The sequence below is a fragment of the Scyliorhinus torazame genome, chromosome 8, assembly GCF_047496885.1.
Source record: "Scyliorhinus torazame isolate Kashiwa2021f chromosome 8, sScyTor2.1, whole genome shotgun sequence".
Taxonomy (NCBI): domain Eukaryota; kingdom Metazoa; phylum Chordata; class Chondrichthyes; order Carcharhiniformes; family Scyliorhinidae; genus Scyliorhinus; species Scyliorhinus torazame.
The window spans coordinates 15,762,080-15,906,258 of NC_092714.1; the positions used below are offsets into that span (position 1 = coordinate 15,762,080).

Genomic DNA, 144,179 nt, shown 5'->3' on the forward strand with positions numbered 1-144,179 from the left:
TAATTTTGTTTTTGAATTGTTATTCATAATACCTTTCTCACCTGATTCCTTCGCCTCACTTACTGAGTAAGTTAAGGATGGTATCAAATTGAAATAAGAGGCATATGATCGACAAGAATTAGTGGTAGGCCCAAAGGTTTGGGAGCATATGAGAAAACAGCGAATGAACTGAAACAAATAAGAGAGAGAAATGAGAAAATAGGAGTAAATTGGCAAGAAATATAATAACAGAATATCTTCTGTCAGTATATAAAAAGGAAGGCAGTCGCTAAAGTGAGTGTTCCAAGGGTGCAGTGCCAGATTTTAAGGTTCAGGAGCTCTAAAAGTATTTATTGGCCACATCATTTCTGAATCTATCACAATGTTTTTTTCCCTACGTATTAATCATTTGTGTCCCCAAATGTCAGTGAAACAATGCTTTTTAAGTGAAAAAGTATTAGTGTTGATAAGCATTTTAGTTCAAAACATGGGGTATTTTGAATCATTAGTCTTTAGCATAGCTAATATTTCAGTTTAATTATTTATTTCAAGCCTGTTGAAAACATGAATTGCAGAAATATTTACTTACTTCTGACAGGGGGATGGTATATGGAGGGGTCATTACTTTTATTGATTTATATTGATAACCCCAACCTTACTGGACAGGTCACAATTTCAAAATTTGAAGATGAACAAGGCTTGGAAGTATTGTGAGCTGTGAGGAGGACAGTGATAGACGACGATAGGGGCGGCACGCTGGCGCAGTGGTTAGCACTGCTGCCTCACAGCGCCAGGGACCCAGGGGCGACTCCGATCTCGGGTGACTGTCTGTGCGGAGTTTGCACATTCTCTCCGTGTCTGCGTGGGTTTCCTCCGGGTGCTCCGGTTTCCTCCCACAGTCCAAGGATGCATAGGTTAGGTGGATTGGCCATGCTAAATTGCCCCTTCGTGTCCAAAGGTTGGGCGGGGTTATGGGGATAGAGCGGGAGATTGGGCCGAGATAGAGTGCTCTTTCCAATGATTGGTGCAGACTCGAAGGGTAGCCTCCTTCTGCACTGTAGCGATTCTATGATTCCAGGATATAGACAGGCTGGTGGAATGGGCAGGGACGTGGCAGATGAAATTTAATGCAGAGAGTTGTGAAATGATACACTTTTATCAGAAGAACAAGGGGAGGTGACACAAAATTAAGGTTGCAATTCTAAAGGAAATGCAGGTGCAGAGTGAGCTGGATGTAAATGTGAATAACTCACTGAAGACGGCGGGGCAGGTTGAGAAAGCTGTGAATAAATTATATTGAATCCTGTGTGTTATACATCGGGGCACAGATACAAAAGCAGGTAAACATCAGTTCAGCCTCAACGAAAAGGATGTGAAGGTTTTAGGAAGGGTACAGAGAAGGTTTAGGAGAATGGTTCCGAGGATGAGAGGTTTCAGTGATGTGGATAGTTTGGTGAAGCTGGGGTTGTTCACCCTGGAGAAGAGAAGGTTGAGTAGAGATTTGTTCGACACGTTCACACACGCGAGGGGTGTGGAGAGCGTAAATGGGGAGAAGCTGTTCCCATCGGCAGAAGGTTGAGAACCCGAAGGTGATTAACAAAAGAAGCAGAGGCGACAAGAAGGGAAACTTCTTTATGCAACAAGTGGTTTGGATTTAATGCTCTGCCAGAGCGCGTGGTGGCGGCAAATTCAATTGCAGTTTTTAGCAGGAGCTGGATAATTATCTGAAGATAAATGATTTTGCTGGGCTACAGAGAAAAGGTCGGTGAGTGAGAATAGCTGAGTTGCTGGTGCAGAGAACTGACACAGAGACAGTGCGCTATATGGCCTCCTCTGTGCTGGTATCATTCTCGTATGGATATGTTCAAAGAACCTGGTAAACACATAAGGAAGAAAGAAGCTGAAGGTTACCCTGGTATTGTGAATAAGCAGCGTGGTGGAAGTCTTGTGTGGAACATAAATACCAACGTAGATGAGGTGGGCCAGGCAGCCTGTTTCTCTGCTGTAGATCCCATGTAAAGCTCCCAGCAGGGAATACAAACACGATTACGTTTCACATTGTCAGGCCACCACAGTCAAGGAATTAATGTTCTGCAGGCGAATGCAGCAGGGTGTTTGGGGATGTTGAAGCTGCTTTAGATCCTGGGAATGTTGAGCTTCAAAGACCCTGAAATGCCTGTTTATGAGAAAGCTGTGTGCAGGGGACCGTTAAGTCCGTATTTTATTTACAGTAAGGGAGCTGTACGGGAGTGTTACTGTTGTCGTTGCTGTTGCTGCTGCACCCTGACTCAGAGACATTCAGCAGCATCGGTATGAGGCCTGGGACCCTAGTCTGGGCCTTCCGTCCGTCACCTCTTAACCTCCCCAGGCTCTGGGTTCACAGCCGCACCGCGACCTCTGGACATTCCAGTCAACTCTTACCGTCCGGCCTGAACTCAAACTCCAGGAACTCGTGGCCAAACTATTCCTTGAGCCCCACGTAATAAAGCAGGTAGAATTCACTCGGTATGGTCCCTGTGCTGGCCGCTTCTGTGTCACAAGTCAAAAAAGAAACCCACGTGGCTGCGAGAGGATTCCCCCCACCCCCAGTTCTGGTTGTTCGCATCAAAAAGTCAAATCCTGGGACGATACAGTGGTTAGCACTGCTGCCTCTTGGAACCGAGGACCCGGGTTCGATTCCGGCCCCAGGATGGGAATAGAGGGATACGGACCCAGGAAGTGTAGAAGATTGTAGTTTAGTCGGGCAGCATGGTCGGCACGGGCTTGGAGGGCCGAAGGGCCTGTTCCTGTGCTGGACATTTCTTTGTTATTTGTTCTTTGTTCACTGTCCGTGTGGAGTTTGCACATTCTCCCAATGTGTGTGTTGATTTCACCACAACAACCCAAAGATGTGCAGAGTAGGTGGATTGGCCACGCTAAATTGTCCCTTAATTGGAAAAAAAAGAATTGGATACTCTAAATTAAAACAAAAATGTCAAATCCTCCCCCACGTGTTACTCCTGCAAACAAGTAACTTCAATATTGGAGCCAGTGAGGGTTAAAATCAACACCAATCCTACAGATTAAAAATCCAATGTGATGGATTCTACTGAGAATTCTCCCAACCTCCCCCTCCAACCTCCTTCACACCCCTCAGCCCAACCTCCTCAATACCCCAACTCCCCACCCCCAACACCCCCCAAGCCCCCTCCCCACACCTCCAACCACTCCCATCTCCACATATACCTCCCAATCTTTGGTCAATGTGAAATCTCTAATCTACAGCGTAACCAGACTCCAAAATAACTTCATTGGTTGTTGAGTTCTGTGGGACATCCTGAGATTGTGATCAGAGCTAATCGAAATTCATCTTTTTTATACTGAGGCCTCTGGTGTGGCCATAAAACCGAGGGAGGGAGGGAGAGGCAGTCAGACTCGGTCACAGGGCTCTCACTTGTGAAACGTTTGAAAGTTCACGCTGAAACAACAGGCGGGTTTTAACATTTCTAACCATCGTTCTGCTGAAGGCGACAGTGAAGAAACGCTGAAAGGAGAGAGGGACGGGTTTAACCAGATGGTGGCAGAGGGAGTGAACGTGGAAAAACAGCAAGAGCTGGACCAACACGTTTCCCAGTGAGTGATCGGGATGCACCCTAAGCCCCCGATGACTGGTATTCGCCTCAACCTTTCAACATCAAACTGTGTCCGAACGCTGTCCTAGTTTAGCTGGGGGTGGTTTAGCTCATGTGGCTGGACAGATAGTTGATAATAAGGAATAAGGCCAGCAGCGTGGGTTCAATTCCCACACCGGCTGAGGTTATTCATGAAGACTGGGCCTTCATGAATAACCTCAGCCGGTTTAACCTGACCCTCAGGTTAAATCACCACAAGTCAGCTCTCCCCCTCAAAGGGGAAAGCAGCCTATGGTCATCTGGGACTAGGGCGGCTTTGCCTTTTACAATGTTAGCTACACCAAGAACCGGCACTTCTCTACGAGGTGCGACTGAAGTCTGGAGTATTCTGATTAGTTCACCCCCCCATTGCTCATGGGATGCAGTGCCTCCAACTCACTATGAAAGCGATAGGAGCGCGACAACTGCCTTTGCATCGTTTGGCTGACTGTCAAACCATCTGCATGTCATTGGCCTTGGCCAGATTAGGGAAGCACTGAAACACCAGATAAAGTGTCCTTAAACACTTACAGCTTCAGTACTGGAAAGAAAATGCAGCATTTCCCCATTGGCACCAAATTCCCACCTGTATTGGTGAGTGCCCGGAATGCGTTGCCAGGGGAGGTTGTGGAAGCAGATTAATTAATGGCGTTCAAAAGGCATCTTGACAAATACATGGATAGGATGGATATAGAGGGTTATGGCACTAGGAAGTACTGAGGGTTTTGGCCAAGGGTGGTATCATGACCAGTACAGGCTTGGAGGGCCGAAGGGCCTGTTCCTGTGCTATATTGTTCTTTGTTCTTTGTTTGTTCTATTGAGTCCCTAACTTTTGCACTCAGTTTACAATACACACCTTTTATGATCACTCTGCCATCCACTCCCAGCACAGAAAGAACCCAGTTGCCCTTGCATTCCATTTTGACAATTATGTTCCACTCAAGCCTCCTGCTTCCCACTCTTCCTCACCTCGTCAGCATGATGTTCCATTCCTTACCCCCTCACATACTTCCCTAGATTGCCCATAATTGCATTTTGATTCTTTCCTCAACCACTGTCTGTTTAGTTCCACATTCTCACCACTCCCTGGGTAAAGATATTTCTTGCTGATTATCTTAGATTTGCATATCAGCTGTGGCACCTTCAGATTCAGTGCCATTTGCATCCTCAATGTCCTCACCTCTTATCTGACTGTTAGATATTTCACCTGCCGCACCTTTTCTTCAGGTCCCGGTTTCCCGGTGTGTGAACACGTACCTGCACGATTCGTATTCACCCCCCCCGACAGATCCCTTAATCTCTCTGTAGACAGGTCATTGTCTTTTTCTTTTCAATTCATTACTTATGACTTTTATTGGGGTGACTATTGTTAAGTTTGCGCCCGCTACTCACAGGCAAACTCAGATAAATTCTCTTCAAGGTGTTCCACGGACGCATTATCGGGTGTCATCCTGAGCTCGGTTGCTGCTACTCTCACTCAGCACTGAGCCAGGAGATTGTGGATTTGAGCCACACCTCTGAAAGACAAATGCGAAACCCCAGCTACTGCCAGTGCAGGACTGAGGGAATGCTGTACTGTCAGATGTCTTGTCATTTAGTTGAGATGCTAAATCGAGGCCTTGCCTGGTTCCTCAGCTGGAAGTGAAAAATTTCTATGCTCCTATTTTAAAAGGGCAGCGCTGTTATCCCAGACTGGCCCAGACTGATCTCTCAATCAGCATCTCTCAAAACTGGCTGCCTGGCTATCATCACGTTTGTGGGGACCCCTCGCAAAGCGCCAGCCACATTCCCCACATTACGGCAGTGACTGCGGGAGCAGTTCTCCGGCCTCCCAGCTGCCTGTTCCTCAGCAGCAAGAGGCGGCGCACTGTGCGCTGGTGGCGGGACTCTCTGCTCCCACCATTATCAATGGGAAATCCCATCGAAGCCACCCCATGCCGCTGGGAAACCTACAGCGCGGCTGCGCTGCCAGAGGATCCCGCTGCCAACAAACAGCCGGAGATTTCTGGCCTACGGGTGCCATTCAGTGACAATATGGCACGCGGCGCAGATTCAGGCGCACCTGGTGAATAGCGGAATAGGGAAAAATCGAGATTCCCACCGAGCGTAAACCATTTTGTAATTCACCCGGCCGGCTCCCGATGCCGAGTTCCGGGTCTCGCCCAAAAGCGGAGAGAATATTATTGACCACAACTTGCAGTCATTTCAGTCCCATTAACGAACTTGAAGTCGAATGCAGTGGCTTCCCAGGAATTACCCAACTCCCCAGCGGGCAGTAACATGGCCGTCGTTTAGTACTCCTTCACAAAAATGTGAGGCTGGTGCAATGGTCACTGAGGGGAAGTGCGTAGATGAGTCGCTATTTCCATTTGCCGGCATGCAACTCAAAGGCAGGGCATCTGCTGCCCCATTGCTCAGCGGTGGGGGGGGGGGGGTGCTTTCAGGGGAGTTGGGGTTATTCAAAGGGCTGGAGCAATCCAGGTTGGCAGTCACCCCAAGGCACAAGGGCTGGGTGGGGTGGGGGAGGGGATAGTGAGGGATGTTGCCTCTGTGAGGACTTCAAGCCACCTTTAAATATTGTGGAGATCCAAAACAGGGGCAACCACAGCTGGAGCCTGTCTGTCCTACCAAACTCTCCCAGGTCAGAGCCCTGCTGCAGCTTCCCTCCTGAAAGTCAATTTCACTCCCTTTGACTGTGAGCAGCCTCTAGCTTCACAGCTGAAGTCTCTTTCAAATAAGGAATTAACTTTGTTAGTCATGAGAGAACTTCACAGTCCTCTACTGTCAAGTGTCTCCTCGAAGGCTTCAGTGCCATGTCTCAGAGGATGATTAGTGGACTGCATGCCCAGCGAACCTTGATGCCTGAACAGTGTCCCTGAACTCCAGGAGCGTCAGAACCATAGAGGTAGCTGTCAACAATCAAACAGTATAGGGCTTCACCTCTGAGGATTCTCTCGTGGACAAAGGGTAAGTGTCTGATTGAGCCGAGGACAGCTGAACTTGGCACCCAAATATTGCTGGCAGTGATTTGGGGTCTAGGGGTGTGATGAATGTAAGAATTACAGTAATGTTGTATTATAGATATTTGGTGCAGTAAGGGTTAAACACCTTGGTTAATGTGTGTATGACTGCTGCAGTAGTGTTGTTAAAGAATTCTGGTTTGAAAGGTTTTGGGAGATGGAGGTATAATTAAGGCCTCATAAAAAGCATGGGCTAATGGAGTTTTGTTTGGATTAAGATGTTTCCCTGTGGAGTTAATGAAATTTCAGCTTGGTAAGATGTAATTGTGAGGAGGTAAGGCATCAGGTATTTTGCAGGAAAGCAGTTTTAGTTAAGTTTTAGGTTGAGCTGTGAGCAGATGTCAAGCATCTGCTCTCACTGCAGTTCAGTTAAAGATATGAATGTAGACAGATTAGCAATGTGGCTGGAAAGGTGAGCAGAAAAGGGGAGAAGCAGATTCTGAAGAAATACGGCCAGAGTTTGCATAGAAACAGAGAAAATAGGAGAAGGAGGAGGCCATTCGGCCCTTCGAGCCTGCTCCGTCATTCATAATGATCATGGCTGTGCATCAAGTTCAATACCCTGATCCTGCCTTCCCACCATATCCCTTGATCCCTTTAGCCCCAAGAGCTATATCTAATTCCTTCTTGAAATTACACAATGTTTTGGCCTCAACTATTTTCTGTGGTAGTGAATTCCACAGATTCACCACTCTCTGGGTGAAGAAATGTCTCCTCACCTCAGTCCTAAAAGGTTTACCCCTTATCCTCAAACTATGACCCCTAGTTCTGGAGTCCCCCACTATCTGGAGCATTCTTTTTAAATCTACCCTGTCTAATCCTGTTGGAGTTTTATACGTTTCCCCTCTCATTCTTCTAAACTTCAATAATCACAATCGTCTTAGTCTCTCCTCGTATGACAGTCACGCCATCCCAGGAATCAGTCTGGTAAACCAGGGAACTACAGGCCGGTGAGCCTTACGTCAGTGGTATGGAAATTACTGGTGGGAATTCTTCAAGACAGGATCTACTCCCATTTTGAAGCAAGTGGACGTATTAGCGAGAGGCAGCACGGTTTTGTGAAGGGGAGGTTGTGTCTAGTGGTGTTCTGCAGGGATCAGTGCTGGGGCCTTTGCTGTTCGTAGTATATATAAATGATTCGAAGGAAAATGTAACTGGTCTGATTAGTAAGTTTGCGGATGACACAAAGGTTGGTGGAATTGTGGATAGCGATGAGGACTGTCAGAGGATACAGCAGGATTTAGATCATTTGGAGACTTGGGCGGAGTGATGGCAGATGGAGTTTAATCCGGACAAATGTGAGGTAATGCATTTTGGAAGGTCTAATACAGTTAGGGAATATACAGTGAATGGTAGAACCCTCAAGAGTATTGACAAGAGAGAGCTAGGTGTACAGGTCCACAGGTCACTGAAAGACGCCATCTCCATGGACCTCCACTTTACCCTGGAAGACCGAGATAACAAAGGCACACTGGGCTAAATCGCTGGCTTTGAAAGCAGACCAAGGCAGGCCAGCAGCACGGTTCAATTCCTGTACCAGCCTCCCCGAACAGGCGCCGGAATGTGGCGACTAGGGGCTTTTCACAGTAACTTCATTTGAAGCCTACTTGTGACAATACGCGATTTTCATTTTCATTTCATTTCATATGTCAGACTCCTATTTATCGACTATAGCTCAGCATTCAACACCATCATTCCTACGAAACTCATCTCCAAACTCCGTGGCCTTGGCCTCGGCTCCTCCCTCTGCGACTGGATCCTGAACTTTCTAACCCACAGGCCACAATCAGTAAAGATAGGCAACAACACCTCCTCCACAATCATCCTCAACACCGGTGCCCCACAAGGCTGTGTCCTTAGCCCCCTACTATACTCTTTATACACTTATGACTGTGTGGCCAAATTCTCCTCCAACTCAATTTTCAAATTTGCTGATGACACCACCGTACTGGGTCGGATTTCAAACAATGACAGGACAGAGTACAGGAATGAGATAGAGAATCTGGTGAACTGGTGCGACGATAATAATATCACCCGCAATGTCAACAAAACAAAGGAGATTGTCATCGACTTCATGAAGCACAGTGGAGAACATGCCCCTGTCTACATCAATGGCAATGAAGTAGAAAAGATCGAGAGCTTCAAGTTTTTAGGTGTACAGCCTGTCCTGGTCCCCTCATGCCAACACTATAGTTAAGAAAGCCCACCAATTACTCTACTTTCTCAGAAGACTAAGGAAGTTTGGCATGTCAGCTACGACCCTCACCAACCTCTACAGATGCACCATAGAAAGCATTCTTTCTGGTTGTATCACAGCATGGTATGGAGCCTGCTCTGCCCAAGACCGCGGGAAACTACAAAAGGTTGTGAATGTAGCCCAGTCTATCACACAAACCAGCTTCCCATCCATTGACTCTATCTATAATTCCCGCTGCCTCAGAAAGGCAGCCAGCATAATTAAGGACCCCACGCACCCCGGACATGCTCTCTTCCACCTTCTTCCGTCAGGAAAAAGATACTAAAGTTTGAGGTCACGCACCAACCGACTCAAGAACAGCTTCTTCCCTGCTGCCATCAGAGTTTTGAATGGACCTACCTCGTATTAAGTTGATCTTTTCTCTACACCTTGCTCTAACTGTAACAGTATATTCTGCAGTCTCTCCTTCCTTCCCATTGTATGGTAAGCATTGTTTGTACAGCATGCAAGAAACAATACTTTTCACTGTACATGTGACAATAATAAATCAAATCAAGGGGCAACACAGGTGGGGAAGGTAGTCAAGAAGGCATACGGCATGCTTGCCTTCATTGGCCTGGGCATTGAGTATAAAAATTGCCAAGTCATGTTGCAGCTGTAGAGAACTTTAGTTAGGCCACACTTAGAGTATTGTGTTCAATTCTGGTCGCCACACTACCAGAAGGAGGTGGAGGCTTTAGAGATGGTGCAGAAAAGATTTACCAGGATGTTGCCTGGTATGGAGGGCATTATCTATAAGGAGAGGTTAAATAAACTTGGTTTGTTCTCACTTGAACAAAGGAGGTTGAGGGGCGACCTGATTGAGGTCTACAAAATTATGAGGGGCATAGATAGAGTGGATAGCCAGAGACTTTTTCCCAGGGTAGAGGGGTCAATTACTAGGGAGCATAGGTTTAAGGTACGAGGGGCAAGGTTTAGAGAAGATGTATGAGGCAAATCTTTTACACAGAGGGTAGTGGGTGCCTGGAATTCGTGCCGGAGGAGGTGGTGGAAGCAGGAACAATAATGACGTTTAAGGGGCACCTTGACAAATACATGAATAGAATGGGAATAGAGGGATACGGACCCCGGAAGTGGAGAAGATTTTAGTTTCATAGAATTTACAGTGCAGAAGGAGGCCATTAGGCCCATCGAGTCTGCACCGGCTCTTGGAAAGAGCACCCTACCCAAGGTCAACACCTCCACCCTATCCCCATAGCCCAGTAACCCCACCCAAAACTAAGGGCAATTTTGGACACTAAGGGCAATTTATCATGGCCAATCCACCTAACCTGCACATCTTTGGACTGTGGGAGGAAACCGGAGCACCCGGAGGAAATCCACGCACACACGGGGAGGATGTGCAGACTCCGCACAGACAGTGACCCAAGCCGGAATCAAACCTGGGACCTGGAGCTGTGAAGCAATTGTGCTATCCACAATGCTACCGTGCTGCCCCTTGGACGGGCAGCATGGTTGGCGCAGGCTTGGAGGGCCGAAAGGCCTGTTCCTGTGCTGTACTTTTCTTTGTTACTTGTTCTAAACCTTCGCTGCACTCCCTTCATAGCAAGAACATCCTTCCTCAGATAAGGACACCAAAACTGCACAGAATACTCCAGGTGCGGCCTCACCAATGCCCTAGACAATTGCAGTAAAACATCCCTATTCCTATACTCAAAACCTCTCACTACGAAGGCCAACATACCATTTGCTTTTTTTACTGCTTGCTGTACCTGCGCGCTTACTTACAACGACTGATGCACGAGGACACCAAGGTCTCGCTGAGTATCCACCTCTCTCAATTTACACCCATTCAAATAAAAATCTGCTTTCCTATTTTTGCTACCAAAATGGGTGACCTCACATTTATCCACATTATACTTGCATCTGTCATGCATATGCCCATTTACTCAGCCTGTCCAAACCCTGCTGAAGGTTCTCTGTATCCTCCTCACAGCTCACCCTCCCATCCAACTTTGTCTCATCTGCAAATTTGGAGATAATACATTTAGTGCACTTGTCCAAATCATCAATATATAATGTGAACAGTTGGGGTCTTAGTACAGATCCCTGCGGTACCCCACTAGTCACTGCCTGCCAATCGGAAAAAGACCAATTTATTCCAACTTTTTGTTCCCTGTCTGCTAACCAGCTTTCTATCCATTTCAAGACACTACCTGCAATCCCATACACTTTAACTTTACATATTGATCTGCTATGTGAGACCTTGTCGAAAGCCTCCTGAAAGTCTAAATGCATCACATCCACTGGGTCTCCCTGGTCAACTCCACTCATTCCATCTTCAAAGAAATCCAGTAGATTTGTCAAGCATGATTTCACTTCCGTAAATCCATGCTGACTTTGTCTGATTATACAAATGCTTTCCAAATGCTGGGCTATGAAATCCTTTATAATGAACTCTAGCAACCTCCCTACAAAACAAAGATCCTGAAAATCTGAAACGAAAAGAGAAAATGCTGGAAAATGCTCAGCAGGCTTGGCAGCATTGATGGAGACAAAAACAGCGTTATCATTTGAGGTTGATGATCTTTCATCAAAACTTGGAAAAGGTGGAGATGTAATAGGTGTTAAGCAACCCTATTACCCCAGGGCTGCATGCCCGAGAATGATGATGGCTACTCACCTCCTCTGATCCCCTCATCAGCCATTGCGCTCGGTTCCCGTTTTTAAATAGGACTGCAAAATGATGCCCGCGTGACCGCTCGCTGGGAAACCGGTTAGATAATGGGAAGCAGTTAGATGTTAGGAAGGCTGGTGGCATGGTAGCACAGTGGTTAGCACAGCGCCAGGGTCCCAGGCTTGCTTCCCTGCTTGGGTCACTGTCTGTGCGGAGTCTGCACGTTCTCCCCGTGTCTGTGTGCGTTTCCTCTGGGTGCTCCGGTTTCCTCCCACAAGTCCCGAAAGCCGTGCTTGTTAGGTGAATTGGACATTCTGAATTTTCCTTCTGTGTACACGAACAGGCACCAGCGTGTGGCGACTATGGGATTTTCACAGTAACTTCATTGCAGCGTTAATGTGCTTAACCCTCTGGAGTGGGACTTGAACTCAAAACCCTCCAACATAAAGGCAAAAGTGCCACCAACTGTTGTACTAAACATTTATCTCAATGTTTAGTGCACGTTTTAAAATTCACCACCTATCACAGAGAACTGTTGCAACTTATTTTTGGTAATTTGATGGTTGTAGTTTGTTCCTTGTAGCCTCTGCAGAGGCTCAGGTCCTTTGCCCAGGAGCAGGGAAACCCAAGGTGGCCAACCGTTGGGAAAAAATTTAGCAGAAGCCTTTGGCATCAAGGTGGAGGTGGGGCGGGATAGTGATGTTGCTAGTTTGGTGAGAAAAGAGGCTTGTCAGAGCCTCTCAGGATGCAGGAGAGAAGATCGAATTGGAGAGTGCAATCTGCAGGCACAAGTGCGCACAGCAGATGTGCAAAGCTTCAACACCATAAATAAGGGACAAAAGAAATGGCGGTCTTGAACAATGCGCCAAACGGGACAACAGGCTTAATTAAGCGATGAACCCATAAAATCAAGGACACTCGGTCGCCCCAGACAAACCACCAGCAGCCACTTACGAGGCCTATTTGTCATTCTTCATTGATAACATGGAAGGGTGCAGCACTGCCAGCCCCTGGAGACACAATGTAGTCTGGAAGAAGCACAACAAACACATTCCCCCCCCCCCCCCCCCCCCAAGATCTGGTCCTTACTATTGCTGTTCATGGGGCCAAGCTGTACATAAATAACAACCATGTTTCCTACAGTGCAACAGTAACTAAGTCTCAAAAGATTACTTCACTGGCTGTAATGCCACCTCTATTCTTAGGTGGTGAAAGATGCTTGGGGATTGCAAGTCTTTGTTTGATTCATTTATAAGGAGCTGGACAGGTTCTCAGGGGAGACAGATTCTGACTGTTCAAAGCGACTGGAATGTTGGGTGGAGTGCTTCATGACCATGGTGGTCTCTTGAATCTTGTTTTCTTCGTCTTTGGGATTAGGAAGAAATTTTCCAGAATTATTGCTTCCCTGAATTGGCCTAAAAAAAAATCCTTTGGCTCCCTCCCCTCCCTCCCCCCTACAAGACTGATGGTGGTTGGGGAGCATTGTGGAGGATGGGTCTTTGGTGCCTAATTGCACGAAGACTTCATGGGGCAACCCTCTTGGGCTGGCACGTCTATTTGTTACCATTTTCATTCCTGTGTCTGTGATGAGTCGGAATCACGCAAGGCTGTGGTATTGCATCACTTAACCTGTCGCACATTCCATTGCTCCGGGTCAATTCTTCTAACTGTCAAAAACCAGATCAATTTTCTTTCTGAAATGATTGTATTGATAATCATATTCCCCTTAATGGCAGAGCAGTAGTAAAATAAAACATTTATTTTGTGCGCTTTTCACAATTTTATATATATTTTGGATGAACCAGGGTAAAATAGCACCTCAAACAATGTCATGGCACACTCCTATCAGTGCTGAAATGGGGATTCATCAATGTTAATTGTTTTGTTTTGTTATTTGTACAGCACAGATGGAGGCCATTTACCCCACCTTGTCCACACCGGCTTCCAATACGGCCACCAGCTAGTCCCATTCTCCGTAACCCTCTAAATCAATCACTTTCAAATATATATTCAAATATATTTCCGGCTCTCCTTTGAAACCACTTATGAAAACCACCTCCACCACGCTCCCAGGCAGCACATTCCAAACCCCAACAACTCTCTCGGAGTAATAATAATAATCTTTATTGTCACAAGGAGGCTTACACTAACACTGCAATGAAGTTACTGTGAAAATCCCAGAGTTGCCACACTACGGCGCCTGTTCGGGTACACTGAGCGAGAATTCAGAATGTCCAATTTGCCTAACAAGCACGTCTTTCTGGATTTGTGGGAGGAAACCGGAGCGCCCGGAGGAAAAGAAGTTTCTCCTCATCTCACCCCTCCGCTCTCTTGCTGACCTGAAATTGTGACCCCCTAGTCACTGATATACCAACTACTGGAATCAGAGGGCGGGATTCTCCGCCGGCGGGATGCTCCATTTTGCCGGCAGCCCAGGGGGTTCCAGACGGCGTGGGGCTGCCCCACAATGAGAAACCCCATTCACTGGCCGCCGTAAGGGAGCATCCCGCCGGCGGGGTGAGACGGAAATGTAGCGTGGCGGGGCGGAGCATCCCGCTCAGAATATCCTTCTCACCCTGTCAAAATTGTTCAGAATTTTGAATGGCGCAATAGGGTCGCCTCTTAATTTTTTCTGCTGTTGTTTTTTACTGTTTTTTTTTACTGGACAAGTCGAGGATAAGTTAAATTGCACAATGAACTCTGGACACAAGTATAAATCCTAATGAATGTTTCTACATTGCAAATCTCTCACACCAAACAATTTTCTTTTCATGAAATCTGTGCACCTTACTTTAAAGAAAAGTTGCTCCTGTCTGGTCTGATTAGAGATGGTCATTAAATCCAAAAAGAGCTACTTGTAACCACATCTAACAATCCGTCACTGAATATTAGATGTTCTTGTCATTCTTAAAAAACAACATTTCTTCATTCAACGTAACTTTGTGTACAGTTTTTACAGTTGAAGATTGCAAAACAGAATGAAGGAAACACTGGTCCTAATGAATATTTGCCAACAACATCCTGTCTTTGGACTGTGAAATTGGAACTTTGTTGCTGAACTGGTATAACATGATGCCGAGGATTAACCTCTAATGACTGCAGGTGAAACTGAAACTTGCGACTGCAATCTCACTGGGCAGTATTTCACACTCTGCACTCACTGCAGACTCTTCATTGTGCTTTGGGAAGCCTCTCATTCAGGGAGCTTAGAAGGATGGAAGTCGGAGCTTGTAAAGGGGATTTAAACTGTGCTGTGTGTCTCCAGGTGTACAGAGACCCTGTCACACTACCCTGCCGGCACTCCTTCTGCCTCAAGTGCATCGAGGATGTTTGGACCCAAGAAGTCAATCAGGATGGGTTCAGCTGTCCTCGGTGTCACAGGAAATTCAACTCCGATACCAGTTTGCAGAGGGGCATCCCCATTGTTGCTTGCGATCACTGCGGCGAGAATCAATCCCCAGCTGTGAAGACATGTCTGAAGTGCGAGACCTCTTTTTGCCCCCTTCATTTGAAGCCGCACTTGACAAAAGAGATCTTTAAAGATCATGTTCTCGTCAACCCTGTGGCCGATCTCACTCAGAGAAAATGCCCAGCCCATAAGAAGATTCTTGAGTTCTTCTGTACTGATGATGTAGTCTGTGTGTGTTCTTCATGTGGAGTAATCGGCACTCATAAGTCGCATTCGATGGTGAGCCTGGATGAAACAGAAGTTGAATTTAAGGTAAATTCCGATTCTGTTTTTCTATCAGACTTCTCATTAACTCTAGGAAGTAATCTGGATTGTCCAATCACTTTAAACTGTACATGCCTTTGCGGGGGAAAATCTTGAAACATATTGTTGCAAATGTTAACCTGTATTTTGCTTATTTAGCCATGGATCAACTAGCCAGTGAGCCAGCCAACAGCTCAAAACCTCTCTGCCATTCCAACCCCCTCCTCTCTCTCTCTCACTCTCTCTCTTCCTTTAAGATTCTTCTTCAGGCCTACCTATGACCAATCTTTTGACCACTTGTCCAAATGCCTCATTCTTTAGTTGGGGTCAATTTCCGCCTGATTGCACTCCTGTGAATTTCTTAGAGATGATTTGCTCTGTTAAAGGTGATATATATATAAATGCAAACTTTGCTTGTTTCTGCCTTTAATGCATAAAATGAGAATGGAGAGTATAATGGTCTGGCAAATGAGATCTTCATCAATTATGGGGAAGTTTACAGATATGTAGATCAGTGTACCTTTCCTTTTCCCATTAGTGGGATGTGGGTGTCGCTATCTAGACCAGCATTTTTCGCTATTTCCAAATCACTCTTGAGAAGGTGGTGGTGAGCTGCCAATTGAACTGCTGCAGTTTCTGTAGTGCAGGTACACGCACAGTACTTTCAGGTAGGGAGTTCCAACATTTTTACCCAGCGACAGCGAAGGAACGGCGATATATCTCCAAGTCAGGATGGTGAGTAGCTTGGAGAAAAAAATCCAGGTGGGGGTGTCTCCATGTGTCTGCTGCCTTGTCCTTCCAGATAGTAGTGATTGTGGGTTTGGAAGGCGCTGCTTTGGAGCCTTGATGAGTTCCTGCAGTGCATCTTGTAGATGGTACACACTGCAGTTACTGTGCATTGGTGGTGGAGGGATTGAATGTTTGTGGAAGGAGGAGCAATCAAGCGGGCTGCTTTGTCATAGATGGTGTTGAGCTTCTTGAATGTTGTTGGAGTTGCACTCATCCAGGTAAATGACTTGAGCCTTGTAGATTGTGGATAGGCTCTGGGGAGTCATGATGGAAAGAAGGTAATTGATGAAGGAACTGAAGATAATTGGTGCTAAGACCCTGAGGAACGCCTGCAGTGATGTCCTGGAACTGAGATAATTTACCTACAACAACCAGAACTACCTTTGTATGTGCTAGGTCTGACTCCAGCTAATGGAGAGTTTTCCCCTTGATTCCCATTGACTCCAGTTTTGCTAGGGTTCCTTGACACCACACTCATCAAATGCTGCCTTGATGTCAAGAGCAGTCACACTGACCTCACCAAAGATCAGGAGCTGAGTGACTCTGGCAGAATCCAAATTGAGCGTCAATGAGCAGGTTATTGCTCAGCAAGTGCTACTTTATACCACTGTTAATGGCGCCTTCATCGCTTCACTGTAGGGTGATCAGGGATGGAATCTGATTGAGAGGAGACTGATGGGGCGATAATTGGCTGGGTTGGATTTGTCCTACTTTTTGTGTACAGGACATACCTGGGCAGTTTTCCACATTGCCGAGTAAATGCCAGTGTTGTAGCTGTACTGGAACAGCTTGGCCTGGGGCGTGACAATTTCTGGAACACAATTCCTCAGTACTATTGCTGGAATATTGTCAGGGCTCATATCCTTTGCAGTATCCCATGCCTTCAGCAATTTCTTTGTATCACTTGGGGTGAATCGAATTGGCTCAATACTGGCATCTGGCAATATGGCATCTACCACGTTACTGCCCACAGTTGGAATGGTGATAATCAGCCAATTAATCGGAGCACCAGTTCTGTGGTTATCTGCCGACTGAAGAACATATTAAGAAATATTTCAGTGGAGACGAGAGAGAAGGCTCCTTTAGGAGGGATTTAATACCAGTCGGGCTGGTTTAGGACAGTGGGCTAAACAGCTGGCTTATAATGCACAACAAGGCCAGCGGCGCGGGTTCAATTCCTGTACCGGCCTCCCCGAACAGGTGCCGAAATGTGGCGACAATAATTTCATTGAAGCCTACTTGTGACAAGAAGCTATTATTATTAATACAGAAATAAACTTCGCCTGTAAAAGGTCGAGTTTGTTTCTTATGCAGGTGAGAACCCAGGCCAATGTGTGACTGGCAAAAGGATGATAAAGTCCCTAAATTCAGAATCAAATTGGGATAGTTCTACATTATTACACTCCCAGAAGTGTCCTGCAATCGCAGGGAGCACAGGTGGACGTAAAAACATTCCGGTCTTGATCCCTCTGCTGGGATCATGAGGTTATCCTTAATATCCCTAATAGAACGTATGGAGAGATGGCCGTACCGCAGGCTTTAGCATCCACAGGCAGCAAGGGAATGGGTGAATACCAGGCAGAACAAGAGGACTAGGCAGTCGGTGCAGGAATCTTCTGTGGCCATTCCCTTGCAAAACAAATATATTGCTTTGGATACAGTTGACAGGAATGGCCTCTCGGGGAAAGCAACAACAGCCAAATTTGTTGCAACATGGTTGGGTCTGTTGCAGAGGGGATGGGCAATAAGTGTGGGAATGAAATAGTTACAGGGGATTCAACTGTAAGGGGAATAGAAGGGCATTTCTGTGGCCGCAAATGAGACTTCAGGATGGTATGTTGCCTCACTGGTGCTAGAATCAAGGACGTCTTGGAGCCGACATTCTGAAGGGAGAGGATCAACATCGGTACCAGTGACATAGGTAAAAAAGGGATGAGGTCCTAAAATGAGAATATAGGGTGTTAGGAAATACTTTGAAAAATAGGACCTCAAAGGTAATGATCTCAAGATTACTAACATTGCCATATATTAGTCAGAGCAGAAATAGCAGGCTATATCGGATGAATATAGTGTGCAATTCTAGTTATGAAGAGCGGTTGGATAGGCTGGGTTGTGTTGTGTTATGCTTCTTCATGTAGCATAAGCTGCTTCCTTGATGTATGCTCTGACAAAGGAAGGTTCAGACTTGGAGATAGGTTTAACACATTTATTGAACAGTTAACAATTCTCCTACTTGAGTTCAACTCTCCTGCTATCTTGCTATAGCTACTCAGTCTAACTAACCAGCCTGCTCTAAGCCATGCGGTGGGTGTGATGCTCTGATCTGCCCCTGTCCTTCTCTCTAAGTGTCGCCTGTGGAAAGAGAAAGAGCATGTGTGCCCTGTCCTTTTATATGGGTAGCCCCCTTGTGGTAGTGTCACCTCTGGGTGTCTTGACTGCCCATTGGTTGTGTCCTATCTTACTGGCCTATTGGTTGAATGTCTGTGTGTCATGATGTCTCTGGTGCTCCCTCTAGTGTTTACCTAGTTGTAGTGTATCTACATTAACTCCTTGTGTATTTACAGTGATGCATATCACCACAGGTTGTTTTTTCTGGAGCAGAGGAGACTGGGGTGGGGGGGGGGGGGGGGGGTGACCTGACTGAGGTGCACAAGATGATGAGGGGCATGGACAAGGTGGATAGGGAGCAGCTGTTCCCCTTAGTTGAAGGGTCAGTTACGAGAGGACACAAGTTCAAGGTGAGGGGCAGGAGGTTTAGGGGGGATTTGAGGGGAAACTTTGTTTACCCAGAGAGTGGTGATGGTATGGAATGCACAGCCTGTGAGGGTGGTCGGGGCAGTATGCCTCACGTCCTTTATTTTGAAATATCGGCCAACATTCCATTGGCCTCCCCAATTACCTGCTGAACATGCAGGCTAGATTTTTGTGATTTATACACGAGGACCCCCCAAATCCCTCTGTGCTGCAGCTTTCTGCAGTCTTTTTCCATTTAAATAATAGTCAGCTCCTTTATTCTTCCTCCCAACTTCACATTTTCCTACATTATATTCCATCTGCCCAATTCTTGCCCACTCACCTAATCAGTTTATATCCCTTTTGTTGATGCTTTGTGTCATCCTCACCACTTGCCTTCCCACCTATTTTTGTGTCATCCACAAACTTGGCAATAGTGCATTCACTTCCCTCGTCCAAGTCATTAATGTCGGCAGGCCAGTCGATTTCGGTGGCGTGAGAGCAGCTGGTTAGTCAGTTTCAGCGGGAGCATTGCGGAAGGAGGGTGCTGGGAGGTAAGTCAACCTTTAAAAGCACTTCTCTTTGCAGGGGCAGGCCAGTCGATTTCGGTGGCGTGAGAGCAGCTGGTTAGTCAGTTTCAGCGGGAGCATTGCGGAAGGAGGGTGCTGGGAGGTAAGTCAACCTTTAAAAGCACTTCTCTTTGCAGGGGCAGGCCAGTCGATTTCGGCGGCGTGAGAGCAGCTGGTTAGTCAGTTTCAGCGGGAGCATTGCGGAAGGAGGGTGCTGGGAGGTAAGTCAACCTTTAAAAGCACTTCTCTTTGCAGGGGCAGGCCAGTCGATTTCGGTGGCGTGAGAGCAGCTGGTTAGTCAGTTTCAGCGGGAGCATTGCGGAAGGAGGGTGCTGGGAGGTAAGTCAACCTTTAAAAGCACTTCTCTTTGCAGGGGCAGGCCAGTCGATTTCGGTGGCGTGAGAGCAGCTGGTTAGTCAGTTTCAGCGGGAGCATTGCGGAAGGAGGGTGCTGGGAGGTAAGTCAACCTTTAAAAGCACTTCTCTTTGCAGGGGCAGGCCAGTCGATTTCGGTGGCGTGAGAGCAGCTGGTTAGTCAGTTTCAGCGGGAGCATTGCGGAAGGAGGGTGCTGGGAGGTAAGTCAACCTTTAAAAGCACTTCTCTTTGCAGGGGCAGGCCAGTCGATTTCGGCGGCGTGAGAGCAGCTGGTTAGTCAGTTTCAGCGGGAGCATTGCGGAAGGAGGGTGCTGGGAGGTAAGTCAACCTTTAAAAGCACTTCTCTTTGCAGGGGCAGGCCAGTCGATTTCGGTGGCGTGAGAGCAGCTGGTTAGTCAGTTTCAGCGGGAGCATTGCGGAAGGAGGGTGCTGGGAGGTAAGTCAACCTTTAAAAGCACTTCTCTTTGCAGGGGCAGGCCAGTCGATTTCGGCGGCGGGAGAACAGCTGGTGAGTCAGTTTCAGCGGGAGCATTGCGGAAGGAGGTTGCTGGGAGGTAAGTCAACCTTTAAAAGCACTTCTCTTTGCAGGGGCAGGCCAGTCGATTTCGGTGGCGTGAGAGCAGCTGGTTAGTCAGTTTCAGCGGGAGCATTGCGGAAGGAGGGTGCTGGGAGGTAAGTCAACCTTTAAAAGCACTTCTCTTTGCAGGGGCAGGCCAGTCGATTTCGGTGGCGTGAGAGCAGCTGGTTAGTCAGTTTCAGCGGGAGCATTGCGGAAGGAGGGTGCTGGGAGGTAAGTCAACCTTTAAAAGCACTTCTCTTTGCAGGGGCAGGCCAGTCGATTTCGGCGGCGTGAGAGCAGCTGGTTAGTCAGTTTCAGCGGGAGCATTGCGGAAGGAGGGTGCTGGGAGGTAAGTCAACCTTTAAAAGCACTTCTCTTTGCAGGGGCAGGCCAGTCGATTTCGGTGGCGTGAGAGCAGCTGGTTAGTCAGTTTCAGCGGGAGCATTGCGGAAGGAGGGTGCTGGGAGGTAAGTCAACCTTTAAAAGCACTTCTCTTTGCAGGGGCAGGCCAGTCGATTTCGGTGGCGTGAGAGCAGCTGGTTAGTCAGTTTCAGCGGGAGCATTGCGGAAGGAGGGTGCTGGGAGGTAAGTCAACCTTTAAAAGCACTTCTCTTTGCAGGGGCAGGCCAGTCGATTTCGGTGGCGTGAGAGCAGCTGGTTAGTCAGTTTCAGCGGGAGCATTGCGGAAGGAGGGTGCTGGGAGGTAAGTCAACCTTTAAAAGCACTTCTCTTTGCAGGGGCAGGCCAGTCGATTTCGGTGGCGTGAGAGCAGCTGGTTAGTCAGTTTCAGCGGGAGCATTGCGGAAGGAGGGTGCTGGGAGGTAAGTCAACCTTTAAAAGCACTTCTCTTTGCAGGGGCAGGCCAGTCGATTTCGGTGGCGTGAGAGCAGCTGGTTAGTCAGTTTCAGCGGGAGCATTGCGGAAGGAGGGTGCTGGGAGGTAAGTCAACCTTTAAAAGCACTTCTCTTTGCAGGGGCAGGCCAGTCGATTTCGGTGGCGTGAGAGCAGCTGGTTAGTCAGTTTCAGCGGGAGCATTGCGGAAGGAGGGTGCTGGGAGGTAAGTCAACCTTTAAAAGCACTTCTCTTTGCAGGGGCAGGCCAGTCGATTTCGGTGGCGTGAGAGCAGCTGGTTAGTCAGTTTCAGCGGGAGCATTGCGGAAGGAGGGTGCTGGGAGGTAAGTCAACCTTTAAAAGCACTTCTCTTTGCAGGGGCAGGCCAGTCGATTTCGGTGGCGTGAGAGCAGCTGGTTAGTCAGTTTCAGCGGGAGCATTGCGGAAGGAGGGTGCTGGGAGGTAAGTCAACCTTTAAAAGCACTTCTCTTTGCAGGGGCAGGCCAGTCGATTTCGGTGGCGTGAGAGCAGCTGGTTAGTCAGTTTCAGCGGGAGCATTGCGGAAGGAGGGTGCTGGGAGGTAAGTCAACCTTTAAAAGCACTTCTCTTTGCAGGGGCAGGCCAGTCGATTTCGGTGGCGTGAGAGCAGCTGGTTAGTCAGTTTCAGCGGGAGCATTGCGGAAGGAGGGTGCTGGGAGGTAAGTCAACCTTTAAAAGCACTTCTCTTTGCAGGGGCAGGCCAGTCGATTTCGGTGGCGTGAGAGCAGCTGGTTAGTCAGTTTCAGCGGGAGCATTGCGGAAGGAGGGTGCTGGGAGGTAAGTCAACCTTTAAAAGCACTTCTCTTTGCAGGGGCAGGCCAGTCGATTTCGGTGGCGTGAGAGCAGCTGGTTAGTCAGTTTCAGCGGGAGCATTGCGGAAGGAGGGTGCTGGGAGGTAAGTCAACCTTTAAAAGCACTTCTCTTTGCAGGGGCAGGCCAGTCGATTTCGGTGGCGTGAGAGCAGCTGGTTAGTCAGTTTCAGCGGGAGCATTGCGGAAGGAGGGTGCTGGGAGGTAAGTCAACCTTTAAAAGCACTTCTCTTTGCAGGGGCAGGCCAGTCGATTTCGGTGGCGTGAGAGCAGCTGGTTAGTCAGTTTCAGCGGGAGCATTGCGGAAGGAGGGTGCTGGGAGGTAAGTCAACCTTTAAAAGCACTTCTCTTTGCAGGGGCAGGCCAGTCGATTTCGGTGGCGTGAGAGCAGCTGGTTAGTCAGTTTCAGCGGGAGCATTGCGGAAGGAGGGTGCTGGGAGGTAAGTCAACCTTTAAAAGCACTTCTCTTTGCAGGGGCAGGCCAGTCGATTTCGGTGGCGTGAGAGCAGCTGGTTAGTCAGTTTCAGCGGGAGCATTGCGGAAGGAGGGTGCTGGGAGGTAAGTCAACCTTTAAAAGCACTTCTCTTTGCAGGGGCAGGCCAGTCGATTTCGGTGGCGTGAGAGCAGCTGGTTAGTCAGTTTCAGCGGGAGCATTGCGGAAGGAGGGTGCTGGGAGGTAAGTCAACCTTTAAAAGCACTTCTCTTTGCAGGGGCAGGCCAGTCGATTTCGGTGGCGTGAGAGCAGCTGGTTAGTCAGTTTCAGCGGGAGCATTGCGGAAGGAGGGTGCTGGGAGGTAAGTCAACCTTTAAAAGCACTTCTCTTTGCAGGGGCAGGCCAGTCGATTTCGGTGGCGTGAGAGCAGCTGGTTAGTCAGTTTCAGCGGGAGCATTGCGGAAGGAGGGTGCTGGGAGGTAAGTCAACCTTTAAAAGCACTTCTCTTTGCAGGGGCAGGCCAGTCGATTTCGGTGGCGTGAGAGCAGCTGGTTAGTCAGTTTCAGCGGGAGCATTGCGGAAGGAGGGTGCTGGGAGGTAAGTCAACCTTTAAAAGCACTTCTCTTTGCAGGGGCAGGCCAGTCGATTTCGGTGGCGTGAGAGCAGCTGGTTAGTCAGTTTCAGCGGGAGCATTGCGGAAGGAGGGTGCTGGGAGGTAAGTCAACCTTTAAAAGCACTTCTCTTTGCAGGGGCAGGCCAGTCGATTTCGGTGGCGTGAGAGCAGCTGGTTAGTCAGTTTCAGCGGGAGCATTGCGGAAGGAGGGTGCTGGGAGGTAAGTCAACCTTTAAAAGCACTTCTCTTTGCAGGGGCAGGCCAGTCGATTTCTGCGTGAGAGCAGCTGGTTAGTCAGTTTCAGCGGGAGCATTGCGGAAGGAGGGTGCTGGGAGGTAAGTCAACCTTTAAAAGCACTTCTCTTTGCAGGGGCAGGCCAGTCGATTTCGGTGGCGTGAGAGCAGCTGGTTAGTCAGTTTCAGCGGGAGCATTGCGGAAGGAGGGTGCTGGGAGGTAAGTCAACCTTTAAAAGCACTTCTCTTTGCAGGGGCAGGCCAGTCGATTTCGGTGGCGTGAGAGCAGCTGGTTAGTCAGTTTCAGCGGGAGCATTGCGGAAGGAGGGTGCTGGGAGGTAAGTCAACCTTTAAAAGCACTTCTCTTTGCAGGGGCAGGCCAGTCGATTTCGGTGGCGTGAGAGCAGCTGGTTAGTCAGTTTCAGCGGGAGCATTGCGGAAGGAGGGTGCTGGGAGGTAAGTCAACCTTTAAAAGCACTTCTCTTTGCAGGGGCAGGCCAGTCGATTTCGGTGGCGTGAGAGCAGCTGGTTAGTCAGTTTCAGCGGGAGCATTGCGGAAGGAGGGTGCTGGGAGGTAAGTCAACCTTTAAAAGCACTTCTCTTTGCAGGGGCAGGCCAGTCGATTTCGGTGGCGTGAGAGCAGCTGGTTAGTCAGTTTCAGCGGGAGCATTGCGGAAGGAGGGTGCTGGGAGGTAAGTCAACCTTTAAAAGCACTTCTCTTTGCAGGGGCAGGCCAGTCGATTTCGGTGGCGTGAGAGCAGCTGGTTAGTCAGTTTCAGCGGGAGCATTGCGGAAGGAGGGTGCTGGGAGGTAAGTCAACCTTTAAAAGCACTTCTCTTTGCAGGGGCAGGCCAGTCGATTTCGGTGGCGTGAGAGCAGCTGGTTAGTCAGTTTCAGCGGGAGCATTGCGGAAGGAGGGTGCTGGGAGGTAAGTCAACCTTTAAAAGCACTTCTCTTTGCAGGGGCAGGCCAGTCGATTTCGGTGGCGTGAGAGCAGCTGGTTAGTCAGTTTCAGCGGGAGCATTGCGGAAGGAGGGTGCTGGGAGGTAAGTCAACCTTTAAAAGCACTTCTCTTTGCAGGGGCAGGCCAGTCGATTTCTGCGTGAGAGCAGCTGGTGAGTGGTGAGTCAGTTTCAGCAGGAGCTGAGACTTTTTCTCTTTTCTTTAAATTAGTTTTTTAGGCGGGATCAGGAAGTCGACCCGCGGACGTCTGGGAAGACCCTCACCAATAAATTCTGGTGGAGAGGAAACCCGAGACACTACACGTGTAGTGTCTCCCACCCGCCCTCCTCCTCTAACCTAATAATAAAACCCATTGGTCTGAGGTAAGTACCATATTTTTATTATATTATTATTATTTTTTATAAAAATTTAATTTAGTTGTTAGCCAGATCTTGGTAGAAAGTTGGAGGAATGGCAGGGAAGGGAGTACAATGTTCCTCCTGCAGGATGTTTGAGGTGAGGGATGCAGTTAGTGTCCCTGCTGATTTTACCTGCAGGAAGTGCTGCCATCTCCAGCTCCTCCAAGACCGAGTTAGGGAACTGGAGCTGGAGTTGGAAGAACTTCGGATCATTCGGGAGGCAGAAGGGGTCATAGATAGCAGCTTCAGGGAATTAGTTACACCAAAGATTGGAGATAGGTGGGTAACTGTAAGAGGGACTGGGAAAAAACAGTCAGTGCAGGGATCCCCTGCGGTCGTTCCCCTGAGAAACAAGTATACCGCTTTGGATACTTGTGGGGGGGACGACTTACCAGGGGTAAGCCATGGGGTACGGGCCTCTGGCACGGAGTCTGTCCCTGTTGCTCAGAAGGGAAGGGGGGAGAGGAGCAGAGCATTAGTAATTGGGGACTCTATAGTCAGGGGCACAGATAGGAGATTTTGTGGGAGCGTGAGAGACTCACGTTTGGTATGTTGCCTCCCAGGTGCAAGGGTACGTGATGTCTCGGATCGTGTTTTCCGGGTCCTTAGGGGGGAGGGGGAGCAGCCCCAAGTCGTGGTCCACATTGGCACCAACGACATAGGTAGGAAAGGGGACAAGGATGTCAGGCAGGCTTTCAGGGAGCTAGGATGGAAGCTCAGAACTAGAACAAACAGAGTTGTTATCTCTGGGTTGTTGCCCGTGCCACGTGATAGTGAGATGAGGAATAGGGAGAGAGAGCATTTAAACACGTGGCTACAGGGATGGTGCAGACGGGAGGGTTTCAGATTTTTGGATAACTGGGGCTCTTTCTGGGGAAGGTGGGACCTCTACAGACAGGATGGTCTACATCTGAACCTGAGGGGCACAAATATCCTGGGGGGGAGATTTGTTAGTGCTCTTTGGGGGGGTTTAAACTAATGCAGCAGGGGCATGGGAACCTGGATTGTAGTTTTAGGGTAAGGGAGAATGAGAGTATAGAGGTCAGGAGCACAGATTTGACGTCGCAGGAGGGGGCCAGCGTTCAGGTAGGTGGTTTGAAGTGTGTCTACTTCAATGCCAGGAGTATACGAAACAAGGTAGGGGAACTGGCAGCGTGGGTTGGTACCTGGGACTTCGATGTTGTGGCCATTTCGGAGACATGGATAGAGCAGGGACAGGAATGGATGTTGCAGGTTCCGGGGTTTAGGTGTTTTAGTAAGCTCAGAGAAGGAGGCAAAAGAGGGGGAGGTGTGGCGCTGCTAGTCAAGAGCAGTATTACGGTGGCGGAGAGGATGCTAGATGGGGACTCTTCTTCCGAGGTAGTATTGGCTGAAGTTAGAAACAGGAAAGGAGAGGTCACCCTGTTGGGAGTTTTTTATAGGCCTCCTAATAGTTCTAGGGATGTAGAGGAAAGGATGGCGAAGATGATTCTGGATATGAGCGAAAGTAACAGGGTAGTTATTATGGGAGACTTTAACTTTCCAAATATTGACTGGAAAAGATATAGTTCGAGTACAATAGATGGGTCGTTTTTTGTACAGTGTGTGCAGGAGGGTTTCCTGAAACAATATGTTGACAGGCCAACGAGAGGCGAGGCCACGTTGGATTTGGTTTTGGGTAATGAACCAGGCCAGGTGTTGGATTTGGAGGTAGGAGAGCACTTTGGGGACAGTGACCACAATTCGGTGACGTTTACGTTAATGATGGAAAGGGATAAGTATACACCGCAGGGCAAGAGTTATAGCTGGGGGAAGGGCAATTATGATGCCATTAGACGTGACTTGGGGGGGATAAGGTGGAGAAGTAGGCTGCAAGTGTTGGGCACACTGGATAAGTGGGGCTTGTTCAAGGATCAGCTACTGCGTGTTCTTGATAAGTATGTACCGGTCAGACAGGGAGGAAGGCGTCGAGCGAGGGAACCGTGGTTTACCAGGGAAGTGGAATCTCTTGTTAAGAGGAAGAAGGAGGCCTATGTGAAGATGAAGTGTGAAGTTTCGGTTGGGGCGATGGATAGTTACAAGGTAGCGAGGAAGGATCTAAAGAGAGAGCTAAGACGAGCAAGGAGGGGACATGAGAAGTATTTGGCAGGAAGGATCAAGGAAAACCCAAAAGCTTTCTATAGGTATGTCAGGAATAAGCGAATGACTAGGGAAAGAGTAGGACCAGTCAAGGACAGGGATGGGAAATTGTGTGTGGAGTCTGAAGAGATAGGCGAGATACTAAATGAATATTTTTCGTCAGTATTCACTCAGGAAAAAGATAATGTTGTGGAGGAGAATGCTGAGTCCCAGGCTAATAGAATAGATGGCATTGAGGTACGTAGGGAAGAGGTGTTGGCAATCCTGGACAGGCTGAAAATAGATAAGTCCCCGGGACCTGATGGGATTTATCCTAGGATTCTATGGGAGGCCAGGGAAGAGATTGCTGGACCTTTGGCTTTGATTTTTATGTCATCATTGGCTACAGGAATAGTGCCAGAGGACTGGAGGACAGCAAATGTGGTCCCTTTGTTCAAAAAGGGGAGCAGAGACAACCCCGGCAACTATAGACCGGTGAGCCTCACGTCTGTAGTGGGTAAAGTCTTGGAGGGGATTATAAGGGACAAGATTTATAATCATCTAGATAGGAATGATATGATCAGGGATAGTCAGCATGGCTTTGTGAAGGGTAGGTCATGCCTCACAAACCTTATTGAGTTCTTTGAGAAGGTGACTGAACAGGTAGACGAGGGTAGAGCAGTTGATGTGGTGTATATGGATTTCAGCAAAGCGTTTGATAAGGTTCCCCACGGTAGGCTATTGCAAAAAATACGGAGGCTGGGGATTGAGGGTGATTTAGAGATGTGGATCAGAAATTGGCTAGCTGAAAGAAGACAGAGGGTGGTGGTTGATGGGAAATGTTCAGAATGGAGTACAGTCACAAGTGGCGTACCACAAGGATCTGTTCTGGGGCCGTTGCTGTTTGTCATTTTTATCAATGACCTAGAGGAAGGCACAGAAGGGTGGGTGAGTAAATTTGCAGATGATACTAAAGTCGGTGGTGTTGTCGATAGTGTGGAAGGATGTAGCAGGTTACAGAGGGATATAGATAAGCTGCAGAGCTGGGCTGAGAGGTGGCAAATGGAGTTTAATGTAGAGAAGTGTGAGGTGATTCACTTTGGAAGGAATAACAGGAATGCAGAATATTTGGCTAATGGTAAAGTTCTTGAAAGTGTGGCTGAGCAGAGGGATCTAGGTGTCCATGTACATAGATCCCTGAAAGTTGCCACCCAGGTTGATAGGGTTGTGAAGAAGGCCTATGGAGTGTTGGCCTTTATTGGTAGAGGGATTGAGTTCCGGAGTCGAGAGGTCATGTTGCAGCTGTACAGAACTCTGGTCCGGCCGCATTTGGAGTATTGCGTACAGTTCTGGTCACCGCATTATAGGAAGGACATGGAGGCTTTGGAGCGGGTGCAGAGGAGATTTACCAGGATGTTGCCTGGTATGGAGGGAAAATCTTATGAGGAAAGGCTGACGGACTTGAGGTTGTTTTCGTTGGAGAGAAGAAGGCTAAGAGGAGACTTAATAGAGGCATACAAAATGATCAGGGGGTTGGATAGGGTGGACAGTGAGAGCCTTCTCCCGCGGATGGATATGGCTGGCACGAGGGGACATAACTTTAAACTGAGGGGTAATAGATATAGGACAGAGGTCAGAGGTAGGTTCTTTACGCAAAGAGTAGTGAGGCCGTGGAATGCCCTACCTGCTACAGTAGTGAACTCGCCAACATTGAGGGCATTTAAAAGTTTATTGGATAAACATATGGATGATAATGGCATAGTGTAGGTTAGATGGCTTTTGTTTCGGTGCAACATCGTGGGCCGAAGGGCCTGTACTGCGCTGTATTGTTCTATGTTCTATGTTCTATGTATGTTGCAAATAATTGTGGACCCAGCACGGATTCCTGTGGCACTCCACTAGTTACAGGTTGCCACCCTGAAAATGCCTCTCTTATCCAACTCTCAGTCTTCTATCAGTTAGCTAATCCTCTATCTGTGCTCATATATTACCCCCAACACCATGGGCTCTTGTGTTATAAAGTAGTCTTTTGTGTGGTACTTTATCAAACGCTTTTTGGAAATCCAAGAATATTATATCTACTGGTTCCCCAGCATGTATCCTGCTCGTTGCCACTCAAATAATTATAATAAATTGCCAGGCACGAATTCCCTTTCAAGAAGCCATGCTGATTCAGATTGATTATATTATGCATTTCTAAATGCTCTGCTATTACATCCTTTACAATGGACTCTAACATTCTCTCAATGACATAAGATAAGCTAACTGGTCTATAGTGACCTGTTTTTCATCTCCCTCCTATTTTGAATGAAGGTGTTGCATTGGCAGTTTATCAGTCCTCTAGGACTTTTCCAGAATTTAAGGACTTTTGGACGATTACTACCAATGCATCCACTATCTCTGTAGCTTCTTCCTTTAGTATTCTGGGATGAAACTCATCATGTCCGGAGGACATATGGGCCTTTAGCCTCATTTGTTTCCTGAGTACTTTTCTCTAGTGATTGTTATTGAATATTTTTGGAACGTTATTCGTGCCTTCCACCTTGAAGACTGAGCAAGGTATTTATTTAACTCATTTGCCATTTCATAGAATCATAGAATTTACAATGCAGAAGGAGGTCATTCGGCCCATCGAGTCTGCACCGGCCCTTGGAAAGAGCACCCTCCTTAAGCCCACACCTCCAACCTATCCAGTAACCCCACCTAACCCATGCAGACACAGGGAGAACGTGCAGACTCCACACAGACAGTGACCTAAGCTGGGAATCGAACCTCGGACCGTGGAGCAGCGAAGCAACAGTGCTAAGCACTGCGCTACCGTGCTGCCCTATTTCCTGGTTCCCCATTATTATAGCCCCAATCTCATTGTCTAAGGTGCCTATGTTCACTATGTCCTCTATCTTCCTTTTTATATATTTAAAGAAGCTCTTGCTGTCCGTTCTCATATTACTTGTTAGTTTACTCTAATAGCTTATCGTCTTGCTCTTTATTTTTTTTGCCTGGTCATCTTTTGTTGGTTTTTAAAGCTTTCCAAATACTCTGGCTTACCATTAATCTTTGACACATATATGCTTTTTCTTTCAGTCTAGTGCTGTCCTCAACTTCTTTGGTTTGGTTAGCCGTGATTGATTTATTCCCTTCCTAGAATCTTTCTTCCTCACTGGGACATGTCTTTGTTGCGAGTCATGAACTATTTTCAGAAACATCTGTCAATGCTGATCGACCGTCATTCTTGCTGAACTCCTTTCCAGTCCATTCCAGCTAACTCTGCCAGAATAAGATAGAATTCTTCATCAAGTTGTGGAGTAACATAGTTGATTTTGAGGCTAGAGCCCTCAATCTTAACAAAGGAAACTACGATGGTATGAGACACGAGTTGGCAATGATGGTTTGGGAAACATTACTTAAAGCGATGACGATGGATAGGCAATGGCAAATCTCCAAAGAGCACATGGGTGAACTGCAACGATTGTTTAATTCTGTGTGGCGCAGAAGTAAAATGTGAGAGGTGCCCAAACCATGGCTTACAAGGGAAATAAGAGATAGACTGGAATTCTCTGTCCCCGTTCGCTGGCAGCAGGATTCTCTGGTCCCATCGACAGTACACTTCGGATTCTCGGCGGATGTGGTGGCTTTAATGGAAAATTCTATTGACAGCGGCGGGAAAAGATAATCCCGCCACCAGCGAACGCTGTGCAACTTCCCGCTGCCGAGAAGCACGTGGCTGGGATTCCGGAGACTTCCGCTCAGCAGTGGATCCAAGAAAGAGGCATACAAATTGGCCAGAATAAAACAACAGGTCTGAGGATTGGGAGCAGTTTAGAATTCAGCAAAGGAGGACCAAGGGATTTATTCAGATGGGGGAAATAGAGTACGAGAGCTTGCAGAAAACAGAAAAACTGACTGTAGAAGTTTCTATGAGTATGTGAAGAGAAAAAAATTAATGAAGACAAATATCTTATAATCAGAAACAGGGCAATTTTTAATGGGGAACAAATAAATGGCTGGTCAACTAAATACATACTTTGGTTCACAAAGGAGGACACAAATAATGTGCCAGAAATGTTGGGGAACACAGAGTATAGTGAGAGGGAGGAATTGAAGGAAATCAATATTAGGAGGGAAATAGTGTTTTAAATCACCGGGCCTGATAATTTATATCCAAGAGTAGTTAAGGAAGTGGCTTAGAAATAATGGATGCGTTGGTGGTCACCTTCCAAGATTCTATAGACTGTGGAACAGTTCCTACAGTTTGGGGAGTAGCTAATATAATTTCATTGCAGTCTCAATGTAAGTATACTTTTGACAATAAAGATTATATAAAAAAGAAGGTAGAGAAAAAACAGGGAATTATAGATCAGTAATCCTGGCATGGGTAGTGAGGAATATTCTAGAGTCCATTATCAAAGATTTTATATCAGAGCACTTGTAAACAGTGGCAGGATCGGACAGAGTCAGCATGGATTTATGAAGGGGAAATCATGCTTGTAAATTTACTGCAATTCTTTGAGGATGTAACTAGCAGAGTTGATGAGGGGGAGCCAGTAGATGTGGTTTATTTTGACTTTCGGAAGGCTTTTAATAAAGTGTCCCATAAGAAATTAGCATGTAAAATTAAAGTGCATGGGATGGGGGTAGTGCATTGAGATGGATAGAAAAGGGTTGGCAGGCAAGAAACAAAAGAGTAGGAATAAACAGGTCTTTTTCTCAATGGCAGGCAGTGATTGGTAGGCTACCGCAGGGACTGATGCTGGGAGCCCAGCTATTCACAATATATATTAATGAATTAGATGAGGGAACTGAATGTAATATCTCCAGATTTGCAGATGACACAAAGCTCGCTGGGAGGATGAGCGTGGGCAAGGTGCCGAGATGTTTCACTGTGACTGGGACAAGTTGAGTGAATGGGTAAATGCATGGCAGATGTAGCATAATGTGGATAAGTGTGAGGTTATCCACTTAGGTCACAAAGGCAGGAAAGCAGATTATTATCTGAATGGCTACAATTTGAAAGAGAGGATTGTGCAACGAGACCTGGGTGACCTCGTACACCAGTCGCTGAAGGTAAGCATGCAGGTACAGCAGATGATAAAGAAGGCAAATGGTATGTTGGCTTGCATAGCAAGAGGGTTCGAGTATAGGAGTAAGGATGTTTTGCTGCAATTGTACAGGGCCTTGGTGAGGCAACACCTGGAATATTGTGTGCAGTTTTGGTATCCTTATCTGAGGAAGGATGTTCTTGCTCTCGAGGGAGTGCAGAGAAGGTTTACCAGACTGATTCCTGGGGTGGCGGGACTGACGTATGAAGAAAGATTGAGTCAGTTCGGATTATATTGGCTGGAGTTAGAAAAATGTTGGAGGGGGGCACGGTTCTCAGAGAAATGTATAAAATTCTAACAGGACTAGACAGGGCAGATGCAGGAAGGAAGATCCTGATGGTAAGGGAGTGCAGAACCAGGGGTCAGAGTCTGAGGATATGGGTTAGGCCATTTAAGACTGTGAAGAGGAGAGGTTTCTTCACCCAGCGATTGGTAAGCCTGTGAAATTCATTACCAAAGAAAGTAGTTGAGGCCAAAACATTGCATGTTTTCAAGAAGCAGTTCAATATAGCTCTTGGAGAGGAAGGGTGCAAAGGGTATGGGGGGCAAAGTGGGAACAAATTACTGAGTTGAATGATCAGCCATGATCATAATGAATGGCGGAGCAGGCTCGAAGGGCCGAATGGCCTCCTCATACTCCTATTTTCTATGTTTCCAGATTTGTGTTCTGTAACTCTGACCATCTCCTGAGACACTTATTATCAACACTCAGCTGCCATTGCGCCATTTTCCATTTACATTCTTGTTCAGCATTCTAATTCAAAATATTTCATTTGTTTCCATAGCGAGAATTCATGATTGAAGTTGAGAACCTTCGGAGATTTCAACACAAGTGTTCCATCAAACAGCATGACTTGGAGAAATCAGAAGTTGCAATAAAGGTAGATGCAATTGCGTCATGAAATTTTCCTCTAAAATGATATCACAGAATCCCTACGGCGCAGAAGGAGGCCATTCGATCCATCGATTCTGCACCGACCCTCTGAAAGAACACCCTACTGCGGCCCACTCCCCTGCCCTATCTAGACACCGCCCCCCCCCCCCACCTTATCCCAATAACCCAGTTCGCCAAGGGGGGAGGGGGGGGGGGAGTATTATTTAAAATGGGGCCCCGATGTCTGTGCAGCCAGCATTGCTAGCTCTACCCGTACCAGCCTCCCCGAACAGGCGCCGGAATGTGGCGACTAGGAGTTTTTCACAGTAACTTCATTGAAGCTTACTCGTGACAAAAAGCGATCTTCATTTAATTCATTTAATTTTCTCTATCCGGTCCCATCCCGCCCTGTGAGAGCAAAAACCATGCTTCTAGATTGTGTGTGTGCAGAGAATCTGGAGAGAAAAGCTGTGTGGCTGGACAGCTACACACCTTGTCTGAGCCAGCACTCTGCAAAATCCTACCCCTTCTCTTTAAAATTCTCACCCTTATTTTTTTTAAAAATCCCTCCATGGCCTTTCCCTTCTCCATCCCTGTCACCTCCTCCACCCATTTAGAGCGACACGATGGCACAGTGATGAGCACTGCTGCCTCACAGCTCCAGGGACCCGGATTCGATTCCCGCCTCGGGTGACTGTCTGTGCGGAATCTGCATGTCTTCCAGGTGCTCCGGTTCCTCCCCAAAGATGTGCAGGTTAGGTGGATTGGCCGTGCTAAATTGCTCCTTCGTGTCCAAAAGGTTAGGTGGGGTTACTGGGTTACGGAGATGGGGTGGAGGCGTGGGCTTAAGTAGGGTGCTCTTTCCACGGGCCAGTGCAGACTCGATGGGCCAAATGGCCTCCTTCACTGTAAATTCTATGATCGTAAGCCTCTGAAATATCTGCATTCCTCTAATTTTGGCCCCTTGTGCATCCCCATTTACAATTACTCATTGTCGGTAGCCAAGCCTTCAGCTACCTTGGTTCCAGCTCTGGAATATTGCCCCCCCAACCCCACTCCCCCCATCCCCAACACCACACTCCTCCCCACATGCCTCCACCTCACTATCTTGGCTTTCCTCCTTTAACACATTCTGCAAAACCATTCTGTTTAACCAAAGTTTTGGTCACTTGACCCAAACGCCCCTTGTGTGATTCAGCGTCACATTTTAATTGATTGTGCTCCTGTGATGTGCCTTGCGCTGTTTCAGTACATTAAGCCATGATACTAATATAAGTTATTATTGTGGATTGTTACACATGGAACAGCAGGCAGCTGGCAGCATGCTACAAGGTTGTGAGACACCCCAGGGGTTTGTATCGCATTATAATGCAAGAACCCTTCACTTGGGGGCTCAACCTTCACATGAAGCCTGATGCAGTCATGTGTGGGTGGCAATACAGGTCTTCAAGGCTCCATCATACCGTTGTCATTTTGTACTTTAAGAGCCCTGTCGCAGAATTCCGATCTGATTGCGAACAAAATTGACAAAATCTGCCCTACCCAATTATGATCATCAATTCGTTCAATAATAACAATAATCTTTATTAGTGATATAAGTAGACTTTCATGAACACTGCAATGAAGTTATTGTGAAAATCCCCGAGTTGTACTCCTCTTACCCTGTTGGGCAGCATTGTAGCACAGTGGTTAGCACTGTTGCTTCACAGCAGCAGGGTCCCAGGTTCAATTCCCGGCTTGGGTCACTGTCTGTGCGGAGTCTGCACCTTCTCCCCGTGACTGCGTGGGTTTCCTCCGGGCGCTCCGGTTTCCTCCCACAAGTCCCGAAAGACGTGCTGTTAGGTAATTTGGACATTTTGAATTCTCCCTCTGTGTACCTGAACAGTCGCCGGAGTGTGGCGACTAGGGGCTTTTCACAGTAACCTCATTGCAGTGTAAGCCTACTTCTGACAGTAAATATTATTATTATAATATTATTGTTACATATGCAGTCCCTGTGTGTGAATGGTTTGTCATAAGAGCTTGGCTTGAACCTTTAGACACTGACCAATGAGCTAAAAGGAAATCTGTCAAAGAAGTTCCTTGAATGGAGCCAACAGTTGGAAGAAGATGAAAAGCACATACTGAAACTGATCGACCACGAGGGGCTTCGCGTGCTCGCACAGATTCAAAACTGCTCAGAAGCATTGAGCAAGGCGATGCAACAGATTAAATTAATAGAAGACGAAGCGTGGAATCTGACACAAGGGGATTGTCTCTACTTCATTCAGGTACATCAGTTTTGTTTTCCTTTTGCTTTTCGCCTGCGATTTCCCCTATTGCTGAAGTCAATGATATTAAGCTGGTGTAGTTCCAGCAGCACTCCACTATTAAAGTCAATCCAAACATATGAAAGAAAGGAATTTCCTTTACATTATACATTACTTTTTCCTTGGGACATCTCAAACTTTTCATCAGTCACAAATTACTTTTGAAGGTCTTCTTTAGAGAGGAGCATTGGGGCTCCAGGCAGGAATAGACATGAATGACCAGTTAAAACAGAATCAGCCTCTTCTCTCCTGGCTGGATATGGCCTCTCCTGCTTGCAGGAATTTCCGGTTTCGCTGAAGTCAACGGCGATTTAAATGGTTCGCCGTGCCTGCCACGGGAAAGTTCTCCGCAGTGGGACTGGAAAGTTTCAGCCAAGGAGTGGTCGGTGGACTGGAAATGGAGCTACGACCCAGTGCCTGACCAGTGAAAACGCTCAAAACATGATCTTGGTGCTAGCAGTGAGGAATGCTGGCCAGGAAAACCCCCTGCACAGCTGTTGTGCTAGTGGGCTAGTAACTCAGAGACATGAGTTCAAGTCCCACCAAGGCTGCTGTGGAGGTTAAATTCAATTAAGTGTATAATTCTGAAGTTAAAATGCTACCCTCTATAACATTGTGACAATGCCCCCAAACCTATTATTCACAGTGAGGGAGAGGGTGAAGAAGTACTCCAGAAGATGGAATCATAAAACCTTTTGCTTTAAAACGGAGATTTCAGGCGGTTCCAACTCTCTGAGCAGAACAGTTGTCCAGGAAAAGTTAGGTGGAATAAAACCACTTCTAACTTCTAGATACCAATGATATTGACCTTACAATTACCACCCCATAACTATCGTCTCATTCCCGTTCATTTAACCACCTCCCAGCTCCCCGAGACTCGCCGCTCCAACTATCCCCCACCACCAAACTATCACCCGTCCCTCCCATACCCCCTGACCACATGACCATCATCGAACCCTGACTACCCGCTGACTACCCGTCGTCCCTTGACTACTCCCCCCACTGCCTTATCACCTATCCCTCACTGAACCACCTGTGTGACATTGTACAAATGTACAGCATGTGAAGAGTTAATGTTATGTTAAAACTAGCCACTAGATGGAGAGAAGGAACAGTACTATAAATTGCACTGGCTCTTAGAATTCTGGGAGAGTGAGCTGAAGAGAGTCAAGGAGAGTGGAGTAGAAGAGGTAGAAGGTGGTTCGGTAGTTAGCAATAGCATAGTTTAATATAGTAACCTTATACTTTATGAATACGTATGAATCTTATTTAGTCGTGTTAATAAATTAGTTTTGTTTGTTACCAAAGCTTGTTGTTCTTCGTTCCACACTATCATCCAAGCCATCCAGGTAAAGCAAAGCAAAGAATAACACAACTTGGACCAACCAAGCCCCCTCACCAACTTACTTACACTTTTACCTCTCTCATGTGAAAGTGTCTGAGGTCTTTAATGCCGTAGAGGCTTGGTTTCATCTCTCGCTGCTCCCCTGCATTGACGGGGGTCTGGGGCTGCTGGGTTGCACATTTCTAACCAGGCCCCAGTTGCAAGATCAGGTGAGAAATGTGCAGCTCTTGACCTGAGTAAGAATCATTCCTCAGAGGTTCTGGGCCACTGAAACTGTCAGATTGTAAAAACAAACCATCAAGAAAGGAATCTGCAGCCCTTACTTGTGTCTCCAGACCCACAGCAATGTGGTTGACTCTGAAATAACCTAGTTCCTGGTAGTTCCTGATTTCTGTTCCTTTCAGGGGTGGCACAGCGGCGCAGTGGTTAGCACTGCTGCCTCACACCGCCGAGGACCTGGGTTCAATCCCGGCCCCGGGTCACTGTCCGTGTAGAATTTGCACATTCTCCCTGTGGCTGTGTGGGTCTCACCCCCACAATCCAAAGATGTGCAGGGTAGATGGATTGGCCACGCTAAATTGCCCCTTAATTGGAAATTTGAAAAAAAATTCTGTTCCTTTGTCCAAAAAAACTGTTCCTGAATCAACGAGCTCCGATTTGTAGATTATGTCCCGTTTTCCCCACGATTTCTTTGTATTGACCGCATCAAATCTTTTTAACAATTCAAGCACCTTGAACGGATAGGAAAACCTTCTCAATGTTCTATACTCAGGTGAATAAAAGCCAAAGTTTATGCAACCCATCCTCATAAATAGCCCTCAAAGTCATTTTGCTGAACCTGGCTACACCTGCTCCAAGACCAATGTAACTTTCCTAAGGTATGGTGTCCAAATCTGCTGGTCTCCCTCCAGGGCTCTGTACAAGTAACCAGAACTTCATCTTTTTTGTATATCAGCCCCCTTTCAAGTATCAGCATGGATTCAATTTGCTGAAATCCTGGAGTTCGGCTTGAATTTGTGACTCAAGCCAAAGAACACTACAATCAACAGGTGCCGTAAGCCTGAACACAAAAGCCCTAGGCTGACACTTCAGTGTAATGCGGTGCTGAGGGCCTGCTGCACCCCTGGCCCGATCGGGGCCCACCGATCTGCGGGCCAGGGGTGGAGCCTGAGATGCTGAACCGAAGCCTCACCTGGTCTGTCAGCTGAAAGTAAAGGATTTGCTGTCACTATTTTGAGGAAGAGTACGGGAATTATTCCTGGTCTCCTGGCAAATACCTTTGCCACAACAGCGTTAAAACTACCTGCGGAAAATTGGTTGCTGCATTTCCTGCATTACAACAATGGTCACACTTCAAAATGATCTCATTGGCTGCCAAGCACTTTGGGACATCTTGAAGTAAAAGGGGAATGTAGAAATGCAGGCCTTTCTTGTTATTAACTAGGCAAGTCAATTGGGCTAAAGTGACCATCGGTGCTAAGCTATTTAGATATGATGCCTATTGGTGCACAGTTATAACCAGAACTGGATAGTGATAATAAGTAGGGTGCCTGACTGAATCTCCCCTCCTTACCTCAGGGAAGATGAAGCCTTTTAGCTGCCATAGCGAAGATCTGTCACCCCAGCACACAAACAGGTTGGCTGGGTTATGGGATGAGTAGAGATAAGGCCATGGATGAATGATAATTAGAGATGGGGAAAGCAAGGGCCAATGTATATTTTGTAAGGGCGAACGATGGGTGTGCGGCGCACAGTCTGTGGAGGAAGAAGAATTTCGGATGACCTTAAGTTTCTTGAGTGTGGAGGATGGGAGGTCAGCCTGGAGGTCACTGGAGCAATTGAGTGTGGAGGTGATAGATGTTGGGATGAAGGTTAAAGAGGAAGATGGACTGAGATTGCGGGGAGGTGGGAGACAGGCATCGTTAGAGAGTTACATGTCAGAGTGCTTTGCGATGGAGAGGCAATTGGTTTGGAAAGTCAACTCACGGTCAATTCTCAAAGGTAGCCCAAGCTGAGGAGACAGCTAGAGACAGAGGTTGGAGAGGTGGATGAGTTGGTGGCTAAAGCATGGCATCTATGCCAGGGAGGAGGATGATAATAGCAATCCTCCCAATGGTTGCCTGGAGGAAATAGCAGCTATTCCCAAATGGATAAGCAGTCAGATATCTTTGAAGAGCTTGAGAGAAGTGCTAGTGAGGTAGATCTGTTTGTGATCGCGGCACAAGCTGACCCACATGCCTGTGACTGATAGAAGAAAGGACAACGTTTACATGAAGAAGAGCAGGACAAGGATAGCTCCTCATCTGGGAGGTGAGTGTGTAGGGTTAGGAAAAGAGGCCACTGTTGAGAGATTCGCTGGATACAATTGAATAGGGGAAGAGTTTGAGAAGAGTTTTATTCATCAAAATATGGTTCACGGTTTCTGGAATACTATTATGGTCAAAATGTTCTACTGTCTTTTGCAAATGTTAGGCAATAATTTAAGGATGTTCATAAGTCGAACGACTTGCCCTGGGTGAGAAAGCATGGTTGTGAAAACATCCATGAAGATCTCCTACTACGAAGCCCAACGTAGATGCTGAATGAAGAAGATACGTTGGAGGAGGTTAGTGTGGTAAACTATGTCACAGACTGCAGCAATGTTGAGAGAACAAGGAGAGATGATGGCGTACATTCTCGGAGGAAAGACTGCTGACTGTTTCAGTGCTGGGGGAAGTTACTAAACACTGTAGAAAACATAAGGCCTGAAAATTACTTAAAACAAAAAGGTCCCAAGTTTCAAACAAATAATAGATATACGGAGGACCGATGCTGTGAAATTGTTTTTCAGGCAGTGAGGGGTCAAGGCAAAATGATTTTCATTCTTTCAGAACCAATTGGATTCTGTACCTTCCGGGTGGTTTTTAGACGAATGAACTAATATGGAAGAATATCTCTAACCACCTTGTGATTTCCTGATGAATTATTGCTGAGGCTGCGGCATAATTATAAGCTCATAGTTTCTGTCCCCAACATTATTGCTGCTTCCTCAAACTTGACCTCAGAATGTAGAAAAACAGCTCATTAGTCAGTGACTGCGGCTCACTCAAAACGCCATCAGACATGCAACTCTTTACCCGAAATATCATTCACTTTTGTATTATTCAACAGTGTGCTGATTTGTTTGTTCAATGCTTTGATCTCCTCTTTTCTTATTTGCAGAATTCTAAGGAGCTCCTTTCCAGGTAGGTCTCTTCCTGCTACTGGTGGGTATCTTCATTTGTATCTGGGAGAAGATTGGGAGACCATAATGTCAACCAACCCTGATAACATAGTTTGAACTGCTGATTTGAAGCATCACTGGTGGATAGTGGACAGGGGAATGTGACTGACATGGGCTTTTTCACTTGTCCATCCCACTCCTCAATAACAGAAACTTGGATCGCCTTGTCAAGAAAGAATTTCAATTTAGATGGCACCCTCAGGACATTCCAATATGGTTCAGCTGACGGTATCTCATTTGAGTTAGAAATTTGTGAGGGCCATCAGTCTAGGAGAGGGGGAGGGTGGAATGATGGTCAGTGTAGCTCTCAGGCAGTCCCTTAGGATTGAGGACGACTTGCTTCCACTCCAGTTTGATGGGTGGTAAGTCCAATGGGCAGCCTGCAGACTCTGCCACAAATGGGGCAGGGGTGCTTGCAGGAGCTGGCAGATGAGTTTGTTGGAAGTACGTGCTCAACTTCGCTTCCCTGTGTTCCTGACAAAGCCTCAAAGTTTGGTTTCTTGTGGAGGCAGCATAGATGTTGAATTTCTTCAGGGAAGCTTTGAGATTTACAAGGATGCTGCCAGGACTTGAAGGTCTGAGTTATAAGGAGATGCTGGATAGGCTGGGACTTTTTTCCCTGGAGCGTAGGAGGCTTAGGGGTGATCTTATAGAGGTCTATAAAATAATGAGGAGCATCGATAAGGTAGTCAACATCTTTTCCCAAAGGTAGAGGAGTCTAGAACTAGAGGGCATAGGTTTAAGGTGAGAGGGGAGAGATACCAAAGAGACCAGAGGGGATATTTCTTCACACAGATGGTGGTGAGCATCTGGAACAGGCTGCCAGAGGAAGTGGTCGGGGCGGGTACGATTTTGCCTTTTAAAAAGAAGTTAGGCAGTTACATGGGCAGGGTGAGTATAGAGGGATATGGGCCAATTGCGGGCAAGCGGGACTAGCTTAGTGATAGAAACTGGGCAGCATGGACAAGCTGGGCTGAAGGGCCTGTTTCCATGCTGTAAACACCTATGACTATACGAGGTTTATTTCAGTGAAGCAACCCACTAATCACACCATGTAGATCGGGTCTTAGGTGTAGCACTGAGAGAATGTAACATTATCAGAGATGCCATCTTATAGATGAGCTGTTACTCTGAATTGTGATAGAATTGTAATGGAATTGAGAGATATGGGGCGGGATTCTCGGATCCTGAGACTAAGTGTTGACGCCGTCGTAAACGCCGTCGCGTTTCTCGAAGGCGTCAACATGGCCTCAGGAGCAGCGATTCTGACTCCTGCAGGGGGCCAGCACGTCACTGGAGCGACCCACGCCGCTGCAGCTGCCGATCCCAGGCGTCAGATGGGCGCCGCGGGTCTGCGCATTCGCAGTGGGACCGGCGCCAATGCACGCATGCGCAGTGTGACCGGCGCGATTGCACGCATGCGTAGTTGCTCCCTTCGCCGCGCCCGCCCCGACGCAACATGGCGTAGGGCTACAGGGGCCGGCGCAGAACAAAAGAGGCCCTCAGCCCGAGAGGTCGGCCCGCCGATCGGTAGGCCCCGATCGCGGGCCAGGTCACAGCGGAGGCCCCCGGGGTCGGACTCCCCTCCCCCCCACCAGGCCGCCTCCGGATTCATCCACGCTGAGGTCCCGCATGGTAAGAGCAGGTGTGAACGGCGCCGGCGGGACTCGTTTTTTTTTGCATGGCCGCTTGGCCCATCCAGGCTGAGAATCGCCGGGGGGGGGGGGGGGGGAGGCGGGTAGAGCGACCCCAGGCCGGCGACACGCCGACCACGCTGGCGCCAATTGCGCCGATTCTCCGCTCTCTGGAGAATCGGCGGATCGGTGTCGGGGCGTCATCGCGCGGTTCGCGCCCGTCCCGCCGATTCTCCAGCCCGGCCTGGGCTGAGAGAATCCCGCCCATGATGCTTCAACAGGGATCAGTGAGAGTCTGTTTCTTCGCTTGGACTAATATAACACCTTTCGTGCATTGCAACATCCCAAGGTGCTTCACTGGAGCGTTATCAAACCACATTCAACATTGAACTACATAAAGAGATATTAAGGCATGCTCAAAATGTTGGTTAAAGGGGTAGGTGTAAGGAGTGTCTAAAAGGAGAAAAGGGAGCTTGAGAGGGGAAGAGGTTTAGGGAGAGACTTGCAGAGCTTACAACCTGATCAGCTGATGGCACTGCTGCCAATAGAGGAACACTAAGCATCAGGCAGGCTCACCAGTTAGAGGTTGTGAAGGCTTGAAGGAATGGAGGAGACTATAAACTTAGGGAGGGGTGGGGCAATCGAGCGATAATAAAACAAGGTCAGAATTTTAACATTGAGCAGTTGCCTGGCTGGGAGCTAACTTAGGTCAGCGAGCACAGGGCTAATGCGTGAATGGAGTTTGGCACAATGTAGGATATGTGCGGCAGTGTTTTGGATAGGGTTGTGTTTAGGTAGGATGGAAGATGAGAGGCCGGCCTGAACAACATTGGAGTTGGTCAGTGTAGAGTCCGAGCAAAGGCATGAATTAGGGTTTCAGGAGCAAATAAGCTGAGGTGGAATGGAGTTGGTTGATATTGTGGAGGTGGGTTAGGTGGTCATGGCGATGGAGTGGATATGCGATTAGGTGCTGATCTTGGGTGAAAGTTGCAAATGGTCTGGCTCGTTCACTTGACAGTTCCTTTGAGTCGTGGCTAAGGAATGCAGTTTGTGGCTCGGCCGAAGGCAATGGCTTCAGATTTCCCAACAATGAGTTGGGGGAAATATCTGCTCATCCAGTCTTTACTTCATATAGTTGCCCTTGGCATTCCTGATGCAGGGAGCTGTGAAAGTTCAGTCTCATCCCTGATGGATGTTGTACAGAGGGACTCACCTGGAATGCAGATAGCATTGAAAGTTCTGAAGGAAGTCAAAACATTGCCAAACTAGGATCGCACTGTGTGTGGAGATCGGGTCGCACTGTGTGTGGAGATCATTGTCGACTATGGAGAGATATGTGCAGATCCCTGAATTCTGACCTTTTCTGGGTGATTTGCTGGACAATTTCAGAAGCGCTGAATTTCTATCGGAAAAACCCGTGAATTTGTTTTTTTTAAAATTTAGAGTGCCCAATTCATTTTTTCCAATTAAGGGGCAATTTAATGTGTCAATACACCTACTCTGCACATCTTTGGGTTGTGGGGGTGAAACCCACGCAAACACAGGGAGAATGTGCAAACTCCACACGGACAGTGACCCAGAGCCGGGATCGAACCTGGGACCTCGGTGCCGTGAGGCAGCAGTGCTATCCACTGCGCCCCCGTGCTGCCCCACACGTGAATTTCTATCTGAAATCTCCCACGGATTAAAGTATAGTTTTTCTCTGTCATTCCAGAGTTATTGAGATTCAGAAAGTCACATATCCGGATGCTCCAGAGCTCACCCTGAACCTGTCCAATGTATATCAGCTTCTCAGAAGGAGGACGGAGGAGTCTAAACAGTACTACTTGGCCATAGAGGACGTGATAGTAATGCATAAACGTCCAAAATCAACAGGTAAGAAAGGACCGGCTAATCCAGCGAGACTGCCCCATGCTCAGAGCAACCAGTCAAGCCCACTCCTCGCTCAGGCAAGTGAGAAAGCCCCACTTTCCTCTCATACAAAGACCCGATAGCAAACAAATCCAGCCGCTTTCGGAGACATTGGAAAATTCAAGAAAACCCTGGAGGAAATAGTCAGACAGAGTCACACAGTCTGTGAGGAAATACACAGACAGACACGGAGCTGTGAACATGAAAATGAGTGGATTGAGAAATGTACATTCCACACACTGGTGCAATTTGCCTTCTTCAAAACATTACCAAGCACATTAAGTGTCTTTGATAAATATGCCATGACACCCCCATGAATAAATCAATATTCATACACCCTCAGATCCTGGTCTTGCTGCTGTCCACATTTCAGCATTTCCACCCTGCCTACTTTCAACCACATTGATGCAGAATGATTGTGTCAAATCGGTTGTTGGATCATCTCAGTCTAGCCCTGTCCTCATTACCATCAGTGCATTCTCAAAGGTCATTTAATTGATTTCTTTAGCCTGTTGTCAGGGTGTATTACAAACCTCTTCGTCAATTCCACAGTAAATTGCAATTTATAAAAGCAAATCCACAACTTCTCCAATCTGAGATTTGCAACCTGACACTTGGTGTGGATGGGGTGGCGTTCCTCAGCGTTAATATTTATTATAGAAGGGGCTGGTTTAGCACAGTGGGCTAAATGGCTGGCTTGCCATGCAGAGCAATGTCAACAGCGCGGGTTCAATTCCCGTACCAGCCTCCCCGAACAGCCTCCGGAATGTGGCGACTGGGGGCTTTTCACAGTAACTTCATTGAATCCTACTTGTGACAATAAGCGATTATTATTATTATAGAATGTCATAATGTTGAATGCCAAGCACCCACGCGCATTGCTCAATATTCACCTTGTTTACTCCAAGAGATGGCAAACACCATGGGCTGGATGCTCCATTTTTAGTACTTTGTCCCCACGCCATCGTGAAAACTGTGGTCTTTTACGCCAGGAAAACTGGCGCCAAAGGCCACCGATTCCCCGTCTTGCCGGGTGCTAGCAGGGAGCCATCGTGGAGCTCGCAGCTCTAGCTGCCGATACGTCCCCCTGCACTTCCGGGTCAGAGGCCGTGCATGCGCACGGCGGCGGCCTTTGGCCCGCGGACCTGGACCGCCGAAATAGTGCCCCGCATCAGCTGCTCGCTCGCCCGCATACATAGCCCTCAGCCCCGAATGATGCACCCCCCCTTGCCCTCCGATCAGCCCTCCCCGACTGTGGCGGCCTGGGACTGGGTTCGCAGCCACCATGCGAGGTTCCCGTACGGCAGGACCATGTTAGAACCACACCGTTGGGAATTCGGCCGTTCGGGGACGGAGAATAGTGGGGCGGCCTCAGGCAATGGCCTGAGGTGCAGGATACTCAGCGCGGCATACTCCCTGAGTACGCCGATTTTTTTGGGGGGGAAGATAACGAAACTGCTGCCGGTTCCGAATTCGTGCTCGAAAACGGATTCTCCGCCCCGTCGCCGAACGTGATTTTGCCGTCGGAGTGGAGAATCCCAGCCCTATATTGCCAAACTATAGTGCTCAAAATGATCAGGTTAAACCTACCAGTAATTTTTATTCACAGCATTACACATAGAAGCAAGGCTGCAAAGAATAATGTGCAATAGAATGCCAGAGAATCTGGGGATTCAGGGGTCGAATGAAAGTGAGGCGCTTAAAAAATAATTAATATTATGAAAGAAAAATGTAACAAAGAAATTAATGGGACTGAAAGCTGACAAATTCTCTGGGTCTGATGGATGAAAACGGGTATCTGTAGATAGTGGATGTATAGATTCTGATCTGCCAAAATACCCTAAATTTTAGAATGGCCCCCATGGACTGGAAGGTAACAAATGTTACCCTGCAGATAAAGAAAGGAGAGAGAAAGGACATAGGAAACTATGGATCAGCTGACCTGACATCGGTATTCCGTAAAATGCTGGAATTTATTATTAAGAACGTGGTAATCGGGCACTTGGAAAATCACTGTATGGTTATGCAGAGTCAACGAGGTTGAGGGAATCTATATCAATTATTGGATGATGGGGGCAAGTTTTCTGATGTTACAAGCTGGGTGGGAATGTAATCGGTAACGAGGCTGCCAAGGAATATAGACAGGGTGAAGTGATTTTGGGTGGCGCGGTGACACAGTGGCTAGCACTGCTGCCTCAGAGTGCCAGGGACCGGGTGCAATTCTGACCTTGGATGACTGTGTGAATTTTGTACTTTCTGCCCATGTCTACGTGGGTTTCTTTCGGGTGCTCCGGTTTCCTCCCACAGTCAAAAGATGTGCAGGTTAGATGGATTGGCCATGCCGAATTGCCCCTTCATGCCCAGGGATGAGCAGGTTAGGTGGGGATGGGGCAGGGTACACTTTCAGAGGGTCAGTGCAGATTTGATGGATTGAATAGTCTCCTTCTGCACTGTAACAATTCTATGGTTCAATTCTGTGATTGCGCAAGAAGGTGGCAGATGGAGTGTAAGGTGGGGAGTTGTGAAATTATTCACTTTGGTAGGAAGAATAGAAAAGCTTTTTAATATGTGTGGATTTCTCAGTGACCTATAGAAAGAAACTAAGGGCAAGATGTCATGTTTAAGATTTTTAGTGTAATAAACAAATTAAAATCAACATATATCAAACAATAAGTGGCAGACAAATAATGCACCAAACTAAATAAAAAGGTACTTTTGCATTAACTGCTTAACACAAGAATAGGTGCAGAGTTATTCCCAGCTCTCCAGCAGGTTCACTTTTCCTTGTTGTGCTAGGTCAAAACTTTCAGTGTACTTTGGAAGTTGTTGCGCTCAATCTGAGTTTTCCAGATCCGACTTTCACCAGTAAGAAGTCTAACAACACCAGGTTAAAGTCCAACAGATATGTTTCGATTCACTAGCTTTCGGAGCGCAGCTCCTTCCTCAGGTGAATGAAGAGACGGGTTCCAGAAACACATATATAGACAAAGTCAATGATGCAACACGATACTTTGAATGCGCTCCGAAAGCTAGTGAATCGAAACAAACCTGTTGGACTTTAACCTGGTGTTGTAAGTCTACTTACAGTGCCCACCCCAGTCCAACGCCGGCATCTCTACATCATGGCTACTTTCACCAGCAAGTGGCTCTTTGTCTCTCAAATCTCCAATGCATCGTTGGTTCTGTCTTATCATAGTCATAGTATTTACAGTGCAGAAGGATGCCATTCAGCCCATCGAGTCTGCACCGGCTCACCGAGCACCCTACCCAAGGTCAACACCGCCACCCTATCCCCATAACCCAGTAACCCCACCCAACACTAAGGGCAATTTTGGACACTAAGGGCAATTTATCATGGCCAATCCACCTAACCTGCACATCTTTGGACTGTGGGAGGAAACCGGAGCACCCGGAGGAAACCCACGCACACACGGGGAGGATGTGCAGACTCCGCACAGACAGTGACCCAAGCCAGAATCGAACCTGGGACCCTGGAGCTGTGAAGCAATTGTGCTATCCACAAGGCTACCGTGCTGCCCCAAGGCTACCGTGCTGCCCCGTTCTTTTTTTCAAACAGAAACCAAGCTCTCACAGGCACGCTGCTTAATTGTGAACACAAAACGTCCTTCTCCACTTTTCCTGTGTTCTTGCACAGAACAGTATATGCTCTCTTTCTCCCTCACTCTCGCACTATGTTTCAAAAAGCAGCTGTCTCAGGTGTGAGAAGTGTCACTTTTTGAGTTCCTTTCCCCGTGGTAACCAGATCACATCGGTCTGTTTCCAAGCGGAGGTGTTTAGAATGATGACAACTTCCACTTTCAGAATGATCTGTTTCACCTGAAATTGTAGGGGACTCGCTAAAACATAACCACCCCAGTAAAGTCCAGCATTCGTAACAGCTTTACAGGGTTTGGGGGCCGGTTTAGCTTTAGTTGGCAGGACAGCTGGTTCGTGGTGCAGAGCAAGGCCGGCAGCACAGATTCAACTCTAATACTGGCCGAGGTTATTCAGGCCTTCCCAACCTTGTCCCTCGCCTGAAGTGGGGTGATCCTCAGGTTAACTCGCCCCCAGCCAGCTCTCCCACTCAAAGGGGAAAGCAGCCTATGGTCACCCGGGACTATGGCAACTGTACTTTACTTTTACTTTTACAGGTTGGACGCTGAATGGTTGTTTCCCATGGAGATCATAGGCTAAAAAGTTGAGCTTCATCGTACCATTAGTTTTGGTGCTATAGCTGCCAATTTGATATCAAAATGGTGTCTGCGTTACACAAATGTGCTTCTGGGGTTGTCCACATGGAATGTCAACTTGGGGGAGGGCGTTAGCAAGGGTGTTCAGAACATGTGCTAAAAAGTATACAGAGAAGGCAGATCATGATGTCAGTCAAGGCGTATCGCTCATTTCATGTCAGCATTGTTACTTTGGACCTCACTGCACCAGCTAGCCCTCTCTCTGAAACACAAACAGCTGACCATGAATTTGTTGGCAGGAAGGAATGACCTCTGTTGTACCCTCAATAACGGCGCTCAGAGAGTGAAACGGTAAAGAAGGCTTTAATAAGCTAAGAACTAGCCTGGTGCCGAGACGGGTGCTTACTGGGTGCCACCCACAAGGCGGCCCCTTATATACGGCTCCCAGGTGGGCGGAGCCGGAGGCAGAGTCCCCCAGGGTTCCAAGCCCGGTCTTAAAGGGAACATCACCTTACATGATGATAAGGGTACAGTAATACAGTAACTGTTCATCACAACCTCCAAGCAGGCGTTATTTAAAGGGATCATCAGCAATTTGCAGGTTAGTTCCTACCAGCTCTGTTTGAGTTTGTGGGGTCGGTTAGCTCAGTTGTCTGGACGGCTGGTTTGTGATACGGAGCGACACCAACAGTGTGGGATCAATTCCTGTAGGGCTGAGGTTATTCAAGAAGGCCCCACCTTCTCAGCCTTGCCTGAGGTGTGGTAACCCTCAGGCTGAATCACCACCAGTCAGCTCTCAAAGGGGGAGAGCAGCCTATGGTCCTCTGGGACTGTGGCCGACATTTACATTGTGAAGGAGTTGTGTCTGAAATGGTCCTGGTTAGAGATCATGCTCTCAGTCACAGGTGCTGTGTTTGCAAACCCCATTTGGGCTGCAGCTTGAGAGAGATGGAGAAGAGGCACCAGAGACGGTGAGGAACTGTATAGAGAGGGAGGAGGGGGAAGGGCTTTCGGCAAAGGGCTTTATCCACCCAGGATCTTCCGGGAGCATTTATCCACCCTCCACCATTATATCCCAGCCACAATATTAAACAAAGAGCATAAAATAAACTTGACTTTCCGTTCGTTGCTCACACACAGGAATATCAGTTTGCAAACTGACAATATTAGCAGAGGTATTAATTGGGCTGTCTCACATAATTCATGGCAATGACTCTTTGTTTACACAAACTAACGCTGTCACAACTGGAATTTAGTACTGTGAGAAGTGTAATTAACCTCTGCTTTCCAGTGTCACCATAGATGAAGTCAGATACAGATGTATTAAGCAGCATTACTTCAACTGCTCCAACAACATAACCTAGCCTGGCACAAGAAAAGGCATTGAAAATTACAATAATTTCTAAACCAGCAAATGGCAAGGATCTAAATAATGATAAATACAATTGTAAATATTGTCTCATAGGTACAGAAGAAATAAGAGCTGTCGTAGGCCATTTGATCCTTCATGTCTTCTGCCATTCAATGATTGTGGTTGATATTTGTGGTGAAATGTATTCACCAGGAGATGTGGTGCCTGCGTAACCTTTAATCTTTAAGGATTGAGCTGGAACCCCGGTGGGCTCCACCTCTGGCTCCACCCCCCCCCCCCCCCCAGGACGTTATATAGTCCTGCGCCCAGTGGGTGGCGCTCATTTGTACAGAAGTCACTGGCAGGCTAGTTCTGACTCCGGGGCCTGTCCTTCTCCGGAGGCATCTGAGGAGCCATAAGACTGACCCCCTAGTCGAGAGGGACCAGCTGCTGCATGCAAACCCCCATTACACTTGCGTCACGCACCCAGACGGACGGCAAGATACAGTCTCCCTACGGGACCTGGCGCCCGCTGGTTCCCCTGCCAACGCGCCCCCCCGCACCCCAGCATCGCCTACCGTCACCAACCGTGTCTCTTTCGCCCCCCGGAGCTCCTGTGTCTTCCCTTGCCTACGTGCCCCCCACGCCTGCACTGCCACCCACCCTTCACACCAGCCACTCGCCACCCACCTGCCGACCACTACCCCGTAACCATCTCCGACACGCCTGGCGGAAGCTCCGAACAACACGCTCTCGGAGTCACCATCATCTACGACGTCCATGCCCGCCGCACCGCCAGAGCTGAGGAGGTCTAAAAGGATGATCCGGCCTCTGGATAGACTGGACATTTGACCCACGTCACCCCCGCCGGACTTTGTGTTTTTTTTAAACAGGGGGTGAATGTGGTGAAATGTATTCACCAGAAGATGTGGTGCCTATGTAACCTTTAACCTTTAAGGATTGAGCTGGAACCCCGGTGGGCTCCGCCTCTGCCCCCCCCCCCCCCCCCCCCGGGGATGGTATATAATCCTACACCCAGTGGGTGGCGTTCATTTGTACAGAAGTCACTGGCAGGCTAGTTCTGTGTGAACTAAAGCCTTGGTTCACTTGTTCATATGGTCTCGCTGTGAATTAATGGTATATCAATATTTTACCTAAACTCCATCTCCTCACAGAATTCCCCTTGATCCTCAATTCCCTTAGCATCAAAAAATCTATTGGCCACTGCCTTGAATACATTCAGTGACTGAGCATCTAATTCCTTCGGAATTTTACATGTTTCAATTAGATCACCTCTCATTCTTCTAATGAAATGAAATTAAATAAAAATGAAATGAAAATCGCTTATCGTCACAAGTAGGCTTCAAATGAAGTTACTGTGAAAAGCCCCTAGTTGCCACATTCCGGCGCCTGTTCGGGGAGGCTGGTACGGGAGGTATAGGCCTAGGCAGCTCAATCTCTCCTCATTGGACAATCCCTTTTCCCCCGTAACCAATCTAGTGAACATTCGTTGAACCTCCTGTCGGGCAGATATTTTGTTCCATAAGAAAAGAGAGTAAATCTGCAAACACTACTCCAGGTGTGGCATCAGCAATGCCCTGTATAATTGTTGGAAGACATTTTTACTCTTGTACTTTAGTTCCCTTGTACCAAAAGCCACATACCATGGGCGGGATTCTCCCCTACCCGGCGGGGCGGGAGGTCCCGGCGCCGAGGAGTGGCGTGAGGAGGTGCGGAATCTTCAGGGGCGCGAGTTGGCGCATGCGCGGGAGCGCCAGCATGTGCTGGTGTCATCCCAGCACATGCGCAGGGGGGTTCGTCTCCGCACCGGCCAGCGCGGAGGTCCACAGCAGACGGTGCGGAGGTAAAGAGTGCGGATTGCGGGCCAGGCAACTGTGGGGGCACCCCCCGGGGCCAGATCCCCCCGTCCCCGAGGACCCCGGAGGCCGCCCGCAGAGCCAGGGCCCGCCGGTAAGTACCAGGTTTAATTTACGCTAGCGGAACCGGCCTAAAATGCGGGTGGGAGAATCGCCGGGGGGGGGGGGGGCGCGCTGCCAGCGGCCGCCACCGGCACGGCGCGATTTCCGCCCCCGCCAAAACCCCAGCACCAGAGAATTCGGCAGCTGGCGGGGGCGGGATTCACGCCGCCCCCCGGCAATTCTCCGGCCCGGCGGGAGGGCGGAGAATCCCGCTCCATATTCTTCCCTAATTGCTTTTTGTTTTTTTCTTTGTTCATGGTATGCGGGTGGCGTCAGCTAGGTCATCATTTACTGCCCATCCCTAATTGCTCTTTAGAATATTGTGGTGAGCTGCCTTCTTGAACTGCTGCAGTCCATGTGGTGTAGGTACACCCACAGTGATAATTGGGAAGGGTGTTTCTGAATGTTAACCCAGTGACAGTGAGGGAACGCCAATATATTTCCAAATCAGAATGGCATGTGTCTTGGAGGGGGCCTTGCGGGTTCCCATGCACCTACTGCTCTTGTCCTTGGCAGAAGCTATGGGAATGGTAGGTGCTGCTGAAGGAACCTTGGAGAATTCCTGCAGTTCATCTTTTCGATGATGCACACAGCTGCCGCTCCACTTAGGTGGTGCGGGATTGAATGTTTAAGATGGTGGAAGCTTGCTTGTTACCTTTCTGTGATTCATTTACATGGATACCTTGGTCCAAATTGATGCAACCATTTCCCAGTCTCTTACCTATTTTCATTTTTCCTACTAAAGGGGAAAACTTCGCACTTTGTATTCTATCTGTCATGTTATTTCCCATTCACCAAACCTGTCCAAATCCTTCAGATAATAGCAAAATTCCAAAGACGAAGCATATTGGACTCCAAATGTTAAATCTGTTTCTCTCCCCACAGATGCTGCCAGGCCTGTTGAGTTTTTTCCAGCATTTTCTGTCTCTGTCCCTCAGCGTCTTTGCATCTTCCTCACTGCTTACTTTCCCACCTAATGATCAACATGGATACGTTACACTCAGCCCCCTTGTTTAAATCATTATTACCGATTATAAATAGCTGAGACCCAAGTACTGATACCTTGTGGTACCCTGTTCAATATAGACTGGCGACTCGAAAAATGTCACTTTTATTCTTGCTCCTCTGTTTTCTGCTCATCAACCAATTCACAATCTGTGCTAATATATCTATCTGAGTCTTAATTATTTTGTAACGACCCCTTGTATGGCACCCTATCGAATGTAGTTTGAAAATTCAAATACATTTCATCACCTTCCCCATGTCACATTCTCAAAACATTCTGAAATTGCCGGGATTCTCCCCTACCCGGCAGGGCGGGGGGTCCTGGCGGGATGGAGTGGCGTGAACCACTCCGGCGTCGGGCCGCCCCAAAAGGTGCGGATTTCTCCGCACCTTTAGGGGCCAAGCCCTCACTGTGATGGGCTAGGCATGCGCCGGAGTGATTGGCGCGCCGCCGACCGGCGTGGAAGGCCTTTGGTGCCACGCCAGCCAGGGTCGAAAGGACTGCGCCGGGCGGTGGAAGTCCGCGCATGCGCGGGAGCGTCAGCGGCTGCAAACGTCATCCCCACGCTCGCGCGGGGGGGGGTGTCTCTTCCGCGTCGGCCATGATGAAGACTGTGGCCGAGGTGGAGGGAAAAGAGTGCCCCCATTGCACAGGCACGTCCTCGGATCGGTGGGCCCCGATCGTGGGCCAGGCCACCGTGGTGACACCCCCCGGGGCCAGATCGCCATTTTTAAATGCTCTCTCGCCTCACCGTGGGGTCCCGGCGAGCATAAAACGGGCCTTTGTGTGGTCTCAGCCACGTGTTCCCCGCTGAGGCCCCTACCCAACCCGAGTGCTGTTTTACAGCATTGTGGTCTTCGCTGCTGCGAGCACCGGGAATCACGCGGCTAAACGCGCTCGCTATAGGACTTTGTTCCCATTTACTTAAATCCCGCCCAATAGATTCAAGCGTTTTGCCTGCTACTGATGTTCGGCTAATTGGCCTAGTTCTTCATTTTCTCTCTTTCTCCTTTCCTTAATAATGGGGTTATGTTTGCAAACTGTTCTATAATTTAAGAAACCCTGGAAGATCAAAACAAATCTATCTCTGCAGCTCCCTGTCTTAAAACCCGAGTCTCCAGGTGACAGATGCAGATGATTTGTTGCCACTTTGTCATATTAATTTCTTCAGTATTATTTCTTTGCTGATACTAATATCTTTAAGTTTTTTATCCTCACTGGATCTCAGCTTTAACCAGGCTTCGTTAATTAATAATATGTGTTGAGTGTCTAAGATTACTCCATGGTTTTGCACAATATTTGCATTCCATATATATATTACTGTCAGATTTCCAGCATTTAACCATTTCTTTGTCATGTGAGTTCGTACAAAACTATTCATATAAAACTGCTGCCAGCACTGGCGACTGGCAGACGTGCCCTTGCCTCTGAGGTAAATGGCAAATTGATTGTGTTGTTCCTGGATTCCACGCAGGGCTGGTTACTGGATTCCACGCAGAGTGCTCTCAAACAAGTCCATTTATGAAGCACAGGTTGCAAAGAAACACTGTCCCTCTGCTTCAGACAAGCCCCAGCAGGAAGTCCTCGGTGCAGGGGAATAAACCCTGGTTTTCCAGCCCAAATACTCGTGCATTTGAAAACAATTCTCATGCTGTTTTCTCTAGGCAATATTCTGAAAGGGGAAAATGAACATGAGGAACCAACGGTTCTAATGGACTCTGCTGCAGAGCTACGTGGTTACATTCGATCTCCACAGAACTACTCAGGTGGGTAAAGGGAAAACCTGCACGCAAGGTGAGCCAATAACAATAAAATATAGGGGCAATTAGCACTGGAGTCTTATGCCAGGGATTTGGGAATTTAGTGTATTGACCATTAGACTCAGGCTCTCAGTGTCACAGTCTGTGGCTCCAAACAGTCTGTGTGAATGCTTGTTCTCACATTGTGTATGTAACAATCTGTGGTCCCCACACAGTCTGTAACTCAGTCTGTTGTCCCCACACTGTCCATGTCACAGTCTGTTGTCCCCACATTATCTGTGTCACACTCTGTTGTCTCCATACTGTCTGTGTCACAGTCTGTGGTCCCCACACAGTCTGAGTCTCAGTCTGATGTCCCCACACTGTCCATGTCACAGTCTGTTGTCCCCACATTATCTGTGTCACTCTCTGTTGTCTCCACACTGTCTGTGTCACAGTCTGTGGTCCCCACACAGTCTGTATCTCAGTCTGTTGTCCCCACACAGTCTGTATCTCAGTCTGTTGTCCCCACACTGTCCATGTCACAGTCTGTTGGCCCCGCACTGTCTGTGTCTCAGTCTGTTGTCCTCGCACTGTCTGTGCCTCAGTCTGTTGTCCCCACACTGTCTGTGTCACAGTCTGTTGTCCCCACACAGTCTGTATCTCAGTCTGTTGTCCCCACACTGTCCATGCCACATTCTGTTGTACTCACTTTGTGTCTGTCACAGTCTGTTGTCCCCGCAAAGTCTGTGTCTCAGTCTGTTGTCCCCGCACTGTCTGTGTCTCAGTCTGTTGTCCCCACACAGTCTGTGTCTCAGTCTGTTGTCCCCACACAGTCTGTATCTCAGTCTGTTGTCCCCACACTGTCCATGTCACATGCTGTTGTACTCACTTTGTGTCTGTCACAGTCAGTTGTCCCCGCACTGTCTGTGTCTCAGTCTGTTGTCCCCGCACTGTCTGTGTCTCAGTCTGTTGTCCCCACACAGTCTGTATCTCAGTCTGTTGTCCCCACACTGTCCATGTCACATTCTGTTGTACTCACTTTGTGCCTGTCACAGTCTGTTGTCCCCGCACTGTCTGTGTCTCAGTCTGTTGTCCCCGCACTGTCTGTGTCTCAGTCTGTTGTCCCCACACAGTCTGTATCTCAGTCTGTTGTCCCCACACTGTCTGTGTCACAGTCTGTTGTACTCACTTTGTGTCTGTGGTGGTATGTATTAGGGGTAATACGGTACATCATGTGTCGACAGGCTATTGGTGGAGGGATGCCAGGTCCTGATAGGATCTGCCACCTACTGGACTCCACCCAGAAATGCCGGTATAAGAACCCAGTTTTTCCCACTATTTCCCTCAGCAGTGCATTCTGTAACCACGCTGCTGTGGATAAAGTTCTGCTTAATAAAGCCTTCAATTGACTTTACCTCAACCTGCCTCGCATCATATTGACGGTGCTACAATTTATTAAGCAGAACTTTATCCACAGCAGCGTGGTTACAGAATGCAGCTGCTGAGGGAAATGGAGGGAAAAACTGGGTTCCTATACCGGCATTTCTGGGTGGAGTCCAGTAAGTGGCAGATCCTATCAGGACCTGGCATCCCTCCACCAATAGCCTGTCGACACGTGGTGTACCGTATTACCCCTAATACATACCACCACAGTGTCTGTCACAGTCTGTTGTCCCCGCACTGTCTGTGTCTCAGTCTGTTGTCCCCGCACTGTCTGTGTCTCAGTCTGTTGTTGCCGCACTGTCTGTGTCACAGTCTGTTGTCCCCCACTGTCTGTGTCGCAGTCTGTTGTCCCCGTACTGTCTGCGTTACAGTCTGTTGTCCCCACACTGTCTGTGTCACACTCTGTTGTCCCCACACTGTCTGTGTCTCAGTCTGTTGCCCCACACTGTCTGTGTCACAGTCTGTTGTCCCCCACTGTCTGTGTCGCAGTCTGTTGTTCCCGCATTGTCTGTGTTACAGTCTGTTGTCCCCACACTGTCTGTGTCACAGTTTATTGTACTCACTTTGTGTCTGTCCCAGTCTGTTGTCCTCACTTTGTGTCTGTCCCAGTCTGTTGTCCCCGCACTCTCTGTGTTACAGTCTGGTGTCCCCACACTGTCTGTGTCACACTCTGTTGTCCCCACAGTGTCTGTGTCTCAGTCTGTTGCCCCACACTGTCTGTGTCACAGTCTGTTGGGTCTGTTGTCCCCGCACTGTCTGTGTTACAGTCTGTTTTCCCCACACTTTCTGTGCCACAGTCTGTTGTCCCCGCACTGTCTGTGTTAGTCTGTTTTCCCCACACTGTCTGTGTCACAGTCTGTTGTTCCCACACTGTCTGTGTCACAGTCTATTGTTCCCACACTGTCTGTGTCACAGTCTGTTGTTGCCACACAGTCTGTGTCTCAGTCTGTTGTACTCACACTGCCTGTGTCTCTATCTGTAGTTCTCACAGTGTCATTGCTACTCTTCTTTCCACACTTTTGTCACAGTCTGCTGAACCCACACTTACCACTGGCTGTAGTTTCCTTCCTCTTTCTCCTATTCCATGTACCATTCCCTAAGACAGCGTTGGGGACCATGTACTTCCATTAGATTGGTCCATGATTATCCTTGGCAAAGTAATGCTGTGATTTGTCATTAACTTATGCAGTATGGCCGACCAAACCCTTTCACCCTTACCGCCTTACATCAGGCTTCCGGAAGGATGCGGCTGGTAACCAATCTGTTTGCCCATGTTATTAATGCACCTTCAGTGGCCCTCAGATACTGAAGTTGCACTTGAATCTTGAGCTTCTGGGCCAAGGAGGGCCACCATTACTGTGCAACAAGATCTGCTTGTAGTCCCTGTGCACTCTGTTAATCTGAATTATCTTGTTCTATTCCTCACTTGCAGCGGCAACTGCCATCAAGACCAGCCGCCCAATAGAAATCAGACCCAGGTTCTCAACAAAAGCACAAAAGGTGATAGTAGCCAGGCAATGGCTTAGCAACTTGAAATCTAACGGAGTGAAAAATTCATTCGGAGAATCAAAAGGTGGGTTTATATTTCTGAAAGAAACTCAAGTGGGGAAGGGGTAATTCTACTTTACTGCCTTTTTATTTTACAATGAGACACATTGCTCCCCCCCACCCCCGGCCCCAATTGGGGTGGGTGCAAATCCACACAAATTGTTTCAGATCTCACGATTTGGCAAATGCTCTTACTCCAGAATGTAAACATTGCAGGTTGAAAAAAAAACTAATAAAAATGCTTAAATACAATTGTTCACCGGTCACATTTAAGATGCAGTCAACACTGTCAAAGTTCTGCACTTTGTTTATCAACCTGGAAGGCCCTCTGAGTGCTGGGAGATGATTAAACCATGTCGCGTTCCTTTAACTGTGATGATTAGCTCTCAGCTGCAGTAATACTTGGCCATGCAAACAGGAAGTTAATGTAAAACTGTTATCATGGAATAAAGCTGAGGCTATCTTGTTCAACCCACTTCATCTCCGTAACAATACCAGGACCTAAAAGAGTAACGTTATGAGGACAGTCTGCAAATAACAAGTTGGATCTGCTTGAATATGAAAAGCTAAGGGGCAATCTCAATGAAATGTTTATGTTTATGATGATTAAAGGAGTTGATGGGGTTGAAATATTATTTACCCCGCTAGGTTAACCTTAAAATCAGAACGGGTGGCACGGTGGCGCAGTGGTTAGCACTACTGCCTATGGCGCTGAGGTCCCAGGTTCGATCCTGGCCCTGGGCCACTCTCTGCGTGGAATTTGCACATTCTATGATAATCTTTATTGTCACAAGTAGACTGACATTAACACTGCAATGAAGTTACTGTGAAAAGCCCCCACTCGCCACATTCCGGCGCCTGTTCGGGTACACAGAGGGAGAATTCCGAATGTCCAAGTTACCTAACAGCACGTCTTTCGGGACTTGCGGGAGGAAACCGGAGCACCCGGAGGAAACCCACGCAGCCACGGGGAGAACATACAGACTCTGCACAGACAGTGACCCAAGTCGGGAATCGAGCCTGGGACCCTGGAGCTGTGAAGCAACAGTGCTAACCACTGTGCTACCGTGCCGTCCTCCGTGCCAATTCACTCCCACAACCCAAAAATGGATTGGCCATGCTAAAATCCTCCTCAATTGGTTAACAAAGAATAATTGGGTCCTCTAAATTAAAAAAAACAACAATAAACCTTAAAATCAGAACAAGCATTTAGAGAAAATGCTCCTTCACACAAAGGGTGAAGGGAACACAAAGGGATCTGGAACCAACACTTCCCATCGTGGCAGAGGGAGCTTGGCATCAGCAGCTGATGGGATCTTCCCCATCCTCGCCCATGCCCCCATCGGGGAACCTGAGGCAGGGGCCATCTCCAGGGTGACTGAAAGTTCCTGCCGACTTGGAAGGGCTGGAGAATTGCGCCTTGAGGTTCTTAGATTTTTGTTAGGTAAGGGCCTGAAGGGATACACAATCAAGGTGGATCGATGGAGGTAAGATACAAATCAGCCGGGTTCTAATTGAACGCAGGGGAAACAGGTCCTAAAAGGTGACAGGTTGCCTCCTATCCACGTGCAATTAATGCATTGGGGTTTTGTTGCCAGTGAGTTAGGCAGTTAGCCAGATGCTTAATACTTTAATGATTTGTAAACTCTTAGAACATGCAATACCCCTGCAGATAAATAGAAGAACTGAAAGAATTAACCTGTCATTTTGAATTAAAGGTGAAGAGGAATGCCTATGGTTTCAGTGTGGGTGGATTGAAACGTCAGGTGATTAGAATTACACATAACTGGAGTGAACAATTGAGTTTGCACAACATGAACTCCTCACCAACTCCTACATGACAAAAGACATTGAACTTTCGAATTATTAACTCTTTCTTTGCTAAGCTTCTGATTTGTAAAAGCCACCAGTTGGCTTGCTTATCAACCTGTTTTCTATAGAATTGTCTGGGTGATGTTGAAAACTTGAAACTATAACTGCTGCACACTAGAACGACAGGCAGTACTGATGAGATTTCAGGCTGAGGTTCTGCATTTATTTATGGGTCCTAATGTGTTCCCTGACCTTACACTTGGCTCCTCGTCTCGAAGACCTCACCGACCCCACTTTATATATCTGATGCAGATTAAAAATAACAGTTATCAAAATGAGAATCCGATGGCGTATAAAGGAAGCACTTACATCAAAAACATACCATAAATTCTCGCCAAAGAAGACAATGGGTGCGATTTATCCATCGCGTTGTGCCCGGCACGGATCTGGGCGTGTCGGTTAAATAGCGGAAAAGGCCTAAATCGAGATTCGCACCTGTCTAACCGACCCGTTGCTGATGACAAGTTCCGGATCGCGGCCAAATATGGCGACCATACCATTAACCCCGATCTGCATTAATTACCATTACATTAACGAGATTGAAGTTGAATGTGACGGCCTCCCGGGAATTAACTAGCTCGCCAGCGAGAAATCACGCGAGCGTTGTTTAGTACTCCCTTTTAAAAACGTGAAGCTGGAGTGAGTGGTGAGGAATCGCTTAAAAGCAGCTCCTCCTTGTTAGCGACAAGACGGCGAGGGAGCCAGTAATGGTGATAAGCTCATCGGGTCTTATTTCCCGCACCAGGTGCCGGTAAATTGGGGCTGCGATCTCGCTAACGTGGTTGTTGAGAAATACCCCACTTTTGTGAGGCCCACGAAGAATTCAGCACGAGTTTTAAGGATACAAAGGAATAACATTTATTTACAATCACATAAATATATATACAACAGCAACTTCCTTGCTGCTCACTCCTTCCTGCTGGTTCCAAACTGGCCAGCTACATTTATACAGGGAGTCTGCTAATGATTTCTCTGCCCCCCTCATTGGGGAAGCTCATACTCCCACAGGATTGTGGGATTGTCATTAGTCCCCAGCCAATGGTAAGCAGGTAGGTTATAACACCCACCAATCGCGTCCAAAATGACACCATGAAGTTTTTCCATTAAATTGCTCCCGATATTTATTTACTGAAAACATAGCCTCTCCGAAGCCTGCCCGGACTCAGTGGGCTCGGTGAGCGCCAGGATCAGAGGTGCTGACTGGCTCACGTAGGTGGGGGCCAAAGGAGCAATGTTCTTGACGAGCTATGGGATTTTAAACGTATTTACAAGGAAGAGAATTGGCTAGATTCTCCATATCTGAGAGAGAGGGAGCGATTCTCCCAGCCCCGCGCCGGGCCGGAGAATCACCGCAACTGCCCACGCCGCCCTGACGGCGGCATGTCATTCTCCGAGGTGCGGAGAATCGGTGCAATTTGCGCCGGCGCGTTTGGCGCAGCACCGGTTGCGGGACGCTGTCCGCGGCCGGACCACTGATTCTCCGGCCCGGATGGGCCGCGCGGCTGCGCGGAAACGGCAGAGTCCCGCCGGCGCTGTTCACCCCTGGTCGCTGCCGGCGGTAACTCTGCGCGAAGGGTCGGGGGGCTGCCTGTGGGGCGGGGAAAAGCGCTCCTTCACCGGGGAGGCCTCCGATGGGGTCTGGCTCGCAATCGTGCCGTCGTGAAGATTTCGGAGAATCGCGCCCTAAGTGTTGACGCCGGGGAAGGATTCGTGGTCTTCCAGGGCAGAAAACTGGGGCGAAGTTCTCCAAAAACGGCGCCAATCAGACGGGCATCGCCTCGCCCCAAAGGTGCGGAATGCTCCGCATCTTTGGGGGCCGAGCCCCAACATTGAGGGGCTAGGCCGGCGCCGGAGAAATTTCCGCCCCGCCAGCTGGCGCGGAAATGACATCTCCGGGCGGCGCATGCGCGGGAGCGTCAGCGGCTGCTGACAGTTTCCCGTGCATGCGCAGTGGAGGGAGTCTCTTCCACCTCCGCCATGGTGGAGACCGTGGCGGAGGCGGAGGGGAAAGAGTGCCCCCACGGCACAGGCCTGCCTGCGGATCGGTGGGCCCTGATCGTGGGCCAGGCCACCGTGGGGGCACCCCCCGGGGCCAGATCGCCCCGCGTCCCCCCCAGGACCCCGGAGCCCGCCCGCGCCGCCTTGTCCCGCCGGTAAGGTAGGTGGTTCAATTTACGCCGGCGGGACAGGCAGTTTATCGGCGGGACTTCGGCCCATTCGGGCCGGAGAATCGAGCGGGGGGGGGGGGGCCCGCCAACCGGCGCGGCGCGATTCCCGCCCCCGCCGAATCTCCGTTGCCGGAGACTTCGGCAACAGGCGGGGGCGGGATTCACGCCAGCCCCCGGCGATTCTCCGACCCGGCGGGGGGTCGGAGAATGTCGCCCCTGGTTCTGCACCTGAACAAATTCAGCAACTGTTAAGGGGCTAGCACCGGTGCCATGTGGGACACAATCGATTCCAATGATAAACGGTGCGGGATTCACCGGATTCACGATTGACACTGGGGCGGGCGACAAGCTGCAACCGCATATACACACTTCACTTCCAACACACACCATCCCAGACAACACTGAGGTATTATCATAACTATCAGCATTACAAGGGTTAATGTAGTGTGAAGAGTAGCCATGAGAGGGAGGTGCAGATACAACTATATGAAGCAGTGATGCTAGACCTGAGGGGAGGAGGGTCTGCGGGAGCTAGCTAGTGAAGGTCATCACAGCAGATAGTGCGAGAAGTTTATACCTGTAGTAAGAGTAGCAGTAGGTGCGTGTGGTTAGATGTTATTGATCAATTCTGTATTCCAAAGGACTAAGTATCGAAAGCCAGTTTAGTAATGTAAATAAAATCATAGCTTTGTTTAAGTAAAAGCTATACTGTGGTCTTTGTGGAACGCCACGCCAACCCCATCCTCAGGAATGTGGCTAGTTCAGCTAACAGCCATTTTGTGTCCTTTCTGATATTAGTAATTCTTAGGTTATAAAATCACACGCATTGTTCATACACTATCTATTCCTACAAATTGCCTCTTATACAGGCATCTAAGCCAATGGGTAACTTTTGTCTAAAAACCTTCTTTCTAAATCTGACTTCAACACTCCTGGTGATGTTCTTTGTGTTGCCTTTTTAGGATGGCTGAAGTAGTGTTCCACAACACAATGAGGTCGTCGGTACAGGACGAGATGAGGGCACCATTGTTAAATGCTGCCCTGATCTCAGCCCCCCTCCAACACCCCACAGCAGCTTCCGGATACCCCCAATGCCCCAACTTACCTCTTAGGGAGACCTTGAGCTTCCCCTCACCCCACCTCTTAAGGTAAGGGCACCCACAGGCCACACCCTGGCACGGGGAACCTGGCACCCGGGCACCTTGGCACTGCCTGGCTGACACTTGTTTTTGAAAACTCACCACTATTCCTAGAATTCCCACTATACCAAAAAGGGCCGACATTCTTAATGGTGATCAGGGATTCTCACTCCCTGACTCCGATGCAAGCTTCAGTGGGTGCTATTCAGGTCAAACTCTGTTTTCAAGTTATCCCCCGGTATAACCCATACCTTCACCGAAGATTTAATCTACTTACCACTTAGTAGCATCGATCCTGGGTCCCGCATTGCTAAGTAAGTAAAGTAGACTTTGGAATAACCACTATTTCAGGTTAAATTAAGTTATTTTATTATTATATATTTTATTTTAAAAGCTGCAATTACTGTCTTTACAGAAAGGTAAAAAAGATCTTGCTTCTGGACCCTTCTAGTTGGTTGAAGGGACCTTCAGGCCCAACTTGACAATCAATCTTCTTTAAAGTCTGGTCTTCTTTAGATGTATTCGCTGATGAGCTCGGTTGCTGTGTCCTATCTTTCCCATGTACCGAGCTATGAGAGCTAGCACTGCTGGCTGTCTCTGAGCTGACTCTGAGCTGACTCTGCCTACTCTTTAAATTCTAGTCTTCCTTAGATGTATTAGCTATTTTAGCTCGGCTGCTTTGCCCTGTCTCTTTCCCATGGCCGAGCTGACTGTAATCTGACTTTAACTGCTTGTTCCTTCTCTGCTTCTCTCTCTCTCCCTCTGAGATCTGGTTGCCCTGGTCTCTAGGTTTATATTCTCTTTCTAACAGTTATCTAGTTTTTATGACGTTATTGTAAAGTAAAATTTTTCACTTTGATTGTAAAAAGTATCTTTGATCTAAACCTTCTAATCCAACTAAGTATTCTTTTGACATGACTTCATCTCATAGATCTGATTGTTTCCTTTGTGATGTTCAAAATGCTTTGACTTCAAGAGGTGTTACTTTTAATTCGTGTCAATTCTATAGTTTTATTTTCCAATTGTGTCCGCAGCTCAATTTTGACTTTGATTTTGGCTTTGAATTATGTTTCTCGTAGACTGATAGTCTCCAGTTTTCTTTAATTTACCTGGTATGAGCAAATTTTCACACCTAGAATTCTCACCAAATTCAACTGAACATATAACATAGAACATTACAGCGCAGTACAGACCCTTCGGCCCTCGATGTTGCGCCGACCTGTGAAACCACTCTAAAGCCCATCTACACTATTCCCTTATTGTCCATATGTCTATTCAATGACCATTTGAATGCCCTTAGTGTTGCAGGCAGGGCATTCCACACCCTTACTACTCTCTGAGTAAAGAATCTACCTCTGACATCTGTCCTATATCTATCTCCCCTCAATTTAAAGCTGAGGAAAAAGGCTCTCACTGTCCACCCTATCCAATCCTCATCCATTCTTTTCCAGCTGCTAACTAAGATAGTTACTTTCAATGAAGGTGTGAGCCATTATTTTTAGCTTCATTCAAAATCCTGTTTGTCTTGTTTGCTAAGCCTGCTTGACCAAGGATATCTGCATTTTACAATCCTTCACTGGCAGCTGCTGTTAACCCTTTGTGGGATATTTCCCCGTATCCTCTCATGTTTCTCGCAGACCAGATATTGCCAGACTTCCATGTTTCAAATGACACATCTTTCCATATTTTCAATAACACACTCTGGCAATGCTCCTGCCAGCGTGGTAGTGTCACTCTGAAACCCTGGCAGTGCCAAGGTGCCCGGTGCCAACAGGAGTGCCGAGGTACCACCCTGCCCTGAGCCGACTACCCTAGGCCTCCGACGGCCTGGGAGACTTCCCCAGGTGCCATTACACCTGGTCCATATTTGTGTGGACCACTGCTAAATGGCACCATGGCAAGATCTCCCAGGTTTGCTCATTCGTTTCGGGGCCTCCTGAGAATCGGGCGCCGACATATTGAAATGAACCGAACGACAATAAGCAATTAAGAAGGTAAATGATACATTGGCCTTTACTGCAACAACTTTGAACAACTTCCTTTTGGCCAACCATTCCTCCAAAAGACCATAAGACATAGAATCAGAATTAGGCCACTCGACCCATCGAGTCGGCTCCGTCTTCAATCATGGCTGATATTTTTCTCATCCCCATTCTCCTGCCTTCTCCCAATAACCCCTGATGCCCTTATTAATCAAGAACCTATCTATCTCTGTCTTAAAGACACTCAGTGATTTGGCCTCCATAGCCTTCTGCGGCAAAGAGTTCCACAGATTTACCACCCTCTGGCTGAGGAAATTCCTCCTCATCTCTGTTTTAAAGTATCGTCCCTTTAGGCTGAGATTGTGTCGTCTGCTTCTAGTTTTTTCCGACAAATGGAAACATCCTCTCCAAGTCACTTTATCCAGGCCTCGCAGTATCCTGTAAGTTTCAATAAGATCCCTCCTCATCCTTCTAAACTCCGAGTACAGAACCAGAGTCCTCAACAGTTCCTCATACGACAAGTTCTTCATTCCAGGCATCATTCTTGTGAATCTCCTCTGGACCCTTTCCAAGGCCAGCACATCCTTCCTTAGATTCAGGGCCCAAAACTGCTCACAGTACTCCAAATGGGGTCTGACCAGAGCCTTATACAGCCTCAGATGTACATCCCTGGTCTTGTATTCTAGCCCTCTCGACATGAATGCTAACATTGCATTTGCCTTCTTAACTGCCGACTGAACCTGCACATTAACCTTGTGAATGAATCGTGATCAAGGACTCCCAAGTCCCTTTGTGCTTCTGATTTCCTAAGTCTTTCCCCATTTAGAAAATAGACTATGCCTCCATTCCTCTTTCCAAAGTGCATAACCTCACACTTTATCACATTGTATTTCATCTGCCACTTCTTTGCCCACTCTCCTAGCCTGTCCAAGTCCTTCTGCAGCCCGCCTACTTCCTCAACGCTACCTGTCCCTCTACAGATCTTTGTATCATCTGCATACTTAGCAACAGTGTCTTCAATTCCTTCTTCCAGACCAGTAATGTTTATTGTGTTTGCTTTCAGTGACTTGTGAACAAGGACACCCAGATTCCTTTGTCCATCAACATTTCCCAATCTATCACCATCTAAGCAATACTTAAGTAATTTATTTATTTTTTCGTGGGATATGGGCATCAATGGGCCCCCATCCCTAATTGAACTGAATGGCTTGCTGAGCCATTTCAGAGAGTCGGCAACATTGCCGTGGACCTCTAGTCACTTGTAGGACAGACCGGGTAATAATAATAATAATCTTTATTAGTGTCACAAGTAGGCTTACTGCCATGAAGTTACTGAGAAAATGCCCCAGTCGCCACACTCCGGCGCCTTTTCGGGTACACCGAGGGAGAATTCAGAATGTCCAATTCACCTAACAAGCACATCTGTCAGGATTTGTGGGAGGAAACCGGAGCACCCGGAGGAAACCCACGCAGACACGGGGAGACCGTGCAGACTCCACACAGACAGTGACCCAAGCCGGGAGTCGAACCCGGGACCCTAGCGCAGTGAAGCAACAGCGCTAACCACTGTGCTACCAAGGATGGCAGATTCTCTTCCCTAAAGGATACAAGTGAACCGGATGGGTTTTTACAACAATCAACAATGGTTTCATGTCACCGTTCCTCAGGCTATCTTTCAATTCCAGATTTATTCATTTAATTTTAAGTCCATCAGCCACCCATGGTGGGATTTGAACCCTTGTCCTCAGAACATTAGCCTGGGCCTTTGGATCAGTGATAAGGAAGAACTTCTTCTCTCAGAGTTGTGAACTTGTGGAATTCTCGAAAGCTGCGGGGGCCAGTTCATTGGATATATTCAAGAGGGAGCTGGACGTGGCCCCTTGCGGCTAACGGGATCAAGGGGTATGGAGAGAAAGCGGAAGTGGGATACTGGATTTGCATGATCAGCCATGATCATATTGAATGGCGGTGCAGGCTTGAAGGGCCGAATGGCCTACTCTTGCGCCTATTTCCTATGTTTAATCCAGTGACATTACCACCAAACTACCACCTTCCCAACACAGACACTAAATGCCATGGATTCAGTTTGATGGATGTGCATGTAACATGTTTAGTATGCGGTGTTAGACGTTCTGTGGCAATCCACCTGGAAAAATGTTGTCAGGCTTACTCTGCAGCTGTCTGTCAGTAAAATGATAGATACCATTTCTTTCTTTCTAGAGGAATTCCCTCGGTTGACCCTCGATCTGAAGACCGCCAACAAGCACCTGATTCTGTCTGATGACCTGCAATCAGTGATGCACAGACATCAGGAACAGCCCTACTCGAGTAATCCATTGAGGTTTCAAACGCATTCTCAAGTCCTCTGCATTCAGAGTTTCTTCTGTGGGCGCCACACCTGGGATGTGGAAACTAATGGCAACTGGTGGGGAGTAGGGATTGCGTATGGGGGCATACAAAAGACGGGTAGCAGTTCTGATCTTCGCAAAACCACAAAGGCCTGGTGCTTGTATTTCTGCATCAGTACTTTGTCAGCCCATCATAATGATAAGGTTATACACCTACCGTTGAAGCGCTCTATCAGCCGGATCCGGGTTCAGCTAGACTATGACGCGGGCACTTTGTCATTTTACCAGGTCACTGACACACTGACACATGTGTATACATTTGAAGCCACATTTACTGGGCACGTGTATCCAGCTTTTTGCTGTGAGGCCAACTCTGGGCTAAAAATTTTCTGAATTCGAAGAGCCTTTCATTCCTTTCCAATATTCGTTCTCGGTTTGTGAGTGTGTCGCTGGTAAGTCCAGGATTTATAGTCCCCTCCTGGTAGCCTTTGATAGTTCACTTCAGCGAGCATATAAACGGGGGTAAGGTGCTAGAGTCAGGTATTAGTCAGAGTGGGTGAAACGTTTCCTCAGGGCCATTAGTGAGCCAATTGGGTCCAACCGCTTTCCTGGTCACTTTTACTGCTGTCTATTCTTCAAATTTACATATGTTATTTTCAAACAGAGTTCATGATTCTCAAGTTTCATGGCAAAACTCAAAGTCATGGGTGGGATTCTCCCGTACCCGGAGGGGTGGGGGGTCCCGGCGGGACGGAGTGGTGTGAACCACTCCGGAGTCGGGCCGCCCCAAAGATGCGGAATCCTCCGCACCTTCAGGGGCTAGGCCCGCCCCGGAGTGGTTGGCGCCCGCCGGCCGGCGGGAAAGGGGCTTGGCGGGAGCGCCAGCGCGTGCTGGCGTTATCCCCACGCATGCGCAGAGGGATTTGCTTCCACACCGGGAATGGCGGAGGACCACGGCCTCCGGTGCGGAAGGATAGAGTGCCCCCACGTCACAGGCCCGCCCGCGGATCGGTGGGCCCCCATCGCGGGTCAGGCCACCGTGGGGGCACCTCCCGGGGCCAGATCGCCCCAAGAACCCCGGAGCATGCCCGCGCCGCCATGTCCCGCCAGTAAGGGACCTACTCTAATTTACGCCAGCGGGACCGGCTACAGCCGGGCTGGACTTTGGCCCATCGCGGGCCGGAGAATTCGGTCAGCGCCAGCGCCCATTGAGTCGCGCCGGACCCCGCCATTCTCCGAGGCGGGCGGCGCAACTCACGCCGGGGCAATTTTCTGGGGTGGGAGGACGGCGGGGGCGGGATTCTCGCCGGCCTCCGGCGATTCTCCCACTCGACGGGGTGTCGGAGAATCCCGCCCCATATTCGCACGATTATTAATCCAGATGTCTAGTTTACTAATCCCACAAAAATTGCACTAATGTCGTCTGTAAATTGTTGCCCTGTAATAAAATGCAGTGTAATCTCTATTGGGCATGTTATACCAGGGAATAGAAGTGTTTTAAAGGTTTTCTGGGATACATGGATGAGGAACACTGATATTTATGTAGATTCTCTCATACATGAAGCATTGAGCAGTTGAATAGCAAAGTAATTTACTGGATTTTAGTAATGTCTGGGTGCGGGATTTGCTATAATAAATTGAAGAAAAAAAATAAGTTGAAAGGAAAAATAGAAATTGAGTTCGTCGCTTCTATTCAGATCCCCAAATAGGAAGTGAATTTGCCCAAACAGCCAAAAGCAATATGATGTCGGGTGATGAACGTGTTGGATCATTGGGTTGCCATTTAGAACCTAGCTCCAGGTGACAGTCATGACTGCTGTTGTTAGAGCCAATTCCCTGGACATATTGAATTACTTGGGTATAATGCATGAACAATCCAGCCAGCAGGCTTGCATGGTTTGTAAGGGAACTGTGGACCCCCCCCAATGCGTCCGTTGAAGTTAATGGGATGATTGGGCGGGATCCCGAGTGGGCATGTCCCGGTATTTCTCCATGTGCTGTACTTAGGAAATCCAAATTCATCACGTACAGGAAGAGAACAATCTAATGCATGGTCCCAGCAGCCGATGTCAGAAAAAAGCCGGCGAGACTCAATGACACCAACATGTGGTGCTCAATGATATATTTATTCTGGCCTTAATGTACACCCATAGAGTCATACAGCACAGAACAGGCCCTTCAGCCCATCGCATCGGCACCGGTCAAAAACAACTATTTTAGTCCCATTTTCCAGCACTTGGCCCTTGGCCTTGTATGTCTTGGCGTCACAAGGGCACATCTAAATACGTCTTAAATGTTATGAGGGTCTCTGCCTCCATCACTCTTTAAGGCAGCAACTTCAGTAGCATGAAGAGACCAAATATTTACTTCCAATGACTCACAAAGATCAGCTATTCAAGGGTAAAGAGAATGGCACAGAATGTTTTAATGTGTACATTTTGGTTGTTTGAATGCAGATCCAAATTTTTCACAGCACACGTTTATTTCTGAAGCTTTTGAAGTTCATTTCTGATTTAATTACAGAATAAAGTGTGTTGAATAAAGTCTGTATAGAATGCAATGACCGTGCAGGATGTGTGTTCATTCTTTTGATAATGGTTTTCCGCTATGGGAATGGTTTCTCACGCCGCCTGTTGCTCTTCCTCAATGAGGTTTGCTATTGTCCACACTGCATGTGACTTCCGAGTTTCCGCAAGTGGTGGCGGCTGAATATTCCCTTGGCTGAGCAAGCAGGAACGTTTGGTATCCTCTGAACGAAATGGCCACCTTCCTGTGAGTTGGAACACCCTCTAGTGGTAGCACATAATCCAGGCTGACACACAAGCGCAGTACTGAGGGAGTGCTGCATTGTTCATGGCACCGTCTTTAGTCAGATATTAAACCAAACCCTCTCAGTTGCATGTAAAAGATCCAACGGCAGCATTTTGAAGAAGAGCAGGGGAGTTCTCTTCCTAACCTGGTCAACATTCATCTTTCAATCAGGGGTGCGAAAACAATTAACCTGGCCATTAATAACATTGCTGCTTGTGGGAGCTTGCTGTGCACAAATTGATTGCCATGTTTCCTACATTGCAACAGTGAATAAATATTTTTTAATATGGGTTGCACAGGGTTTTGGGACATTCGGGATTGTGAAAGACAGTATATGAACGCAAATCTTTCTTTTCACATCATCTAATCCGTGTACCTTCACAAGCACAAGTCTCCAGTTGTTGACGTGCCCTTAGACGACATTGCCACAAGGCTTATTGAGGCACAGAGTTCTTCCTTGTGTCACTGGCATTGGCATTTTCCTAAGCCTCTGTAGAATTGCTTCGCTGAAGATCAGGGGCGTCATTCTCCGACCCCCCAGAGGGTCGGAGAATGGCCGTTGGACGCCGTGAATCCCGCCCCCGCCCCCGCCGAAGTCTCCGAAGGGAGAAAAGTCGGCGGGGCGTTAATGGCGCCGCTGCCGCGGAGAATGTCACGGGTCTGCGCAAGGCAGCCGATTTTCGGCCTGCCGATATTCTCCCTCCCGGATGGGCCGAAGTCCCGTCGACGTGATGGTCGTTCACGTCGACGTGAATCAAACCTCCTTTTCATCGGCGTGACCCGGTGCTCCAGGCTCACGCCGACCAGCGAGGAGGTGAGTGACGGCCTGGGGGGTTGGCTCTGGGCAGGAAATGGCGTGGCCGCAGGCTGATTGCGTGAGGAGAGGTGTGTCTCGGCTTGTGTGTGTGTGCGGCGGGGGGGGGGGTGGTGGTTAGAGTAGGCTGGGCTCCGGGGGAGTGCCGGGAGGGGGTCCGTGCCGGGGTGGAGGTTGGGGGGGGGTCCGTGCCGGGGTGGAGGTTGGGCGGGGGGTCCGTGCCGGGGTGGAGGTTGGGGGTTGGGGGGGGTCCGTGCTGGGGTGGAGGTTAGGGGGGGTCCGTGCTGGGGTGGAGGTTGGGGGTTGGGTCCGTGGCGGGGTGGAGGTTGGGGGTTGGGGGGGGTCCGTGCTGGGGTGGAGGTTGGGGAGGGGGTCCGTGCTGGGGTGGAGGTTGGGGAGGGGGTCCGTGCTGGGGTGGAGGTTGGGGAGGGGGTTCGTGCTGGGGTGGAGGTTGGGGAGGGGGTCCATGCTGGGGTGGAGGTTGGTGAGGGGGTCCGTGCTGGGGTGGAGGTTGGGGGTTGGGTCCGTGCCGGGGTGGAGGTTGGGGGTTGGGGGGATCCGTGCTGGGATGGAGGTTGGGGAGGGGGTCCGTGCTGGGGTGGAGGTTGGGGGGGGTCCGTGCCGGGGTGGAGGTTGGGGAGGGGGTCCGTGCTGGGGTGGAGGTTGGGGGGGGGGGTCCGTGCTGGGGTGGAGGTTGGAGAGGGGGTCCGTGCTGGGGTGGAGGTTGGGGAGGGGGTCCGTGCTGGGGTGGAGGTTGGGGGTTGGGGGGGGTCCGTGCCGGGGTGGAGGTTGGGGAGGGGGTCCGTGCCGAGGAGGGTGACGGGAGGGCAAATGAGTTGGTCCACCTGGCCAGGTGCCAGCCTCCAACAGTTGGACCCATGCGGCCCATGCCACCTGGCTGGGGGGAGGAGGGGATATGGGCAATGATGACATGTCGTCGTTCCCCTCCCCCCCCACCAGGCCGTCATGTTTTCAGATCATCCAGCGATGTTGGCCGCCGTGGTGGCAGCCGCTCATGCCTATGTTGCCCTGGATGAGGAGGTGGAAGAGGAGGAGGAGGAGGAGCGTGCCAGAGAGGCGGCGCAGGCTGCCGCAGAGGGGCAGGCGGCAGCCGCCCAGGCTGGAGGGACACCTGACCGACAGGACGAGGAGGGGGAGGAGGACGTCGCGGCCCCACGGCAACGGAGGCACCCGAGGGCGCCCTGTGTGTACCGGCCCCGGCAGTCATACCAGGACCTCACGGACCGGGAATGCAGGAGGAGACTCCGGATGAGCCGGGAAACCGTGGCACACATCTGCCACCTGCTGGCACACCTGTCACCGCGTGGCACTGGCGGGGGACACCCTCTCCCCGTGTCCGTCAAGGTTACGGTGGCCCTGAACTTTTATGCAACGGGGTCATTCCAGGCACCGAGTGGGGACCTGTCCGGCATATCGCAGACATCGGTGCACCGGTGCATCCGGGCAGTGACAGATGCCCTTTATGCCATGGCGCACCGCTACATCCGCTTCCCCGTGGACCGGGCCAGTCAAGATGCCCGGGCCGTGGGCTTCTCTGCCGTGGCCGGGTTCCCCATGGTCCAGGGCGCGATCGATGGGATGCACGTCGCCGTGCGGCCACCTGCAGATAACAGGGCCGTGTTCACTAATAGGAAGGGGACCTATTCGATGAACGTACAGGTGGTCTGCGACCACCGCATGATGATCCTGCACGTCTGCGCCCGTCACCCAGGCAGTGTACACGACTCATTCGTGTTGTCGCGGTCATCCATCCCCGGCATGTACAAGGGACGCCATCCCCGGCTGAGGGGCTGGTTGCTGGGCGACAGGGGCTACCCATTGCGATCGTGGCTGATGACGCCTATACGGAGGCCACGCAATGAGGCGGAGAACCGCTACAATGATGCCCATGTAGCGACAAGGGGAGTGATCGAGAGGTACTTTGGCGTGCTGAAGATGCGTTTCAGGTTCCTGGACCTCTCTGGGGGCGCCCTCCAGTATCGGTCAGATAGGGTCGGCCGCATCATTGTGGTGTGCTGCGTCCTGCACAACATAGCCCAGCAGAGGGGCGATGTGCCGCAGGCAGAGGAGGGCGGAGTGGAGGAGCAGCAGGAAGAGGCACAGTCCTTCCCAGATGAGGGGGATGGGGGCAATGGTCAGGGCAGACGGGGTAGACACAGGCGGGTGGCTGTCCACCGTTACCGGCTGGCCCAGCGGGCACGGGACAGACTGATAGACGCCCGCTTCACTGACTAGATGAGCGTGGGAATCGGGTAGTATGGCCACAGACCGCACACCATGGCAACAGCCGACCACCCACACCCCCCACCCATCCACCCACCCAGCACCCTCACCCCCCTCCCCAACCCCACCCACCCCACCCGCATGCACACCACCCCCCCCCCCATTGCCGATCCATCGGCGGCACAACGGGCCGGGCTCACACAGTTGCGGGTGGACGCGTGTCTATTGCAGGCCATGGAGGATGATGACAACCCGCCCTGCGATGAGCTCCTGGCTCTACATCGTTGGACTATGTCTGACCCATGGCCACAGTACCACCATCCACCCGGACCATCCCTGCATGCGGCTGTGACACTGCAGCGCATGGTCCCGTCCTCTGCCCGGGGGATGTTGATGGCGGCCCAGGGGGAAGGGGGCAGACTCACCTGGGGCTGAGGTAAGACCACCCCTCACACACACACTTGCGCTCAACGTACATGACACGCCCGCACACTTTGGACAGAGCACAAAGGCAGCTTCGGTAGGTGTAACATTGACTTTAATAACCAAAGGAGTTCATGCACGTGCCCTAGCCCCTAAAACTCATCTGTGCCCTGCACCCGTGCCAACTTACTCAGTGTCTAATTGTTTGGCCTTACGGGCCCTTTGACTACGTCTACGTGGTTCCCCAGACGGTACAGCAGAACTGGAGGTGGACTCCTGTGATTCCTGCCCTCTGACACTGGATCCCTTTGGCGGCCGTTTCCTGGGGCGTCCTGGCCTAGATGGGCCAGGCTGCGGCCCGGGCGACTGGGATGGCGAGCTGCCAGCCTGTCCTGCCCGTTGCCCACCCGATGCACCTGGGACGGAAGGGGGGGAGTCCGAGGTGTCGCGGTGTACCGGGACCTCCCCTACAGAGGGAGCCGGGACGGACCACACCACCTCCTCCTCCCTCGGGGTGCCCGATGGCCCCCAGGCCTCTACATGGGTGGGGGATGCGAACGGACTGGCCATCCGACGCCCCCCCGACATCTGGCACTGCCAGTCCTGGAGGCCATTGCTGGTATCGACAGGGGTCTGCAGGTTTGCAGCCATGGAGCCCAGGGTGTTGGCCAACCCTGTCTGTGACAGTGCGACGCCGGCTCGCACATGGCCACTGGCGCCGATGCCCTCAGCGATGGCCTGCTGAGACTGGGCCATGGCCTGCAGAGACTGGGCCATGGCCTGCAGAGACTGGGCCATGGCCTGCTGAGACTGGGCCATGGCCTGCAGAGACTGGGCTATGGCGTTGAGCGCCTCTGCCATCTGGCGCTGGCACTGGCTCATGGCCTCCTGTGAGAGGGCAGCCATTTCCTGGGCCACAGACGCCGCCTGCACGGAAGGCCCCAGGCCTCGCAAACCGTTCCCCATGTCTGACACCGTCGCAACCATTGCCTCCACCGCGGACGCCACCCGTGCGGTGTCAGCCTGGGTGGCACGCATGACCGGGACCACTCCCAGCTCCTGGACGTGGGTGGGCTCCTCCACCTGCGACCGCAGCCGCCACAAGCTGCCCGTCACCCTCTTCGCTCGTATCCAGGTCGGTGGTTGCATCGGATCTATGTGTGGGTGTGGTAACTGCAGGAACCCGGGATCCATCTGGGCGGCAGATGTTCGCTTGGCCTGGGCTGCCCTCCGAACGCCCGGTCCCTCTGCTGCTCCTACCTCCACCTGCTGTACCGGGACGGCTGTGTTGTGCGCACCAGTGAGTGTACCAGACGCCCCATCACTAAAGTGCCCAACCGTGGTGAGTGTTTCTGCGATGGCGGAGGGTGTTGGTGACAGCAGTGGCGTTGTGTCGTGCTCTTCGTCCCCCTCTGACTCCATGGCACTTTGGGGTGGGGGTTCGTCTCCACCCATCCACTCTGAGTCACTGTCCGATATTTAGTCTTCCCGGGTAGGGGTGTCCTGGGTAGTGCTGTCCCGGGTAGGGGTGTCCCGGGTAGGGGTGTCCTGGGTAGGGGTGTCCTGGGTAGTGGTGTCCTGGGTAGTGGTGTCCTGGGTAGTGGTGTCCTGGGTAGTGATGTCTTGGCTCGGATGTGACGGGGGCCTGTGGCTGCCCCCCTCATCGCTGGGTGGTCGCTCCCGCACGTGACGGGGGTGTCGTCTCCCTGTTGCTCCAGGTCTCTCCGTCTCCCGTGGTGTGCGAGGGGCATCCTGCGGGCGTCGCATGCTGGAGGGTCCGGGTCTCTCCGTCTCCCGTGGTGTGCGAGGGGCATCCTGCGGGCGTCGCATGCTGGAGGGTCCGGGTCTCTCCGTCTCCCGTGGTGTGCGAGGGGCATCCTGTGGGCGTCGCATGCTGGAGGGTCCGGGTCTCTCCGTCTCCCGTGGTGTGCGAGGGGCATCCTGCGGGCGTCGCATGCTGGAGGGTGCGGGTCTCTCCGTCTCCCGTGGTGTGCGAGGGGCATCCTGCGGGCGTCGCATGCTGGAGGGTCCGGGTCTCTCCGTCTCCCGTGGTGTGCGAGGGGCATCCTGCGGGCGTCGCATGCTGGAGGGTGCGGGTCTCTCCGTCTCCTGTGGTCTCCGAGGGGCATCCTGCGGGCGGTGTGCATCTGCGGGGATGGGTGCCTGGACGTTTGGTCCTGCGATACACAATGAAGCATGCATGGTTAGACATCAGGCAGTGATCAGGTGATACGGGGGAGGGGGATATAGGGGAGGGGGGATATGGGGACGGGCTGTCGGTGGCTCACTTGCTGGTGGGCCCCCGACCTCTGCATCAGCAACCTCCCGGTCCTCAGGTCCGCCAGCCAGTTCCAGGGCCCTTTCCTCATGTACGGTCAGTGGCCTCTCATCAGCGGGCCCTCCTCCAGTCCTCACATGCTCCCTATTGTTGTGTGCGCGCTTCTCCTGTGGGGGGGGGGGGGGGAGGGTGGTGGCAGGGGTAAAAGGCAACAGTGTTAGGCAGGTATATGAATGCACGCCATCGGTTGCGCGTGCATTGCAGAGGTTAAGGTTAGGGCTGGATTCACTTGGGGATATGGGGGAGGGGGGATATGGGGGAGGGGGGATATGGGGGATATGGGGGAGGGGGGGATATGGGGGATATGGGGAAGGGGGGATATGGGGGAGGGGGGATATGGGGGATATGGGGGAGGGGGGATATGGGGGAGGGGGGATATGGGGGAGGGGGAATATGGGGGAGGGGGATATGGGGGAGGGGGGATTTGGGGGATATGGGGGAGGGGGGATATGGGGGATATGGGGGAGGGGGATATGGGGGAGGGGGGATATGGGGGAGGGGGGGATATGGGGGAGGGGGGATATGGGGGAGGGGGGATATGGGGGAGGGGGGATATGGGGAGGGGGGATATGGGGAGGGGGGGTTATGGGGAGGGGGGATATGGGGGAGGCTCACCCTGCCTGCTCTGATGAGGTCGTTCACCTTCTTGTGGCACTGGGTGCCTGTCCGTGGTGTCAGGGCCACAGCGGTGACGGCCTCTGCCACTTCCCTCCACAGACGCCGGCTGTGGCGTGGGGCAACTCTGCGGCCGTGCCCGGGATACAGGGCGTCCCTCCTCTGCTCCACCGCGTCCAGGAGCGCCTCCACATCGCGTGACTCGAACCTCGGGGCTGAGCGACGGCCAGCCATCCAGTCGGGTGTTGCGGTCGGGTGTTCCGGTCGGGTGGGGGGGAGCTGCGCGGCCTTATGAGCCGTCACGCCGTGTAGTTCCAGGCCACTGATTTTAATTAGAAACAGTAGCTGCCCCAACACTAAGCACGAAGGCATCTCAATCAATATTCCCACCGAACTCCAGCTTAATTCCTTCAACAGTTACCCACTGTGTCCCAAGCTTCAGTCAATTTCATATTCATTGCCAAAATTTATCCTGAATCCCCACATATCTGAAGCCCCAGTGATGGCGTTCCATGTGAAACTGAATCAAATTCGTTTTGGAAACGATTAATACACAGTATTGTGGAATTTTAATCTGCGCACCGAGATTGTCACTTCCTACAACAAATCAAGGATCAGAGAACAAGTTGTTCTTCAGCTTTAAGCTACTTCATTCTCCACCATCATCTGTTAAGAATGGGGAGGGGGGTACACTCCCCAGCAAACTCTACCAAAACATCATTCCATTGTGTCAAAGCTGCTGGACTCAGGATGAGAAGATCAACATGTCCCCATTAACAGCAAGTCAGGCAAAGTGAGAGAAGCAGTTATTTCACACCTCATTCTCAAGTTCTCAAACGCAGTCCTTTGAATTGTTTCCATTCACGGAGAGACGGTTCTCTTTCTTTGAAGACTGTTGTGATTTACTGTGTGGTAGGATTGTCCAATGGTAGGCCAGATCCTCCAATCGGGTATCAACATTCTAATGTGGTGAGTCCAGAAATTTATGTTAAGCTGCACTGTCTGCCTTCACCGTCCTCATTAAAAACAAAACTCACTCTTGACAATGGCTAGCACTGGTACCGCGTGGAACGCAATCAATTCCAATGAAAAACGGTGCCGAATTCGCTGGATTCATGATTGACACTGGGGAGGCTGACAAGCTGCAGCAGCACACACACACTTCACTCCCCACACACACTCACCCCAGCCAACAGGATGGCACTGGTTGTGCTGGAGCGCGCCCATACAGCTGATGGGTCGGCTGGGGCCAGGGGGCACTGGATGGCCTGCGGGACACCTATATGACCCGTGGCCCTAAGCTCACAGTGGGCAGTCAGCGGCATGCGCGGCCGCATGGCTGCCTTTCCGGCCGTGGCAATGGCGTTCCGTGCCCATCCAGCCCGACCCCACAGCCCACTCATGATATGCGAATAGAGTTTACTGTACGTGCAGAGTAGAATGCATGAACTCCACTGTTGAGGCATCGGAGAATTGCGATTTGGCGTGAAACCGGCACACTGCGATTTTGGCATCAAAACCGATTCTCCACCCAATCGTACTTCGCGATTTTGCCATCGCCCGACTGGAGGAGCAGTTTCAAGGCCTGTGTATTGAGTCGGATTCCACGTGGGCTTTTTTTCTGTGGCTCAACTCAGTACAAAGAGCAGCAGACACATCAACTATCCAAAAGACGGTTTTATTTTCTACATGCTTGCATTCATGTACGTGAGAGATAAGACCTGGATAGCTACCAAGATCCTTCCACAGAACAAAGGCACAAACTCAGCACATATACAACTTTAATAAATAAATAGCCTTTCCCAGTTGGACGCGATCCAATCCCTGAAGCTGCTATGTTTAAACTTATCCAATAGAATCGCAAGCAATGCTCAAACTTCACCCAATAGAATTGCAAGCAAAGTTTAAACTTCACCCTGACAGCTGTGTACAATCCCAGCAGCCTGTGCTGACTGTTTGTGAGAAACAGAACAACAGAACCAGCACCCTGGATTGTTTCACAAAGACAGGGGGCGGGATTCTCCTCTACCCGGCGGGGCGGACCGTACCGGCGCCGGGGAGTGGCGTGAACCACTCTGGTGTCGGGCCGTGTGGAAGGTGCAGAATCCTCCGCACCTTCAGGGGCTAGGCCGGCGGCGGTTGGGTTGGTGCCGTGCCAGCCGGCGGCGAAGGGCCTCCGCCTGCCACCGCGAGTTGGTGCATGCACAGGAGTGCCAGCGTGTGCTGGCGTCATCCCAACGCATTCGCAGCGGGGTTCTCCGCGCTGGCCATGGCGGAAGTTGACAGCAGCCAGCGCGGAGGGAAAGAGTGCCCCCACGTCACAGGCCCGCCCGCGGATCGGTGGGCCCTGATCGCGGGCCAGGTCACCGGGGGGCACCCCGGGTCAGAGAATCGCCGGGGGCTGGCGTGAATCCCACCCCCGCCGGTTGCCGAAGTCTCCACCACCGGATATTTGGCGGGGGCGGGTATCGCGCCACGCCGATTGGCGGGCCCCCCCGCTCGATTCTCCAGCCCGGATGGGCCGAAGTCCCGCCGCTAAAATGCCTGTCCCGCCGGCGTAAATTAAACCACCTACCTTACCGGCGGGACAAGGCGGCGCGGGCGGGCTCTGGGATCCTGGGGGGGGCGCGGGCCGATCTGGCCCCGGGGGCTGCCCTCACGGTGGCCTGGCCTGCGATCGGGGCCCACCGATCCGCGGGCGGGCCTGGGCCGTGGGGCACTCTTTCCCTTCCGCCTCCGCCACGGTCTCCACCATGGCGGAGGCGGAAGAGATTCCCTCCACTGCGCATGCGCGGGAATGCCGTCAGCGGCCGCTGACGCTCCTGCGCATGCGCCGCCCGGAGATGTCATTTCCGCGCCAGCTGGCGGGGCACCAAAGACCTTTTCTGCCAGCTGGCGGGGCGGAAATTCGTCCGGCACCGACCTAGCCCCTCGATGTTGGGGCTCGGCCCCCAAAGATGCGGAGCATTCCGCACCTTTGGGACGGTGCGATGCCCGTCTGATTTGCGCCGTTTTGGGCACCAGTCGGCGGACATCGCGCCGTTTCCGGAGAATTTCGCCCCTGGTTTGATTTACGCCGGCGGGACCGGCCGAAAACGGGCGGCCGCTCGGCCCATCGCAGGGCGGAGAATCGCCGGGGGGGGGGGGGGGGGGGCACTGACAACGGCCCCGACCGGCGCGACGCGATTCCCGCCCCCGGCGAAAAACTGGCGGCGGATAATTCAGAAGCTGGTGTCGCAGCGGCGGGGCGGGATTCACGCCACCCCCCGGCGATTCTCCGACCCGGCGGGGGGTCGGTGAATCCCGCTCAGAATGTCAGAAGTAATGTCCCTTTGGTCAAGTTAGCTATCCTAAATCCCATTTGATTACTTATTGCTGCTATGTCCTAAAAATACATGTTTAATGGTCAACAATGACCACTCAGTACTCTCCCTATAACTCATCTCAATCCTTAATAAAGTAACTAATGTAAAACTACTTCAGTGGCATGCTAGCTATTCAGTTTTAAGAGGTATCATAGCTAACCCCCCCCCCACCCTTCACCAACGGAGAATCCTACCCCTAGAGTTTCACAGCACTGTAAGAGGCCCTTCGGCCCAGGGTTTCTTTGCTGGCCATCAAACACCTAGCAATTTTAATCCTATTTTCCAGCACTTGGTCTTGCATGCTGTGGCATTTCAAATACTCATCTAGATGCTTCTTAAGTGTTGTGAGGGTGCCCTCCTCTCTCACTCTTTCAGGCACCGAGTTCCAAATTCTCACCACCCTTTGGGTAAAATATCCCCAAATCCCCTCCAAACCTCCTGCTCTTTACCTCTTTACCTAAACTGATTATGCCCTGTGATTATTGACCCGTCTACTGAGGAGGCGAATAGAATCAGGTGAATGCTTTCACCATAGCGATCACACAATGTCGACATATTACAGTGGTTCTTCAGGAGCTTCGGGAGGTCAGAAGTCTCCAGAAGTTCAGCTTGATTATCTTTTTATCTATTCATTCATGGGGATGTGGGCATCGCTGGGTGGTCCAGCATTTATTGCCCATCTCTAATTGCCCTTGGACTGAGTGCCTTGCATTCAGGGGGTAGTTCATTTCAGGGGGTAGTTCAGAGTCCTGTTTAGCACAGGGCTTAATCGCTGGCTTTGAAAGCAGACCACGGCAGGCCAGCAACACGGTTCAATTCCCATACCAGCCTCCCTGAACAGGCGCCAGAATGTGGCGACTAGGGGCTTTTCACAGTAACTTCATTGAAGCCTACTTGTGACGATAAGCGATTTTCATTTCATTTCAATAAAATGCATCCTTCACAATCCTGCAGTGTGAAGACATATTGTAGAATCCCCCGAAGAACATTAGACGGGCTTAAAAGACAGGAGAAGACAGCCATTCGGTTGCGAGGCCAATTCACAATAAACACCACTCCTCTCCTCTCTGAAACTCCACCATGGTTCTATTTCAATCTTATTCATCGACAAATATGTAAAGATTAGCAAACCAGTTGCGCACTTAGAAGATTTTTTTCAAGTGGGGATGTCAATAACTAAATATCCAGCAGAGGGCAGTCAAATTCAACAAGCCTCTCCAGCGGAGAGTGGAACAGCAGAGGCACAATCTAAACGTACAATGATAATAATCTTCATTACATTAACACTGCAATGAAGTTACTGTGAAAATCCCCTAGTCGCCACATTCCGGCGCCTGTTCGGGTACACTGAGGGAGAATTGAGAATGACCAATTCACCTAACAAGCACGTCTTTCGGGACTTGTGGGAGGAAACCGGAGCACCCGGAGGAAACCCACGCAGACACGGGGAGAACGTGCAGACTCCACAACGACAGTGACCCAGCGGGGAATCGTACTTCGGACCCTGGCGCTGTGAAGTAACAGTGCTAACCACTGTGCTAGCGTGCCGCCCAGAGGTTTGTTGAGAGCCAGAAAGTTATGAAGCTGAAGTCTCACTCCTGAGAAAGGTTATTCTGTCTCCTTTGTGTTCCCGTATCCCTCCGCTATGGCCTGTGTGTTGTCAAACTGCTTGTCTTGCATTAAATTCTTGATGAGTTATAACTTACTCTGGATAAACCCTGGAGAGAACAAAGCCATAAATTTGGTCTGACTGCCTTTGACTTGATCTCTCCCCTGAGCCGCTCCTGAAGGCTGTCTGGTTTTTTGCATCTCGTTTGAACTTGAATTAGACAAGCCATGTGCAATCCTTCACCCAAATTGCTTAATTCCAATCCTACAATAGATTCATAGAGAACGGTTACAGCACAGAAGAAATCCATTCGACCCATCCAGTCAATTCTGGCTCTCTGCAAGAATGATTCAGCTGCTCCCACATCCCCCCCCCCCCCCCCCCTTTCTTTCGCCCTGTAATTCATTTCCCATCAGCTTCCTGCCTCCAAGCCTAACTTGGCCTCTCTGTCACTTGAACTTCATTTTTCAACCTTGACCTCCCAATTGCCTCCTTCCTGGCCTCCCATCCTCGTCCCTCCAAAAACTCTGAATCGCTCAGTTCTCTGCTCATCATGCCCTCTCCCACACAAAGACATATTTCTTCATCAACGCTTGTTCCTCGCCCCCCCCCCCCCCTCCCCCACACAACATATTAAAATTGTAAGACGCATCCTTGTCCAGATATTTCTCCAATTCCATACCCAATTTGTTCCTCAGTCTCTTTAACTCTTCGGCCGGGATTCTCCGATCTCGTTCATCCCGTCGTCGCTGCCAGTGAGAACGGAGAAGTTGGCTCTCAGCAAAATCTCCCATTCACTGCAGCAGGGCGGGAGAATCCCAACCACGGGCGAGGTCGGAGAATTCCGGCCATTGAAAATCCCACAGCTTTCTATCCATCCTCTCTCCTGCTCTTCTGTTTCTTTACTGTCGCATTACCACTTCCTTGGACCCCGGCATCACCAACTCTTTTGTCACCTAATCTCTCCCGTCTTCCACCCTATCATGGTCCTAAAACCTGGTGCATCTCCGACTTTCCTGGGTCTGATGAAAGGTCAGTGTACCAGAGTGTTGACGCTGTTTCTCTCTCCACGGATGATGCAAAGCCCTGTGGAGTATTTCCAGCATTTTTATTTCAGTTTTCCAGCATTCAGAGTTTTGTTTTGCCTTTTTGAAGTCCATATAGATGATGGCTGGGATCTGCCGCTCCCGAGCGTCCCGTGGGACCCACCCTTTGCTGTTTTCTTTTCTAAATATGGGACTGTAAGACCTTAAGACAGAGGAGCAGAATTAGGCCATTCAACCCATCAAGAAATAACAAAAGGAAGAAGTCCTTGGCCGGAGTAATCTATAGACCCCAAACAGTAGTTCTACAGTGCGGCACAGTATAAACCAGGAAATAATGGGGGCTTGCAAGAAAGGCCAAAAATAATAGGTGATTTTAATATGCATATAGACTGGAGGAATCAGATTGGTAAGGGTAGACTGGAGGCAGAGTTCATTGAATGCGTTAGAGATTGCTTCCTGGAACAGTATGTTGGGGAATCAACCAGGGAGGAGGCTGCTCTCGAATTGGTATTTTGTAACGTGGAGGGATTAATATAGTTAAGGATCTGCGAGGGAGCAGTGACCATAGTATGGTACAATTCAAAATTCAGTTTGGAGTCCCACACTAGCGTTTTGGAATTAAACAAAGGAAATTACATAGGCTTGAGGCCAAATTTGGCCCGAGTAGATTGGGCGGAAGGCAGAAAGGTAGGACAGCTCACGAGCAGTGAAAGTTGTTTAAGGAGATACTCAATTCCTCACAACTAAAATACATCCCAGGAATATATTCCTGGGAAGAAAGATGGGAAGAGGGGTAAAAAAGGTTTAAAAAATCCATGCCTCAACAAGGGGGTCAAGGACATTATAAAGACAAAAACAAGTTGTATCGTATTGCAAAGGCCAGTGGCAGACTGGAAGATTAGGAAACTTTCAATCATAAACAAAGGAATAATAAAAAGGTAATAAAAAATGCTGAGGTAAATTACAAAAAAAACGATAACAGAATATCAAAAAGGATAGCAAAAGCTTCTACATAAAAGGGAAGAAAGTAGCTAAGGTGAATGTTGGCCCCTTGGAAGATGAAACTGGCGAGTTAATAGTGGGGGACACAGAAATCACAGAGATGCTAAATCAATACTTTGCCTCAGTTTTCATGGTGGAGGACACTAGTACCATTCCTATAGGAACAGGCAATTCAGAGGTAATAGAAAGGGTGGAATTTGGAACATTCAGCATCAATAGAGAAATGGTACTCAACAAACTCTTGGGATTGAGGGCAGACAAGTCCTTCGGGACTGATGGCCTACATCCTGGGGTGTTAAAGGAAGTGGCAGCAGAGATAGCGGACCCATTGGTTATGATATTCCAGAATTCCCTGGACACGGGAAAGGTTCCAGTGGATTGGAAAAATGCTAACGTAACGCCCTTATTCAAAAGGGAGAGAGGCAGAATGTGGGAAATTATAGATTTAGTTTAACATCTGTTGCTGGAAAATTGTTAGAACCAATTATCAAGGACGTAATATCAGAACATTTGGAAAGCCAAAGCACTATCCATCAGAGTCAGCATAGTTTTATGAAGGGCAAATCATGTTTGACTCATTTGTTTGAGTTTTTCGAAGATGTGACAAGCAAAGTGGATAATGGGGGTCCGGTAGATATAGTGGGTGGGATTCTCCGACTCTTCGCGTCGGAATCGCGCCTGGCGCGGGAGCGGGGAATAGCCGTTCACGCGGGAAATCTGGCGTGATGGCGCTTCTGCGATTCTCCGCGGACCCGCCAGTTGCGCGCGCGTGGTCGATGCGCCGCCGGTCGGGGGCGGCTGAAAGAGGCCCCCGCGGCGATTCTCCACAGTCGACCGGCCTAACTCCTGCTGGTGTGGTTTACATCTGATACCAGTTGGCGGGAGCTCGGACCCGCAGTCGTGGTGGCGGTCCTGGTGGGGTAATTGACTCCGGGGGGGGGCCTCAGCGGTGGCCAGGCCGGCGATCGGAAGCCACCGATCGGCGGGCCATCACGATCTGTGGGGGACCTACATTACACCACGCGAGCCCGCTGTGTGGTTCCGCCATGTTGGTGGCGCCCGCGCAGAGGTGAGCTGCCGCACGCATGCGTGGACCCGCTTGCGGCCGCCGTGTGCATGCGTGGCTGCGCGGTTTGGAAAACGGAGAATCACCCCGGACTTTCGAGGAAAAAGTCCGGAATAATTCCCGCCCGTTTTCCGGCGGGCGTGGGGACTTAATCCCCCAAAGGGAGAATCCCGCCCAGTATATCTGGACTTCCAGAAGGTGTTTGATAAGGTGCCACACAGAAGGTTGATTCACAAGGTGAGATCGCATGGGATTAGGGGTAATTTATTAACTTGGATAGAAGACTCGCTGACGGACAGGAGACAGAGAGTGGGGATAAATGGGTCTTTTTCTGGATGGCAAGATGTAACTAGTGGGGTACCACAGGGTTTGGTCCTTGGGCCCCAGCTATTTACAATCTAGATTAACGACTTGGATACAGAGATGGAAGATTCTATAGCCAAATTAGCAGATGACACAAAAATAGGTGAGACAGGAAGTTGCAATGAGGAAATAAGAAACTTACAAATGGATATAGATAGGTTAGGAGAGTGGGCCAAAACATGGCAGATGGAGTTTAAAGTGGATAAGTGTGAGGTCATGCATTTTGGTTTAAGAAATGGAAAGGCAACTTATTATCTAAATGGGGAGAGACTTCGGGGAGCTCTAATGCAGGGGGATCTGGGCGTCCTCGTGCATGAGTCACAGAAAGTGAGCATGCAGGTGCAGCAGATAATAAGGAAAGCAAATGGAATGTTGGCATTTATAGCTAAAGGAATTGAGTATAAAGGTAAGGAAGTGTTGTTGCAAATATACAAGGCATTGGTAAGACTGCACCTGGAGTATTGTGCCCAGTTTTGGTCCCCTTATTTGTGAAAAGATGTCGTGGCATTGGAAGAAGTTTGGATTTGGGTTTGTTTATTTGGATTTGTTTATTGTCACGTGTGCCGAGGTGTGAAAGTTTTTTTCTGCGAGCACAAGGTTCACCAGATTGATTCCAGGGTTTGTCGTATGAGGAGAACAGTTTAGGCCTGCACTCTCTGGAGTTTAGAAGAATGAGGGGAGGTCTAATTGAGGTATACAAGATGCTATAACGGTATAGATAAAGTAGACGTGGAGCTGATGCTTCCTCCTGTGGGGCATTCTAAAACGAGAGGTCATAATCTTAGAATAAGAGGTAGCAAATGGAAACCCCAGATTTGAGGAAAAACTACTTCTCCCAAAGGGTTGTGAATCTGTGGAATTCGCTACCCCAGAGTGAGGTGGATGCTGGGACAGTGAGTAAATTTAAGGAGGAGTTAGACAGATTTTAAATTGGTAATGGGTTGAAGGGTTATGGTGAACGGGCAGGACGGTGGAGTTGAGGCCAGAATGGAATCAGCCATGATCACATTGAGGGTGTTCGGCTCGGGAGGCTATATTGCCAACTCCCACTCCTAGGTCATGTGTTACAGGGAGGAGATGCTCTGGCTGTTTTAGAAATCCAGCTCTTGGCCTGTAACATTGTACGTAGCAGATGAGGAACATATCAGCCATGATAGAATGGCGGAGCAGACCTGATGGGCCGAATGGCCTATTTCTGCTCCCATATCTTATGAACTTATGGACTTATGAGTCTGCTCCCCCATTCAATCATGGCTGATCTGTTTCTCAACCCCATTCTCGTGCCTTCTCCTCATAACCCCTGATCCCCTTATTAATCAAGAACCTATCTCTCTCTGCCTTAAAGACACTCAGTGATTTGGCCTCCACAGTCTTCTGCGGCAAAGAGTTCCACACATTCACCACCCTCTGGCTGAAGAAGTTCCTCCTCATCTCAGTTTTAAAGGATTGTCCCATAAGTCTGAGGCTGTGCCCTCGGGTTCTAGTTTTTCCTCCTGGTGGAAACATCCTCTCCACATCCACTCTATCCAGACCTCTCAGTACCCTATAAGTTTCAATACTTGACCTAATTTTAGGGAATAAAGCCAGGCAGGTGGTAGAGATGTCAGTGGGGGAGCATTTCGGTGATAGTGACCGTAACACGGCAAGATTCAAAGTAGTTATGGGAAAGGCAAAGATGGACCGGAAATAAGTTTTCTGAACTGGGGGAAGGCTGATTTTAATAGGATAAGACAGGATCTGGCCAAAGTGGACTGGAAGCAGCTACTTGTAGAAAGATCCACATCAGAGCAGTGGGGGTCATTCAAAAAGAAAACAGAGCACAAAGCCAACATATCCCCGTAAAGGTAAAGAGTAGGACTAAAATGTCAAGAGAACCCTGGATATCAAGGGAAATACAGGATTGGATAAGGAGAAAAAAGGAGGCTTATGGCAGATTCAGGGGGCTCAAAACAGGAGATGCCCTAGAGGAGTAGAGAGAGAGAGCAGGGGGGTCATTAAAAAAGAAATTAGGAGAGTGAAGAGGGGGCATAAAAAATCATTGGCGGGCTCTGACGCTAATTTTTAAATCCTCTCTGGCCACATGAGAGCTGCCAGAGGACTGGAGGACAGCTAGTGTGGTAATTCAAGAAGGCAAGTCAGGGAAAATTCCAGGCCAGTGAGTCTTCCAAACTCACAACCACTGCCATCTAGAAGGGCAAGAGCCGCAGACACCTGGGAGCCCCACCACCTGGAGGTTCCCCACCAAGTCACTCACCACCCCGATTGGGAAATATATTGGCCGTTCCTTCACTGTCGCTGGGTCAAAATCCCGGGACTCCCTCCCTAACAGCATTGTAGGTGTGCTTACACCTCAGGGGCTGCAACAGTTAAAGAAGGCAGCACGGTAGCCTTGTGGATAGCACAATTGCTTCACAGCTCCAGGGTCCCAGGTTTGATTCCCGGCTTGGGTCACTGTCTGTGCGGAGTCTGCACATCCTCCCCGTGTGTGCGTGGGTTTCCTCCGGGTGCTCCGGTTTCCTCCCACAGTCCAAAGATGTGCGGGTTAAGTGGATTGGCCATGATAAATTGCCCTTAGAGTCCAAAATTGCCCTTGGTATTGGGTGGGGTTACTGGGTTATGGGGATAGGGTGGCGGTGTTGACCTTGGGTAGGGTGCTCTTTCCAAGAACCGGTGCAGACTCGATGGGCTGAATGGCCTCCTTCTGCTCTGTAAATTCTATGATAAGGCAGCTCACCACCACCTTCTGAAGGGCAACGAGGGATGGGCAATAAATGCTGGCCTATTCAGCGATGCCCACATCTGAATTTTTAAAAAGTTTGAGGGACAGAATTAATCTCCACTTGGAGAGGCAAGGATTAATCAAGGATAGCTCCCGTGGATTTGTCAAGGGGAAATCATGTCTAACAAATTTTAAATGAATTTTTTGAGGAGGTGATGCGTAGTGTAATAATAATAATAACCTGTTATTGTCACCAGTATGAAGTTACTGTGAAAAGCCCCTAGTCGCCACATTCCGGCGCCTGTTCGGGTAAGCCGGTACACAAATTAAACCCGCGCTGCTGGCCTTGTTCTGCATCACAAACCGGCTGTCTAGCCCACTGAGCTAAACCAGCCCAGTGTAGTTGATGTAGCCTTCATGGACTTCAAACGGCTTTTGATAAGGTCCTGCATGGGAGACTGAACTCGAAGTTAAGAGCCCATGGGATCCAGGGCAACTTGGCAAATTGGATCCAAAATTGGCTTAGTGGCAGGAAGCAGAGGGTGATGGTCAAAGGTTGGTTTTGTGACTGGGAGCCTGTGTCTAGTTGTGTGCTGCAGGGGTCGGTGCTGAGTCCCTTGCTGTTTGTAGTGTACATTAATGATCTAGACGTGAATGGAGGGGGTTATGATCAGTAAGTTCTCAGATGGCCCATAAATTGGGGTGGTGGTAAATTATGAGGAAGAACGCTTTAAATTACAGGACGATATAGACGGGCTGGTCAAATGGACAGAACAGTGGAAAGTGGAATTTAACCCTGAAAAGTGTGAGGCGATGCATTTTGGCAGGACTAACAAGGCAAGGGATTTCAGGATGAATAGTTGGACGCTAGGACATATAGAGGAGCAGAGGGATATTGGGGTACATGTCCATAGATCCCTGAAGGTAGCAGGTCAGGTAGATAAGGTGGTTGCGAAGGCATATGGGATACTTGCCTTTATTGGCTGCATATCAGAGCCGAGAGATTATGATGGAGCTGTACAAAATGTTCATTGAGCCACAGCTGGAGTATTTTGTGCATTTATGGTCGCTACACTATGGGAAGGATGTGATTTCACTAGAAAGGGTGCAGAGGAGATTCACCAGGATGTTGCCCTTGCTGGAGCATTTCAGGTATGATTTCACAATAACTTTATTGAAGTGTTAATGTCAGCCTCCTTGTGACACTAATAAAGATTATTATTATTATATTAGTGCGCAGTCAATTCCAGTCCCAGGCGACCCAGAGTCACAACACAAGTGAATTAACCAATAATTAGACAAATACCTGGGCCAGATTCTCCGTCCTGAGACTAAGTGTTGATGCCGGGCGGGATTCATAGACTTCTTTGACAGCAAAGCTGGCGCCGCACCTGGACCGATTCAATGACCGTTAAGAGGCTATTACCGGTGCCACATGTTACACAATTGATTCCAATGGGAAACAGTGCGGGATTTGCCGGGTTTGCGATTGACACTCAGGAGGCTGACAAGCTGCAGCTGCACACACACATTTCACTCCCCACGCACACCATCCCAGCCAACTAGATGGCAGCGAGGAGAGCAGCATTCCCATTTCACGGCCGCCGAGCTTGAGACCTTTCTAGCCGCCACCGTTCGCTGGGCCTGGCATAGGTGGCAGAGGTGGTCAGCTCCATGACCAACACCACCCAGACCGGCCAGCAGTGCAGGAGGAAATTGCACGACCTCCTCAGGGCTGCCAGGATCAGCATGTCCAAGGCCTGAGGCTCTGTGCAGGCAGTGGCTGAGGCCCACGACAGGGCTGCCCTCTCACAGGCAGCCATGTGCCAGAGCCACCTGGACATTGCAACAGCAGCGCTCCAGAGTGCGGCCCAGTAACAGCGGGCCATGGCTGAGAGCGGCATTGCCCAGGCACTGGTCGACGTGGTACAGACCCAGAGGAAGGTGGCCCAGTCCCAGAGGGAGATGGTGCAGTCACTGGATGACAGGGCACACACTCAGAGGTTGGTGGCACAATCACAGGGTGATGTGGCACAGTCCCAGAGGGAGGTGGTTCACTCCCTGCTCCATGGCTGCCAGCATGCAGACCGTGGTCAAGACAGCAGCGGGCCTCCGGTACCGGCAGCGCGAGGTGGCAGGAGAGCCTCATTGTTAGCTCTGCTCGCACCCACGTCCACGGGGTAGCTTGAGGGCTATTGGGCACCGCGAGGGAGGAGAAGGTGATGGGGCATGTGCTGGCGACTCCCGCAGGGGAGATGCCGAAATATCCCTGGTGTATCACATGAGCAGCAGGCAGAGCAGGGCAGCACCACACCACCTGGGACACCCAAGCAGCAGCCGTGCCCACCCAGGCCCGGTCGCCACAGAGGACGGCCGCCAAAGGGAACCCAGATCAGAGGGCGGGAATCACAGCAGGCTGTCTCCACTCCTGATGTACCATCTGGGGATCCACCTTGGTGTAGCGTTAGGGCCTGTGAGGCCAGAAATGTAAACAGTTAAGTTGGCACGGATGCAGGGCACAGTTTAGCGATAGGGGCTGGGCACAAATCTGTATATGTGTTTTCAGATTAAACACCTGTGCACAATGCTTCAATCTGCCTCGGTGCTCTGTCAGAAGGATGTGAGTGGTGGATAGGTGTGGGCTGGCCGCATAGGCAGCGCGGGTGAGGGGGGGAATGGGCGGCCGCTGGGGGTGGCTAGGCTCAGGGACTGCCGCACAGCCTGCCCTCACCGCTCCAGTGTTCCACCCCCGAACCCCCCACCCTCTCACCATCACCCCCCCCCCCCCACCACCATCACCACCTCCACCATCCCAGGGATCTGATGGGACCATGTGATGGAATGGTGAGCTCGCAAGCAGGGAACACCCAGGCGGACGGTGGAAAATGCTACCAATTTCCATGCCACCTGCAAGCTTACTGGTCAATCCTCCTGCATTCATGTCCAAATCATTTATATGAGCATCAAGCAGCAAGGGCCCCAACACTGATCCCGGCAGGACCCTGCCCCACACAGGCTTCCAGTCAGAAAAACACCCCTCGACCACCACCCTCTACCTCCTGCCACTCAACCAATTCTGAGTCCAATTTGCCAAATTTCTTTGGCTCACACGGGCTCTGACCTTCGCTATCAGTCTCCCATGTGGAACCTTATCACAAGCCTTGCTGAAGTCCAAGAAGACTCCCTCGAATACATTTCCCTCATTTACATTCCCTGGTCATCTCTTCAAAAAATTCAAACAACTTGGTCAGACATGACCTCCCCTTAACAAAACCATACTGGCTTTTCCTGATTAATCGCTGCCTCTCCAAATAAAGACTAATTCTGTCTCTCAGAATTGCTTCCAATAGCTTCCCCACCACTGAGGTTAGACTGACTATCCTGCAGTTTCCTGGTTTATCTCTTCCTCCCTTCTTGAATAATGTTACCACATTGACTATCCTCCAGTCCTCCAGCACCTCTCCTGTAGCCAAAGAGGAATTGAAAATTATTACCAGGGCCCTTGCTATTTCCTCCCTTGCCTCACTCAACAGCCAGTGATACATTTTGTCTGGCCTCGGTGGTTTGTCTACTTTTAAGCCTGCCAGACCATTCAGAACCTGCTTTCTGTCTATGTTAATTTATTTAATTTTATCACAGTCCTTCTCCCTGATATCTATATCCACACCGTCCCTCTCACTAGTGAACATCTACAAAGTATTCATTGAGAACTTTCAAAGTGTGGGTCGCGACCCACGGGTGGGTCATGGGTGAGCATCAGAAAGGTCGCGGAGTTAAGGGTTGTGGTGTTTGTGTGTCCAGTCTGAGCGCCGGATTTCCAGATCCTTCTTGTTGCCTGTCAAAGGATCACGATACCCTCCTGCTCAGGCCTGAAGAGAGAATTCAAGGTAAAGTTTTAGTTGAAGGACTTTGAGACCATAAGACCAGAAAATATAGGAGCAGAATTAGGCCACTCGGCCCATCGAGTCTGCTCCGCCATTCAATCATGGCTGATATTTTGTTTTGTAAATACCTTCCTAGCTCTTCTCGTGGTCAAGCGGGAATTTTGACGGCAGCCGGCAACTTTATTTGACACGTCATTGTGACAAGGCTTGGGGTTTAAATCCAGTTACATGTCCACCCTCTCATTCTGATGTAAGTGATCCCATGGCGCTGTGCTGAAGACACACGAGTAGTGACGTTATCACCCCGAGTACTGGCTGATATCTTTCCAGGCAGCTTGGATTGGATATTTTTTATTACTTTCAGCATTTACTGGGAGCTGAGTTGTGTGTGGAATTCTAGTTCAGGACCAGAGATGGTCATTAGTGACAGAATAATGGTCTCAACAAAAGGATCGTTCCCTCCAGATTTAGTTTTTATTTCTGGAGTGAGGGTGGAAGAATTAACTTTTTTTTAAAATTCCAATTAAGGGGCAATTTAGCGTGGCCTGTCCTGCACATCTTTGGGTTGTGGGGTGAGACCCACGCAAACACTGGGAGAACGTGCAAACTCCACACGGACAGTGACCCAGGGCCGGGATTGAACCCAGGACTTCAGCGCCATGAGGCAGCAGTGCCCTACTGTGGCTGGAAGAATTAACTTCAACAGGCAACATGGACAGCTTGGGTGAGGATGTGAAAACCTGTTCAGTCCAGGGTTAGGAAGATTGGAATGGAGGAACAGAAGTAAACTATTCTTCCTCATGTCTGCTCTGCCATTTAACGAGATCCTGACTGGCCTGTATTTTAACTCCATCTACTCACCATCGTTTTATAATCCTTAAAACACTGACTAATCAAAAGCTGTCAGTTTCAGTTTGGAAATTTCCTGGTAACCCCCAGCTTTAAGAGCTATTTGTGGGAGGGAGTACAATATTCCCACAATCCCACTGGAGTGGCAGGGGGCTGGTGACCTCAGCAGAGTGACGAGGGAATGAGAAACAAGAACATCATAAGAGAGAGAGCGATAAAATGCAGAAACGGTAGACAGGGTAATCGAGGTCGAGGGGCAAATTGGGCCACAGCACAAAGAAAAGTTGGATAATTTAAATAGCAAAAAGGCAAGCCTAAAGGCTTTGTATCTTGATGCACAAAGCGTTCGGAATAAGATGAGTCCCGAAGGTCGGCCGGCAAGGATCCTGAAGTTCTGCCAGTTGCCAAAAGTGGTTCCCGGAAAAAGAAGTTTGAAAAACACCAATTCAGAGCCCGAACTACATCCTCCGGCTCCACACACAAATGACCACTGTGGCAGTGGTCCATAGTGGGCCCTACCCTATCCCGAGTTATCCTTTTACCCTTCATGCACTTGGGCGGCACGGTAGCACAGTGGTCAGCACTGTTGCTTCACAACGCCAGGGTCCCGGATTCGATTCCTGACTTGGGTCACTGTCTGTGCGGAGCCGGCACGTTCTCCCCGTGTCTGCGTGGGTTTCCTCCGGGTGCTCCGGTTTCCTTCAACAAGTCCTGAAAGACGTGCTTGTTAGGGGAATTGGACATTCTGAATTCTCCCTCAGTGTACCCAAACAGGCGCCGGAATGTGGCGACGAGGGGATTTTCACAGTAACTTCATTGCAGTGTTAATGTAAGCCTACTTGTGACACTAAAAAGATTATTATTATTATTATTATTAAAACAACTTAAGATTTTCCTTCACTTTACCTGCCGGTATTCTTTCATGTATGTCCCCTTTTTGCTCTCCGAATTTCCTCAAGTTCCTTCTTGCACATTCTATACATCTCTAGGGTGTCCGCTGTTTTGAGCACAAAACAGATTGTTACTTCACAAGAAGTTGGGCGGGATTCTCCGTCACTTCATGGCAGCGAGATCTCCAGTCCCACTACAATCAATGGGTGATTTGGCTGAGGGCCAAATTCTCCGTCCTCCCTAGCGGCGGTTGTGTGGCGGACTCGCAACGGAGAATCCCAGTCGTTAACTGTTGATGTCCAGGTTTATGTTAGAGGAATTTGGGGGGCAGCACTGTGGCGCAGTGGTTAGCATTGCTGCCTACGGCGCTGAGGACTCGGGTTCGAATCCCGGCCCTGGGTCACTGTCAGTGTGGAGTTTGCACATTCGGCCCACGTCTGTGTGGGTTTCACCCCCCACAACACAAAGATGTGCAGGGTAGGTGGATTGGCCACGGTAACATTACCCCTTAATTGGAAAAAATAATTGGGTACTCTAAATTTATATTAAAAAAACTGTTAGTGGAATTTCCAGGTCCATTATTGAGGAAGATTAGTGAGTATTTCTTCAACCAACTTTTCCCCTGTGCATCTTGGTGTCAATCAGATGCCATTTTCCAATCCAGACAGCTGAACCATCAGAACAAAAAAAGTTTTCAATCCTTCCAAACTTGAGCTGGGTGGTAATATCGCAATCAATCTTTCTCGATAAGACTTATTGATTTAGCCTTCTCCGTGTCAAAGATAATGTAGCATCTGTTCCATCTCATCCGCTTGGCTTTTTGAAGTTCACTGCAGTCCCTTTCACCATTTTCAATTCATCAAAAGAAGGCGGGCGTTGCTGGAGAAACTGACTGCCGTAAGCAACCTACAAAATTTCCCTTTCACGCACTTTGGAGCTCTTGGTAAAGCTGATATAGGATCAACGCAATGTTTCAGTGCTTGCATTTATATCATGATTGATCAAAGGTCTCAGAGCATTTTACGCAATTAATTACTTTTTGAAATTCAAAGAGTATGGGCTAATCTAATCTATGCTGAGCCAAGCAAGTGGGAAGATGTTCGAGAAAATACTGATCAGTGAGCGGGAATCATGATAAAAAGTTCTCCTGACATCAGCAATTTCTCAAAGCCTGTGCTCACTGAGTGATAAACACTAATGTGCCAGAACAGTGGGCCTGTAAATCAGGTTACTAAGAATTGCATTAGAATCGATGATCTTTGTAAACCGGATGCACTTGATATAAAGCGAGCCCGTCTTGTTCATGGTGATTGTCCAACACATTGCGAAAACAGATGAACTGATTGTTCCCCTTTCTTCTTCTGATTTGATCAGGCTGTTTGGAGTATTGTCCACTGAACAAAATGCACAGCATTCTGAAGGTAGATCTTCAGATGTGATGAACTGTCTATTAGCCATTGTTTCCACTACATCTTATGCCCAGATACAGAGCATGGATCCCGTCGTGAATGGTCTTCTTATAATAATCTGTAGCTCAAGTGATACTCATTTACAATGCCCCCGGAAATAATATGTTAAGAATTCAACTACCTTCTAATGGCAACCAATCGGAATTTTAGAGAGTCAACTCCCTCACTTTCAACGCCAAAGTTAGTTTTACATGGACCGTGCGGGTTCCCGTGCCAGGGGCTTGCCAGTGAACCATCCCACAAGTGCGAAAGGTCAGGAAATCCTGACCATTGTTTTAATGATAATATCCACGTGAACCGTTATTTTGAATCAGATATTTCTAGACCATCAGAAACTCAATCTTGGGGTAAAATAAAAGCAAAATCCTGCAGATGCTGGCGATCGATCTGAAATAAAAATAGAAAGTGATGGAAAAGGTCAGCAGATCCGGCAGCATCGTGGAGGGAGGAACAGAGTTTAGGGACGTGATCTCCTGGCTGCTTCCCGCCGGAACCGGGGAGTGATGTGGCTGGTAGATCCCGGGCGAGGCATCCCCCGGAATTCCCGACGGCCCTTACGCCTCGCAAGATCGAGCCGGATTTCGTGAGACGTCGCGATCGGGATTCCGCCCACGATGACTCGCATGGTTGAATGAGTTCAAGAAAACATTTAGTCGTGCTGCCGCCAGATCTAACGACCAGCCGGCATCTACCGGCCTCGCTGAGGAGACCCCAGCCGGGGGGCCGTTCAGTACTGGACGGAGACCAGGCGGGATGGCACCTGTAAGGTTTCTCAGGTAATCAGAGGCCCCCCAGATGGTCGGCTTCTGGGCAGGGTGGCACCCTGGCACTGTTGGCGGTATCCTGACACCTTGGCACTGCCGGCCTGGCACCCCTTTGGCACTGCCACATGGGCACCTTGGCATTTTGCGCACACTGGCGATCGGGGCCACGGGTGCACTGCCTGTGTGAGGTGGTGTGCCGAGGACCCCCTGATAGGTGAGTTGGGCCATTGAGGGGGATATGCTGGTCCGAGATCCTCAGTGCAGGAAATGTTGCTACGTGCAGCCTTGGGGTCGGGGAGTGGTGGGGGGGGGGGGGGTGTCCCTGCTGGGACACTACAAAAAACCAGAGTGCCGATAGATAGCGGGGTCGTTCCCGGTGCTACGAGCGCTGGTAACGGCTAGGCTAAACCCACCCAGAAAGGACTCTATATTTTAAAATTTAGATTGCGCCCAATGTTTTGAGTCAAATCCTTTTCTGGAATTGAAGGAAGGTGGAAATGGGATAGGTTCTGTGCAATTGTGGGTGGAAATTGAAAATTGAAATTGGCAATCACTTATTGTCACAAGCAAGCTTCAAATGAAGTTACTGTGAAAAGCCCCTTGTCGCCACATTCCGGCGCCTGTTCGGGGAGGCCGGTTCGGGAATTGAACCCGCGCTGCTGGCCTTGTTCTGCTTTACAAGCCAGCTGTTTAGCCCACTGTGCTAAACCAGGGGTGGAGCGAGGAATAACAATTAGAAAAGGGCTGGGGCTGATAAGAAGGTGGGAGAGATAAAGGGCACGATTCAGCGGACTCAAGTTAAAGCCCAGCGAGGGGACGAGATCCAATTCACGCTGGGCGGAGCGACTCAGGTGACTCGCGATCAGCCTAACGCCCGATTTTGGGCTCCTGCGCAATTCACCCCTTGCACCCAGATTCGCGCCAGGTGCAATGGGGTTGCTGAACCGCACCCAAAATAACAAGGATGTCTTAGACCAAAATGGAAAAAGGAATGGTAATAATTGTAATAAAGAAACAAAGCATTGGTCCAGAGTGAGGGTTAATGGCAGAATAATGAAAGCTGTGTCTGGAAGCAAAACAGGAGAACAAGATAGAGACTGGCACTTGGCAGAAAACAACAATGAATCAATATGAAGGACAGGGTTCACGGTCTGATGTTGTTGAACTCAGTGTTAAGTCCAGAAGGCTGTGTAATGATGAATCGGGAGATGAGGTGCTGTTCCTCATGTTTGCATTGATCTTCACTGGAAGACTTCAGCAGGTCGAGGGCAGACATATGAGTGTGAGGGCAAGGTGGTGAATTAACATGGCAAGCGACTGGAAGATGGGTGCCCTGCTTCTGTACCAAGTAGAGGTGTTCTGCAAAGCAGTCGCCCAGTCTGCGTCTGGTCTGGGCAGCGTAGAGGAGAGTGCATTGTGAGCAGCAAATACCGTGGACTAAATTGAAAGAAGTACAGTCGCTGCTTCAACTGGAAGAATGCTGTTTGGGTCCTTGAGGCGAGAGACAGTGAAAGAGCGGGTGCGACACCTCCTGTGATTCCAGGAGAAGTGGGTGGGATATTCGGGGTGACAGAGGAAAGTTTATGACATTGGTCCTAAAGATAGGGAGCAAATAAGTTCATTAACAGTTGACCTTTATTTAATAATAATATTTGACCATTTAACCATTCTTAAAAGGTCAATACCCCAAGGCTGCTAAGTGTGATTCTGAGTTATATGGAATACCAAAGTTCCAGCTTTAATTTCCAGCCTGTGCTTGGTGTGTGCTCTTTGCCATAGCAACATTTGTGCGCAGAAGTATGAAATTGAAAGGCTATAAAAGACCACCTGGCCAACCACATGGTTTGGATGAGTGAAGAGTCATGATTAGACAGTCGCTACCCACCAGCTGACACTTGGCCTTCTTTGAGCCGCCACCAACCAGTTAGGATAGTGCATTCAACTAGGAGGGGAACATCGAGGTAATTTTCAAAAGAAAGAAAAATTTGCATTTGCATAGCGCCTTTAACAACCACTGGGTATCCTATCACCTTTTACAGCCAATTAAGTACATTGAAGTGTAGCCACTGTTGAAGTGTAGAAAATACAGAAACCATGGGCTGGATTCTCCGATCAAGTCGCCAGCCACCACCCCCCCCCCCCCCAACCCCTGCACCGATCATCTGCCCGGTGGGGGGCTAGCAGCCATGCTGCGTAAAGCCCCCGACTATACCTGCGGATATGGCCACAGAGTGGCCGGCTCTGTGGCCGCACACGCTCACGGCGGCACCGGCGGCGGCCACGGCGTGCAACAGGGCGCCGGCCGCGCGCATACCCGGCCTGCCAAAAACTGCCCTCCCTGTAATCAGTCTCGCCACCCCCAGACCACCCCCCCCCCCACCAGTCCTCCCAGCCCCCACTGAAGCCCCCCTTGCCAGCCTCCCCCTCAGCCGATTGCGGCGGCGCTGGACACAGTCCGCAGCCGCCATGCGAGGTCCCCGAACGGTGTGAGCGCACGCGAGTGACGCCGTCGGGGACTCGGCCCATCGGGGGCGGCCCATTGGGGAGGGCCTCAGGCCACGTCCCTTTTTGAGGGCGATTCCAGCGTAAACATGAATTCTCCGGCTTATCGCCAAATGTGATTTTGGCATTGGCGATCGGAGAATGCAGCCCCATGCTTGCACAGCAGACCCCACACAGCAAGGTAAGAATGGCCAGATGATCTGTTTTTATTATTGAGGGATAATTATTGTCCTGGATACAAGGGATCACTTCTTTACATTTTTTGCAACCACCTGAGAACACACACCTCACATCCGAGTGACGGCATCTTCGACGGTTCAGCACTCACTCAGTAATACACTGGAGTGTCAGCCTTGTCCTATATGCTCAAACCATTGGGTGGGACTTGAATCCACAAGCTTCAGATTCAGAGAGTGTCACCCACAGAGTCACGGTTGGTGCTATTTCCATGTCTCTGCTGTCCTTGTCTTTCCAGGCGGTGGTAAAGATCCTGACACTGTCTACCTAACATCTATTCATGGTCAAAGAGTCACAGAGTCATGTAGCCACAGAGGTCTACAGCACAGAACAGGCCTCCCGGTGCACTGTGTCTGCGCTGGTCATAAAATCAATAACAAATAAATTTACATGGAACATACAGTGCAGAAGGAGGCCATTCGGCCCATCGAGTCTGCACCGGCCCACTTAAGCTCTCACTTCCAACCTATCCCCGTAACCCAATAACCTCTCCTAATCTTCTTGGTCACAAAGGGCAATTTATCATGGCCAATCCACCTAACCTGCACGTCGTTGGACTGTGGGAGGAAACCGGAGCACCCGGAGGAAACCCACGCAGACACGGGGAGAACGTGCAGACTCTGCACAGACAGTGACCCAGCGGGGAATTGAACCTGGGACCCTGGCGCTGTGAAGCCACAGTGCTAACCACTTGTGCTACCGGGTTGCCCATATTTCCTTGCGCCTTAAGGCAATCGCACCTTCAATTGTGGAATATTCCCCTTTTACCTCTCTGCCTCTTCACCTGTCTCCTTTAAGACCATCTGTTACACCTATTTCTTTGACCAAAGCGTCCTCATACCTCCTTGTGTGTCTCAGCATCTCATTTTGTTCAATAATGCTGGTTAATATGTTTTCGCTGCTAAATTTGCCATTTCAAGTCAAGCTGTAGTTGTTGAACAAAACTCCTCGAAGGGTCAGGGTGGGAGGAGGGGGGTGGGGGGGAGAGGTGGAAGGCGGAAATCTCCCACAGGCTCTGCTTCACCCCGCGGTATCACCGTAATCCAGCCAAACAACTATGCCACCGAATATCAGTCTGAAATATTGACTGATACATGCTGGTGAGGACTCTCAGTAGCTCTAACAAGGACAAGCGTTTCCTTTGTTTCATAAACTAAGAAGGAAGATTTGTGTGCAATTTCAGGAAGGCAGCATTGGGAGTTTCAAGATGAATTGCGGTACCTAAATGATTTTGGCTTCAAAGTGATGGGAAGGTTTTTAAAAATTTTGTTTTGTACAACGATCAATAAGTACGTCTATTGGCAGAATGGTCCAAGGAGGAGGTGGGGATTCGAAGGGAAGTGGGGGGGGCCGGGGAGGGGAATGATGCCTGGAAGATGTACAAAGAGATTGAGGGGATTATTTGCAACATGCTGGTTCTGCAGGAAGCTAATTCCACTTATCTTCATTGGGAGAAAACTCATAGCAACCGTTCCTTTTTATAGCACATGATGTCACCGCAAAATACTCAGCTCTGCAGTCTTCAGTCAATACTTGAAAAGCGCAAAACGTGTGTTAGGGAAGGAAATGCATAGAAATAAATCACATACATTAAGAGAGAAGAAACTGTGAGTGTAGACACAGTCAAAAAGAGAGTTGCCCTGCGATTTAAACTGTGGGTTCAATCCTCGCTTGAACATTGCAGACAGGGAATCCTCACTTGAACATTGCATTGTCGGAAATCTTGGGCACGATCTACCGGCCAGATTGGGCCCAAAAGGTAGCGCGGCGTGGATGGTAGATTCTGGGAGATCCTTTTCCAAGATCTAGCCGGCTTGCCTCGCGAGATCTAATGCGACCTCATGAGATGTCACAATCTGAATCCTGCCCATTGTGGGTGGGATCACTATTCTGCAAATCTGCTTATTAGAATGAGACAGCGAGACTCACTCTAATATGCTCGCTCATGATCTATGCGAGTGTAGGGATCTAACCCCCTCGCCCCGGAGACCTCGGGCAATCGCTGTTTATTGCTGGTCTCCACAAATGGGGGCCAGAAGGAATGGCACTCGTGGGGTCACCCAGGGGATCGGAGGCCACCGGATGCTTTCCCTCTGGGCAGGGTGGCACCCTTGCACTGCTGGTATCACCTGGGCACTCTGGCACTGCCAGCCTGGCACCCTGGCTGTGCCACCTAGGCGTCCAGCCTGCCACTGCCAAGGTGCCCAGGTAGAGCTGGCAGCAGCACCGTCAGGCTGCCAGCCTAGCAATGCCAAGGTGACAAGCTGGCATTGTCCCACAATGGGGATCGTGCCGGGTGTGCCCTGTGCCGGGGTGGGGGGGTCCCTTATAGGTGAGTTTGTGCTTGGGGGGGGGGGCTCTTATTGGGGGGTTGGAGCTCCTCAGTGGAGGAAAGGTGACTATGTGCGGTCTCGGCAGGACGTTCCCCGCTGAGGCTCTGAATAGAACTAGAGTCCGGATAGATAGCATAGTGTTTCTTGGCACTACGAATGCCAGGAAATACCCGGCTAAATGCATTCGTTAAGGGACTATGTCCCCATTCGGTTAGATCGCATCCATTGCCTTTCAGATGCAAAATTAAATCAAAGCTCCAATCACTGCTTTGATATTATGTTCAAGTTTCTGAGTTATTTTTTCTGGAAGGACAGCGAGCTGGCCTACTGTTCTGGCCAACCAAAGTATACGTCAATTGGCCATTCATCTCAATGCTGTATTTCGGGATCCAATCGTACTTAAAATGGTCGACTTGAATGTTCACAAGGTCACAAGATAATTGTGGATGACGATCATTCAATCCATTTAGCTCATCGATCTGTAAGCACCCTCCAGTCCCCTCCATTACTATAACTAATCATTTCTTAATTGTAACCAGGGTTTTTTCTCTTCACCACATTGTCTAGAGGATTGATCATTCTCTTTGTGAAGAAGAATTATGCCTCCTTGTCCCTACTCCGACAATTTAACTGAGGGTAACAACAATTGCAAAACAAAAGTATTTTATAGCAATTAAATGGAACAAAATGTCCCAGGAATGTTATAAAGATAACTGACATTGAGCCACATAAGGAGATATTTGGAGAGAGGGCCATAAGATTTGTCAAAGAGGTAGGTTTTGAGAGAGGTCGAGGGTTGGAGAGATTAAGGAAGGAGCCCCAGACATTTGGGTTTAGGCAACTAAAGGTAATTAAATTGGGAATACTGAAGATGAAAGAGTTAGAGGAGTGCTGATATCACAAAGGGTGTGGGGCTAGGGGAGGTTACAGAAATAGGGAAGGGTGAGACCAGGGAGGGATTCAAAAACAAAGGGCGGGATTCTCCGGAGAGCCCGCCTAAGAATCTTAAAGTTGGGGCACTGGTTAACTGGGAGCCAGGGTAGGTCAGTGAAAACAGGCAAATGGAACTTGAAATGAGTGAAGATATGGACAGCAGAATCTTTGGACGACCTGATGTTTACAGAGTGCAGCATGTGGGAGGTCCGCTAGGAGTGAATGGGTAGTTGAGCCTCGAGGTAACAAAGGATTACCATAAAATCATAGAAAATTAGAAGCAGGAGGATGCCATTCGGCCCTTTGAGCCTGCTCCATTCATCATGATCATGGCTGATCATCAAGTTCAATACCCTGATCCCGCCTTCCCCCCATATTCCTTGACCCCTTTAGCCCCAAGAGCTACATCTGATTCCTTCTTGAAATTACACAACGTTTAGGCCTCAATGACTTTCTGTGGTAGTGAATTCCACAGATTCCCCACTCTCTGGGTGAAGAAATTTCTCCTCACCTCGGTCCTAAAAGGTTTACCCCTTATTCTCAAACCATAGCTCCGAGTTCTGGACTCCCCCACCATCGGGAACATTCTTTCTGAATCTACCCTGTCTAATCCTGTTAGAATTTCGTAAGTTTCTATGAGATCCCCTCTCACTCTTCTAAACTCCAATTGATATAATCCTAAACGACTTAGTCTCTCTTCACATGACAATCCCGTCATCCCAGGAATCAGCCTGGTAAACCTTCGCTGCACTCCCTCCGTAGCAAGGACATCCTTTCTCAGATACGGACACCAAAACTGCACGCAATACTCCAGGTGTGGCCTCGCCAATGCCCCATACAATTGCAGTAAAACATCGATATTCCTATACTCAAATCCTCTCACTATGGAGGCTAACATACGATTTGCCTTCTTTACTGCCTGCTGTACCTACACGCTTACATTAAGTGACTGATACATGATGACACCAAGGTCTCCGAGTATCCACCTCACTCAATTTACACTTATGCCTAATCTTAGTTTCCTGTCAGCTAACAAATTCTCTATCCATAGTAATTCCCCACACCATGAGCTCTTATTTTGTGCAGTAACATTTAGGTAGTAACTTTTGATGCAAATGCCTTCTGCAAATCTAAGTACATCACATCTATAGGTTCCCCTTTACCCCCCTTGGCTTAAGGGCTGGAAGTTGCTCTGGGGGTGAGTGGAGGGGTATGGGTTGGAACAGAGGATATGAGGGGCCTTTGGGATTTGGTGGGGGGGGGGGGGGGGTGGCGGCCATGGTTTGGGATGGATTTGGCATGAGGGAGTGTGAAGGATGAGGGCTAATATTTAACAAAACAACTCAGATAAGGTGTTAGAAAACCGAGGTGGGCTGGTCAAAAGACCAGCCTCAGCATTCCCTGTGGCCAACTCTAATCTGGATTGGGAGAAACCGAGGCAGACTCTAGCAAACCTCCCGCCATTCAGGGTAATTTTTCCTTCAAAGTTTTGTGCACCTGTCACATGAGTGAATATTCAGGGCAATGACTTCATTCATCCCAATAATTGGAGGAAATCTCGCTTGCACTTAAACTTGTAAAGCTGCAAGATGTGACATGCATGAAGAAAAATGAAGGATATTTCTGCTCATAATAATTTAGTCTAATAATTTAGAAATTGTAGGTGCATCTTCTCCATGCTGTTACAACACCCTGGGCTAGTGTGCAGTCAATTCCTGCCCCGCTCGACCCGGAGTCACAACACAAATGAAATAACCAATAATTCTGAGGAAAATACCCAGTCTTTTCCCCTTGGCGGCCCAATAATTATATTCACCAGGATTGTAGATTTAAACACAATTACTGTTTATTTATAACAAGAAATATGATGAAACGTGTAACAAATACAACTGCTTAACTACTATCTAATTCCTAATCCCCCACTTTAAACTGCCCCTCACCCTCTACACACGCAAGACAGACAAACACAGAGGGGAACAAAGGGGTTAAAGAAAGTAAGTAAAAGACTAAAATTGTCTTTGTTTCACATGGGCATTTCCAGCACCTTACTCTTGCTCCCAACTCTTCAGCAAGGGGCCAGGCCCCACCAGCTCCATGAAAGGTTCGAACCAATTGTTCCCTTACAAAGTAAAGAAAGAAAGATGTGCATTCATACAGCATCCTTCACAGCCTCAGACTCCTCAAAGCATTTTACAGCCAGAGAAGGACTTTTCAAAGTGTAATCCCTATCGGAAATGCTGCAGAAAATTTGCACACAGGAAGCTCCCAAATACAGCGATGGTGTAATGACCAGGTAACGTGTTGGTTGAGGGTTATATTGGCCAGGACACCAATACTGCTCATTGTAAATACTAGTACATGTCTTTTTAGAATCAGAGAATCCCTACAGTGCAGAAGTAGGCCATTCGGCCCATTGAGTCACCACCGGCCCTCTGAAAGAGCACCCTAACCAGGCACCCGCCCAATCCTTATAACCCTGTACCCCGCACATCCCTGGACACTAAGGGGCAATTTAGCATTGCCAATCCGCATAATCTGCACGTCTTTGAACTGTGTGAGGAAACCAGAGGAAACCCATGCAGACATGGGGAGAATCTGCAAACTTCACGCAGACAGTCACCCAAGGCCAGATTTGAACCCGTGTGCACTATGAGACAGCAGTGCTAACCACTGTGCTGCCGTGCCACCTTTGTAATAAACCATTTGTTTTCATTGTCCATCTGTTTAGGGTATATAATGGAACTGGGGAATTTAAAAAAAATTAAGATTAACAAACTAATTTACATCATTCTTCTTCACAAATTATCTCTAATAGTTCTTATGGATATTTCAATCAAGGCTCATGTACAGCAGTTCCAGCCAGATTTGATGAATGATTTGCCTTCCTAAAATCTGCTGCTCATAATCATTCGGAATACATTACAGAATGCGCAGTAGTGAAGGAAGATTAGTGCACAGTTTCAGGAAGGTACGTTTGGAGCTTTAAGATGAATTACAGTACCTGAATGATTTTGGCTGTAACATGATTAGCAAGCCTCTTTACTTTGCTCTGTACAGCGATCAATAAGTAACTCCATCGAAGAGAATGGCCCAGTGTGCTGTTCTCCTTTACTGAATGTGCCAAGTTAGGTGCATTTGCATTGGGGCTGACTGCACTTTCCCCCAGGGGACACCGAGAATCAGACGAGGAACCATTTCTGCAGAGGACAGTCTGATCAACAAAATGCCAGCTTGAACCTGGGACATTCCCGTTGGGTGTCACACTGCGCAGCTGACAGGTTCTCTCACTTAAACATTGGAAACTACCCTTTTTTCCTATCAAAGGGGCTGATTCAGGGGCAGAAAGAGACAAGTACCATCCTATGAATTGTAGATTCAACAGCTTCATCCATAAGGGGTAACGGTTTGGAACTCAGCACTGTCACAATGATTGAATGACAGGCTTTTATACAAAGGAGTGGATAAAGCACAATTAACAACAGAAAGTGCTGGGGGAAAACAGATTTGGTCTGGTGTGACAAAGGTTCACCTGAAAAGATTTTGGGTGCAGGTCAGTGTCAGTTCAAACTACGACAGAGGAAATTCTGGTTTTGGATAACAGTGCGAAATGAGGGAGAGCGAATAAGTCGCTGGGATGATAAGTAGATTGTCATCTGTGCTATCATCTGTATGTAAATAATAATGTATGTATAACTGTTGTAGTTCTAGCATGCGACCACCAGGTGGTAGGAGTATGAAGACATGTGACCCAGACACACCATGGGCGGGATTCTCCGAGCCGCCACACCGCAATCGGGCTCGGCACGGGGGCTGAGAATGGGGCGTCAGACCTGCGATCGGGTCCGACGCCTTCCCGTGATTCTCGGGGGATTGCCACCAATCACGCGTAGTCAACGTGGCGCCGGTTGGCGGCCTTTGAAAGAGGCCCCTGCGCCAATTCTCCGCCGACAACTGGCCGAGTTCCCGCCGGCGTGGTTCACTCATGATTCCACCCGGCGGGCATTCGGACGGGTGGCTGTGGACCCAGTCCGCGGACGCATAGATGGGGGAGGGGGAGGGGCGGGGGGGATGCGCCACCGGGGGGCCTCCAGGGCGACCAGGCTCGCGATCGGGGGCCACCGATCGGCGGGAGCATGCAATTTGGGAGGGGTCTATATTGTCTGGGCCGGCCCGCTGTGTGGGTCCGCCATGTTGCACTGGGCCGCCGCTGCGTGCCTGCGCTGACCCGCTGTCGGAAGTGCAAGGCCCCGTATCGGCAGCCGGAGCTGTGACGACTACTCCGGGGCCTTCAAAACGGAGAATCACTCTGGACTTTCTCCAGGAAAGACCAGAGTGATTCGCGCCCGTTTTCTCACGGGCGTGGGTTCATAGGCCCATTACCAGAGAATTCCACCCCATGTGTTTCAGGAGAAGGTGGAAGGAAGGAGTTGTGGCAGTCGCATATTAAAGTAGCTGTGTAGTACCTTAGTGTAAGTTAGTGTTAGACCATTATTTCCAAATGTATTAATCTTAGACATATTAGTAATTTGTTAGTGTAGTGTTAGTAATGTCGTAATACCAGGTATTGCGGTACCTGAGAGGTGGATGACCATTGGTTAGACCCAGGAGTCTACCATTGGCCGACGTACATAGCTCCGCCCTGAGAGGCGGAGTATAAGAATCAATGCCGTCCCAGCAGCCTTCACTTTCTGTATCGAAGCTGCTGGGGAAGAGTTCTAGCAGATTAAAGCCTATTAGTTATGACTCACCTTGTCTTGAGAGTAATTGATTGCGCATCAATTTAATCTGCTACAACTTCAGTGAAAGCATGGATCTGCGTATCAAACCGGAGTGCCTTCAGCTCAGCCCCCACGCGAACAACTCTGCTGCTATCTTTAAACATTGGCTGGCGTGCTTTAAGGGCTACCTCGACACGGCCGCCGACACCTCCATGGAAAGACAAAAGATGCACCTTCTACGTTCACGGGTCAGCCCTGGGATCTACCCTCTGATCGAGGAGGCGGAGAATTATGCTGCAGCGATCGAGCTGCTAGAAGGACACTATATCCGCCCTGTGAACCAGGTCTACGCTCGTCACCTGCTGGCGGCTAGGAGGCAAAGCCCCGAGGAAATGTTGGAAGACTTCTACTGGGCGCTGTAGGTGCTGGGCCGAAACTGTGTCTGCCCGCCAGATGCTTTCGTGGCATGTATAACTTCCCCCGACATCAGCCGCAGGCTCCTAGAAATGGACACTCTTGGACTGCCTGAGGCACGGGCCCTGGCAGGGTCCATAGACGTTGCGTATAAAAACGCACTGGCTTTTGCTCCCAGACACGCGGCGGCCCCCTGGGCTGCGTGGCACCCCTCTGCGGCAGCCCCTCAGACTTTCCCCTTGACCCCGCAAGCCTGCGCAGCGAGGCGGCTTGCTAACGCCGCCGGGCCCCGCTGTTTCTTCTGTGGGCAGGCGAATCATCCCCGCCCACGCTATCCGGCCCGCACCGCCACCTGCAAAGGGTGCGGCAAGAAGGGCCACGATGTCGGGATCTGCCAGGCCCACGCCGTGGCCGCGGCCTGCAGCGACTATCGGCAGACCCCTTTTCAGGCCCCGGCCGTCCTAAGCTCACCGCCACCCCCCCTATCCTCAGGCCGCGTGCGATATGCGGCCGCGGCCATTTTGCCCCCCTGGCCACCACGCTGGCCACCCCCCTTTGTCCCTCGTCGCCGCCATCTTCTTTGTCCCCAGTCTCCATGTGCGACCCACGCTGCCCGACCAGAACTCAAACTCTCAATTACTTCAGCTGGCCTCGGTGACTCTGGACCAGAGTCGGCCCTGGACGCTTGCGAAAGCTACCACGACGATCTCCATCAACGGCCACGTGACGTCGTGCTTGATCGACTCCGGGAGCACGGAGAGCTTTATTCACCCCGACACAGTAAGGCGCTGTTCTCTTGTCACACATCCCGTTAACCCAAGGATCTCCCTGGCCTCCGGTTCACACGCGGTGGAGATAAAGGGGTTCTGCCTAGCGAACCTCACTGTCCAAGGCTGGGAATTCCACAATTTCCGCCTGTACGTTCTGCCACACCTCTGCACGGCCACCCTCCTTGGTCTGGATTTCCAGTGCCATCTGCAAAGTCTGACCTTTAAATTTGGCGGCCCTAGACCCCACCTTACTGTCTGCGGCCTCGCGACTCTTAAGGTCGACCCGCCTTCCCTGTTTGCGAACCTCACCCCGGATTGCAAACCCGTCACCACCAGGAGCAGACGGTACAGTGCCCAGGACCGGACCTTCATCAGGTCAGAGGTCCAAAGGCTGCTGAGTGAAGGGGTCATCGAAGCAAGCAACAGTCCCTGGAGAGCTCAAGTAGTGGTGGTAAAGACCGGGGAGAAACACAGGATGGTCATTGACTACAGTCAGACCATCAACAGGTTTACGCAGCTAGATGCGTACCCTCTCCCCCGTACAGCTGACCTGATGAACAGGATCGCGCAATACAAGGTTTTCTCCACGGTGGATCTCAAGTCTGTCTGCCACCAGCTACCCCTCCATAATGGGGACCGCCAGTACACTGCCTTCGAAGCAGATGGGCGGCTCTATCACTTTTTAAGGGTTCCCTTCGGTGTCACGAACGGGGTCTCGGTCTTCCAATGAGAGATGGACTGAATGGACGACCGGTACGGCTTACGCGCAACGTTCCCGTATCTTGATAACGTCACCATCTGCGGCCATGACCAGCAGGACCATGACACGAACCTCCGAAAATGTCTCCAGACCGCGAATATCCTTAATCTGACTTACAATAAGGATAAATGCGTGTTCAGCACCGACCGGCTAGCCATTCTGGGCTACGTAGTGCGAAGTGGAGTCATAGGCCCCGACCCTGAGCGCATGCGCCCCCTCATAGAGTTACCCCTCCCTCACTGCCCCAAGGCCCTAAAGCGCTGCCTCGGGTTCTTCAGCTATTATGCACAGTGGGTCCCCAATTACACCGACAAGGCTCGACCCCTGATCCAGTCCATAACCTTCCCCCTGTCGACGGAGGTCCGCCAGGCCTTCTGCCGCATCAAAGCAGATATTGCTAAAGCCACGATGCGCGCCATCGACGAGTCCCTCCCCTTCCAGGTCGAGAGCGATGCGACCGATGTAGCTCTGGCCGCCACCCTCAACCAAGCGGGCAGGCCCGTGGCTTTCTTCTCCCGTACTCTCCATGCTTCCGAAATTCGCCACTCCTCGGTCGAAAAGGAGGCCCAGGCCACAGTAGAAGCTGTGCGGCACTGGAGGCATTACCTGGCCGGCAGGAGATTCACTCTCCTCACGGACCAACAGTCGGTTGCCTTCATGTTCGATAATGCGCAGCTGGGCAAGATTAAGAACGACAAGATCTTGCGGTGGAGGATCAAACTCTCCACCTACAATTCTGAGATCTTGTACCGTCCCGGGAAGCTGAACGAGCCTCCTGATGCCCAGTCCCGCGGCACTTGTGCCACCCGCACAAGTGGACTGCCTCCGATCCCTCCACGAGGACCTCTGCCACCCGGGGGTCACTCGTCTCTGTCATTTTATCAAGACCCGCAACCTGCCCTACTCCATCGAAGAGGTCAGGTCCGTCACCAGGGACTGCCAAATCTGCACGGAGTACTACCGGCCAGAGAGAGCGCATCTGATAAAGGCTTCCCCTCCCTTTGAACGCCTCAGCATGGATTTCAAAGGCCCCCTCCCCTCCACCGACCGCAACACGTACTTCCTGAACGTGATTGACAAGTACTCCCGGTTCCCATTCGCCATCCCCTGCCCGGACATGACCACAACCACCGTCATTAAGGCCCTCCAGGGTATCTTTACGCTGTTCAGTTTCCCCGCATACATTCACAGTGATAGGGGGTCCTCCTTCATGAGTGACGAACTACGTCAATTCCTGCTCAGCAAGGGCATCGCCTCGAGCAGGACGACCAGTTACAACCCCCGGGGAAACAGGCAGGTTGAGAGGGAGAACGACACGGTCTGAAAGACCGTCCTGCTGGCCCTCCGATCCAGGAATCTCACAGTCTCCCGCTGGCAGTCCTCCCTGTCGCCCTGCATTCCATCCGGTCGCTGCTCTGTACTACCACAAATCTGACACCTCATGAACGTCTCCTTGTTTTCCCCAGGAAGTCCTCCTCCGGGACCTCGCTCTCAACCTGGCTAGCAACACCCGGACCCATCCTGCTTCGGAAACATGTGAGGGTGCACAAGTCGCACCCGTTGGTCGAGAGGGTCCACCTGCTGCACGTCAACCCCCAGTACGCCTATGTAGCATTCCCGGATGGCCGCCAAGACATGGTCTCTCTTCGGGACCTGGCCCCCGCAGGAACCCCATGCTCCCCCGCACCAGTGCCCCCACTCCCACCCTCCCTGCAACACCTGACCGGAGGGTCAGTACTCCCGCCGCCCCTGCCACGGCCCGAAACAGCACCGGTGCCCCCTACAGGCGCCCCCCCCGTCCTGCCCACTTTTCGCCCCAACAGCACCGCCTAGGGGTGACGAAGCTGCGTGGGAGGATGACACCACATTCCCGGAATTGCAACCACCGGGACCCTCATCAGGATCACCACCGAAGCCCAGCTGCTTCAGAAGGACGACCAGGCCACCCGAATGACTGATTGCTGCTCCATGAACACTTTGCTATTACCCTCGACATCACGGCACCTCAATACCTGGTCCCACCATGCGAAAGGCGACATTAACGCTGGCCATCACCCCGCCGGATTCTTTTTTAACAGGGGGTGAATGTGGTAATACCAGGTATTGCGGTACCTGAGAGGTGGATGACCATTGGCTAGACCCAGGAGTCTACCATTGGCCGATGTACATAGCTCCGCCCTGAGAGGCGGAGTATAAGAACCGATGCTGTCCCAGCAGCCTTCACTTTCTGTATCGAAGTTGCTGGGGAACAGTTCTAGCAGATTAAAGCCTATTAGTTATGACTCACCTTGTCTTGAGAGTAATTGGTTGCGCATCAAGTAATAAATAACTTTGTTCATAAAACAAAGTCTAATGCTCTTTGGTCACACTACAATATCAAGATTCAACCTCAGCCCAATCAAAGAACATTACAGTCGCTTGTCATAAATCTCTCTTGATTTTTACTTCAAATCGGGGAGAGGTGTGAATCAAGTGACTGATCTGACATCGCCTATTTTAATAATAATAATCACTTATTGTCACAAGTAGGCTGCAATGAGGTTACTGTGAAAAGCCCCTAGTCGCCACATTCCGGCACCTGTTCGGGGAGGCTGGAACGGGAATTGAACCTGCGCTGCTGGTCTCGTTCTGCTTTACAAGCCAGCTGTCTTAGTCCACTGTGCTAAATCAGCCCTGCATGGCTGAGCAAGTCCCTGATCTTGGCCCAGTTGCCGAACCTCTTGTCATGAAGTTAAAAGGTTTTGAATTATGTCCCACTCTGGGCTTCAAATATAAATTGTGGACTGGCATTCCTGTGCAGGTGTGAGAGAGAGAGAGAGAGGGGAGTGAGGGATGAAGATAGGTACATTGTCGGAGATGCATTGCTGGAGACGGTGGACATCTGATTTCTTGGGCCTGTTTCTTCGGATCAAACAGAAATTAAGATCCCGCAGAGGAGACCAGGGAGTTTGCCCTCATTCCTGCCTCAATCAACACTGCCCAAAACACATTAATTGGCCCTTGATCTCTTTGTTGCTTGTGGGATTTTGCTATCTAAAAAATGCTGCAACATTTGCCTAATTGGCAGTCACTGCACTTCCACATTGAGGCGCCATTTGTTAATGGGTTTATAGAAATGTAATTCCTCCGTTTAACAAAGCAAGGCTCTATTTCTTAGTAAATTGAAAGAGCTACAAACTTATGGAAAGAAAAGCTGTTTTGTGCTCTAATCCGTTCTGCATCCCGTGAACTCTGGAACAATGCTGTGGGGAAAATGTGAACATTTAATGCTGTTCAGGGCTCCTCCTTTGTAGCTCAGTAAAGCAAATCAACCTTTAAAATTAGCGGAGAGAATTTGTCCCCTCGTAACGCCTCTAGTGTATTACATATTTTAGACACACAAAGGTTAGCTGGCTGGTAAAGCTGCAGTCGGTTGATAAGAATGCTAGTGGGTGCGTGGAAGGACTTTAATGGCGACAACATAGTCGCTAAGGTTGTGGAAAATGAATCCTCTGGCTGTAAACCCTGGACGACTTCAGTCCATCTAGGTGCAGATAAGAATTCCCACAATTTCAGAATTTATTTAACGATGCGAGGGTCTAATGGATTTAGCTCAACTACTTTTATGGCCATTTTTCCCAACCCTACGTCAATAATGGTCGACATTTCCAACAATCATGCATTCTGGGTAGGTTGTTGCACGAAAATAAAGATTTTGCCCTTTACGATCTACAAAGGACGAACATAGGCCACAAAATTATGCGAATGGCACCTTAAATCACAAAGAAGCTGACGGCAGAGCCGCAACATCAGTTCTGGGGATCATCTTATCTCCCCAGGACGGACTGTGCCTGAGGCGCCATTTTCCCTTGGGATCTGGGCCTTCTGCAATGGGTTTTTGTTCCCCCTTCGCACCTCCTCCAAGTTGAGACAAGGCCAGCCACCAGCACAGATAGCATCCCAACAGCTCCGCACACATCCCTTTTATAAGGAAAAGGATTTGCTTTTCTGAAGCGGGTGGCTCAAAGCTCCACACAGCCAACAAAGTCACTTTTGAAATGTCACGGATGTAATGTCATAAAAACAGGCACGGAGATGCACACAACAAACTCACCCAAAACAGAAATTAAATAAGTCAGCTAATCATCTGTTCAGGTGTAAATGAGGAATTAGGGCAGCACGGTAGCACAGTGGTTAGCACAGTTGCTTCACAGCTCCACGGTCCCAGGTTCAATTCCTGGTTTGGGTCACTGTCTGTGTGGAGTCTGCACGTTCGCCCTGTATCTTCGTGGGGTTCCTCCGGGTGCTCCGGTTTACTCTCACAGTCCAAAGATGTGCAGGTCAAGTGGATTGGCCATGCTAAATTGCCCCTTAGTGTCCAAAAAGGTTGGGTGGGATTACTGGGTTATGGGGATGGGGTGGAGGTGTGGGCTTGGATGGGGTGCTCTTTCCAAGGGTCGTCGCAAACCCGATGGGCCAAATGGCCTCCTTCCACACTGTAAATTTGATGATTCTATGAATATCAGGGGAGAACTCCCCTGATCTTCTTCGAAATAGGACCACCATGGGGATATTTAGTTGAGCGAGCTGAGGGAACCTGGTTTAATGTCATATTACCTCTGTGAGGCACGATCAATTTGGCTGGAGACGAAGTTGAATTCAAAGTGAGGCTTTATTAGTATCAGATGTGTGGCCTCCTACAGCAGCTGACAAAATGGCTGCAAGCTGAAGGCCACGCATATTTATAACCCGGCTCCTGGGCGGAGCTAGCATGCAGGGGCCCAGGTGAACCTGTAGTGCAGGTTCTACCGTACAACCCTTAATATAAGAACACAGTGGTTTACCACACTCTGACCGTGCATATCGGAAATACATGGGTGTCAACCTCGGCTTCTGTGTTTATGGGCGGGATTTTCCTACTCTTCCCGTCTGGATCTTCCGGTCCCTCTGAAGGCGACCACCCCGCCCCCACGGCGGCCTCTCCCGCGGCACGGCCAGCAAGCAACACAAACAGCCTTTGACATTGTCAGGGCCGGAAGATTCCCCCCTGGCAGCCAATGGCAGGCGGCCTCTGCCACTGGTAAAATGAGCCGCGGAGCGGCCTGGAAATCGCGGCCCCTGTTTCTGAAATGGAGCTTGAGCTCACAAACGCCTGATTCAGAACATTAATACAAAAAGATTCAAGAGAAAGGAAAAAACTGCAGAAAGTCAATTTTAATTAGAATTTAGCTTCTAATTGAACGCCAATTTCAGAATTGGCTTTTCGCTAATGCTGAAGCGATTTATAGCCTGAGAAAGTTAATTAACTCGCTAACTGATTCCGACATACTGTGAGATCTACAACAGAAATCAGATCTTCTTCCTTCTTTGGACTTCAACCCCATGTTGCGGGGACTTCAAAGCTGGTTCAATTAAGCACAGTTAATTACACTTGGTTTCAGTTGCAATCTTCCCCGTTAACACTGATTAATTATGCTGCATGTTTGCGAGGCATAGCCCAGGATGAATCTTCTGCCAGGGGGGAATCTTCCGGCCCTGACAATGTCAAAGGCTGTTTGTGTTGCTTGCTGGCCGTGCCGCGGGAGAGGCCGCCGTGGGGGCGGGGTGGTCGCCTTCAGAGGGACCGGAAGATCCAGACCGCGGGAAGAGTAGGAAAATCCCGCCCATAAACACAGAAGCCGAGGTTGACACCCATGTATTTCCGTGAGATGCTGATGATTGTACCAATGTTTTCTTGCAGGTTAAGGATCATAGTGGATCACACCTTTGCGCATTCTGGAGAGGTTAGCATTAAGCTGTGGCTCTTTCAGTGCTGAAGAGTTCCCCAGTGGACGAGATTGAAACCGTGGCCAGCGTGGCAACTGTCTGAACTGGACTGAGATACAAACTGCATAGGTGAAAGAGATTTGTAACTACTCAAACTGTGCACTGAATTGTTTAAGAAGAAACAACTTGGGATCATATAACACGGGCGACATTCTCCGACCCCCCGCCGGGTCGGAGAATCGCCGGGGGCTGGCGTGAATCCCGCCCCCGCCGGTTGCCGAAGTCTCCGGTACCGGATATTTGGCGGGGGCGGGAATCGCGCCGCGCCGGTTGGCGGGCCCCCCTGCTCGATTCTCCGGCCCGGATGGGCCGAAGTCCTGCCGATAAATTGCCTGTCCCGCCGGCGTAAATTAAACCACCAACCTTACCGGCGGGACAAGGCGGTGTGGGTGAGCTCCGGGGTCCTGGGGGGGGGGGCGCGGGACGATCTGGCCCCGGGGGGTGCCCCCACGGTGGCCTGGTCCGCGATCGGGGCCCACCTATCCGCGGGCGGACCTGTGCCGTGGGGGCACTCTTTCCCTTCCGCCTCCGCCACGGTCTCCACCATGGCGGAGGCGGAAGAGACTCCCTCCACTGCGCATGCGCGGGAAACTGTCAGCGGCCGCTGAATCCCCCGCGCATGCGCCGCCCCGAGATGTCATTTCCGCGCCAGCTGGCGGGGCACCAAAGGCCATTTCCGCCAGCTGGCGGGGCGGAAATCCCTCCGGCGTCGGCCTAGCCCCTCAATGTTGGGGCTCGGCCCCCAAAGATGCGGAGCATTCCGCACCTTTGGGGCGGCGCGATGCCCGTCTGATTGGCGCCATTTTGGGCGCCAGTCGGCGGACATCGCGCCGTTTCCGGAGAATTTCGCCCCAGGTCAGGATACCACTTAAGCACTTTACCACTAATGAAGCACTTTTCTGAAATGTCGTTACTGTTGTGGCTTAGGAAAGGTGGAAACCAATTCATGCAGAGCAAGATCCCACAAATTAGTCAGCGGGGAGAACTCACCCGCTCTTCTACAAAATAGTGCCACGGGACCGTTTATGTCTACCTAAAGGGCATCATGCTCTCGGGTTAACATCTTATCCACAAAACAGTTCCTCGGACACTGCAGCATTCCCTCTTCACAGAGCGCATCTGGCCTCAGTGGGCACGTCCTGGAGCGGGACTTGAACCGAACACCTTCCGGTTCAGAGGCAAGAGTGCTACCCACTGAGTAACAGCTGGCACACATTCGTTGGATATGTTTTGGAGCTGTGAGATGCAGATGATTATCCCGGCGGGGCGGCACGAATCACGCCACACCTCCCCGACACCGGGACGCAATTATCCACAGGTCGGGGTATGCGGCGACACTCCAGCCCGGGCCAGCGCGGGCCGGCGCGCCGATTCTCCGGCATGGATGGGCCGAGCGGCCGTCATCAAAAGGCCGAGTCCCGCTGGCGCCATTCTAACGTCCTCTGAGCTAGCGCGACCTTGGCGTTGTAGGGTCCGGGGGCGGCCTGTGGTGGGGGAGAGGGGGTTCTGACCCCGGGGGGGGCCTCCGTAGTGACGTGGCCTGCGATCGTGGCCCATTGATCGGCGGACCGGTCTCTCTGCCCCCCGGCCTCCTTTCCTCCGTGCTGGCTCCTGCAGCCCTGCGCCATTTGGCGTCGGGGCTGGCAGGGGGAAGAAGGCCACTGCGCATGCGCGGACCCCGCAGCACCGGGTTCAGACCGGGGTCGGCAGCTGGCACAGCGTAGGCCGCTCCAGCGCCGTCCTAGCCCCCTGTGGGCCGCAGAATGGGGTCCGGAACGGGCGCCGATGGCGGAGTAAAACACTCCCGTTTTTACTCCGGCGGCGGCACTTAGCTGCCCGTTGGGAGAATCCCGCCCGTTATACCTGAAATGTGGGGCTGGATTCTCCCGTCTCGCCCCGCCCGCGGGATGAGCGCCACGGGCGAGCCACGTACAATGGAGAACTCCATTGACCTCGTGGGCAGGAATCTGCGGTCGCCGTCGAATGCGGTCGGAGAATCCTGCCCGCAATCCCATCTCCTCAGATGCCAACAATCTCGTTCTGCGTACAGGCTGGCACCATGGCTCTACCCAACCTCACTCCAATCCCCAAACACCCCAACATTTCTGGCAGACTTAGAACATAGAACATAGAACATAACAGCGCAGTACAGGCCCTTCGGCCCTCAATGTTGCGCCGACCTGTGAAACCACTCTAAAGCCCATCTACACTATTCCCTTATTGTCCATATGTCTATCCAATGACCATTTGAATACCCTTAGTGTTGGCGAGTCCACTACTGTTGCAGGCAGGGCATTCCACGCCCTTACTATTCTCTGAGTAAAGAACTTACCTCTGACATCTGTCCTATATCTATCTCCCCTCAATTTAAAGCTATGTCCTCTCGTGCTAAACATCACCATCCGAGGAAAAAGGCTCTCACTGTCCACCCTATCCAATCCTCTGATCATCTTGTATGCCTCAATTAAGTCATCTCTTAACCTTCTTCTCTCTAATGAAAACAGCCTCAAGTCCCTCAGCCTTTCCTCATAAGATCTTCCCTCCATAGCAGGCAACATTCTGGTAAATCTCCTCTGCACCCTTTCCAATGCTTCCACATCCAAATGACAAATAGCAGTGGCCCCAAAACAGATCCTTGTGGTACACCACTAGTAACTGGACTCCAGTCTGAACATTTCCCATCAACCACCACCCTTTGTCTTCTTCTAGCTAGCCAATTTCTGATCTAAAACTGCTAAATCACCCTGAATTCCATGTCTCCGTATTTGCTGCAGTAGCCTACCGAGGGGAACCTTATCAAACGCTTTACTGAAATCGATATACACCACATCAACTGCTTTACCCTCATCCACCTGTTTGGTCACCTTCTCAAAGAACTCAATAAGGTTTGTGAGGCACGACCTACCCTTCACAAAACCGTGTTGACTATTTCTAATCAAATTATTCCTTTCCAGATGATTATACATCCTATCTCTTATAAACCTTTCCAAGATTTTGCCCACAACAAAAGTAAGGCTCACTGGTCTATAGTTACCGGGGTTGTCCCTACTCCCCTTCTTGAACAAGGGGACAACATTTGCTATCCTCCAGTCTTCTGGCACTATTCCTGTAGACAAAGATGACTTAAAGATCAAAGCCAAAGGCTCAGCAATCTCCTCCCTAGCTTCCCAGAGAATCCTAGGATAAATCCCATCCAGCCCAGGGGACTTATCTATTGCCACACTTTCCAGAATTGCTAACACCTCCTCCTTATGAACCTCAAGCCCTTCTAGTCTAGTAGCCTGAATCTCAGTATTCTCCTCGACAACATTGTCTTTTTCCTGTGTGAATACTGACGAAAAATATTCATTTAGCACCTTTCCTATCTCCTCGGACTCCACGCACAACTTCCCACCACTGTCCTTGACTGGCCCTACTCTTACCCTAGTCATTCTTCCCAGAGAGCCTGCCAGGAATAGACAATTAACCCGTCGTCGGGGGGCCAGTGACCTCTCTTGGTGGTGGACATCTTCGCGATTGAGTGTCAGTTTCAGCGAAGTGGCTACATTTCGCGTCAGTGAAGCTAAATTATCGATTTTGTGTGTGAGGGGTTGGGGGAGGGGGGCCAGAATAGGTTGGGGGAGCTCCTCACATAAATACGTGTGATTAATTAGCTAACGTACCACTTAATGTTGCCATTATACGATGGTCTTGGCTGGGTTACTACCGGTTATTTCTCAGCGCTGACAGGCTGCTGACTCAAATACGTGCAGACCTGCTGACTCAGTCAGTCAAGCTCCTAGCTGCTGAAACACAGGCAAGGGGCAATGGCATGTTATAGCCAGCCTGCAGCAGCATAGGTCTAACCCGGTTCACGGGGCCTCTGATTCACTGAGGAACAAGTGGAATGGGGACTGCTAACGAAATGCAATGGCGAGGGACCAGGTGAAGGGACAGTGACATATTTTGCTGAAGGATCTCACCATGTTAATCTCGTATTTTCTCAGCCCTGCCACACATCGCACATTTCCAACACCTTTTGTTTTTAGTTGCAGAATTGTGCAACTTCTGGAAACGGGGGGAAAGAGCTCCCAAGAAAGGACCCGGTGCTTATTAACAAATTCAAACTCTGCTCTTATCCGTGAATCATCCTGCTGACTCAGGCACATGACAGCTGACAATCAATTCTGCTTTAGTAAGTACCAATGTTTTAATTAACTCATTGCTACATCCAGGCTGATTTGATTGTATGGACGAGGGCACAACCTCAGAAAGTACAGGATTGTCAAGCTGGAGCAGTGCCAGTTGATGATGAAGCCTGGTGTCTTTGCAGGTTGCATTCACACAACTCTTACTCTTTCTCTCATATATATGTATGTCTGAAACCATTCAGACCATGGGTAGTCAAAGACTATCTTTGAAGGCCTTGTCATAATATACATCTATGTATATAATGGAGTGCAGACAGGCAGTGATTTACACACAAGATGACCAGTAAGCACACAGAACAGAGCAGCCAATCACCAGACAGGACACGACCACTATAAAGCCAGAGGGCACCAGTTTTCCCGCTCTCTCGGGACCCAGCCTCTGGGACAGTCAGAGTTAGTGAACTGGCCAGTGCAAACACCATGTGGTAGCTAGTAAGTCTGGTTAGGCTAGTATCAGGTCTCCATTCAAGTCAGCATAGTGTCAACCCACAGTTGAACATGTATAATCGTTTAGATGTGAAATAAAATCGTGTTGCATCTTATCAAGTGTTGGAGGTCTGTCTCTCGCTACACTGCATCAAGTGCAGTCGACATCGACCCAGCCTACCCAACACATCAGGCCTCAACTCTCAAACTTGCCTCTCTGCACTGCAGGCACGGATTTTCCAATGCATTGCACCTGGCGCCCATCTGGGCATGCCGGGAGCATCGCGGGAGCCCAAATTGTGCGTCGAATCCAGACGCGGAACTGTGCGTGGGTCACACGAATCACGCACTCGCCGCAATCTGAATCACGCCCTCGCTGGACTTGATCCAGACAATCGTAAATTACCAGGCGCATTTAAATATGCATGTCACATTTGAGGTCACATTCTCCCGGCGCCCGGGAGTCACCGCAACACCGGCGAGTATTCAACCGGACACCAATAAGTACTGGTCTCCACAAGTGGAGACCAGGTGCCGGTGGCCACTCCGGGGGTCTCGGATGCCATTGGACCCCCCGGGTCATCGGGGTCATGGCAGGGCAGATCTCTGGCACTTTCACTGGCACCCGGGCATCCTGGCAGACCCAACTTGGCACCCTCATAGTGCCAGGGTAACTAGTTGGCACTGCCAAGGTACAAGGGACACTGTTTGGGTGCCAGGTTGGCACTGCCAAGGGTAGGGACCTGAGGGGAGTCATGCCCATGAGGTGGGGGGGGGGAAGGGGGAGTTTGAAGGGTGGAGGTGTGAAGGGGATATAAAGGGGCTTCATAAAGATTGGTGGGGAGAAGGATGGGGGTTCCTCTGAAGGGAGGGGGCCCTCAGCCATCTCACAGCTGTGTGTGTTCACTTGGGTCCATGGGTGGGGTTGTGCGGGACCCTCAAGCTCACTTAGAGACCAGGGGACTGTTTCAAAATGGCGGCCCGATATCTGAGGAGTGGGTCTCGCCAGCGGGTTCAGCTCCCCACTGATGAAAAAAATCTAAGTGTGGGCTTGACTGGGGAGAAACACACAAGGACTAAAAAGATGACTCAATGTGGGGGAATCCAGGTCTGGATCTCACCCAAAAAGCCAGCAGGAAACATACCGCCAAACTCCTCCCAAATCACATTTTTAGGTCGCGATTCTCTGGAACAATTTCTCAGTGTTGTAGCGAGCGGGAACGACCGCAAGCTCCCTGGTGCTTGGTCCAGCGAGGGGGACAATTCACCGTTAATTGGTCCACTTAATGAGGCCCCACGGGCTTCTCACCGCAAATGAAGGCTCGCCAGCTTATTTGCCGCGGCCGCGCTCGCCAGCCCCCCTAACAAGGGTGAGCAGCACTTAAACAACACTTGCTCAGCCAACCCCAGCCAGCTCGCAATGATGTTGCCCAAGAGACCGACCCCAAGATTCGGGGAGGCAGATTTTGGGGAGTCTCCTGGATGCAGTAGAGGCCAGGAGGGATGTCCTGTTCCCCCGAGGGTACAGAAGGTTTAGCCGAGGGCAGCTAGTGCTGCCTGGGACGGATTGGCGGCGGCTGTGAGCGGCGGGTGTGTGACCAGCAGGACTGGCCTCCAGTGCCGGGAAAAGGTCAACGATCTACACCGGGCAGCACAAGTGACAAGACAACAAGGCCCCCCCCCTCCCACCCCCCCCCCCCCCCCCCCACCACCGAGAACTCTACACCCCCCACGCAAGCATCCGCCCCCCAACTCTAGATGTGACCACCAACCCTCCCTCTACCCCTCCTCCTTCACAGTCCCCCATCTCACACCACTGTGAACCTCGCGTGTGGCTAACAATGCACTCTCTGTGTCTCCTCAGGAAAAGCTCTCCCACAACCGTCGGCAGGGGGCGCAGACTGCCGGCCATAAGAATCCTTACCACCTTCGAGCAGCAGGCCCCGGAGGTGCCTAAGGTGGCCGAGGACGGGGGGCGGCCACCAACGTGGAGGCTGGCGGACGCCGCAGTGGTGAGGAACCACGGGTCCCGTCCAGAGGACCTGTAAAACGTGAGTTGCTGTTGCTTTACTGACTGACCCATCCTTCCCACTGACCACCTGTCCATTCTCCCGCAGGTGTTCCAGCTGACGGCGCAGGCCCATCTCGGATGGCTCCATCTCCAGCCTCCCAGGAGAACGCCCTGGAGGGAGGCTCCGAGGATGTCATGTTCGAGGCGTTACAGCTGCCACCCCACCCTCCACTAGCACAGTCACATGAATCTCAGTGGAAATGGCAGTGGTCAGGCTTCTGGGCACAATCTGGTGAGAACCACACTGCTGCTGATGTACATCAGTTGGAGGCAGGAACCCCCAGGCGAGACAGCAATCAGAGGTCTGCTGGATCCCAGGACCCAGCTGGGTCCCAGTCAGATGCTGAGCCACTGGAACGCGTGTACCCTGAGCTAATGGAAACATTAGGGTGCGGCCAGGACATTCGGAGGGAGACGTCAGCGACACTCCAGCAGGTCCATAGCCGCTTGGAGAAGTCCCAGAGACTATCGGCGCAGGAGATGCCACTGGCAATGCGTGCAATAATAAAGATTATTATTATTTAGAAAAACTTTTCAAACATGCCAGTTTTTATAATAACCTTTCTTGGCACAAGTAGGCTGACATTAACACTGCAATGAAGTTACTGTGAAAAGCCCCTAGTTGCCACATTCCGGTGCCTGTTCGGGTACACGGAGGGAGAATTGACAATGTCCAATTCACCTAACAAGCACGTCTTTCAGGACTTGTGGGAGGAAACTGGAGCACCCGGAGGAAACCCACGCAGACACGGGGAGAACGTGCAGACTCCGCACAGACAGTGACCCAAACTGGAATCGAACCTGGGACCCTGGCGCAGTGAAACAACAGTGCTAACTTTTGAGGGTTAACTGCGGAACATATTGCATGTATCCCCCACATTCACCACCTGTACGAACAATGTTTACAAGTACTGGGCAGGATTGATACTTTGAAAGTGGGATGGTTTGGGGGGTGGGGGGGGGGGGGGGGGGGGGTGGATGTGGTGGAGGCAGTGGGATTACTCCATGGCAAATATATCCTTCCTTACATCTGGAGTGCAAAACTGCACACAGTGCTCCAGATGTGGTTCATATCTTTGTAGCCCGGGTTCCATATTTTTGAACTCCATCCCCCCAGAATAAGGGCCAATTACGTTCCCGATTGCCTGCTCTTCTTTCAGGCTTACTCACAGTGGGGCCCGTGACCCAGTCAACCCTGTCCACACATGCCTGAGCTAATCTGATTACCAACAGCTACTAAAGTCCAGCCACCTCATGGAAAATGAGAAAACTTACAGAGAACGTTAATGAGATGGTGATGCTAAGTACGTCATTAACTTAGCAGAGCTGGGCTGAGAGGTGGCAAATGGAGTTTAATGTAGAGAAGTGTGAGGTGATTCACTTTGGAAGGAATAACAGGAATGCGGAATATTTGGCTAATGGTAAAGTTCTTGGAAGTGTGGATGAGCAGAGGGATCTAGGTGTCCATGTACATAGATCCCTGAAAGTTGCCACCCAGGTTGATAGGGTGGTGAAGAAGGCCTATGGAGTGTTGGCCTTTATTGGTAGAGGGATTGAGTTCCGGAGTCAGGAGGTCATGTTGCAGCTGTACAGAACTCTGGTACGGCCGCATTTGGAGTATTGCGTACAGTTCTGGTCACCGCATTATAGGAAGGACGTGGAGGCTTTGGAGCGGGTGCAGAGGAGATTTACCAGGATGTTGCCTGGTATGGAGGGAAAATCTTATGAGGAAAGGCTGATGGACTTGAGGTTGTTTTCGTTGGAGAGAAGAAGGTTAAGAGGAGACTTAATAGAGGCATACAAAATGATCAGGGGGTTGGATAGGGTGGACAGTGAGAGCCTTCTCCCGCGGATGGAAGTGGCTGGCACGAGGGGACATAACTTTAAACTGAGGGGTAATAGATATAGGACAGGGGCCAGAGGTAGGTTCTTTACGCAAAGAGTAGTGAGGCCGTGGAATGCCCTACCTGCTACAGTAGTGAACTCGCCAACATTGAGGGCATTTAAAAGTTTATTGGATAAACATATGGATGATAATGGTATAGTGTAGGTTAGATGGCTTTTGTTTCAGTGCAACATCGTGGGCCGAAGGGCCTGTACTGCGCTGTATTGTTCTATGTTCTATGTTCTAACATGATTGGGCCTGATCCGAAGATCTCTCCTTCCTCCAATCTCAGGAAAATGGCGGAGGGCGGAAATGGGAGTGGGAGACCAGACAGAAATCCTCTGCCACTTTTTCTCTATTCCCTTCTATTCCCTTCTCGTCAGGGTCAGGAAAATCTGACCACTTGACTCCGTTCTTCTCATTCCATAGAGTGTCTAACCTGCTGAGTATTTCCAACATTTTCTACGATGCTCTCTCAGTGGCGGCTGGTGGGATTATTGGCCACTGGGCTTTCAGCATAGGCAGAAATTTTAGGTTTCAAAGTTAAACTAGCTTGTCCAAGTTTCTCCCTCCCTCACCTGAGGGGTAGAATCATTGAACAACAAAGAGAACAAAGAAATGTACAGCAAAGGAACAAGCCCTTCGGCCCTCCAAGCCTGCGCCGACCATGCTGCCCGACTAAACTACAATCTTCTACACTTCCTGGGTCCGTATCCCTCTATTCCCATCCTATTCATGTATTTGTCAAGATGTCCCTTAAACGTTGCTATCGTCCCTGCTTCCACCACCTCCTCCGGTAGCGAGTTCCAGGCACCCACTGCTCTCTGTGTAAAAAGTTTGCCTCGTACATCTACTCTATACCTTGCCCTTCGCACCTTAAATCTATGCCCCCTAGTAATTGACCCCTCTACCCTGGGAAAAAATCTCTGACTATCCACTCTGTCTATGTCATAATTTTGTAGACCTCTATCAGGTCGCCCCTCAACCTTCGTCGTTCCAGTTAGAACAAACCGAGTTTATTCAACCGCTCCTCATAGCTAATGCCCTCCATACCAGGCAGCATCCTGGTAAATCTCTTCTGCACCCTCTCTAAAGCCTCCACATCCTTCTGGTAGTGTGGCAACCAGAATTGAACACTATACTCCAAGTGTGGCCTAACTAAGGTTCTATACAGCTGCAACATGACTTGCCAATTTTTATACTCAATGCCCTGGCCAATGAAGGCAAGCATGCCGTATGCCTTCTTGACTACCTGTGTTGCTCCTTTCAGTGACCTGTGGACCTGTACACCTAGATCTCTCTGAGTGTCAAAACTCTTGAGGGTTCTACCATTCACTGTATAGTGAATGCACTGTAGCATTGTGGATAGCACAATTGCTTCACAGCTCCAGGGTCCCGGGTTCGATTCCGCTTGGGTCACTGTCTGTGCGGAGTCTGCACATCCTCCCCGTGTGTGCGTGGGTTTCCTCCGGGTGCTCCGGTTTCATCCCACAGTCCAAAGATGTGCAGGTTAGGTGGATTGGTCGATTGAGTCGATTTCGGCGGCGTGAGAACAGCTGGTGAGTGGTGAGTCAGTTTCAGCGGGAGCATTGCGGAAGGAGGTTGCTGGGAGGTAAGTCAACCTTTAAAAGCACTTGTCTTTGCAGGGGCAGGCCAGTCGATTTCGGCGGCGTGAGAACAGCTGGTGAGTGGTGAGTCAGTTTCAGCGGGAGCATTGCGGAAGGAGGTTGCTGGGAGGTAAGTCAACCTTTAAAAGCACTTGTCTTTGCAGGGGCAGGCCAGTCGATTTCGGCGGCGGGAGAACAGCTGGTGAGTCAGTTTCAGCGGGAGCATTGCGGAAGGAGGTTGCTGGGAGGTAAGTCAACCTTTAAAAGCACTTGTCTTTGCAGGGGCAGGCCAGTCGATTTCGGCGGCGGGAGAACAGCTGGTGAGTCAGTTTCAGCGGGAGCATTGCGGAAGGAGGTTGCTGGGAGGTAAGTCAACCTTTAAAAGCACTTGTCTTTGCAGGGGCAGGCCAGTCGATTTCGGCGGTGGGAGAACAGCTGGTGAGTGGTGAGTCAGTTTCAGCGGGAGCATTGCGGGAGGAGGTTGCTGGGAGGTAAGTCAACCTTTAAAAGCACTTGTCTTTGCAGGGGCAGGCCAGTCGATTTCGGCGGCGTGAGAACAGCTGGTGAGTGGTGAGTCAGTTTCAGCGGGAGCATTGCGGAAGGAGGTTGCTGGGAGGTAAGTCAACCTTTAAAAGCACTTGTCTTTGCAGGGGCAGGCCAGTCGATTTCGGCGGCGTGAGAACAGCTGGCTGGTTAGTCAATTTCAGCAGGAGCTGAGAATTTTTTTTTTTTTTATTTTAAATTAGTTTTTTAGGCGGGAACAGGAAGTCGACCCGCGGACGTCTGGGAAGACCCTCCCCAATAAATTCTGGTGGAGAGGAAACCCATTGGTCTGAGGTAAGTACCATATTTTATTATATTGTTATTATTTTTTAGCCAGATCTTGGTAGAAGGTTAGAGGAATGGCAGGGAAGGGAGTGCAATGTTCCTCCTGCAGGATGTTTGAGGTGAGGGATGCAGTTAGTGTCCCTGCTGATTTTACCTGCAGGAAGTGCTGCCATCTCCAGCTCCTCCAAGACCGAGTTAGGGAACTGGAGCTGGAGTTGGAAGAACTTCGAATCATTCGGGAGGCAGAGGGGGTCATAGATAGCAGCTTCAGGGAATTAGTTACACCAAAGATTGGAGATAGGTGGGTAACTGTAAGAGGGACTGGGAAAAAGCAATCAGTGCAGGGATCCCCTGCGGTCGTTCCCCTGAGAAACAAGTATACCGCTTTGGATACTTGTGGGGGGGACGACTTACCAGGGGTAAGCCATGGGGTACGGGCCTCTGGCACGGAGTCTGTCCCTGTTGCTCAGAAGGGAAGGGGGGAGAGGAGCAGAGCATTAGTAATTGGGGACTCTATAGTCAGGGGCACAGATAGGAGATTTTGTGGGAGCGTGAGAGACTCACGTTTGGTATGTTGCCTCCCAGGTGCAAGGGTACGTGATGTCTCGGATCGTGTTTTCCGGGTCCTTAGGGGGAGGGGGAGCAGCCCCAAGTCGTGGTCCACATTGGCACTAACGACATAGGTAGGAAAGGGGACAAGGATGTCAGGCAGGCTTTCAGGGAGCTAGGATGGAAGCTCAGAACTAGAACAAACAGAGTTGTTATCTCTGGGTTGTTGCCCGTGCCACGTGATAGTGAGATGAGGAATAAGGAGAGAGAGCATTTAAACACGTGGCTACAGGGATGGTGCAGGCGGGAGGGATTCAGATTTTTGGATAACTGGGGCTCTTTCTGGGGAAGGTGGGACCTCTACAGACAGGATGGTCTACATCTGAACCTGAGGGGCACAAATATCCTGGGGGGGAGATTTGTTAGTGCTCTTTGGGGGGGTTTAAACTAATGCAGCAGGGGCATGGGAACCTGGATTGTAGTTTTAGGGTAAGGGAGAATGAGAGTATAGAGGTCAGGAGCACAGATTTGACGTCGCAGGAGGGGGCCAGTGTTCAGGTAGGTGGTTTGAAGTGTGTCTACTTCAATGCCAGGAGTATACGAAACAAGGTAGGGGAACTGGCAGCGTGGGTTGGTACCTGGGACTTCGATGTTGTGGCCATTTCGGAGACATGGATAGAGCAGGGACAGGAATGGATGTTGCAGGTTCCGGGGTTTAGGTGTTTTAGTAAGCTCAGAGAAGGAGGCAAAAGAGGGGGAGGTGTGGCGCTGCTAGTCAAGAGCAATATTACGGTGGCGGAGAGGATGCTAGATGGGGACTCTTCTGCCGAGGTAGTATGGGCTGAAGTTAGAAACAGGAAAGGAGAGGTCACCCTGTTGGGAGTTTTTTATAGGCCTCCTAATAGTTCGAGGGATGTAGAGGAAAGGATGGCGAAGATGATTCTGGATATGAGCGAAAGTAACAGGGTAGTTATTATGGGAGATTTTAACTTTCCAAATATTGACTGGAAAAGATATAGTTCGAGTACAATAGATGGGTCGTTTTTTGTACAGTGTGTGCAGGAGGGTTTCCTGAAACAATATGTTGACAGGCCAACAAGAGGCGAGGCCACGTTGGATTTGGTTTTGGGTAATGAACCAGGCCAGGTGTTGGATTTGGAGGGAGGAGAGCACTTTGGGGACAGTGACCACAATTCGGTGACGTTTACGTTAATGATGGAAAGGGATAAGTATACACCGCAGGGCAAGAGTTATAGCTGGGGGAAGGGCAATTATGATGCCATTAGACGTGACTTGGGGGGGATAAGGTGGAGAAGTAGGCTGCACGTGTAGGGCACACTGGATAAGTGGGGCTTGTTCAAGGATCAGCTACTGCGTGTTCTTGATAAGTATGTACCGGTCAGACAGGGAGGAAGGCGTCGAGCGAGGGAACCGTGGTTTACCAAGGAAGTGGAATCTCTTGTTAAGAGGAAGAAGGAGGCCTATGTGAAGATGAAGTGTGAAGTTTCGGTTGGGGCGATGGATAGTTACAAGGTAGCGAGGAAGGATCTAAAGAGGGAGCTAAGACGAGCAAGGAGGGGACATGAGAAGTATTTGGCAGGAAGGATCAAGGAAAACCCAAAAGCTTTCTATAGGTATGTCAGGAATAAGCGAATGACTAGGGAAAGAGTAGGACCAGTCAAGGACAGGGATGGGAAATTGTGTGTGGAGTCTGAAGAGATAGGCGAGATACTAAATGAATATTTTTCGTCAGTATTCACTCAGGAAAAAGATAATGTTGTGGAGGAGAATGCTGAGCCCCAGGCTAATAGAATAGATGGCATTGAGGTACGTAGGGAAGAGGTGTTGGCAATTCTGGACAGGCTGAAAATAGATAAGTCCCCGGGACCTGATGGGATTTATCCTAGGATTCTATGGGAGGCCAGGGAAGAGATTGCTGGACCTTTGGCTTTGATTTTTATGTCATCATTGGCTACAGGAATAGTGCCAGAGGACTGGAGGACAGCAAATGTGGTCCCTTTGTTCAAAAAGGGGAGCAGAGACAACCCCGGCAACTATAGGCCGGTGAGCCTCACGTCTGTAGTGGGTAAAGTCTTGGAGGGGATTATAAGAGACAAGATTTATAATCATCTAGATAGGAATAATATGATCAGGGATAGTCAGCATGGCTTTGTGAAGGGTAGGTCATGCCTCACAAACCTTATTGAGTTCTTTGAGAAGGTGACTGAACAGGTAGACGAGGGTAGAGCAGTTGATGTGGTGTATATGGATTTCAGCAAAGCGTTTGATAAGGTTCCCCACGGTAGGCTATTGCAAAAAATACGGAGGCTGGGGATAGAGGGTGATTTAGAGATGTGGATCAGAAATTGGCTAGCTGAAAGAAGACAGAGGGTGGTGGTTGATGGGAAATGTTCAGAATGGAGTACAGTCACAAGTGGAGTACCACAAGGATCTGTTCTGGGGCCGTTGCTGTTTGTCATTTTTATCAATGACCTAGAGGAAGGCGCAGAAGGGTGGGTGAGTAAATTTGCAGACGATACTAAAGTCGGTGGTGTTGTCGATAGTGTGGAAGGATGTAGCAGATTACAGAGGGATATAGATAAGCTGCAGAGCTGGGCCGAGAGATGGCAAATGGAGTTTAATGTAGAGAAGTGTGAGGTGATTCACTTTGGAAGGAATAACAGGAATGCGGAATATTTGGCTAATGGTAAAGTTCTTGAAAGTGTGGATGAGCAGAGGGATCTAGGTGTCCATGTACATAGATCCCTGAAAGTTGCCACCCAGGTTGATAGGGTTGTGAAGAAGGCCTATGGAGTGTTGGCCTTTATTGGTAGAGGGATTGAGTTCCGGAGTCGGGAGGTCATGTTGCAGCTGTACAGAACTCTGGTACGGCCGCATTTGGAGTATTGCGTACAGTTCTGGTCACCGCATTATAGGAAGGACGTGGAGGCTTTGGAGCGGGTGCAGAGGAGATTTACCAGAATGTTGCCTGGTATGGAGGGAAAATCTTATGAGGAAAGGCTGATGGACTTGAGGTTGTTTTCGTTGGAGAGAAGAAGGTTAAGAGGAGACTTAATAGAGGCATACAAAATGATCAGGGGGTTGGATAGGGTGGACAGTGAGAGCCTTCTCCCGCGGATGGATATGGCTGGCACGAGGGGACATAACTTTAAACTGAGGGGTAATAGATATAGGACAGAGGTCAGAGGTAGGTTCTTTACGCAAAGAGTAGTGAGGCCGTGGAATGCCCTACCTGCTACAGTGGTGAACTCGCCAACATTGAGGGCATTTAAAAGTTTATTGGATAAACATATGGATGATAATGGCATAGTGTAGGTTGGATGGCTTTTGTTTCGGTGCAACATCGTGGGCCGAAGGGCCTGTACTGCGCTGTATTGTTCTATGTTCTATGTTCTATGTTCTATTGGCCATGATAAATTGCCCTTAGTGTCCAAAATTGCCCTTCGTATTGGGTGGGGTTACTGGGTTATGGGGATAGGGTGGAGGTGTTGACCTTGGGTAGCGTGCTCTTTCCAAGAGCCGGTGCAGACCCAATGGGCTGAATGGCCTCCTTCTGCACTGTAAATTCTATGATGATAATCTATGATTTCCTACCTGCATTAGACCTTTCAAAATGCATTCCCTCATATTTGTCCGGATTAAACTCCATCTGCCATCTCTCCTCCCAAGTCTCCAAACAATCTAAATCCTGCTGTATCCTCTGAACCACTACATTGCAAAAGGAGGCCATTTGGCCCATCAAGTCTGCACTGACCCATAGGCCCAGATTTTTGCCATGATGGAGAGACAAAGATAGCAGAAATAATGTGTTCCACATACGTGTTTTACAGAATTAGTTGACCATCTCAATGATCACCTTCCTCCACTGAAGTAGGATCAGAGTGTGAAACCCCAATGTGCGAAGGCTAGACCTGGTAAAAGCAGATCTGAGGTTTGTTGATTTGTTTGAACAGTCAGAGTATCCCTTTGAAGAGGTCGGGTACTCCTTTGAACCCGATCCTTTGACACCTTTGTGGGTGGTCAGCTGCCTTATGGGGTTAGTCAGTGCCCTTTGCGGTAGGTCAGTTTCCGTTTGAAATTGTTAAAAGTAGACATACATATGCTTTAAAAAGTGCATAAACCCATTATTGTCAAGCTCATTGGAACAGACCTGTGACAATCAACTTTAAGAAACATCTATCATCGGGAGCTAGCAAAACTGTCAGGAGGATTTACAGGTTTAAACCTTTAAATCTTTGAAAATATATCTAGAATGTTTTTTTAAAAATGATTGTTTGCTATTTCACTCTATCATGAACCTGATCTTTTCCATTACTGGATTAGGGCTGCATTTCACAACCCATTATCACAGTAGGGTGTCTGTTAATTGTCACAGTTTAATTGAGAGCTACAAATGGTTATAGTCGCTTTGATGTGGGACAATGAATTCCAGTGATTGTTGTTGTAAGGAGCTGAGCACCTGATGTGTTGCTTTCAGGTTTTATTTAGTTGAAGGTGTATAAATTCCAAAAGACGTGCTTGTTAGGTGAATTGGATATTCTGAATTCTCCCTCAGTGTACCCGAACAGGCCTCGGGATGTGGCGACTGGGGGATTTTCACAATAACTTCATTGCAGTGTTAATGTAAGCCTACCTGTGATAATAACGATTATTTATTTATTTATGAATGTAATGCATGTTTTCTTTCAGAAATTAGTGTGTTTTCTGTCATGCGAGAGTGCCTTTAAGAACTGGATGTTTAAGCAATGTACCTTTAAGAAAACAGTGATGTCATAGAGTGAGTGGAGCTCAGCTCATGTCAACCATTTTGCAGGTTTTTAGTTTCAGTTTAAAAAGTGCTTGGCTGGTTTTGCTGAGAGCAGTTTAAAAGTGCCTGGCTGGTTTTGCTGAGAGCAGTTTAAAAGTGCCTGGCTGGTTTTGCTGAGAGCAGTTTAAAAGTGCCTTGCTGTTTTGCTGTGAGCTGATTAAAAGGAGAAAGCCAGTTTGAAAAGAGCTTGGGGTGTGTCTGTGTGTTTCCAGAGAGCTGCAGGAACTGAAGTCAACCAAGCTAATATATCTCTGCCATTCTACAGAAAAAAAATATATCCTTTAACCTGATGTGATACTGTTTAAAGGTGTTAAGTCTCTTGGAAGTTGGAAGGAACATTTTAAGGAGTTATTTACTGTTGCAATATTTTCTGAGTTATCTTTGAAGTAAGGGGTGTTGAGAGATCCAATGTTTATTTAAGATGTTAAGTTGAGTTCATGGAATAAACAGTGTTTTGTGTTTAAAAACCCACGTGTCCATAATTGTAATCCCACACCTAGGGAAAAAGCCGCGTGCTCGGAAAAGCAACAAATCCATTAAAGGGAGAGGTTGGTTGAACTCCATGATACATTTTGGGGTTCTGAAAACGCCTCGCCCATAACAATTGGGGGCTTGAGGGGGATAAAAGTCTATCTATTGGATTGGCTTTTGTGAACTTAAAGACAGTGAAGGATTGTTGCTTTTCCGGTGTGGTATTTCAGTTTAAGTGGGGAGAGTGTTGTGAACAATGGCTCTTTCAGAGGCTCAGAAGCTTTTGGGGGTGGAGAATGTCACACGTAGTACTTTACGGACTGAAACGAAAAGCAGACTGTTAGATTTGGCAAGAACATTGCAGTTAACATTACCTGACAAAATTCGAAAAGGTGAGGTAATTATGGTTGTGGTTAAGCATTTAAAGTTGCCTGAGATAGAGTTTGACTCATTGAAAATGGCAAAAAATTCAGTTGCAAATTAAACAAATGGAACATGAGAAAGAATTAAAGCGGCTTGAATACGAGAGTGAGAGAGAGGAAAAAGGAAGAGGAAGAGAGAGAGAGAGGAGAAAGAAAGAGAAAGAAAGAGAGAGGAAAAAGAAAAGGAGAGAGAATAAAGGAGAAAAGAAAGAATAGCCCTAGCAGAACAAAAAGAAAAAGAAAGGGAGATGTAGATCAGGGAAAAAGATAAAGAGAGGGAGTTTGAACTTCAGAAAATGGCCATGAAACATGACAATCAGTTAAAATTGGCAGACATAAAGGGACAAGTACAGTTGGAGGAGATGGATGAGGATAATGAGACAGAGCGTCACAGTCGAAGACGTGGTGAGGATCTATTTAAATATGACCAAGCATTGCCAAGGTTTGACGAGAAGGAAGTGGAAGCTTTTTTCATTTAATTTGAGAAGGTAGCTAACCAAATGAAATGGCCACAGGGCATGTGGGTGTTACTGATTCAAACAAAGCTAGTGAAGTGTTTGCATCACTACCGGAGGAGGTATCTGGAATGTATGAGGAGGTGAAGAACTCCATCTTAAGTGCAAATGAGCTAGTGCCTGAAGCTTACAGACAAAGGTTTAGAAATTTAAGGAAAGAATTTGGTCAAACATACATGGAGTTTGAAAGGCTCAAACAGAGTAATTTTGATAGGTGGATAAGGGCTTTGAAAATAGACCAAACGTATGAAGCTCTCAGAGAAATTATACTTTTGGATGAGTTTAAAAATTCAATTCCTGATGTAGTGAGAACTCATGTGGAAGAACAGAGGGTTAAAACTGCGAGATTAGCAGCGGAAATGGCAGATGATTATGAATTAGTTCATAAATCAAAGATTGGTTTCCGACATCAGTTTCAGCCGGTGAGGGATAGAAACTGGGGACATGAGAAATACTCAAGTGGTAACGGTAAAGGTGATCTGATGGGAGCCAATAAAGAGAGCGTACCTCAGATTAAAAAAGAAATCCAGGAGGGTGGAAAAGAAATGAAAAGTTTCAAATGTTTTCACTGCAATAAACTAGGCCATGTAAAGTCACAGTGTTGGTGGTTGAAGAAAAGCACTGGGAAGGCTGATGTGGTAAAACAGGATAAGACAGTGGGATTTGTTAGAGTGATGAAGGAAAGCCCAAGGGAAGCGAAAAGGTGCAAACGATTGTACAGCCTGTTCAAGAAGTAATTGTTAAGAAGGTGCCAGATGTCTTTAAATAATTTACTTGTGTGGGTAACATTTACTCATGTGTATCAGGAGGAGCAGGTAAAGTAGTCACAATTTTAAGAGATACAGGGGCTAGTCAATCTTTAATGGTAAGAGATGAGGAATTATGTAGTTTGGGAAGAATGTTGCCAGGAAAGGTGGTGATATGTGGAATTCAGGGTGAGAGGAGTAGCGTTCCATTATATAAGGTAAGGTTGGAAAGTCCAGTGAAGAGTGGTGAAGTGGTAGTAGGAGTAATAGATAAACCACCTTGTCCAGGAATACAGTTTATCTTGGGTAATGATATAGCTGGATCGCAGGTGGGAGTGATACCTACTGTGGTTGATAAGCCAGTGGAAAATCAGTCAACTGAAGTGTTGAAGGACGAATATCCTGGGATTTTTCTGGATTGTGTAGTAACAAGGTCGCAAAGTCACAGGTGAAGACAAGAGGAGAAATCAAAGAGTGAAGATGAAGTTGAAGTGCAATTATCAGAAATGATTTTTGATCAGATGGTTGAAAAAGAACAAGAACAGGTGGAGGATGAGGCGGATATTTTTAGTTCAGGAAAATTGGCGGAGTTACAACAGAAAGATATACAAATAAAACGGATACATCAGAAAGCATATACGGAAGAAGAATCTGAGATATACCAGAGTGTTATTACCGTAAAAATGATGTCTTGATGAGAAAATGGAGACCTGTACATATGCAGGCGGATGAAAAGTGGGCAGAAGTTCATCAAGTTGTATTGCCGGTAGGGTATAGAAAGGAGGTGTTGCGAGTTGCACATGATGTACCAGTGGGAGGTCATTTGGGAATAAGGAAAACTCAAGCTAAAATCCAGAAACATTTTTATTGGTCTGGACTACATAAAGATGTAGTTAAATTTTATCAATCATGTCACACATGTCAAGTGATAGGGAAGCCTCAAGCAGTGATAAAACCAGTGCCCTTAATACCCATTCCAGCATTTGAGGAACCTTTTACAAGGGTCATAATCGATTGTGTAGGACCGCTTCCAAAAACAAAAAGTGGGAATCAATATCTTTTGACTGTAATGGATGTGTCTACTAGGTTTCCAGAGGCCATTCCAGTACGTAACATGACAGCTAAAAGGATTTTGGAGGAGTTACTTGAATTCTTTACTAGATATGGACTACCCACAGAAATTCAATCGGATCAAGGAACAAATTTTACTTCAAAGTTATTCAAAGAAGTTATGGATAGCTTAGGAATCAAACAATTTAAATCAACTGCGTACCATCCAGAATCGCAGGGAGCATTAGAAAGGTGGCATCAGACATTAAAGACAATGTTGAGGGCGTATTGTCAAGATTATCCAGAGGATTGGGATAAAGGAATTCCATTCGTATTGTTTGCAATTAGGGATGCACCTAATGAGTCTACCAAATTTAATCCTTTTGAACTAATTTTTGGTCATGAGGTAAGAGGACCATTTAAATTGATTAAGGAAAAATTGGTGGGTGAGAAATCGAAAATTACACTATTGGATTACGTGTCAAATTTTAGGGAACGATTAAATAGAGCAGGTGAATTGGCTAGACAACATTTGAAAGTTGCACAAAATGTGATGAAACGGGTAGCGGACAAGAAATCCAAAGTTCGTAGTTTTGCCAGTGGGGATAAAGTTTTAGTGTTGTTACCAGTGGTAGGGGAGCCTTTAAAAGCTAGGTTTTGTGGACCGTATCAGATTGAAAGGAAATTAAGTGAGGTGAATTATGTGGTAAAAACACCAGATAGAAGGAAGACTCACCCAGTGTGTCATGTGAATATGCTTAAAAGGTACTTTGAAAGTGAAGGAGAGAAAAAGGAGGTTTTAATGATTCTAACTCAAAGTGACAAACCAAATCCAGATGACTGTGAATTTGACATACCTCAAATTAAATTGCAAAATGAGGATGTTCTTAAAAATTGGGATGAATTGTTAAGTTACCTTCCAGAGGAAAAACGAACTGACCTGAAAGAGTTATTGATATCACATGGGCAAGTTTATAGAGATAAATTGGGAAGTACTAAAATGGCTATACATGATGTAGATGTGGGAAATGCTGTTCCGATCAAACAACATCCATATAGACTTAATCCTTTAAAATTGGCACAGGTTAACAGAGAGATTGAGAGTATCCTGAAGAATGGCATAATTGAAGTGGGTTGCAGCCAATGGAGCTCACCCATAGTGATGGTGCCTAAACCAGAAGGTACCCAACGGTTGGGTGTGGACTATAGAAAGGTGAATGCTGTTACAAGAACGGACTCTTATCCGATCCCACGTTTGCAGGATTGCATTGAGAAAGTGGGACAATCTGCTTTTATTTCCAACTTCCAGACATGGAAAGAACATTTTTAAAACATCGTATGGATTTCTTCGATCGACTTCAGGTGGCGGGTTTGGTGATGAACCTAGCCGAAAGCAAGTTGGAGAAGCCCGAATCACTTTCCTCACGGAGTTTCCGTTATCCTCAAGACGAAGGGAAATAATACGATTTCTTAGCATGAGTGCATTTGATCGAACAGCTGTGCAAGAATTTTGTGGCGTGATTACTCCACTGATGGAATTGCTGAAGAAACGTAAAAAATTTCAATGGACAGCGGACTTTCAACAGGCATTTGACTGCCTGAAAGCTGTGATCACCAATGCTCTTGTATTGGAGAATTGCAAGGGACTCTGTGGTCAGATTGAACAAAGGTATCTGATTCTAAAGAGAAATGCCGAGGAGTAGAGGAATGGATGGATCGTGCAGAGACTTTGTTCAAAGAGACTGTCAATCGAGAAGGATTTTGGTTGGAGGAAGAAGAACAAAGAAAAATGGACTATATTATTCTACCTGTTTGCATGTATTGTTTCTTAAAAAAACGTAAAGGTATATTTACTGTGTACATTTCTTAGTGGATGGTGCAAAAGTGAAAAATGAAACCATCTTGAAGTTGATGCTTTTTTTTCTTGGGGGAGGTGTCATGCGAGAGTGCCTTTAAGAACTGGATGTTTAAGCAATGCACCTTTAAGAAAACAGTGATGTCATAAAGTGGGTGGAGCTCAGCTCAGGTCAGCCATTTTGCAGGTTTTTAGTTTCACTTTAAAAAGTGCTTGGCTGGTTTTGCTGAGAGCAGTTTAAAAGTGCCTGGCTGGTTTTGCTGAGAGCAGTTTAAAAGTACCTGGCTGGTTTTGCTGAGGGCAGTTTAAAAGTGCCTGGCTGTTTTGCTGTGAGCTGATTAAAAGGAGAAAGCCAGTTTGAAAAGAGCTTGGGGTGTGTCTGTGTGTTTCCAGAGAGCTGCAGGAACTGAAGTCAACCAAGCTAATATATCTCTGCCATTCTACAGAAAATATATATATCCTTTAACCTGATGTGATACTGTTAAAAGGTGTTAAGTCTCTTGGAAGTTTGAAGGAACATTTTAAGGAATTATTTGCAGTTGTTTTGTGTTTAAAACCCACGTGTCCATAATTGTAATACCACACCTAGGAAAAGCCGTGTGCTCGGAAAAGCAACAAATACATTAAAGGGTGAGGTTGGTTGAACTCCATGATACATTTTGGGGTTCTGAAAATGCCTCGCCCATAACATTTTAAAAATACTAAAATCTGCAATAGACACTTGGAACTTTATTTTGTCAAACATAATTTTCCTTGTGTAAGGGCAAATGTTGGTGGGTGGGGGAGAGTGGGGGGAGCAGAAATCTGGGCCAGAGTTTGTAAACCACAAATAACAATTATTTATTTCTCTGGTACTGTCCATTGTCATGGTTACCTTCAGATATGTAACGGTTGCAGAGGTTGTCAGCCTGGCTCAATTCCAATTAGTGCTTGACATGGCGTTCTCAGGAGGATGCTGATCAGTACTAACTGTGACTGCCTATTTAACTACTTGCATTGGAGCCAGGCCATGAGTTTTAGTTTTCCCAGAAAATGCAAGATCAAAGATGGACTCAGGTTCAATTTCTGCACACCGAACCCTTGTGTGCCAAACGTGTTTCAATCAACAGGCTCGCATCTCTGATTCAAAAGGCTGCATGATCAAGTGCCAGTCGAGGGCTTTCACACAAAAATTAAGACTGAGACTCCCAGTGCATTACTGAGGGAGGGCTGCGTTGCCGGAGGCGCCATGTTTCAGATGGCGTGATAAGCTGAGGCCCCTCTCGGGTGAGCGTAAAATATTTCATGTTTGAGGGAAGAGCAGGGGAGCTGACCCAACAGCCCGGCCAATATTCATCCCTAAATCAACATCACAAAAAGCAGATGGTGATCACTTTGCGGTTCGTGAGAGCTTGCTGTGCAGAATTTGGCTGTTTCAACTGCGACTTCGCCTTAAAAGTACTTATATGGCTACAATGCACTTTGGGACATCTGTTGGTTATTGAAGATGCTTTATAAGTTCAAGTCTTTCTTTCTCACACTCCCTACAGTTTGAGCACTTGCAGCTGCTTTTGTCGCCCACGCGATGCACACGCAGTTGTACCACTTCACACTGTGATGTCATTGCGAGCTATAGACGTTTAGAACTATACTCATTCCCCCAACCTTAGTGTGCTACTCATCCGTCCTCATTAGTTTCCCATTTTATTTTAAGCAAAATTGAAACACACAGAAAGGGCAGCATGGTAGCACAGTGGTTAGCACAGTCACTTCACAGCTCCAGAGTCCCCATTCGATTCCCGGCTTGGGTCACTGTCTGTGCAGAGTCTGCACGTTCTCCCCGTGTCTATGTGGGTTTCCTCCGGGTGCTCCGGTTTCCTCCCAGAGTCTAAAAGATGTGCATGTTAGGTGGATTGGCCACGCTAAATTGCCCTTAAGTGTCCAAGTGGGGTTACTGGGTTACAGGGATAGGGTGGAGATGTGGGCTTGGATTGTGCGCTCTTTCCAAAGATCGGTGCAGACTTGATGGGCCAAATGGCCTCCTTCTGCACTGTAAATTCTATGATTCTATTATTCTAATGAGAACTTAAACCGAGGATCATAATTGTATTAAACATCCCAGAGAGTGGATTTTGGAATCGGAAGGGTCTATTTTATTCAGGTCAAAAAACAATACCCATTTTCAACTGAGCAATTTCCTTTAGCTTCACCTTTCCCGCTGGTATATTTTCAGTTCTGTTATTATACAAACTCTGGCAGCTCACTGTAACATACGCAGTTTTGATAACAATAACCACAAAATGTGTGTTTTTACTTTCCACATGCGCAAGTGGGCATCGGCAGCCATGTTGTTTGGCCATATTGCACCAGCAGCAGACGTGTTGGGCACTTAGACAATGCCCAAGGCTCTTCCTGGTAGTTTCCTCTGTGTTGGACTTGCAATGCATTCTGGGGCAGCATGCTTTCTAGCAGAGGTTGTGTCATTATGTAGAATGAACCGGAACAGCAGACCGAGAGATCTGCGGTGCGGCAACCGAAGAGGAAAGAGTCGAATTGGACCCCTCCGGAAGGCCGCTGCCTTAGACTCGACATGCATGCTCAAGCCGTCAGGAGTCGCGTCAATGCCAGATTCATCAGTCGCATTCACAAGACAGCCCCGAACGTCACCCAAGCACAACGCAATGCCATCCGCGCTCTCAAGACCAACCACAGCATCGTCATCAAACCAGCAGACAAAGGGGGGGCCACTGTCGTACTGAACAGAACGGACTACTGCAAAGAAGTATACCGACAACTGAACAACCAAGAACACTACAGACAGTTACCCGCAGATCCGACCAAGGAACACATCCGCCAACTTAACAGACTGATCAAGATCTTGGATCCAGATCTTCAGAGCACCCTACGTGCTCTCATCCCACGTACTCCCCGCATTGGAGATCTCTACTGCCTCCCGAAAATACATAAGGCCAACACACCAGGCCGCCCTATCGTTTCAGGCAATGGGACCCTGTGTGAGAACCTCTCTGGCTACATCGAGGGCATCTTGAAACCCATCGTACAAGGTACACCCAGCTTCTGTCGCGACACGACGGACTTCCTACAGAAACTCAGCACCCATGGACCAGTTGAACCAGGAACATTCCTCGTCACAATGGACGTCTCGGCACTCTACACCAGCATCCCCCATGACGACGGCATTGCTGCAACAGCCTCAGTACTCAACACCGACAACTGCCAATCTCCAGACGCAATTCTGCAACTCATCCGCTTCATTCTGGATCACAACGCCTTCACCTTCGACAACAAGTTCTTCATCCAGACGCACGGAACAGCCATGGGGACCAAATTCGCACCCCAATACGCCAACATCTTCATGCACAAGTTTGAACAGGACCTACTCACCGCACAGGACCTTCAACCGATGTTATACACCAGATACATCGATGACATTTTTTTCCTTTGGACCCACGGCGAAGAATCACTGAAACGACTACACGATGACATTAATAAGTTCCATCCAACCATCAGACTCACCATGGACTACTCTCCAAAATCAGTTGCATTCTTGGACACACTCGTCTCCATCAAGGACAGTCACCTCAGCACTTCGCTTTACCGCAAACCCACGGATAACCTCATGATGCTCCACTTCTCCAGCTTCCACCCTAAACACATTAAAGAAGCCATCCCCTATGGACAAGCGCTCCGTATACACAGGATCTGCTCAGACGAGGAGGAGCGTAACAGACATCTACAGACGTTGAAAGATGCCCTCGTACGAACAGGATATGGCACTCGACTCATCGATCGACAGTTCCAACGCGCCACAGCGAAAAACCGGACCGACCTCCTCAGAAGACAAACATGGGACACAACCGACAGAATACCCTTCGTCGTCCAGTACTTCCCCGGAGCGGAGAAACTACGTCATCTTCTTCACAGCCTTCAACACGTCATTGATGACGATGAACATCTTGCCAAGGTCATCCCCACACCCCCACTACTTGCCTTCAAACAACCGCGCAACCTCAAACGAACCATTGTTTGCAGCAAACTACCCAGTCTTCAGAACAGTGACCACGACACCACACAACCCTGTCATGGTAATCTCTGCAAACGTGCCAGATCATCGACATGCATACCACCATTACACGTGAGAACACCACCCACCAGGTACGCGGTACATACTCGTGCGACTCGGCCAACGTTGTCTACCTCATACGCTGCAGGAAAGGATGTCCCGAAGCGTGGTACATTGGCGAGACCATGCAGACGCTGCGACAACGAATGAACGGACATCGCGCAACAATCACCAGGCAGGAATGTTCCCTTCCAGTCGGGGAACACTTCAGCAGTCAAGGGCATTCAGCCTCTGATCTCCGGGTAAGCGTTCTCCAAGGCCGCCTTCAGGACCCGCAACAACGCAGAATCGCCGAGCAGAAACTTATAGCCAAGTTCCGCACACATGAGTGCGGCCTCAACCGGGACCTGGGATTTATGTCGCATTACATTCATCCCCCACCATCTGGCCTGCAAAATCCTACCAACTGTCCTGGCTTGGTACAATTCACACCTCTTTAACCTGGGGTTACCCCATCTCTGGATCTGTAAAGATTTAATCACCTGCTAATGCTCGCATTCCTAGCATTGTTTGGCATCTTTGAATTTGTCTATATATGTGTTTCTGGAACAGACCTCTTCATTCACCTGAGGAAGGAGCAGCGCTCCGAAAGCTAGTGACATCGAAACAAACCTGTTGGACTTTAACCTGGTGTTGTAAGACTTCGTAGTATATAAAGGGTTAATGTAGTATCATAATTGACCACTAGATGAAGCTGGGAACAGACCTATAAAAAGGACAGACTCTCAGGCTTCTGGGAGGGAGCGAGAGAGTGGGAGAGAGTGTAGGAGAGAGCAGAGTACAGTTTAAGATAGCGTGCATGAGACAAGCATTAGCATAGTGTAGATTGTAGTTTAATAGATTATCGCTTGCTATAGGAGTAAGTGGTCGAGCTGCATATTAAGCAGTGTAACAAATGTTACACTACTTAATTATTTTGTTACTGAACTTAGCTTGTGTGGTCTTTGTGAACACTACGACATCCATCCTGAGAATAAGAAACACAAAGAACAGCACAGAGGTTACTAAACAGCGATCAGAAATCGGAACCCTGGGTTACCTTTGTCCACCTCTAATTCAGGGGCTTAAAGATCATTTACAGCTATTCAACCAGTGTCTCAGGCAGGATGAGCCAATGCACTTTGAAGCAGCCTGATCCCTTCCTGATGTGTGCAGCTTGGTGCCAAAACTATGGTTAAAAACATCTCTTTCCAAACAGAATTGTGAAAAATGATGGCGTTAGCTTTGGGGAGCACGATATCAGAATCGAGATCCGGACCTGAAGAACCCATTTCTCTTTGGAACATAGGAGCACTCGTTTAATTAATAATTAGAAATCCACAACATAAAGAGGTTTCTTGAGGCCATAGTGCGCACTTAAGTGACACTTTTAATACAGTTAACACATCTTAAACATTTTTGCGATTTAGCATCTGAATGAGAAAGTCGCCCATTACTATTCTCTGCGTTAGTCTTCATAACCTAATTACGTCCAGCATTGTGGGATGATAAATCCTGACAGGAATTTAGAAGCTTGTCAATTTACTTTGAATGGGGACTATGATACTGAAGAATTGCTGATTGTGGTTAGAGCTCTCATTAATCAATTGGAAAGCTGATTTAACGTTGTGGAAATTATGCAGGACTGACAGAATCACGGCCAATGATCTGACAAAGCTTTTCTTTCTGGAGAAATGCCATATTAAGTTAAGTATTCAACCTAATATTTTCCCTTCCTCTGCCAAATCATATGCTCTCTTATTCTGTAGAACTGCCAGAAGCAGAGCTCCATTTTCACATCTTGTTCAGCTCTTCCAGTTGATTTGCTCTGTTGCTATTGATATTCTGCTTTCTTTCTCTATTTGACACTCCCCTGTAATTGAATCGTTGATGGCAGAACAATGGGTTTGCATTTATTTTGACCTACTTGTTCTACCGGACATCACGTCCACTTTTTCCCATCGTCCTGCCCAACACCTCCCACCAAGTCTCTCCTCCCAGAATCTTGCGGGAAGGGGTTGGGGCTAGTTAATATCAAAACAGCAAGTGCCAGAAAACACTCAGCAGGTCTGGCAGTACTTGTGGAAAGAGAAACAGAGGGCGCGATTCAGTGGACATGAAAGAAAGTCCACTTTCAGGCACGTTTGGCGGGGTGTTTCTGAGCACAGAGATTCAGCCCGCTAGGCTGTATATGGTGTTAGTGAGGCCACACCTGGAGTATTGTGTTCAGTTTTGGTCTCCTTACCTGAGAAAGGACGTACTGGCGCTGGCGGGTGTGCAGAGGAGATTCACTAGGTTAATCCCAGAGCTGAAGGGGTTGGATTACGAGGAGAGGTTGAGTAGACTGGGACTGTACTCGTTGGAATTTAGGAGGATGCGGGGGGATCTTATAGAAACATATAAGATTATGAAGGGACAAGATCGGATAAATGCGGGCAGGTTGTTTCCACTGGCGGGTGAAAGCAGAACTAGGGGGCATAGCCTCAAAATAAGGGGAAGCAGATTTAGGACTGAGCTTAGGAGAAACTTCTTCACCCAAAGTGTTGTGAATCTATGGAATTCCCTGCCCAGTGAAGCAGAAGAGGCTCCTTCATTAAATGTTTTTAAGATAAAGATAGATAGTTTTTTGAACAATAAAGGGTTATGGTGTTCGGGCAGGAGAGTGGAGCTGAGTCCACAAAGATCAGCCATGATCTCACAGAATGGCGGAGCAGGCTCGAGGGGCCAGATGGTCTACTCCTGCTCCTAGTTCTTATGTTCTTATGTTCTTGTTCACCGGCACATTGCCTGTTCTCTGGGCCTTGGGAATTTTCTTCCTGCCAAGGCCAAACTTTAGTGATTACCTGCATTGCTGAGCTTAGCTTACCAGCAGGACCGGCTCCTCGCAGATCGGAACGGCATTTTTACCGTCTACCCCCAGCTCCGCACCCCACCCCTTTCAAGCCCCCACCCCCCCCACACACTTTCTGGACCCCCCGCCCCCCTTCACTGCCTCAACCTTTTAGTGGCCCCTGACCCCCCCCCCCTCTAACGGGGAAGCTCCCTGCCGGAGCCCGACCCCTGGCAGTGCCAACCTGCACACCGGCACTTTGGCACTGCCAGCCTGGCATGCTGGCAGTCCTGCCGTGGCACCTTGAGAGTACCAGGATGGCACTGCCAGGGTGCAAGGTTGGTGTGTCGAAGTGCCCGGGTACTAGGCTATTACCAGGGTATCACCAAGCCCTGCTCCTGACCAGACCTTCTGCAGACCTCGAGCAAGATGTTAATGGACAAGTATTCCATTTCGTCGAAAAGCTGATTTAACGTTGTGGAATTTATGCAGGACTGACAGAATCACGGCCAATGATCTGACAAGGCTTTTCTCTCTGGAGAAATGCCATATTAAGTTATGTATCCAACCTGATATTTTCCCTTTCTCTGCCAAAACCTATGCTGTCTTATGCTGTAGAACTGGGGGCTCCACTGGCCTATAAGACCCCTCAAGGTGCCGTCATGCGTGGACCACGTTTGTGGAGACCAGAGTTACACTGTGAATGGTCGAGGCCTCGCAGGCGTGGCCGTTGATTCCCGGCGCCGGTTGAAAGTAGCGTCTGGGTACTTAAACAAGTCATTATGCAAATCTGGATCATGCTCAGCGAGTCGGGTGACTCGCGATCGGCCCGGCACCTAGCGCGGGAGCCTGGTTTGGGTCTCTCGCAGGATTCACCCGTCGCACCCGGCTCAGAGCCGGGCACAACGCGGTGGCTGAATCCCGCCCAGAGATACCGTTTTCAGCCCTGATCAGAACATTTGCCCTGGTTCTCTCCAGAAATGCTGCCGGATGTATTGAATTTTTCCATCATTCTCTGTTTTTATTTCAGGTTCCCAACATGCGATGTAGGTTGCCTTTAGTTCAGAGATTAATTCATAATTCTTTCAATGGGTCAGCATAGAGAATGGTGGGTTGAATGGCCTCCTTCTGTCCTTTCTCATTCTTTAATTCCAACATCTTGAGATGTTGGGGGATGGATTGACCTTGGGTGATTTCTCCAATGGGGCAACAGCAAATTGGCAGCCCATTTTACACCCTGTTTGATTTGTACTTCGGTTGTCATTTCTCTCACAATTACCCGTTGCTGGCTCTATTGCTAAAGGTTACCCACCTGCGACTCCTGCTGGGGTACGGTTCCCACAAGTATCTGCACCACAGCTGCCTGGCTGCTCCTCATGGACAAGGTGAGACAATAGACTTTAGGTAGGTGTTTGCTCAGGCGGCTATCAAGTCAAGCTTGATTGGGATCTTGACAACCAATGCACGCTGTTCAACAGCAGGAACTGAGAACGCTGCCAGCAGAGGCAACCCGAGCTGAATTTTCTCCCTTCTAAACCCCAGGGTGCAGGGCCACACCAGCTAACTGGAGCCTGCCGTGACGTGATCGGTCACGCTGCCCTTTACCCCCCCACAGAATATCTTGTCTGGTTTTCACCAGCCTGGCATTTCACCGTCAGGACACCTGACAGAGAGAGGGGGGGCATCACGATCAGACATTTTAAACATTTTTAAGATTCGAGAGTCACTAAAAAAGCTAGTAGGGTGTTGCCTAATTCCCCGTTACCTCGTGAAAAAGTGGAGGTGGGATTCCTTCAGACACGGCTACAGTCCGTGTGGTGAATGTGCGCCCCTGAATGTTGGTGGGAGTTTGAACATTTTGACTCAGTGATGGTGAAGACAGAGTGATATCTATTAAAAATTGAATGATGCACAAATTGAATTGGAGCTTAGAGGTCATGGCGATCCCACGCTCCTGCCCCCCCCCCCCCCCCCTTTGTTCTTCTTTGTGGTGGAACTTGTGGGTTTTATGAGAATGTGGAGAATTTTTGATGCCTTTAATGAGGTCCTGGTCTCCCTTTGTCAAAGGTGATGGATCATTTAATTGCAGATGGTGCAGGTTGTGTTCTAAGAAGACACAGGCACCAATAGAGTCTGACAGGCTAATCAAACAACCTACTTTGCAACAGCATTCTGACCTATATATATCCATTAAAGGAGAGGCATTTGGCAAATGAACACATTAAAAAAGATTATCTCCCACCTGAAATTGTTGATCAAATAAGAATGAAAGTCGGCTGACATGATGGATCGAATACCTTCCTTCTGCACTGTGGAGACTCTATGACGGGGGTTAGGATCCATTGAATTTAGGTTTCAGAAGAAACATTGAAGACAAATTTCCCCAGATATATTCGGTGCTATAGAGTTTGCATTGTCGCCAAACTGGAATGCCAGTTTATTCCACATTCAATACAAGGCACCAATTTGGAGATGGGGTGGAGGTTTGCACTAGGAATGGCTATATACAGGAGCATTAAGGGCTGATTGCCACTAAAATGGCTTACTAATGGGCGGTACTGTGGTTAGCACTGCTGCCTGACAGCGCCAGGGACCCGGGTTCAATTCCGGCCTCAGGTGACTGCCTGGGTGGAGTTTGCACTTTCCCCCCGTATCTGCGTGGGTTTCCTCCGGGTGCTCCAGTTTCCTCCCACAGTCCAAAGATTTGCAGATTTGGTGGATTGGCCTTGCTAAATTGCCTCCTTGTGTCCAAAGATGTCCAGGGTAGGTGGTGTTACGGGGCTAGGGCGGGGGCGTCCGCACAGGTAGGGTGTTCTTACAGAAGGTCAATGCACACTCGGTGGGCTGAATGGCTCCTTCTACACTGTAGGAATTCTATGGTAATGCTCTTTCAGGAGGCTGGATGGCATTCTTGGTGGCTAGCACTTGTGCTAATGCTCTCTCCTAATAGTGACCAACCGATTCAGGGCAGATAAGTTATTATTGAGGATTGAGTGCTGCTTTTACCGCTCACTCAACCTGCAGGATTTAAGGTAATGTTTTGAGACTGTGGTCAAACGCTTTGTCAAGGCTTCCCGAACACTCTTATCAACATTTATCCCAGAATTTCCTTGAAGACTTGAGTTAAACTGTGTGCTTCTCCCCCTGATTGGACACCTGGTGGAGGTCACCAGATGAAACGG

General features: G+C 49.3%; 1 protein-coding gene across 1 annotated transcript; it reads left to right on the forward strand.

The window, feature by feature from the left end:
- The first annotated feature begins 14,714 nt into the window (after nucleotides 1–14,714).
- Nucleotides 14,715–68,430, forward strand: LOC140427660 (E3 ubiquitin/ISG15 ligase TRIM25-like). Its single transcript, XM_072513131.1, has 8 exons — nucleotides 14,715–15,244; nucleotides 32,561–32,656; nucleotides 34,689–34,919; nucleotides 39,505–39,527; nucleotides 42,914–43,074; nucleotides 53,301–53,402; nucleotides 56,254–56,394; nucleotides 65,751–68,430. Exons 1-8 carry the CDS (start codon nucleotides 14,738–14,740, stop codon nucleotides 66,269–66,271), a joined length of 1,782 nt encoding a protein of 593 aa, XP_072369232.1. The 5' UTR covers nucleotides 14,715–14,737; the 3' UTR covers nucleotides 66,272–68,430.
- Nucleotides 68,431–144,179: the final 75,749 nt, after the last annotated feature.

Excerpts from the sequence above, each read along its gene's own strand:
- LOC140427660 (XM_072513131.1), top strand. The coding sequence starts at position 14,738 with ATGGAAGTCGGAGCTTGTAAAGGGGATTTAAACTGTGCTGTGTGTCTC. Across the intron at positions 32,657-34,688 it reads AATCAGAAGTTGCAATAAAG|ACACTGACCAATGAGCTAAA; the intron begins GTAGATGCAATT and ends TTGAACCTTTAG. Across the intron at positions 56,395-65,750 it reads TTCATTCGGAGAATCAAAAG|AGGAATTCCCTCGGTTGACC; the intron begins GTGGGTTTATAT and ends CTTTCTTTCTAG.